Source organism: Teleopsis dalmanni, chromosome X, assembly GCF_002237135.1.
Source record: "Teleopsis dalmanni isolate 2A chromosome X, ASM223713v2, whole genome shotgun sequence".
In the NCBI taxonomy this organism is placed as follows: Eukaryota; Metazoa; Arthropoda; class Insecta; order Diptera; family Diopsidae; genus Teleopsis; species Teleopsis dalmanni.
In genome coordinates this window covers 90,391,219-90,523,294 of record NC_051848.1, presented here as the reverse complement: position 1 = coordinate 90,523,294, position 132,076 = coordinate 90,391,219, and the positions used below count along the sequence as shown (strand labels likewise).

Sequence of the window (132,076 nt, the reverse complement as noted above, 5' to 3'; positions counted from 1 at the left end):
CATATATTATTTATTAATCTGTCTTTAATATATAAATATATTTATTAGTTTTAAAAATGTATTTAACTGTTAAGTAGTAATATTTTAATCAGCAAAAGTTTTACTCTATAGAAATTAATGATTTTCAGATTACTAATTATCTTTCAAGATGAAACACCTACAGCTACACACGACATATTAATATTCATCTTAAGATTTAATTTGAAATCATTTAACAAATCATGGTGAAGACAATTCCGTGGTGTATAATTAAAATTGCCGGATTTGCATAAGTAAAACTGCAGGGCAGTTAGTTGAGAGCTCGTAAGAAGCGCATTAATTTGATATAAATTTGTACTGCCGATCCTGTAGAATGACAAATCGAAAGCACAAGTGCACAGCAAAAGGAGCACAGCGACATTCCGCTAAAGCGCAAAGGCGCAAAAGCGCAAATTGAATGCTCAATACGAAAGCAGAGCGCCAAAATTCCACAACTCCGAAAGAATCTTTCTTGCTGTTATGAGTTTTGCGGCGCAAAACCCAAAACGCAAAACGCAAATGCAAAGTAAATCGTGTATATGAAATCAAGTACTTGTGCATCTGTACACTTGTGCGTATCTATGAATCAGTATCTGTCGGTGTCTATTTGTGCGCGGATATATTTTTTTAATGGTATTTGCAAGCATATTGACTTTTCCAGTCTGTTTGCTCTTTGCTGTTCTGCTGTGCTCATGCTTGCTTTTCATGCTTTAGGAGCGAGTGTTTGCTATTTGCTGGCTGGCTGGCCGGTTGCATTCTCGATTTGTTGTGCGCCTGTTACTGAAGCAGCGCTTTGCGTTCGTGTGTGACGTTTTACTTGACGTTTGCTGCGTGTCACTTTGCATGACATTCGCTAGTCTGAAGTTCTACGTCGGGTGCGTTTTGTCACTTACTCGAGTGTTTGTGTTAAAAAGCAAAAATGCCAACAAAACTTCCATGCAAAAATGCTTATTCCACCTATTCACCAGATATTAATCGACGTCAACTATACTCACCTACCCACCTACCCACTTACTCACCAACTCACCAACTTTGCTGCTAGTGTATTTATTTAACTGGACTTGATTAGATTTTCGAGGTTAGACATTTAGAATTATTCGATTAAGTATTTTATTGCTTTGCTTTTTGCAGTTCATTTTCTTTTGCTTTTTGTTCTTGTTGTTGTTGTTGTTGATTTTTTTTATTGATATGGCGTCGTACCGCACCGAGGGGAGAAGTTGAAAGTTGTTAGTGAGTAATAACCGAATCCTGTGCTACAATGTAGTGCTATGATTTCGATTTTGTGCCTGTTCATGGAAGGTTTTTGTAGTTGTTTTTGTAGTTGTTGCAGTTGTTGTTGTAGGCCGTGATAATGGCAGTAGATATTTTCTGGCAACAGCATTGACATTGGTGGTGTTGAAATGGAACGCAACGTCGGATTGACATGTCGATTGACAGTAAAATTGTTAACAGCAAAATGAGGGTAAATTTTTTTGCCACAATACTAAGTTTGCTTTTCAATTTATTATTAGAATTATGAGCAGTTGTGCAAAGGGTATGTGTTCGGGTGGGTAATTGCGTTTAAAGGATTCGATGTGAGTGGAAGTGCGTGTTAGTGCTGCATTGCTTATTACTGTTTTAAGTAAATATTAATTTATATCTAAAGGAATTTCGTATTGTTAATGTTTGATATTTATTATTAATTTTATTATTCTTTTGAGTAATGAAATAATTATTGTACTTATATATATATATAATAGGGTGGCCCTCAGTTGTTTGGAGAAAAAATTTGTTTTCTGATCAGATTAATTATATCATATTTTAGTACATATATATATATATCATTTCAAAGATCAACTATGGTCGCGTTACGCCGTTCCTTTGGGAGCTGCTACCCTGTTTATTTCTATCAATCGAGCACCTTAGTGGAAAGGGAACATTATGTGGAACTAGAATATTTCAACTTCAAAGTTTTATGCAGATGTTTGTGGTTTTACTTTATATGTTCAAGTATGTTAAAGCACGATCCTGTTATTCTGAGCACGCTTCTTGCCAATTTGAAAACAGATTTTAATAGAAACATATATTATATTGATAGTAAGTTAATAGTACCAAGTGCCCTCGCCACGCTTCTTGCCAATTTGAAAACAGATTTTAATAGAAACATATATTATATTGATAGTAAGTTAATAGTACCAACGGTTCGACCTCGCCAAACTCGACAACCCTACTGTTCAAAATAACTATCAATCTCTTTTATCGGCCCAAATCCCTAATCCCTTGCCACTAGAAGAAGAAATCTTTGAAGCCGAAACTTATTGGGAACAAGCAAAATGTGCCTTCACTGAAGCAGCACAACAAAGTGTCGGTATTCCTCAACGTCAAAATAATCCGTGGATCACCGAACATACATGGAATCTTATAAAAGCGCGCAAAGGAGAAAAAGAAAAGGTTAACAGGACAAGAACGCGCCAAACAAAGCAGCAGGCACAAGCCAACTACAGTATTGCCAACCGCAAAGTTAAACGCAGCGCTAGAGCCGATAAGCGCAGATGGCTCGACAATTTAGCAACAGAAGCCCAAAAAGCAAGCGAATCACATAGGCTCAAAGACCTACACAACATCACTAAAGCTATGGTGGGACGTAAACACAGGATTGCAAAGCCAATAAAAAATACCAGAGGCGAACTAGTACACTCTACCGAAGATCAGCTAAAAGTTTGGGAAGATCACTACAGAAATCTCCTAGCGGGAAACAACACCTATCCTCAGCAGGAACTATGTAGTAGACACCACGAACATGTTGCTCGCAACGATATAAACACAGATGTACCTAACATCAGTGAAATTGAGGCAGCAATAACTCAGCTTAAAGCAGGTAAGTCCGCTGGTCCGGACAATATTGCCCCCGAACTGCTCAAAGCAGACAAAATTTCAGCTGCTCAAATTATTCAACCAATTGTCAACAACTTCTGGTCCCAAGAGTCATTACCGCCTAATCTTAAAGACGGCATCATTATTAATATACCAAAGAAAGGTAACCTGATGGAATGCTCCAACTGGAGAGGCATAACTTTACTAAATGTAGCTTATAAAGTTATTGCTCAAATCTTACATAAACGTTTAACTTCGGCCGCTGAGCCTACACTACGAGCCGAGCAAGCAGGATTTAGGCATAATCGATCATGTGCCGACCACATAAACAGCCTTCGAATAATAGTCGAACAGTCTAGCGAATGGCGATCTCCCCTATACTTGCTGTTTATCGACTTTAAACGTGCATTCGATACACTTCTCCATACCACCATCTGGTATGCATTAGAGTGTAAAGGTATACCGAGTAAATTAATAAATTTAGTAAAAGGCTTGTACTCTGACGCGCACTGCTCAGTACTTCACGAAGGGCGTCTCAGCGGGCAAATCCAAATTAAGTCTGGCGTCCGACAAGGTTACATTCTTTCACCTATACTATTTAATATAGTCTTAGATGTGGTTATGTCGGAAGCTATGAGCACAAATCATGGCATATCATTCGGCCTTCATAACAAACTTACTGACCTCGATTACGCTGATGACATCTGTTTACTAACGCATAACTTTTCCCAGATGCAAATATCGTTAAACAACATCGCAAAGCGTGCATTGGCAGCTGGTCTGTCAATCAATATCAACAAAACCAAGTCTATGCGTCTCAATTCAAACTGCTTAACGAAGTTTCAACTAGATGGCTCCTACATCGAAGATGTACAAAGTTTCTGCTATCTGGGAAGCTACATTTCGAACAACGGCGGCAGTCGGCAAGACATACAGTACAGGCTATCGAAAGCGAAGCAAGCGTTTGGAACCCTTAACAAAATCTGGCGTTCATCCAACATCACACAACGCACTAAGATACACCTGTACAATGCAAACGTAAAATCAACTTTACTATATGGTAGTGAGAGTTGGAACCTAACGGCAAGAGACGCACAACAGCTACAAGCCTTTGCCAATCGTTGTCTACGACGCATCCTTCATGTATTTTGGCCAGCAACCATAACCAATAATGAGCTCTGGTTTAGAACGAATCAGCCTCTTATAACTGATGAAATAATGATGCGCAAATACAAATGGCTTGGCCACACGTTAAGAAAACCCGCTGATGATATCGCAAGAAATGTCTTAGATTTCAACCCTCAAGGCAGTAGAAGACCAGGGCGTCCGCGCAACACTTGGAAACGACAAACTGAAGCCGAATTAAGAAATGCTGGAAAGAGCTGGAGTGAAACAAAACGTCTTGCATTAGATAGAGTTCAATGGAAACTATTTGTTACGGCCCTCTGTTCCACCTAGGAATAAAAGGATTAAATAATTAAATATGAGTTTGTCTAAGTTCTTCATACGGACTGTATTTGCGTTTACAGTAAAAGCTCTGTTAAATGGATGCATATGAGGTGTTCTGAACAGGACAAAACTATTTGTGTCCACTTGAAAAACTTTTACTGTGATTGAAACTATTTACTTTAGTAAGTGGCCATTGCAAACTTATGTCAGTCTTAGTCACATCCAACATTCTGTGCTTGAAGCATTCACATTTCCCGCGCTGACACCAGACAAAATCACCAAGTTACGATGGATTCCACAGTATTTGATGTTTATATCTTGAAAGTGGTCCCTCTTCTGGTATTTCCCTCCGATTAATCATATTTCAATTTTACAACATGTTCTAACCAACGCAGCCGGTTAATGTTTGTTTGTTTGAGTTTATCGATGACGAGGTATAGCTCATACAGTGCGTTATTCCATATGCAATGATTTTCACCATTAACTTCGATAACATTAAAGATGTCGCATAGCATTTTTCTCATTGCTAAATTTGCCAAAAAACTCATTATTAGCGTTCAACATTGATTTTAATCGTTCATGCTCGACTCGACTCGACGTGGGATCCAAGACGCTGGGATGGCGTGTTTGATGCAAAAATTTATTTTGTTTTACTATGGTTTACCGTAAGACCCTTTAGCTAAACTGCTATCAAAACATTGGCAGTGATTCCTTTTAATTCTTACTGACCTGGAGATAGTTTAAGTATCAATTCGCATAGTCATATAAGTTTTAGTAAAATATCAAAATGAGACATACTGGAATATATATGATTGATTATAATGCTATCAAAGGTGGCTATAATGGTAAAATATCAAGCTACTTGAATATGTTAGCTGATTGATAGTTGATTAACCAGATACAAAGACATGCTAATATGTTTAGATCAAGTGAGTTGCTACTTTTAGTGTTTCACATAGTGCGACTACGGAACATTATGGAGTTTGTTGATAAAAGAGATTCATTAGTAATTAGAGCATATCATTGGGTTTCTTTTTTTATGTACTGTAACAATCAAGAATAAACGAAATAGTCCATGGTAATGGACGGAACAACGAACCGTTTTTTAGATTTCACTCATTTGTTTAATATAAAATTATAGTAAATATTTGGTATGATGCAAATGTTACTAATAAAATATTAGCCCGCTAAAAACAAAGTACTATAAATTAATTGAAATTTCAATTAAATTTCAAATTAATTAAAGTGTAGTAAGTCGTAAATACCGGAACAGAGCGATTGAACATCAAAATTTAAAGGTTATCTTATTTCATTGTACCATCAAAGTTAGTAATTGGAGATTGATTAAACTTTTGATATATGTACCAAATCTCTAATATAGTGGAGTTTAGCAGGAGCACTCTACTACTATACAAGGTGGATTGATCAATATAGTTCCCTTTTTGCTCAACACATCAAATCCAACGATCTTTCAACATTTCAAATTTATGTTAATTAAATTCACCTTTTAAATTACACGATTTATCAAGTCCTCCAAAATATACCTCAGTTTCTCATTCCACTCCATCATTTGATGCCACATAATTCATTTAATTCATTTTAATTTGCTATGATTTTCCTTGACGTGTGCGTGAAATTTTTCTTCGACAAATATGGTAGTTTTTCCTGATTTCCTCATTTGATGAATCCAATAATATTCAATGGTAGTCTCATGTTATTGTTTTTCCTTTTTCCAAATAGTCTATGAAAGCCATTCCACTTGAATTCCAATATATGGAAGCTAAAATTCAGTTGTCCAATATATTATTGTTGTTGATGATGGTGCAAGATTGTCGAAAACAGAATGCATTTCCAGTTTGATTGCATCATTGGTAATTCCTTTGAACGGAGGAATTTTATTACTGAACGATATTCAATTTTTTCCAGTTCGAAAAAGCTGACCGAACATCTGATGACTTTGAAACTTTTATAGTTGTCGTTTAAAAGTTGTCAGATATACAAAACATAAGTGGTTTTGTTCTGGCGTTGCCATCTGTTGTGTACTCAGGTAATCATCAATCCACCTAGTATTAAGATGAAACTGTAGAGTCTTAATCCAATCACAAAAGACAAAAATATTTAGCACACCCACGCTCTGGCCTTTTTAGTGCTACTCTTGGTTTCTCAAATAACCTGAGTCGACCAATCGATCAAGTTTGAATATGGAAACTACGAGGACTATTGTGCAGTCGAAATGAATTGGTGATTGTAGTTTCTTAGCCATTGTTGGAAGACACATGTTTCGTGTGACTATCTCCACAAAAATGCAATCTACGATGGAAAAATTCGTTCGAAGGTGGATGAAAAAAGCTGAATCGTTCACGTGCGTTAAGCCTTAATTACGTGCTTTGGATTAAAACACAAAACATTTATTCTTATTAAGGTGTTTAAGGTCTCTAATTGCTAACATACTTATAGCTTTTCGATTAAATGTAGTGTTATTACATTAAAAATTATTACAGCTAAAGCTTTTTCCAAAAAAAATGAAATACGAATACTTTTGGACACTTGTAATATTTAAACTTGAATGGTTTTAGCTCTAATATGAATTTAGTGCAGACACTATGTCTAAAATTCTAGTTTCTATATTCCACATTCTAGTTTAATTTAGTTATTTTATATACGAGTATCGTATTTAAAGCTTACGTCAAAACGTATCATATACCATCTGATCAAAAAATAACGAGAGGCCTATTTTTGAATTCCCGCGCTTATCCAATCGGTAAATTCTTTTTATTTTCACGCTGGCAACACTATTACACACATTCTGTCAAAGTTTAACGTATATCGTACGATTATTTTTTGTTTGGCGTCTATACAAAGAAGTCGAAAAATTTTTGGTATGGCGATTTCTATAATGGATCAAAAATTAGAACAACGTGCGTGCATTAAATTTTGTGTTGCAAATGGATTCAAGTGTGTCGAAACTGCTAAAAAATGCTAAAAAAGGCCTTTGGTGATTTGTCTGTGTCACAACCACGAGTATACGAATGGTTTATAAGGTTCAAAGACGGTCGTACAAGCTTGGACCATGATGAGATTCCTGCCCGCCCAACAATTTCTGTTACTGAAGAAAATATTGAATCGGCGAAGTAGATCGTGTTGTGAACCGATTAGAGAGATTGCAGTGTTGTTGGGCATCTCATATTGATCGACCGAACATATTTTAACTGATGTTTTGGGTTTGAAACGCGTCGGTTCTCGGCTGGTGGCAAAACACTAAATTTCATTCAAAAAAAGCCTCCAATATCATCAACCAAGCAATGTACTCTCCAGATATGGCCCCGTGTGTATTATTCCTCCTCCCCCGACTCAAATTGCCATTGCGGGGAATGCATTTTGAGACCATAGAGGCCATAAGGTAAAAATCGCCCCACTAAAATTTTTCGACTTCTTTGTATAGACGCCAAACAAAAACTGTGTTGCAAATCGTATGATATGCGTTGAACTTTGACAGAATATGTATAATAGTGTTACCAGCGTGAAAATAAAAAAGTTTACCGATTGGATTAGCGCGGGAATTCAAAAATTAAAAATTAAAGTTCTTTTTTGATCACAAGGTATGTACTGTAATCAAGAGGTTGTATAAAATGTTATTATAAAAGTGGAAAAGTGAAATGAATTATACTGATTTATTTGATATATTTCTTTGATATATATACATTTTGTCATGGTATTTAAGTGCGACGTATATAGCTAATTAAACACTAATTTGCAATAAGATGATTACCATAATGAAATATAGGTTGCGGCGTATTTGCCTAAATAAACGCTAATTTACAATGAGATTATGACCATATTGATATATTTGGTGAAATAAATTGCAAAAGATAATTAAGTACGATCCAAATTGAACATTTTAATTATTCTAAAATAAGATAGTTGGTACAAATACGGACTTGAACTACCACAGTATTGCCTCGCAGTTAGTTATCTACAAAACGATTTGCTTTCAAAAATAAGCTAAACAGACAATTCGATTATTATACATTATAAGCAATACATACCGCTTCTATGGCTTACAGATTTATCTTAATGTATTTTAAACACTTTGTTTATTTTTAATTATAATTCTCATAGCATTTGCTTTTATTTTATTATATATATGAATTATGATATAATTCATATATATACGGCGAGCCTTAGTAAAGGTTCGGTATAATTTAATATGTTAGCGGCATTCGTCTCGAATTTCATTATCTCATAATACATCATATATATATTTTGGATGGTATAATAGCGAGTATTGAAGTGACAGTTGAGTGCACTTGAATTTTTTCTTTTGATAGCATCGGTAATTAAATAACTTTAAAGTTATTAGTTCCTAAACAATTATTATAAACAGTGTTCCATTGAAATAAAAAAACTGGTTATTTAGATGATTTTATAGAAAAAAGCCAAGTGCATCTCTCTGACGGAATATACATACATTTGATTTGTTTAATGAGAGTGCAATCTTGAATTTGTTTAAGGGATCACAAAATCAAATAATGTATGTGCATATAAATATATAAATATATAAATATATATATTATACATCTTAACTATGACATATATAGTGTACTATAGTCCACAGAATATATTGATATTATTTTTTCAGACTGGCTTAGCACGGTGAACGACATGACAAGCCTTATGAAAAGACAAAGTGAACAGACTTAGTTATACCCAATTGTCTGCCCAGTCGTCTATTTATGTCAGATAGTGAGCTATTTGTTCTCTAAGTTTATAATTTAATCAAACACAATTGTGAGAATAAACATACTTCCTGTAACTTAAGATAATTAGTGCTGACGAACGGATGAAATTGGTTGACTACTCATGCAAGTAAATAATGAGTCATAAATGAATAATACTTTTGTTAGGATTGTTAGATTTGTAAGGAAAGTATTTGTGCGACGTCTATTGAAGAATCGGCAAGACAAAAACATTTTTCTGATAACTGTAATATTTAGTACTGCATTACAGTGCGTAAATGAACCTATTAGCGTTTAAATAACTCCAAAACTCAAACAATGAAGCGTGTATATTTGCAACTGGAACCTGCTGGAGTCTCGAACTGATTAGGGCAACTTAATAATTTAGCTCAAGCGTTTTGCTTCAAAGCTGTGCTTCTTCCCACTGTTATGTGCTGTGTTTTATTTCGGCGAACAACTTCAATTAGCGCTATTAATTATCACTTCGTAAAAACGACCATGGCTGCAAATGTGAGGGCTACGGCAGTACTTTATAGCCAGTAGAGCAGTACGGCAGTATGGCAGTATGGCTGTACTGGCAGCGCACTAACTAACACAAGTTGAACAAAATGCTGGCTATATTTTTGCTATAAAAGCTACCGAAGTGGTCGGGCAGGGGTAGGAGGCAAGTTGGTGTTGTGACCAAAGACCAAAGCATAATTCTATTTCCACCACTGTGTTAATTTGGTTGCTGTGCGTTGACTGTTGTCTGCTAGCGACTATCAAAAAATTATGCGGAGTAGGAGGATGTGAAGTACCTCTACTACGTGAGTGCAGGAGAAGTGCAATTGTAAAAAAATACGTTTCTAGGATGGTAAGATATGATACAATGAAGAAATAATAATTAAAGTTGTAACTTTGTTGCAACTTCACACATATGCACATAAACCTATAGAAACACAACTCAATTTACGTACTTGCAGCATGAAGTGAACTGATGTTAATGTTACACCAGCACAAATTGTTAGTATACATTAGTTCATTTTTACAGAAAGTTCATTTATTTTTTTTCACGTGATTTTTCTTGGCATTGTTTTGACTTTTCGCATTGCTGCCATAATTATTTTCATTAGAGGAAAAACACAGTAAAATTCTGTTACCGCAGCTCATTCCGTTGTGGTTCAGTCTTCAAGTTTGTAGCTCCAACTTTTTTTTAAGACTTTTTATTTATATCTAAATTTGAAAGTGTTTATTTCGTACTTGGAATTTTGCTCTAGAGTTCTGAGTTTAATGGGATTTTTTCAGTCCAAGTTTGGAATTAGTGTCGTCGGTTTTGTCGTTCAAAACACAAAGCAAAAGTTGCATCTTAACAAATTCAACAGTGAAAATTCTCTAATTTTATAAGAATTGACTTAATTTTTACTTTATCCAAGGGGTCAGGTCAGAGCAGATGAAGTTTTTGTGCTACAAGCAACAAAGTGTTTTCTGTTTCTGCTTTTTTTGTAAAGTGCGATTTATTTTTGGATTGCAATCGCAGCTCTGCGTTGTGTTCAAGGCAACGCCTGCCAGACACTTTCAAAGGATACGACAGTTTGTAATCTCTTCAATATACTGGTAAGTAAAGATTGTTATTAGTAATTTAGTAAGTTCGGCTTTATCTTATCAATTTGAAGTTGATAATTTAAGTATTAAATTTTTAAAGATGCCGCACATCTTGAGTTTGACTCTTTGTTTGACATCTCATTGAACTCTGATGTGTAGTGCAAGTATAGGGTTAAAACTGCATTTATAATATTTAAATTTAAGAAGTTTTTAACAGTTTGTAATACAGAGAGTGCTTCACCTTAAACTGTTTAAAATTCGGAAGGTAATTCATTGGTCGAAGAAACAAAATAATTTTGCGATTGAAGGATTCGTTTTAGTATTTTCCGAGATACAGACTCTAATCGAAGGAAAATACAGTCATATGAATCGCTGTAACTTAAAAGTAGATGACCAAAACAAGTTATGCACTAGTAGTTTGTCATTTAAGCATTTCTAACATTGGTCACCAGCTGAAATATGATGTATTATAAAATTAGATGAGTAGAATTTGGAAGTCTTAAATTTGTGGGTGTATCAGACGTCACACAGACATACCACCTCCGTGAACTAAATGTGATAATGGTGCATGAAAATTACTTGCAATGCATATTTGACTAATTGTAATAACTTAGGAAGTTCAAGGTCCTTGGAGCAACTGATTATATGGAGAAAAGCATGCTTCAATGTGTGGTTCCAAAACACAAAAAACTTTTAACAAATAACGATAATCAAAGAGATATGCATGTTACAAAATTATATAAAATGGTGTGTCTCAATAAACAATGCGCGTTTATAATATCTCACCATGCTTTCTCTAGAGCAAGCGACTGGAAGAAAGAGATTCCGATAGTTAAAGTGACAGTAGCAGCATATACCATATTAATAATTTTAAGACTTGCATACTTCACATATTCAGTGGGTTAAGATATATAGCATGTAGCTAACAGAGAATTGTATATATTACGAAATATCGACAATACCGGAAAAGGTAATCCACAAAAAACAAATCGTTTGATTAGTTTTTTATTCATATAAATTTAAATTTAAGGTCCAAACAAATTTTCTCACAAGAAAGACAAACAGGATATGTTATGTAGTCTGAAACACCAGTCCATTGAAACGGGAAAAGGATTAGATTATTCACGAGGTAAGACATGTAATTCACAGGGGACAATTTAAATTCAGTAGGCAACATTCCATACTGTTTGGAGTATAAATGGGCTAATGAGTTTCACGTACGGTATCCGATCCTGGGTGTTAATTTTTTATCATAGTGCCTAAGACCAATAACTATGCCATGTTATAAGAACATCGTGGTGTATGTGGTTACAAGTCAAAGTTAAGCTAGTAAACTGACTGTATTAGTATTCGTTTATTCGATGTGGAGTTGCATTAATCAACTAAGTGCTGTGCCGTAAAGAGATATTAGATACGTCTTGCTTTCTCCCAAATAAGAAATTATATGCAAACATATAGCTTCAATTGGTAACTGCGAAGTTCCAATGTAGATGACATTATTTTTCAATTATTAGTTATGGATTTTAAATAATATTTGTCTATAAATCTATCAAACAAGAAGTAAGCATTTCCATTTTTTAATTTACCATTTCTGTAGCAAGTTTCCAGCATTTAAAAAAGTTCAGCGGTTAGTAAATGATACACTTAAACTTGATACAAAACGTAAATTTTGTCGAATGACATATGTCACTTAAATAGTGACGTCAAATCGAGGCAACAAAATAGTTAATACTTCGCACATGTAATTTATTTAACATCTTTGACATTTATTGGAGAGACGGGTCATGAAAAGTTATTTTCATTGATCTCTGTCAATTGCCAAACACTCATTCTCATTTCAGATCATTTCATTAAGTCACAGCACTCCTCTAGCTTGTCTTTTATGTGTGTTACATGGACCCCTATGGCTTCTGCTGCTCTGGTGGTTATGATTAAGAATGTTGCTATAAATCCAAAGAAACAAATGTGTTCAAAAAAGAGAAAACTTTTTGTCCAAAGAAAGTGGTTTGTTCATTATTATTTGTGTTTATCCAGTAACTAAATTAAATTTAATTAAATTAATTAAACTTCACAATGGAAACTTTGAATTGTTGGAGTAACATTAGTATCGCATTACAAAGTTCTTCAGCAGTGACAAGAAATTTAATGGAATAGTTTCAGAGGATGGTGGTTCCAACAATTTAAGCGTTTTGAGAGCATTGTAGGTAATAATTAAAAATTTCTGCATAACTAAATATTTGCTTCGTTGAAGAGTCCTGAGGATTTCCAGCAAACTGGCAGCATTATTAAATTCTTTAATTCCAACGCATTGCAAAACGTACAATGTTTTTTGCTTTGTTCAGTTGGTTCAGTTCGTTCAGTTGGTCCTGTTGTCTTCCGTGCTCCAGTTGTTACCTATTCTATTGTGCTATTCATTATTTTACACCGTGCATGCCCCGCAGCTGTTCTGTGCTAATATTTACAAAATTTATTCTTTAATTTATTTTTGCATTTTCTTCTACAGTTTTTTCTGCTTCGAAATGGTTTCTTTCCGTGTTCTTTTTTTGTATTCTTGTATGAAATGCCAATGGTCAAATGAAGACAATTTTAAGGATATCCGAGAGATGCCAATATTTTGGACCAATTTCAACGCTAACGTGGCAGTTAATTTTGCCTTAAATATAGCATACTTCTAGGCACAAGTTTGCATGCCCAGCAACAACAGTCAACATTTCGTAAAATATTTTTAAATTTAGTTACATATTTTCGCTTAATCTGATATTTTGTGTGCTTTTTGTCTTTTTTGTTTTGACGTTAAAGAAAATTCGCTATGAAAATGGTCACATCAACTATTTATGCTCATATTAACTTTAAGAAGCTTAAGTGTACGTACGCTATGCTCACTCAGAGTTACTGCTTCATTTTCCTATAACGCTTGCCTGCTTAAAATAATCCGAAAAGATATACGATGTACTTGAAGCTACTTAATGTGTTGAAAAAGAAACAAATCGTATTTCCATTTTCACATCCGCTCTGTGGTGGCTTCCGTTTTGACTATAAAGTTGGACAAATGTTTAGGCAAAGGACGGACAGACTGACACACTGGCAGACCGCCAGAGCGGTAGAATGACATACAAAGTAATTGCACATCTAATTTTAGTCATACTTCAGTTACTGACACAGCAAATGAAATCAACAGCATGAAGACTACACAACAACAATTACTACAACAATAACAACAGCAACAACAGTGTGCAAAGCAACAGTTTTGAGCTATAATGCTTGCCTCCTATTTTCGCACAGTCAAAACTGACAAGCAACAATTTCTTATAGAATTTCTTTATTGCATATTTTAAGGATCACAACAATTGTGGAAAACTGACGAAGTTTCCATTGAATTTGGTTTGCATTAAAACAATTCAAAATGATGTTTGAATGGTTAAATTCTCTGTAGGTATATATAAACAGACGTGTAAAGTTGCTTGGGAACTTCAGCAGTCGTTGAATAGTTTTTTGCAATATAGAAAGTGTGACGATGCAACTGTTATCCTCGGTAAGTGGCGATGTTGTGGTGCTAGGATTTAATTAATTTTGAATTGAGAATAAAAAATTCATTCTTCTCGTCAAGAAATGCTTAAGTTCAAGTTATTATCGCACTTATAAATGATGTGGTGTGATAAGTGCATTCATGCATTTTTGAGTAATATTTTCTATCTTACTTTAAGTGTAGATCATTTGTTTGTTATACTTTGTGTTCAAGTTATATCATCTATAGAAATTGGTAACACTGTAGTGTGTAATCATGCGGAATTTGAGTTTGATCCATTGTGCAGTCTGTTTACATCAGCAGTTTTGGCAATTATACGTTTTAGTGTTCTGCTGTTCCACAAAGCTGATTCAGGTTCTGCAAGAATAACGAATTTTTTTGACTAAATTTAACAAGTGTGAATGATCCAGCACTATAACAATAAACGGGGTACTAGCTTCCAATGGAGCAGAGGACTGCGACCATTATTAATCTTTGGTGCAAAATACTGACTTTATCTCATTCCCAAAGCCAAAGTTGCCACCTCCGAAAAAATGTTTCAGATTAATGAAGAAGTTCAACGAAATGGTTTAGGTGATAGCAGAGTTATATTGCATATCCGATGATGTCTATTTTAAAGACGGTTAAATAGTTTTGATCATTTTGATTACTATTTTGGATACCTTTTATATACATTTTAAAGTCAATATAATGTACGTGTTTTATAATTAACTAGAATGCCCTGACTCTAAAACTATTTATAAATAGTATTAATTTTCTTCTTTTAATCAATATAAATGGCATACAATACCAAAAACTTAGTGATGGTTATTGCACGAATTTTCAATAGATGAAATCTTCAAAAAAATCTCTCTCTTTCTATTTTTATTGGACTTCATAATTAGAAATCATAATTTTTTATCACAGAATCTTTCAGATTTACGGTTTTTGTTTGCAAAGAGTAATAAACAGATAGACAAAAAAAACAAACTTCAAGTCCATAAAAAACGATGACCCTTTCTTTTTTCAGTTGAATGTGATCCACAGTTTCTGTCGTAGTGTCTATTAATGGCATACATTGTATAGTATGCCATGAACATATATTTTTATACATTGTTTTACATATTTATACTTATATATTTCTGCTTCAATGCCTTTGGGTTGCTTTTGTCAGTCGTTATGTATATTTTTAACGCTAATGCTTTTTATTTAATAAAACACAGAGTGCGTCTATTTGTTTGCAACTGAAGCATTTGCAGAGTTGATTCTTTTTCGGACAGTTAATATACCTTGTGATCAAAAAACAACTTTAATTTTTAATTTTTGATTTCCCGCGCTTATCCAATCGGTAAATTTTTTTTATTTTCACGCGGGCAACACTATTATACACATTCTGCAAAGTTTAACGCATATCGTAGGATTAGTTTTTATTTGGCGTACAAAGAAGTCGAAAAATTTTCGTGTAGCGATTTTTACCTTATGCCTCTATGGTCTCAAAACGCGATCTCAAAAAAAATCCTCGCAAGGGCAATTTGAGTCGGGGGAAGAGGAAAAAGTCGCACGGAGCCATATCTGGAGAGTACGGTGCAATTTCTCTAATCAGTTCACAACGATTTTCCAACACGATCTGCTTCGCCGATTCAATATTTTCTTCAGTAACAGAAGTTGTTGGGCGGCTAGGGATCTCATCATGGTCCAAGCTTGTACGACCGTCTTTGAACCTTTTAAACCATTCGTATACTCGTGGTTGTGACACACACAAATCACCAACGGCCTTTTTTAACATTTTTTAACAGTTTCGACACACTTGAATCCATTTGCAACACAAAATTTGATGGACGCACGTTGTTCTAATTTTTGATCCATTATAAAAATCGCCATACCAAAAATTTTTCGCCTTCTTTGTATAGACGCCAAACAAAAAATAATCGTACGATATACGTTAAACTTTGACAGAATGTGTGTAATAGTGTTCCCAGCGTGAAAATAAAAAGAATTTACCGATTGGATAAGCGCGGGAATTCAAAAATAGGCCTCTCGTTCTTTTTTGATCGGAAGGTATACCATATTTGGAAAATCTCTATTAGGTATAGGCTATCTGGATATCTGTGGGAACTGAAAAGATGATTAGCTTTTTCTATTTTGTTGTGTCTTATAGAACTGATACAACGAAAAGACACTTCCTGTTATTGTTTCTTCAGTATATCCAAAAAATAAACTTATTATTCTGCAGTTGGTTTCAGAGCATGCTTGATTAAGCTGAAGTCATTTTTTCTGTCGCGTATCTCGTCTGACTGCGTGTTTCGTATGATACTTCAAATAGAGTTCTTGATGGTCCTAAGGGAAGTGCTACTATTTCCAAAACATAGACTGTAAGAAACTCTATTAATTTCTCATTGAATTGTTGGAGTTTTTGGTGTTGGGTTGGGAGGTGTGGTCATGCAGTCGAGCAGGGACTATAGGAGAAAATCAAACTAAAAGCATATCTTATATATAGTAAGTGGCAGCGTGGACTTGCAACACTTCGCCACATTTTCTAATGCGTTTTAGTGCATTTGGCAACAGTAATTTAAGTAAGACTTAAAAAGCTATTCGCCTTTGAGTCCTGCTGGTTTGTTTTGTTTTCCTGAGTTTTTCTTTTGTTTTCCTTTCGAAATTTCAATGGATATGAAAACTATTTTCAACTTCGCAGCAGCGGCTTGATTGGCCATCTCCACACATGAAACGTCAACAACAAAATCAAGAATGCAATTTTTTTATTTTTTTTTTATTTTATTTAATTTACTTGTATTTTTGCTTTGAAAAAATTCAAGTTCTGGCAAATCACATTTTCTGAAGAATAACTAGTATAGACTTTAGTTGTTCCTTCGGTTGTATGGATTGTTGTGAGTGATGTCAATATTTGTGACACATATTTTATATTAGCTGAGGTATAATTTGTAGGTTATTATAAAAAAAGTCCATCTAGTTTCCATTTGGTTTCCAGAGAACATTTTTTTCAAGGCTCAAAGGCAATAGCATCGATGCTTATTTCTAGACATGAAATATTTCTGAGCAGGATTGTCATAGAAGCAATTATTCTATTGAAAACAGAGAATCATGTAAATCTTAAAACTTTAATCTGAAAATATAAAAAGAAATGCCTAATAAAATGTAAATATGAAGAACAGAAAAAATAAAAACTCTAAAATATGCTTCAGCAAAATCTATATTAGCGCATAAGTATTCTAAATAGTACATGGCATAACACATATCCAGATTGTGATCTCAATATGGCAGCAATGTTTTCGCAACATATATTATATAGAAATGTCATTAAAGACATCATATGTTTAGTTTATCATCTTACAACATGTGTCGTATAACAGCCACTGAGCATGAAAAACTGATGAAAACTTATTATAGAAATAGATGAATCTATAGTAACGTTATTTTGCTTCAATTATAGATTTTAAAATATATATAATTTCCTCACTAATATGAAGCATGAAGCACTATTTATCTAGAGGATTATTTCTTTTAGTGTGAAATTTAAGTTATGGATGTGGACGAAACGTGGTTTTAAAAGTAGAGTGGCACAAGCCACAATACGAGGGTGACTATTTCTATTTTGAGCCTTCGCAACACTGATTGTTGTCAAACGTCATCTGATATTTCCATACGAAACTTTGACATTATTAAATATAATCAACCTTAAACTTTTTGTCAAAACAGCGTTATTTGTGTATTTACAGTGATTATTTACAGTGTGAAATGGAATTAACCCGAGAAAATTTTCGTGCGATGATTTATAGCGATTTTCGACGTGGATTACGAGTATCAAGTTAAGTTTGCATCGATCAATTTACTTTCACATCGCCACAGTAAGCTACAATGATTTTAATCGTGGTCGCAGTTAGCTTACTGACGAAATTCGGGTCGTGAAGATTATCCAAAATCAATTGTTCAGTTGTTGTACCAGAAAACACTGACGATGTGCAGAAACTGGTAGTTGTAATACAAGACTGTCATGCGACATAATGTGTGATTGAGGTTAAGGTGGAACCCTAGGCATTAGTTCCACCAGCATATAAAATATATTGCACCATCATTTAGCAATGGGAAAGGTTTTTTCTCGTTGAAGCCCCCATCATTTGACATGATGAAATCTCAAAAAGATATTCGTGACGATTGGTGTACACCAGTGCACAATAAGTACAGTGCCTTAAAAGACATATATGAGTATAAGATTATAACAGGTGTCGAATCATGGATATATGCGGATAAGCTGGAACGCATATATGAGACAGCAATTAGCTCTATAGGTATTTCAAGATGAACCAAATTCAAAAAAAGTTGTTCGCGCTTCAAGCACTTCGAAACAAATGGTTGCTTGTTTTTTCGAAAAACTGGTCATGTGGCAACTATACGAGTACTATTACAGGAATGTAAAACGGTCAATTCTAAATGGTGTACAACCATTTGTGACAACCAATTGGAAATCTTCAGTGAAATACGGAAAACAAACAGGCGTCTCCATCTCCATTAAGAGATAATGAGTGCTCAGACTTCGCGGCAAACAAACTACTAAGAACCGATTTTGAATTTTCAAATAGTCATGAACCGAATTGATGGGTCTTCAGCTCTACAGTTCTGAGTTGGCACTTAAGTTTTTCGTGTTCTCGAATGTGAAGAATATTCGTAAATTACGTGGATAACGAGTTTTTGTCGACGGAAGAAGCCGTTGTTGCATTAAAACCTCACGTTTTGGAGGTGTCTAAAGAAGATTAGAAAAAATGCTTTGACAAATGGTTCAAACGCATGCAAAAAGTGTATTAAGTATAAATGAGATTTTTCAATATTAGGCTCAAAATTGAAATATTCTATCAAGAATATTTGAGTGATGAGTTTAATGGTGATGTTCAAACAATATACTGATATAAAAGTATGATCAAAATTTCAATCACAGATGTGAGTAATTTGTGTTTGCTCTTGGAATCATGAAATAAAAACACCAGTATATTTGTACAACATAATCTATGTGTCTCTTTAAAGTTCGATCAATTCTTAATGAAATGCGATCATATTAGCATAATACCTTATTATATCTGAATTTTTAAAATAACTTTACATATAACAAATAATTTATTGCAATGTCAAATGAATAATTTTGCTATATCAGTAAAATAGTGCTTGTTAATAACACTATGAAGCTATTAAATAGCAGTATAATAACTCTAAACTTTATTATTCTTAAAAAGAGTTTTAATAGGTGTGATTGAGTATTGGATTGAGAATCCCTAATATGTTTTATATATAATTATTAACCATTATTGGTTTCTGCTTTAGTTCTCGCATATCTGAAAGGGAATATAAAAATCAATTAAATAATAATAAATATAATTGAAAATAAAATGACACAGAAGTTAGTTTTGAAATTTGTTTGTTCATCTGTATGTTCTGGGAATTTACCACCAAGTTTATATGATTTGTTTTTTTTTTCTTGAACTCTACTTCGTGTAGTGAGGAGAAGTAAAAGCATCGCATTTTTATGAATAATCCTTACGCTTTTGATGAACTTGTGGTCAAGATATTAATAACTATGTTCCCATAAGTCGTCAGAAATGACCTTGAAAAGATCCATTAAACAACGATGTTGTGTTTAAGTTTCACAACAACATAATTTTAACTTCCAAACAATATTTTGTCCATACACACTGAACAATTGAAATCTCAATCATAGGCGTATTGTTCTTGGAACCCTGAAATTGATGGCCTTGTAAAAAGCCTCATTCTTTTTGAAATTTTATTTTTTTGTGCAATGATTAATTTAAATTTCTCCCACAAATTAGTGATATACTTTATGAAATTGTTTCTGTTGCATAATTAAAAAGTTTTCTTCTCCCTCTCATTCTCCGGAGTAGAATGATAGCTTTAAAATGAATTCAACTTATTTAATAATATAAATAAGATTGACTCGGGAAGTTTCGGGAAGACACTTAAGATTTTATAGCTTTGTATACTTGCATAATAATTATAAAATGTTTTGTTATTTGTTTATAATTCTTCTGAAGTGTAAGTGTAAATCTGAATCAAATTTTAAGTAATTTGTGTAAGTGTTTACTGCGAATAACTTAGGCTTTTGTTATTAGGTATACCCGTTTTAAAAAATCGTTCTTTCATAATTCGAAGGAAACTCCCCTTCATTCAAGCAATTTATTCGCCGTTAAATTTAATTAAACTATGTGAGTTTGAAGTGTTTTCAGGATTCTAAAACAAAAAATTCTGTAGCACTTGTGGCCCAGTACTATGATAATGCTCTCTAACTGCACAAAAACTGAGAGGTTGATAGTTGCTCACTCATTTTTTGGTAATGATTGTAGTTTGAAAAACATGATTTTTCTGTCTTTCTATTTACAGATATTTTATTTACAGTGTTCGGTAAGTGTAAAAATGGATGAACTCCAAACAGAGTGAAGCACTGTCTATATATACACTTCTTGCATTAATCTTCAATTGCTGAGATGATTTTCAGATTATCAATTATATTCCTTCAAAAGTTTTTTATTTCAAATTTTAGATGAAGTTATGATTAACTAGATTAATTTTTTGCTTTCGTTATTTTTTTCATTGTTGTGATTAGAATTAGAATTGAGATTAGAAGTATATGGGCATTTAAATGTATAAATAAAAATAAATAGATTTTTTTGTATTTGCACCGTTTTTGTCCCTTTTAAAATAAATTTATTTTAATTATTTTTTGCAGGAAATATAAACAGATTTCAAAATCTTGCTGAAGTCTGGACTCGGAGAGCTGAACTTAAAATGCCTGGCGTCGTCTTCTTGATTGTAGTGCCAACAGCAAATTTCGAACGTGAACTCATTTTCGGTAAGATAAGCCCGCACATCTAGCCACACACACAAGCACATTATTCATGAAAATAAGCAAAAATGTGAAAACTAACGCACTCTCAAGCGAACTCATGACTGTAATTAAAAGCGCTGTAAATGAGACGGCACACATTATTTTGCATAGCACAGTATACTTCTAGGGATTAGCTTAATTAAATAACTGCAAGTGCTAATTTGTAATTTTAGCATTTGTTGTGCGCAATCCTTGTGATGATGTTTGTGTACTCTGTGGTTTGCGTAACACTTCATTGTTGTGTTATTATATGCGAAAAAAATTAATTGTTTTACGACATAATAAAAATGTCGCCTAAGGCTATGCTATGAAAGCTTTAGGGCGCACATACGCGTTGTCTGGTTGGAATTGTTGGAACTGTTGAAATTAGATGAGCTTGACTTTAATACTACAATAAAAGTATTAAGGGCTGTTCTGTGAGAGTGAAACTGCTTCAATGGCTTCAATGTTGTCATATAAAATTTTAAGTACCGCTCTACGCCTGTGAGCGTGCAATATACCGGAACACGTGTAAGATTTGTAACAGATCTGAATGCATTAAAAGGGTGAGTTAAGTTGTTTGCAAATCAGTTTGCTTATATGGTTGACATGCAGAGATTCATTGACCGTGTTTTATGGAGCAGCGAAGATGTAATCTGCTAGTATTAAACTTTAACACTAAATTTTTATGACCTAACATACCCAGACACAGTAATGGAGCTGTGCGTAAACTAGGCTAATAAAGTAAATTAATGCGACAAATTAAATACTAAAATAAAACTCGTATTACCTTCGACATTTAGGTGGCTGACGTAAGTTTTTTTTTAGTTTAATTTCAATTCAGAGGCTTAAACTTCATGTGGGCACTGATCGCTTAATTTTGTTTTCATTTTTGCTGCACTTCATCACAGTTTAACATCAGAAGAGCTCTTGCATTCACGGAACGACAACTTAATCTACCCAACTTGTTGCCACGGATTGATACACATAGACATGCTTCTGCTTGATATTGCTAAATTTCTAAATTTTCGGAAAATTAGAAAATGTTTTGGTTTTTAAATGCAATATTCCTTTATCACATGTCACAATTTCAATAACAGACCCCGTTTCTGACAATCATGGTAAATACAGTTAAACAAAATACACTGAAGAAGATAAGAATGAAAACTGAACTATGTAAGGGTTACGTAGCGAATACAACCTAGCACTGGGGATTTAGAGTCCTTGTTATTTTATTAAGGTCATACTCTGCGCAGTGTGCATTTTTCTTCAATTCTTCATTTGAAAAGCACAGACTTCTTTTGAAAACTATTAGTGTAATAGTAATTACACTGAAACAACAAGACAATCAAGAGGCTAAAGAAGCTGAAATAATATTAAGTATTTTTAAGCATGTCTAAATCTTTAGACCAAGGTTCAAGCCACCAAAGATATTAGATTACTTGGTACTACCAACTCGTGTCAGAAACCCTTCGAACGAGCTGGCTGCCGAAAGCTTCTGTTACTTTAAAACACCTAACACTCATTTGTTTTTTAACATCGAATAGTATATAATAGGATACGTAAGCATTAATTTTCTTAATTTGTGAAAGATATATAAGAGGCAGGGACTTAAATATTCATTTAGAATGCGATTCTTCTATTATCTAAACTTTAATAAACTGTGTAATTTCAATCAAGGAACTTAGTAATTTGTAAAGCTAGGAAAACGTGTGTAGTACTAGAAGGATTTTTTGAGGTCCAGGGTGTTGCGATTTGAAGCTCTTGTGAGAAATTGAAACTTTAATGTCCGATATCTTTAGCACTATTGCGACACAGAAAAGTGGAAAACGTGATACGCAAGGAGCCAGGAAAGCGTGAATCTTTAAGTTCTATGGTTTTAAACCAAGGATTTATTTCCGTAAGTAATTGTCAACTAAAAAAGTTTAAGGGAGATATAAATTATTATATTAAACAACGCTTAAGTTCGATTCCTGGTTCTTGAAGTCTCAAAAAAATTATTTACGCATAATTAAAAACAAGAATTATTTCCAAGACCATTGATAATTGGTATTTGGCAATATTCGAAACAGCTGTGTGGTCAGCTAAAAATTCAATTACTTAAAATAATATAAAATGAATGTTTGTTGTTGTAGTTCACTACTACTCGAAAAAACCTCCTTAATATTATTGAGTTATTGTGCTTATAAGGCGTAAGTCTCACCTTATAAGTCTAAAAAATATCTGACACTACCATATATGCAAACTTACCAAAACTAAACTATAATTAAACTATACGTAAGACTTACGTGATTTACCAGTACACAACAAAAGCAGTACTAAAAGAACCAGTTTTCACATATACTTGGAACGACAAGCTTATTTAAAACGACCAAAAGACACAATTAACCCAATATTCTAATCGTTGAAAGAAAGAATTGTGTGGCATACCTGATTAACATTGTTCTCTCGCATAATGGTAACATTGCGGAGGAGATAACAGCTATATGCCATTAGCTCTAGAAACTATAAATGGTCTGCAGAAGAAGCAATAAAAATAATATGCGAAGAAGACGGATTTGTTTTCATTTGACAAACCTTAATTTGGGATAGACTTGGATGCGCTGTACCAAGTATAAGTAATAACGTAATCAATAAATAATATATTGGCATGGACTCAATTGATCATTTTCCTGGGGTGTGGTTTGTGTTATTCTGCGGTATTTAAATTGCAAAATTTTTAATCTTTCTTTTAAGAGTTAAGTACATGGTTGGTTGGTTTTATTGTTGGCTGGTAAAAAAGTTCCGATTTAGAGGCAAATATGCAAGTGCCTTGATAAGAACGACGGCGTTAAGACTTAAGGTATTATTTGCAGGCGTTCTATTTTGGAATCGTGGGAAAACTGAATTTGAGGATTCATGTTTATTTGTGTAAGTGGAATAGACATTAAAATATTTAAACTATTTCTTTAATTGCATGATCCTAATAAACCATGAGACACACGAGTGATTGTTCTTAGAATTTTTGACTGACCTCTTTGGATAATTTCAATATTTGAAGCATTAGCATTGCCAAAAAGCTGGATACCATAAGTTCATATTGTTTCTATGATGCTGTTATACAAGAGTTCTTTATACTCCAGACACAGGGAGAATCTGTTATTAATGAGGCAATGCAACTTAGAGGCTTGGAGCTTCATCTGAATTTTTTTGGCTTCAATATGCTTGCGCCAAGTTAGTCGTCTGTCTAGGTGAATACCTAAGTACGTTATATTATCTGCTTGTGGTATGGGAATCTTATTTAGTAAAATTGTTGAATATGTACTCCGATTGAAGGTAAAAATGACGTGTGTACATTTCAGTTCATTAATTTTAATTCACCATTTTGACAACTATTACGCCACTCGAAATAAGTTAGATTGAAATTGCCGCATCATTGGCAAACGTTGTGGTGACAATTGAATTACTTATTGGGATATCAGATGTGTAAAGTAAATACAAGATAAGGCCAAGAACACTTCACTGTGTAATTTTGAATAGATTTGAAGTCATTTTGTTGCAATGATGGAAAAAAATAAGCGTACTTTCTCTTTCATTCCCACATTAGTCCGTCAAATGCAGTACTTATTAACACATAGGCACTGGTACATATTAATCTTAAACGTATTCCACTGTAAATTATTGTATATTTACTTGATAAGGTAACATTCTTAATATGGTATTCAAGAATTTTTTTTTGAAACTAAGAGAAATTTTGAAAAACGGCTGTACCAATTGCTTTAAAAGTTCTTTGTTATGTGTCTATATTGTTTTGATTTCTTCGTTCTGTTTGAGGACCTGTATAAGATGTTAACAAACTCGAGATAATGGAAAACAAGTAACAGGTTATTTGGTTGTCCGCACTGAGTATATGGGAGGAGAGAAATTGACATAAATCAAATGAAATAAAATTTGAACAGAGCAAATGGAAAACTGATCAATCAATCATAAAATTAATCACGATAAAGTCAAATTAAATAAATCGTTTTCCCAGCAAACACCAGAATTTGACTGAAGTTCTGACATCATCATTTTAATAAACACTTAACAACTTGTAGGCAGCTTGAATACAGCAACTGACGGAAGGTGATGGCTCGATGGCTCGATGGCTTGACATGCACATAAAAATAACAACAATGATGGCAGTAATAACAGCAGTGGGTACATCAGAAAGGACAGCTGCTCAGATAAGTTAAATGACAAGTCGGAACGTAAGTGCTGGAGCACACGAACACCAACACCAACACCAACACCAACAGGGACAGAAACAGAAACAGAAACAGAGACAGGAGGGAGACCATCTTCGACAATGTTATACATCAATGTCTCCTTGTAGTTTGCAAATCGTTAATATTTCGAAGCATCTCAGGATATAACAACAAATGAAACGAATTAGAAGAAAATGAAAAGAAAAAATTGAATAAAATTTTAAATTTTTTACTCTTATCCTGGCACATGTGTGTCAGGCGATAACCTCACTCAAACTTGCTTCGGATACTCGTCTGTCTCTGTCGCTGATTACACATACCGATAGGAGCACTTGAATTGAATGTCTTATAGTTAGAAAATATTAGACACACTCCACATATTCGATGTACCCGGCGCTATCAATAACAAGTCAACGTCGAGCAAATCTGAAACTGACAGTGTAAGATATCGTTGCCAGCAAATAAATACGCAGCACAGACCTTCGGGGCGTGACAAGTAGGCGTATTGAGTGCTGCCATGAGCTTCATGGTAATATTGTCCCGACCGTGTGCGTGGTGTGAGTTGTTACACGTTTCGGCTTTGGAATTGTTTTGCTTATTGAGCCACTCAATGAAAGGAAAATCTGAGAATCACATGCGTAGACATATTCACTGGCACGCAGTTGACTTTGTAACGTATGGAAGTGTTTCTGAATTGTTTTTCGAATTGTGCGAATTGCCTTTAATTCAACTCTTTCCATTATATATTTTCTTTAATATTTGATTTTTTTGGGATCGGATTAATTCGATCAGCGATTTCTTAAAGAAGCACTGAACTTAGCACGTTTGTAGGACAACAATTTTTCACCATCCATTTGCAGTTTATGATTTGGTCTTGCAGTCCTTTTTCTTACTTATTACATTATTTTACTGCACTTTAAATTGTGACTCACATTTGCTTAGTAGCAATAACTTGAGCAATTCATGGCAAGACTTTGCTGAGCGTGAAGAGTATTTAGCAATTCTTCTAATATCGGTATGGCCAATCAAAAATGTTAATTCAATAATATATAAAAAATTTGTTATAATTCTTAACTGTTTAAAAAGAACTATAGGACTGGCTTAGATAAGCCCAGTCCACCAGGTAACACATCAGTTAATAAGACGGGTGACTACCTAAGAAAAACAAATTTTTTCTGCCAAAAATCGATTTTACTCATCAATATAATCTTTTTATTGCCCTAACTTCTCGATTTCGTGCTTGTAGAAGGACTTGTATTTTATCTCAAAATAGGCTTTAGTTTCAGCAATTACTTTTTCATTTGAGATGAATTTCTTACCGACGAGGATTTTTTTGAAATCAGCGAATCGCCAGTAGTCGCTGGGGGCCAGATCTGGACTATACGGTGGATATAGTCCTGAGCTTGTACACAGTATTTGTTTTCATCAAGAAGCAATGATAAATTAACACACGAAATTGTTTCGAATTCATTGTTTTGAAAATAACAAAAGTAGCTTCACTTAAACGGCAGTCACTTTTTCCTGACTAATCGAAATGTCATGAAATTTTACACATAGTCTTTAGAAGGTTGGTACTTCATAAACGTCATATAGACTTGACAATGACAGCGCCATCTGTGTGTCAGTCGTACGTTTTATTGACTGATGTATTTTTAAATCTCGTGCTCTTATCTCTTCTCACCTAATTACTTCAATGAAGTCTCCACAACTGTGTGGAAATCTTCTCCGCTCGTTTATTTATTCATAAGTATTATAGGTACAGAAGCTACACGCGACCACTTGTAATTCAAATAAAGCCGTCTAAAATTGGTTTGTAAGTTTTCAATTGCTATAGAATATTCCGGCATATCAATAAATAAATGATAATCACTACTTAAAGTGTTAACAACTTAAAATCAATATTGTATTGTCCAGTAAGAATTGTAGATTCCCTTCAAATAAGTCTAATATCATAACATATACATATTTTGAGTTTAATTAAGTATCCAAAATTCGAACTTCCATTCCTCTACTTCTAAATGCAAAACAATATATCGCGGTGATATATTTTTACCATCTAATTTACTCATTCGTATATAAATTATAATCATTCGTATATTTGAATTAAAAGTAATTTTTGTTATTGCTTCCAATTCAGTTTCACAATTGAAGTTTAATTTTTAATCACTCACAACTCATTTTTAAGCAATCTTTTTCCAACGTTCGTGAATTTCCAAGTGACGAAATCATAACCCTCATAAAACTGTGCTATCGCGAGTCACATTTCTAATTGTTTAAACTGTGTACATAATCGTAATATTTCATAGCCCAATAGCCCAATTTAGCGTCACAGTTAAATTACATGAAAAACACGTGATTTAGGTTCAGTGCACACCCTTCGCTCTTTTTTCTACAAGACCAACGCCTTTTTTCCTTTTTTTATATCTTTTAATTTACTTCACAGGTACCAATAGTGAAACACCGCCACCCGTGTATACGCAACACGTGCCAGTGGTAGGGACCAACGTCGACAACAGCACCACCAATCTTAACATCAGTGTTCCGGAACATGGCAAAAGCAGTGGCAATGGCAATAACACGAACGCCATCTTGCGACTTGAAGTCGAATTACGTGACAAGAATGCTCCTAAATACAGACGAGGCGTAGCTGGACGTGGTGGCATGGGTATTGCAGCGACGCGCGGTGGTGTGAAACGTCCGGCTGCAACGACCACACAAGCTGACAATCCCGGGATTTTGGTGCCACTGGAAAAGGTAAGTACATAACTATTATGGAGCAGTAAAGCTTCCATGCAATTTCAATGCACACCAAAGAGTTTATGTGCCTCACCGGTGATGTGCAGCTCTAATTGCTATGCTTAGATTGTTGTGGCTGACATCTGAAGCAACAATCCAAGCTCCTACCGCAGCAATGTTGTTGACAATATTATAGGTGCTGCACGGAAGTGCAAAAAGATTGGAAATTGGGTAGACAAGTTGATGAATTGCGGTTTAGTGCGCTTCGATTGCGATTAAAAGTGCGCCATGCAAACGCAGAACGAAGCGCACAAGCGGACTTACGAGTGTGTCTCCGGGTGTACAAGTGTTCGCAATGTGTTAATGTTGTTAATGATGATTAAGTAGAGACTTGAACTGCTGATTGCGATGATGAGTCTTTAAAAGACTCGAGTAGAAGTGGAAGTTGTTAGAAGTGAACCCGTACGTTGATTGATGGCGAACTGTTGAATAGGAATTTTTCAATAAGTGCAATTTCCTTTTTGTATTTATTTGCTTAGTTTGGGTTTACACTTGGGAATTTGGAGAACTGAAAAGCAGCAACAACAACAATGAGAGGTTATCAGACAAAATAAATGGTTTTAAAGTGAAGAATATTTTTTTTCACTCATTAGGAAGGGTGTTCTGTAGTAGTACCAAAATAATAACAAATATCCTTCGATATATTGTCCTTTTTGATTTAATGCGTGCAAATATAATTAGAAATTTCGTATCCAGTATTCAATTATATTACTTTGACTTTATATTTAAGTTCACAATCTCTTAAACTTGCAGAATAACGATACAGGTTATAAACCTCTAGTATAAAACCGTGGAATATAAAAAGCATTTTCAATTGTCAGTTTTTAACCGAATTCTAACAAAAAAATAATAAAAATATCATATCTTTTCTAGACGTAATGTAAAAAAATCTAAAAAAAAATCATCAGATGGTTGATAAATGAGGTTGATGAGTATAGATCTAACAAATTGGAAATAATTGTCATTAACTGTCGGTCGAATGGGAAATTAAGCAACAGGAGTCACATCTATTGTAAACAAAGAGATTGATGAAAATAATTATATATATGGTATTGTAACAAATATGAAGACTGCCTTTAAAATCTTGTGCCTAGCCAACACTAATTATTGTCAGATGAATTTTAACATGTGTTGTTTATATCGATTCTAAGTTGTGTCTCTGTGGTAAAATCGAATTAAATAATGAACATTTTCATTCGATATTTCGGACGACGAATTTCGTGAAGTCGTTCAAGAACGACGGTTGTTCCAGAAAACAGCGATGCGGTGCGCGAAATGATTGAGATGGATCAGCATGTAGTATAGCGGGAGGCGTACTCAGATATAAGTGGGATCAACACACATTCAATTTTATGTATACATTTAGCTATCATAAAGGCTTGTTCCCGTTGGATTCTGAATAATTTAACAATCGCTTGAAAAAAGGAACGTGTTGATTGGTGCAAGAAAATGTTGTAAAAACACGGTCAAGGTAGTTCAAAATACCTCCATAACATCATGACAGGTAACGAATCATGGATCTACGGAGCAAATCCAAGCAAATTGTCGTATGTCTTTTCAGAAAAACTGGTCAAGTCACAACTACACCACTTGAACAATCATTTGTTTGCCGGAAATCTTCGGTGAATTAATGAATACCAACAGTTTAAGTAAGATCCTCCCCCACATCGATAATGTGAGCTCCCACACATCAACAACAAAAGAGTTTTCAAGCAGTCAAAACGTAGAACTGGTAGATTATCCGCCTTACAGTCCCGACTTGGTACTCAATGATTTGTTTTGGCTTCCAAACATTAACAAAAAAATTCATGGTAAGCATTTTTAAATACCGAAACTGGGCATTGAGACATTGAAAACCTAGGGTTTGGAGATACCAACATCACAGTGACAAAGCTGTTTATAAAATTGGTTCAATCGAATTCAGAAATGTATTGATCATCATGGAGCATCATGGAAAAACCATTTTCACTGATTAACAATTGTATTTTCATTGTTAAGAATAAGAATTAAAAAGCAGCCCGCGTATGTCAAAAAGTGTTCTCTTTAAAATCAATATACTATGTCGAAAACTCTTCTTTCGCTTACCGTTGAGAGAATTTTCTTATATTTCTCTTGATTTCATCATAAATTGCACAAAGAAACAGGTGAACTCAGTACAACAGAACTTTTTAAGCTACGTTTCCGCAAAATAGGTCCTACTGGATAAAATATTGTCTATGTTGTTTTTCTGGAGCAAGAATAGTCTTTCAGTCACATTTTTTGATATTATCTAGTTTTAAATTGGTTGAAGAAAGTAACACTTGGTTAGGAGCATTTGTCCTTATCAGATATTAAGAAATTCTTAATGAGGAACGCTATTGATATATAACTCCTCTAGTCATATTCGCTGTGACTGTCCGGCTTTGTTTTGAGGTAAGAGAAGATGCTTGAGCTAGGAAGTTTCATTTTTATCTTGTAGTAGCAGAGCTTCAAATAATCAATTTTCTGTGTTTTATTTGAATGGCTGCATGACTTCTGTTCCGCTAGGGTCAGTTGTTAACACAAAACAACTACTACGGATGTGTTGCTTTTCTTCTCTGGAACTCCAATACTTGTCCAATACCTTATAATAAAATTGGAAAATGTTCAAACTTTGGCTTCTGAATAAATCTTTTATATCACACTTTCTTACGATATCATTTGTAACCTTTTACACTTAAGCCTTTGTTGGTCTGGATTTAGTTCGAAACAACTATTCGTATCATTTCTAAACTTGCTTTACTTGAATCTGTGACATGACGCTGTTTATAGGAATCACAACATTTTTTTCTTATTTTCGAGTAGTCTACTATATTAAAGTTTTTTGAGCGGTGTATCTATCACCTTTCTTTCAGCTATGAAACCTTAAATGAACCTAAAATACCACCACAAATTTGGTTGAGATTGGTAGGTACCTAATAGAGTAGATGAAAACTTATGGTAGAATTTTAAATAATACTTGAGATATTTGCAAAAGAATAGCTGCTGATAGAATCTAGTAGTTCGTTAGGAATATTTTGAGTTAAGAAAATAAAAAGAAGTTGACTAAGTGCGAAAAGAGATAAGGTCCATTTTTTGCCGACTATTGTTTTCTTTTCGTACATTTCTATATAATATAATATGCGTTCTAAAATAAACATGACAATGAAAGTGTGTGTAGAGAATTTAATTGTATTTAAAACTATTTTAAAACGTTGCCATGTATTCCATATATGGCTAATTTTGGAATATGCTTAAGCAGCAACTTCTACGTCCAGAAAACGCTTTCTTTTATCGGCAAACGTTTTCTTTCTTAGAAGGTAAGAGTGAGCGGTGTTAAACTAAACGACTATGAGGAGTGATTGGCTTCCTCAATGGATGTAATTGCTAACAGATGACCTCATCACAAATAGGTTGCTTCAAAAAACTTTGTTTATATTCGAAATTACCTTGTATTTGTGTGACGTATGCTATAATAAAGTTTTAATTTTTCAAAAATAACGTTTTTTTATATATTATTTTTCTTGCTTTTAGATTTTTCTGTAGCTTCAGCGTATATATTTTTACTCATTATTAATCCAAATACTGTGCGCGTTTATTTATCGTTTTCTCTTCTCTATGAAATATTGTCTAGGTGCTCGAGGAGTTGCTTGTAAAACTGGAAATTGAGCACGTAACATGGACGACGGGCAAGCGAGGCTACTTTCATCACGTTATCTTTCCACTGCAAGCGGGTGAACCCTGCGAAACAACATTGCATTGTTTAACTGAGCTGGGTATTGGCACAAAACTAAACTCCAGTGTCAGGTAAGTGGAAACTAAAACAGAACAAAAGCAACGTTGCGGTGTTGGTAAGGATCTCAGTGTTGTGTGGACAAGCAGACGTGCAATCTTACTTCTTAATGAGTTTAATGGCTGCGAACAGCGTATCCCGTTCAAGTGCAGTATTTTAAATTCCCTTCATAGGTAGACTGTTGTTGGAGCCCAGCAGCCTATCAAGATAACAGACAGTCTTAGGTAAGCGCAGCCGAAGAAAAATGGCAGCGCGATAAGAGGTGTGGAAATACTTCCTAGATTTTTAAGTGGAAACAATAGCCAAAGTACATGAGAAGTGTAAAATGCAATTAAAATTTATGTATGCAAGTGTAGGTGTGTGGGGTGAAGGTGTGAAAACGTTTAATGTCATTACAGGCGATTAGAATCGCGTGTTTGGAGAAGACGTTTATATTTGAGTGGCTGTTTGGAGGTTCTTTTCAGAGTACATTGATTATTTCGTAGGTGAATTTACACATTTTTACAAAGCAATCCAAATTAAGATTTTTTATCGTAAAGTTTTGCGAAAAAAGGAAGAAGACTCAAACGCCAGAATAAATTCAACTACTGTGAATTTACAATGGAATCGCTTGAATATTTTGGATTTTTACTATTTGCGAAAATAATCGGTTGTACGTCAGAGTCAAAAAAGTCGTCAGCTGTCCGTGTTTGATTCTGAATTTGTGTGCATTTATGCATAGAAGCAGTCAAGCGTGCGGGAATGCATATACATGAGCGGTTATGTATATTTCGTAGTTTTTGAAACTGAAGAGTTCCATCCGGAAAGGGAAAAAACTAAAAACCTGCGGCATATGCATACAGCTGCTATCACACGATAACTACGCTACTCCAGTAAATTTTAATAACGCCGGGTCTCAACATTTCAACGTCCACTTTTGTTTTTATATGCCAACAATAAACCAATTTAAATGCATTTATGAAGTTTATATTTTTATTTTATTTACATATGGTAATTTTTTGGTTTATTTAAGGACGATACTAATATTTTTTGAATCTGTATTGTTCGGTTTTTACAGTGTCTTGCCATGTAGCGTCAGTTACGATGCACTCAGCGAGGCAGCCAATAGGCTGGAGTACAGGTGAGTACAGTTTCATTGTAAAAATGTTGACATGTATGTGTTTATATGTTATGGGTACGCTTACTTTTTGAGGGACGGGCATACATAAACTACAAAACTGACGGACTCACCCGACACCATCGCTTAGTTTCAATTTATGTTCCGAAGTGCTCATTACTACAAGCACTTCTGCGTCCAAAGTTCAAAACAATTTAAAATATTTCTATGCTGAAGAGCAGACACGCCAACACATATTCCTGCATACTCACATAGCAGCATTTCTATTCCCTCATACTAGAACCGATGTATCACAAATTCTTTTAATTGTTGAGATTCTGTTGCAAACTGAAACTTTATTGAGTGCAGTCGGGTTGCGAGAGAATCTACTCCTTTCTGCGAAACTTTTTGAAGGTTTTGTTAGTCCTTCAATTGATGCATGGACGAAACTTGATATTTTAAGCTTCTCTGCTTGTTTGTAACAAGCAGAAAAGAAAATAAAATATTTTTCAATGTTTCAATAACTTGTAACTTTTTTTATGCTTGTTGAAGTTTACTTTTCATTAACGATATTCCCGGGTGGGTTCTCTGCTCCTGTTGCATTGAGTTAAAGCGTATGCAACCGAAAATTCTGTCTTGACCCAAGGGAATCAGTGCACATACCTACAACACCATATCCCGCACATTGCACATTGCACATTGCATATCGCACATCGCACATTGTACACCGTACCCCACGACGGTTTGTATGCATATTAGTGCAGCTATTTGCAACTAATCTGCATGCGCACTGTACGTGTGTGATTTGCCTGAATGCGGCTGTGCATATATGAGCATTGGCCGCCTCATAATACACCGCCGACCATTTCATCTGAGTATTAGCCGCAGCTACAACAACATTTTCTATGCAAAGTAGTTCTTTCCGATGAGTTGTGTTGAATTGAGTTGGGTTGGTAATTTTTTTTCGCCTGCAATATTCGTTTCGTACTTCGAAGTCTTTCATTTTGGGTCAAGGATAGAACTTAAACGATTTGTTAAGCTATTTTAATTTAATTATAGTTGAACAGAGTGTAGTAATGCATAAAGAAACAAACAAAAGGAAGTTGGCGGCTTGTGAAAAAGTTTCTATTAAAAATAAAAGTTTTTTTTCACTTCTTAATTCTTTGTAGTGGAGTTCACTACAAATTTTGCTAAATTTTCTCATTTTCCTTGGTTATTAGTACTTAAGAAACACATCAGCTAAGCTGCAAGATTTGTAAAATTGTCTTAGTGACTTTCAGATTTCCTATTAGTTTTGTAGCATTAATAAACCGAACCCAAATAAAGGTCCCCGGAGATCTTCTGCTCAAATAAGGCTTATGCTAAATAATGGAAAAGTACTTTAAATAAAAAAGTTACCTACATAGCAACCTATATCGGGAAGGTCTCCTTGAGCAGTGAAGGCAGTACGATCTTAAATATATCTACTTTGCTTAGAACTAGAATTTAATAGAGGGATTTGGATGTATTTGGAAGTTGAAAATAATAATTAAATATGGCGGCACAAATTTTATTTTTACTTAAACGAAATTTTTTTGCTTGGTTGCACGACTGTTTGGTATATATCCAAATTTCCCTCAACAGTAATGCTTGGAATTTTTTTTTAGTTCGATGGTTGGATCAAATTTTTTTTTTTTTTTTTTATTGCTACAACTATTTACATTATAAATAACGAGTAGCTTGAATCTGATAAATACTATACATACATAAATAAGCAATTTTCTACACAAATTACTTTACATTCTAATTTAATGCCATATCAGGGACATTTCGCCGTTTTAATCGTCTCTGTTGGTTGGATCAAATGACATTATAATAGTGAAGAAGATGTGAGATCCTAATCTACTTGATCTAATTCTTTAAATTATACACATTCTGTCATGATATTTTATTGCGATGTAAGTGTCCAGGTAAATATTAATTTATATTAAAATGATAATGATAATGAATATGAAAATAAATACTTATTAAATATTCGTTGAGATATATGCGGCTAAATAAGTAGTGTGAGCTAGTTAAGTTTGTTCCTGTTTAAAAGTTTTAATTGTTCTAAGATAAGATAATAAAAACATAACTTGAACAAAAGATAAGTGCCAAAAGTTGCATCCTTTAAAGAAAACTGAGAAAGAGTCCTAAAAATCATAATTACGCATGATAATTATGATTTAAGAATCCAATATGTTAAACATTATATATAGAATAAAGCCCTCAAACGAATTTCATCAGATATAGAAGATAATATTTGAAAATGCTATCCGAAAGAGTAAAACTTTCACAAATTTAATCATCCACAAAATACAGTATAAATATCAGAAATATTTTTATGAAACTCAACCCTCTATATGTTACTCTTTTTCGCTGACCTATAGTCCATACGAGTATGGTTTAAGAATATTATAATGGCCGATATTCCGATATATTTTCTTTTACATTTTTTTGAGTCACACCACCATTGGTATGAAGTTGTTATTCAAAAGTACTAAATTCGATTAATAAGTAGTAATAATTGATTATTTTTAACATAGGAATATGGATATTGTCTGGCGGAAGAAGAATGATATCATAGGCGATCAAATGCACCTTGCTTTTGGAGAGATTAACCGTCCTAGAAGTGAACACCACTTCCAAGTCTCTCAAAGTTATTAGAAAAAAAGTTTATATTCGTTTCTAATAAATATGGATATACGTATATTAGGTAATACTTAATCTTTGAATTTATATATTTTAATATAAAACGTTAGCAGTAGCGTAGCCAGAATTGTGTAAAGATTTTTTTACAGTTCACTAAATTAACTAAAATAAAGGTAAGCAACAGCTTCCTTAATACATACATCCATATGTATATACACATACATATATAAGTAGTATTACATTAGTTCTCGTAGATACTAAATTAGTATTATTATTGGTATCAAGAGTTCTATTCAGGCACACTCCTAGCCTCAACGCTACTGAAAATAACTCTTCTCTCATTTCGTTTTTGGTGATTATTTTTTAAATATGATAAGAGCCTTCGATACTATTTTTGACGTTTCATTAACACAATTTTTAGTTAATTTTAGTGTTAAAGTATAATAGGAAAAATATATTAGAATAATGTATCCCCTTGAGCCCCCGGTCAATATATGCAACAAAGCCTTTATGTCGATTATTGTACATTAACTTAAATCTGTGATAAAGAGATTAAAATTTAAATTTTCATATAAAGTATTTTACATTCAATGTTTTTACTCTTCATGTAATTTAATTAAAATTTATTTTTTTTTTATTGCATTTTATTTTATTTTAATTCGTTTTTACCTTCATTTTTGTTACTTTGATTCGTGCCTTCCAAATCAAATGCCCTGTCCTTTTGTGAATCAGGAGATCGTACTATGCTTTTAACTTGCAAATCTAATTAGAACTGCTTTTGAAGCGGACCTTCGAGAAATTATATTTCTTAATGCGATTAAGTAGTACTTTGAATGTTTAATGGAACTATAATTGAAGTGAATTAGAAAGTACAAAAAGGACATTTTTCAGAAAGACACTGCTTCACTTGACACAAGTTTGATAGAAATATTGGTGAACGGCTTGGTCGCTCTTTTGTTTAGCTGCACCTTTTTCTGTGATTTATTCTGTATTGTGATTCTTATGACTAACGGTGGTCCAGAAGAGCTCGGTGATTCAGAAGAGCTCAGAGCAGATATTTATGAAAAATATCTGTTTCTAATTTTCAGGAAATAATTAATTTTTTTATACTTATATTTATTTAATTTATTGAAATTTGGCTGACCACATAATGCTGTTTCGAGTATTGTCAAGTACTCCTCATCAGTGGTCTTAGGAAATAATTGAAATTTCCGTATATAATAGTCCGTATATAAATTGTTTAGACGTATATAAATTGTTTGGATTTGGAACTCGTGTCTGTCAAATTAGAAGCGTTGACTAATCGTGTTTATCCATAAGTAGCCAAGGCTGCACAAACTTTGTCCTTTCTTTTGTTAAACACAATTAAAATATAAAATATGACAGAAATATTAAGTGCAATATGGTACGACCGTATGCTCTGGTAGGGCATTCTAGAAGCTGACGCGGTAAGTTCAATTTTGCAGATAAAGTTTCCTCTTCCATCTGCAAAATTCAGAAACTTCCTCAAAACTTAGAAGAATACTATTGAAACTAATATGCGCTAGTCTGGCGTAAATGAGAGACAATATAGGTACATGTGACTTAGACATACTACACATGAAGAGGTGACCCCATAACGTTAAGACGTAGAAGAATAAAGTTGACAGAGTTGTAGGCAATTATATGTAAAAAAGCTAAGATCAAATTTTTCCAAATATTCAAAATAATAATATTAGTTTTCATTCAGTGGCATTGAAAATGTTGCATAATCCGAAATTCACTGAAATAGATAACTGATAGGTCGGTGATAATGGTAATCCCACAATTCAATTAGGCAAATTGGCCAATTATATTATCCAATCACAGCTGGAATTGCTTGAACCTATCTGATATCTCTATTAAAATATGAAATGTATGTAAACCTTAAATCTTAATTATTTTCTGGACTTATCTGTAGAAACTTATTATATTGTCATTTAGTTAATAGTAGTAATACGAGTAGTAACTTAAAAAGTGAAAATATAGTTTCCGAAATAATCAGAGACAAACAATTAAGATTTTATATGCATGTTATTATCATTAATATATTAATACCGATTTATAAACAGTTTCAATTATTTAAAACATTTCCAAAATGTACAATTAATTATCTTTATAATGCAAAAAAAAGATAGCAGAGATACGGCTATATCCTCATAAGTCCTTATCTCGCAAATAAATATTTAGACATTGAACCGAAAGAAAGCAAAAGAAACATCAATTTTTAAATTTTATTATTGAGAATAAAATTTCAGCCATATTGGTGGTAATCAAATCATTTTTTGTCAAAAACCATCCCACTCCGATGCCTGACGACGTATGGCACTTAAATACTGGGTTAAACCTAAACTGTGCTCATAAGTATAAAAAAAATATAACGAAAATAATTAATTGACGAATATCCTTTATGCAGCCGAACGTAGTTTTAAGGTTTGTTCATTGGTGCATTGATTACTTTGTGAGTAGTTCATAGAAACTAACTTTCAAAGTCCAATCCGTCCTTGTAAAAATAATACTACAGATAAGTTTTAGATAATCCTTCTACTCTCCCATTTCATGCATTTTTAAAGCTAAGCAACGACCGACTTATGTGAAAAACAGAAAACGGAGAAATATTTGAAGGACATTAAAAACATGAAAAACAAATTGGGAAAAGCGTATTGTGAGAATAATTAAGATACTTCAAGCTAAAGCATATACTGTTCCATTTCTTTTATAAAATCCTCGAGAATTAAAAATATATGCATTTCGTACTTCAAAGCAAATGAGTTCATCAAAAAACATTGCATCTGCACACTAATTGACTTGGAAATATGTTAACATTCGATCTATTTTATTTTGTACTTAAAATCTGGTTATTTTTTAATGAGCTCCCCACTTTGCTTATATTTTCAGTGCTGACACCAACGAGGCGGAGGAGCTCTCCAAGTGGAACAACTTTGTGGAATCAATTAAATCGAAGCTAACAGTCAAACAAGTGGTTGACGGCGTACGTGCTGGAGGGGCATTGTCCTTTGATTATCTACTGCTTATTGTTACAGCTGAGTATGTACATTTTCAGTAAGAATAATCTCTCTATTGCACTGAGGGAGGTAAAGGGATATACGACCTAAGTGGCTATCAACTTAAATCAACAAATAAAACCAAAGCTAAATAAACTCTTGCATGTGCTTTTGTTGAAGTTGAGATTTACCTTGGTCAGTTACGCTAAGGTCAGCAATGTTGGCACATTAGATGCTTACGCATGCAGGAAGCATTTTTAGCTAACGGGTTATGATTGCCTGTGCAATGAGCTATCCAGGCATTTGGTAGTAGAATATTTACATTTTGTTGAAGATAATAATAATGAAGAATCTCTCCTTTTTAAATTATATTAAATCCATCTAATAGGATGGGGTATATTTGATAATTATAAATATTTGTATATTAAAGACTTTCTCTCTTTTTGATGTCTTATACAGCATGTGTTTTTATACCGTGTGCACTGTATACCCAGTCAAATAGTCATATTATCATGATTATATGATGAATGGTCACGGCAATTTGAAGTTTTATTTGGTCATATCGCAATTTTAAATTCCCAACTTTTACTATTATTCTAGTATATCTTTTTGTGTTCAAATTTAAAATTCAAATAATGAATACTCATAATGTGTGGAAACTTCGATATTTCTAAGTGAACACCACCGTTTTGACAAATATAATAAAGCACAGAAAGTCTTGTCACGGTGACCAAATTTAAATCAAATCTCGCTTTTATTTTATTTATATATTATTATTATTTATATATAATTAATAAGTTTTGATAAGACTTTGTATTATATTTTGGAGTAACTTCGTAGACATTTACCATGCTACAAGGTTTAGAAGTTTCAAGAAAGCTCATACTCACATCCTTGGGAGGTAGCTACATTCTTACATATTATGTTAGGTTAAGGTAGGTTATATCAGCGTTCTTAAGAGTCCACTTAGACAAATTGGTCTATTGCGTTATCGCATTAGAAACCAAAAGATTTAGAAACAAGCATAAACCTTTGACAGAGCTTGAAATATTTTTTAGAGTGATGCTTTAGAGGTGACCAAGTTTTAATGTTGCAATATTTATTATTAGAATAATAATAATTGAATGTGTTCTCACATTTAATTAGGGTTCAGGCCGAAAAGCTTTTCTTGAGTAAGAGTTTTTAAAATCGGGCTATCCGATGCAATCCGCTTCGTATGAGTGGAAAGTGTAATGATGCACAAAACGATACGATAGCTACGCCAACATTGATCTCAATGTCACCATATTTACTACGCCCACTCAATCTTTCAGGGTGATACCTTCTGAGTACATATAGTTATATTTTATTGGAAACATCTATTTAGACAAGCTTTTAGACCTTTTAAATATTTTTGTATCCCTGAAGTCGGTAAAAGAATCCACCCTTAGAAAAATAAAGCTTGGATATCTTAACTGTTCATAAAAATATCGACGACGGCTTCTTTTGTTGGATACGAGTATAAAATAGAATAACTGATTTAGAATATTCGTATATCTACAAGCATTAGTATATCGGTATATGTTTTGGGTTCCTAATTTTTTAATTACTACAATTTTTTACTACAATATTTTTAGATATTTTCTAATTGATGCAAGTTTTTACTTCTTGTTTATTATTACATATTTTTGTTCCTTTTTTATTATTTTTATTACTGTGTTTCTCACGTTTTTGAAATAATTTTTCGTTTTTTACAGCTCTTTGGCCGCATTAGGTTTAGTCGAAAATAATGCTCCGAATATTGTTGCGGCGATGCTGGTCTCACCACTTATGGGTCCCGTAATGTCGATTACATTTGCTGCAATTATTTCAGATAGAGAATTAATGGTAAGCAGTCTGTTTGTATACTTGTCGTTGATATTTGTGTGTAGTTTGAGCAGCAGCAGTAGCAGCAGCAGCAGCAGGAACACCAGAACAATATCAGGATTAGAATGGGCAGAGTGCACAAATAATTCGGACTTTGTTGTTGTTGCTGTAAATGTGGTAAAGTTGAAAATTTGTGACTTTATTGCGGCCGGGCTGAGGTTTTGGTATGGCAGCGAAAGCAGTTTAATTGCGTGCCTGGGACCAAATGAATTATGGTGCAAACGTTGCCATTTTCCATGTCCTGCTCATTGTTTTGAAATATTTGAATATAACTAAGAAGACAAATGCTCAAATGCTCTGCCCAAAAAACACACAAATGCAACCTAATGCGTTACTAATTATAAAATAAAACCTTAACGAATTTCAGTTGCGAACTAAAGCTCCAAATATTTAATATGCAAAGTTACAGAAAATGATTGCTTTTCTGTGATAAAATATTTTCTTCCTTTGAGGTTTTACTCATTAAATTAATTATAGATTCTCTTTGTATAATTCTTGGTTGTTTTTGCAATCAAATTTTTCGATTATGGAGCGAAGAGATTGACCAATCACTCCACTCATGTGGCGTTTTCAGATCACTGTTTACTATTTGGAAGATAATTATAATATTTTTATTTTTGATAATGTTCCTTTAATTTATATTATTTAATTTCGACAATATATTCACCAAAAAAAAACAAATTTCTGGTGCTTGGTAGATGAAAAACTTTCTAGAACAATAAGTTATTGGATTATTGGAAATTGCAAAAAATTACAAAAAATTGGCGCTTTATAGTTGAAAAATTTATTTGCAAAAATATTTATGAGATAAATTACTGATACAAAAAATATAAAAAATATATCACAAAAAAAATTAGAATCAGATCTTCTACATAAGTGATTGGAAATCTTTGAAAATATGAAGTTAAAACCACAATTAGTGTGCAGTCCAGTGTTGAATTTAGGAATACTGGGGGGAGGAGCTTAATGTTATAACATCACTTATGCTCCTTTCCTTGACGATATAATACAAACATTAATTGAGCTGCAACAAAAACACAAAAAATAATTTTTCCTAGTATATTTAATGTGTTAAGAACGTTCCTGGATACCCCATAGGTCTAATCGTATATTAATTCATACATTCTTATTCTGCTTAATATTTTAGATATTATTAACTAATCTGCTAACAGAATTAGATATAAACTTATAACAGAGGTTGAAAGCTTCAAGTGACATAGTCTTACCCCTAAGTAATATACCTTAAATATATAATGCGATACATACACCACACTTTCACACTTCTTATTTAACGGAAATATAATCTCAATTCGAATCAACGCTTCTATTTTAATATAAACATAATCTCAATTGGAAGCAACGCTTCTATTTTATTGTAAATATAATCTCAATAGAACAAAGGCTGGAAATGACGCCTGCAACTTGCGAGCCCAGCATTAATGTATCTTTTGTGAAACATTGCCTTTTATGCTAATGTTTAGAAACGAAGCTGAAAGTGATGCTTAGATCTTAAGGTTTAGACATAAGTTCTTATTATCATCATAACAATTCAATGAAAAAGAATCACACGAATCGGTTGTGTTTCAGTTTCTATTAAAACGAAAATACTATTTGTAACTCATATATGAAACATCACACTTAAGGAAATATACAATGGATAAAAATTGGTACATAGCTTAAGTTGTTTCAATAAACTGCTTTTGAGATGATAACATCCTTAAGACAGACTTATTTGTTTCTTGGATCAAGAAAGCATCTCCAAAATGTACAGCAACATCCTGTGGGGGTAAAGAATAAAAGGAAGGAATGAAGGAAGGAAGGAATAAAATAAAAAAAATAATAAATAAGAAGGAAGAAGGAATAAAAAACTAATATGTATAATTTATTAGTTGTGGGTCTCTTTATACTCAATGCATTCATATGGCGGAACATTATCGCAAAACTTGAAAAAATATTATTTAGATATTCTGCAGTTGTGTTACTCATTTGCAAGATAAATCTGCTTGGGTTTAATCCATAAAATCTATGAAATCTATGAAATTAAAATAAAATTTCCATTGTTTACTTCCACTTGTAAACAATTGAGTTGTTTTATGAATTGTAATATGTTTTTGAAATATTAACTGCGTTTATTCAAATTACAAATGCTTTTAAAAAAATTTGATAAGACTTTTTGCTGAATTCACATTAAAAATGCTGAACACATATGAATTCATGAAATTTTAAACTCGATTCTGACTTGATTAAATAAAACATCGCTTATTCCTTTTGCATTCGTTTGGCTCTCTGGATTTTTTTGGCACATATTTTCCAAAGTGAAGTGCAGCCAACTAGAAATTTTCAAATAATAAAAAGCCAATTGAGCCCGTTAATAAAACTGTTGTGGAGTTCAGAATGCATTTGCAGCAACTAAATAAAAATTAAATTTTGCCAGTGTCATCAGTGGCATGTCACTCTCAAATGCACACATGTACACAGGCACACAGACACATATGCATGCCAGCAATCATGCCTACACACAGTCACAGTCACAGTCGCAAGCACTCGCTTTCGCATTCACATTCACATACGAACACTTCAACGTATTTTATGATTATTTTTCCGCATTCATAAATGACAAAACAAATGCGAACAAATGAAAATGCGGTAAATGAAAATGTTGGCACTTGCTTCCTTGCTGAGTGATTTATTAGGCAATGTCACTCATACGCTTCATAGAACCACAAACGTACTGAAGACATCGCAGCTCATACACACATGAGAACTGTCGAAATAAAAGCACACATACAATGACATATGCCAACACATTTGCTATGTTTTTTCCCTTCCATTTTCATTTTCGTCTCGTCTCGTCTCGTCTCATCTCGTTTCGTTTTGTTTCGTTGCGTTTTTTTTTTATTTGTATTTTTATTTTTATTTCTGCATTTATTTTTATTTTCGTTTTTATTTTTATTTTATTCATTGTCGCATTTTTTTATGGGATTGCCGCTATTTGAGTGCTGGCAAGTATTTTCGTTATTTATTTTTGGGATTTTAATCCTTTTTGCAATTGTTAAATTCAAACACAAATGCAAAATGTTTACTCATTCATAAAATGAAATTGCATTTTCCTACTCAACTTATAACTTGTTTGTTGAATTGTTTATTTCATTTGAGCAAAAAAACTAAAATGATGACTAAAATGGAAAAAAGTGAATAAAAAGCCCTAAATGGAGTGAGAGCTAAAACAACGAAATTAATTTCACTACAAAATTCATGTCCTCCAATCCGAAAGGACTGTCACTCTACCAAAGCCGTGCTCTGTTATTGACTACTTTCCGACTTACTGTCGCTGATTCCAATTCTGTGATGTAGAACGATTTCTTAATATGACCTAGATATCTCTTGTGCGATCGTCAACAAAATTAACAAAATTCTACAAATTTTTAGAAAAAAACATTTTTAAGACATCTGAAATGCACAGTGTAAACGTTCAAGACCAAGTTGAAAGGCAGATCTAGATGCGGCAAAGGTTAACCACAGCAAAATAATTTTTCTTATTCGAAGAGAATTCACGTTATACATAGAATACTGCTGATAACAAATTATTAGAGGAGACCTGCTTCTGCTTCTTTATATACTCCTATAAAATGTAAAACATGGACTGCTTAGTCCATGAGAAATCCGTCCAATATAATTTATAAAGCACTTGGGTGGAATTAAATAGAATAATATTAGCAATCATATTTTCATGGACAACAATTAACGGTTTTTAGCCGTCTTACTTTCTTACATTTTTCACAAGAAACTTTAAGATATAAAAAAACAAAAATTAAATCCAACCCGAAGAAATTAAATAATACAATAGTTCTTTTGTCTTTACCGATGAAACGAATGTCAAACCATTAAAAAAGTACTTCTCTAAAACCCTATTTGTCTGAAGGCCTGAGCTGGGAACTGGCTACCAGCGAATACTGCCTTTTGCTTATTTATTTATATATTTATGACAGGACTAGATTTTTGAATGATTGCATGGGTGAGGCAAACACCTTCATTCGTATATGGTTCTTCATTTGTACTCAGTTTAGCGAAATTCACACACAGTTCATCGGCCTTTCATCATCATCAAACGTCAAGTCATGACATCCTTAATACGTGACTGCTCTCTTAAGTGAAACTGAAGACTTTTATTTCCTGTAGACATATGACACAAATGTATTGAAAATATTGGAACATTTAACAAAATCATTTATTTCTCAAAAGTTGGTTATGAAAACTCTTTTTATCAAAGATTTTTATTTTCAAAATATTAATTAGCCAAATGAATAATAAGAAAAAGTGATCAAATTTGTGCTTTAAAACAACTTATGTTTAGTATACATAAAATTTTTCTCTTCGAGATTGTGAAAGTGTGATATAAAGCGGAAAAAAGGTATGGGAGACAGATTGTTACAGAGAAAGAGAAAGAAAAAGAGTCTGAAAAATAGTGCCGAAACAGAGTGTGAAAGCAAAAGTGTTTAAAAGAGATTGTGAGAAAAAATAGAGATAATATGTGAGACAGAGTGTAGAAAAGGAAGAGTGAAGGGAAATGGAACTAAAAGTGGGACAGGGAGAGAGAGAGAGAGTGTGTGAGAACACATAAAAATAATGTGCCAGGGATAATGTAGAACAGAGAGTGTAAGTGAAAATAAAACTGAGAGTGGGGAGGGGAGAAAGTGGTAATTAGAGAGAGTAAAGGAAGTGAGAGATATTGTTGAAAAGTAAATAATAAAGAGAGTGGAAAAACGGAAATAGAGAGAGTGTATAAATAGACAATGTGTGAGAGGGAGTGTGTAGAGGAAAGAGTAAAAGAGACGGAGATAGAAAGAGAGTAAGAGACTTAAAGACAGAGAGAGAATGCAACAGAGAAAGCGAAAAGAGCAACAAAGAGGGGTAGAGTGAGGAAGAAAGAGTGAATAAGAGACAGATAGACTAATCATTCTTCTTGTCTTCAATTTGAGAATTTCAGTACATAGATGTCAGTAACAGTACTAATAACAGTAAATTAAGGCCAAAGAAAGAAGTATAGTTTTTTTGACAGTACTTTGAGAGTGTTGATATAATTAATATAAATTCAATTGTAAATAATAACTGAAGATTGCATCGCCATATCTTCAATATTTTAGAACAACACTTATATACTTACATAAAGTGTTAACTTTTAGTTCAATAAATGTAAATAAACCTACTCCGGAAGTATAGTCTATATCATTGCAATGCACCAGCATGCAGTGACAGTACTCAAATATTATTCTAAAGGAAATTTAATCAGCTAATAGCTGATTAATTCAAAATATAAAAGACACATTTATTAATGAAATAATATTATATTTTTTGGATGCATCTCGGCTCACACATGACAAGAGTATAGGTACATACATTTTGAAATGTTTCGTAAGTGCAGTACTTCACTACATTAGTTACACATATCATAGCGCATACAGAATCCTAATAAATTAGTGTAAGTCCATCTATGACTATTGTAGACATAATATATTTCTAGTATATACGGAAAAAGCTTTTGAATCTATAAAATCTGCTGTACATTTATTTGGCGTAGCGTGCAAAGCCCCAAAAAACTTGCTGACAGCTCGACCTCATCCATTTAGCGGTGAAAAAATATACTCAAGTGCATTTAGTGCTGCGTTTCGCTATATTCAGGCATCATTTTTTGTATTTTCCGGAAAACAATTTAAAATTCTATCGCAAAATTGAAAGTGCAAAAAGAGAATGTAAAAGGAAAAAGCTTTCATTTTTATTGCATGACAAAGTGGGAAAATCGTTATAATTTTCAATACGTCTTTCATAAAATTTTTGTTATGTGACACACAAAATACTCACACCCACACTCCCATTCACACATAAGCCCACATAACTGAACGCCCACATAACCACACAGCTACAGAACCACACCTATGTGTTAATGTGCGGCTGTGTCTTAACATTTGTGACTGGTGGAACATTCAAGGGGTGTCTATGTCTATGTGGGAGCTAGTATTAGTGTCCCTGAGCAGTTGTGAATGGAAAAAATGTGGTCTGAATGAAATTACTTTTCTAAAGTTTTTCCACTTTGGGTACAGGTTCGCCCGATCCCTGCTCCACACTCCTTACTCTCTGCTCCTTGCTCGTTTCTTAGAAATCAGAAAAAGTTGAAGAAGGCAGTGTAAATGAACTATGTATGTGAATGTGTCGTGTTTCTGTTTAGGAAATATAAATTAAAAGTCTGCTTATTCAAGCTGCGTATTTTATTGAAATAGAAGATATCATTACAGAGAATACTCTTTAGAGAATTTTCATCTTAAAGTTATGAGTGCTGTTGATATGTTGTAGCGCAACAATTATAAATATTAAATCAAAGTTTCAACTAAGACTGTTCTTCAACTAATCCGGGAGGAGTTTGGTGCTAAAATTATCACTAGAAATTAATGGATTAAAAACACATAGTGGACATGTCATTATCAATTCGACAAAATAAATTGAAATAACTTGTCAATATTTTGTACATATATATATATACATATATATAAATTAAGTCTTGGATTTTCTAACTGGAAACTAGTACATTAACTTCCGTAACAAACTCAGGTAGTCTTTCGAAATGAATCCTTGATTTGTCGAATCTGTTACAAATCGTCCGCTTAGATTTATGGTATATATGAACTATTTCCATTTGGTTAGAATCTGACAACAGTTTGCAGAATACAACGCCAAGTGATTGAAAATTATTGAGAAGGTTATTAAGTTATTAAGTAAAAACTGCTTTATTATGTTGCACTTATTTACCAGTTGGCCATCAGTTGCTTTCTATCACCACTTAGTAGCTGCAAGTGCTTTCATATCATTGGTCACCTAGTCTTTCCACCGATTATGCGGACGGTAATACTAAATCAATGACCTTTCTATTCGGAGCATTTACTTCCATTCGTACGACATACCCAAGCCATTGAAGCTAGCTTAGCCATAACCGCTTAATCATGGTTATGTCGCTGTATCGCTCATAAAGGTCGTCGTTCGATCTAATTAGATACTCGTTGCCAATTTTTTGAAGGCTCCTAATGCCTTCTTATCTTGAAGGCTCCTAATGCCTTCTTAACACTTTTGGTTATGAAACAAGCTATTGCACCATATTATTACAAAGTACTATTTTGATTGTTTAACATTTGGGAATTTTCATAATTAGTTGCGTTGCAAAGTCTTTGTCACTCAATTGAGATAAAAGAGCCATGTACAGACCATGATAGTGCACACAAACCGAGCATTAAATAGTTTCAGTGGATAATTTTGGTATGACCTTTTTTAGCTGTATCAAGCTGTTATCGTCTTTATGTGGACTACAGAACTACGACTTTGACTACACTTTCTATGAGTGCCTACTTTAACTTATTATGGATATTGACATGATTTACAGTTACCTTTTCTGAAAAAGATTTTATGATATGAACTTATATTATTGTTAATTTTCGATACTCAAAAAAGCATCATATATATCAACTCTTCCACTTCACTGAAGCTTCACAGCGAAAACCTCCTCAATATAGTACGTGCACGTATATTTCGAAGTTCTAATATTTGCTCCTTATTATTTTTAGTTAAGATTTCAACGATTCGCATTAAGAATATTTCAGTTTAGGTTTAGAATGCAGACTTTATTAGTAATTCTTGTACGATAGATAACTTCTCTATGCATTATACAAAATATTCCAGAGACAGCCATAAAAATAGTAAATTTATTATTATAATGTTCTTTATTGACTGAGTACTTAACGACTAAATTTACATTTGATCACTTACTACTAAGAGAGGTGAGTATTAACAATAATAAGGTTACCTTATAACATATTTTTAGATTAAGGTGACCATATTACAATTATTATGGCTGATGATTTTATATTACGCTGTTTAGGATATATTGAGTCTACTTCATGTCTTCAGTTTGTCTTTTAATCCGATTTGCTAAATAATTTGCAGGATCGTGCCTTAGAGTCTTATTTCCGTGGATGGTATTAGATGGTCACCAAAACGTGTTTATTGTTTGTGATTGTAAAAGGTCTATAAATCCATTCAAAAAAGCTTCCAGTTTTGTTAGATAAATATTTAGTCTACGATGATATGTTTGAGTCCCTGTAAATCTTTTTTTTTCACTACTTTGGAATTCTTAAAGTGACTTTGCTTCCATGCACAACAATTCTGATTGTGACAGTCTCTAGAAATTTGATCCAGTGTACTTCGTGTCCCTTGTGCATCCCTAATTAATAATAAGAAATCGTCGTTGCCAAACTATAATTTTGTTTCTTTGCTAGTAATTTGTCTACCTATATATTTCGCCGATTGAGTCAACCTTTAAAAAGAGTTTGTTCTTCCTTCTTCGCCGTAAGTACAAAGTATTTATTTTCAGACTTTTCGAAATTTTCTAATTTGAAAGTTCAAAAATTTAATGTAAAATTTTGTTTCTAACTTTAAAGTGAAATTTTAGTAGAAGTCCTTGGCAGGCACTATTGAATTTCGGTCACTTTTGTCCCTTTTCGTAATCAAGAGCAGGGACGAAGCACGAAACACTTAAAGTCGATAAAGTTACTGCTCCATTTTATATGGAGTTGAAAATACTATTGAAGACATAGTGAAGTGACCTGCTTAAAGAAAATTTATGTTTCTGGTGAGTCCTTTCAAGTGCGTCTGGAGCGCCACATATGTCGATAGTCTTTGTGCATTGTAACAAATTAGATAAAAATGTTCAGTAAAGCACACTTGAGCAATTCACAAAAAAGGCAAAACGGAAACGAAAAGAACATCTGAGAGTAGAATAAAATTATTAACGTAAAAATATGAAACATAATTCTTGTTAAGAAAACTTCGTGCATGAGAATAAAATGTGCAAGGGTTTTCCCACTTAGATGTACACTATTGTACATAACCTCATTTAATTACGTACATAAAAGGTTATCTAGGGAGAGCTCAAAAGCAACAGACTTTCAGTGCAGTAGCAGAAAGGAACTTCAAAATATGCTACAAATATAACAAAATTTAAAGAAAGCCTGCCATTCAAAATTTTTGTGGAATAGTGAAATTCTTTTATATTCACAGTAGTAGGACGAGTCTTGATTTAGGAAATCTTGTGGTTTAATTGAAATATTTTGGAATACTTAACATTGTAAGAGTAGAAATGTACCTCAATATCAGCCAAATAGCTGGCAAATAGGTTCGCTTAGCGACTACGTGGCGTTTGGCGCTCAATAACGCAAAATAAAAACACTCGGAGATGCTTTACGAATAAACTTTGATATGTAAACATATACAGATAGGTGCATACCATACAGGGTGTTTTTCGTTAATGGCAGAAGTTCGCCCACAAAGCAAACAAAGACGTGAACTGAAAAGCGAGTTGAAGCTGAGGGCTGCGTCAAAAAATGTTTCAATTAAAATTTAATTAAAAGCGCTGCAAAAGAGTGGGTGCACTAGACAGGCGTGCAAGGCTCATATTCAGTTGAAATATGTGGGAATATTAGGCGTTGGTTACAAACACCCAAATACCGGTGCAGGAAGAAGGAGACGGAGGAGGAGGACGAAAACGAGGAATGAACTTATGAGGTTCAAAGACTAAAATTATGTGCATCCAACAGTGCCTTTCAAGTGCTTGGCTCAGTTCTGCTTCCTCAACTAATTTCTTCACTGCTTCCGTTTCCTTCATGGTGGGTGTCGATAGGTCGCTGTTTGAGTTTAACAAGTAAACAAGAAAGCTCATAAACTGCACTCATGTAGTACATCGTAGTACATCGCCGTTTGATGATTCTGCATAAATTAAAAAAATTTCTTAACTTAATAAAAAATTTATAAGTTGCAAAATGTAAGAAGTTTTAGGTAAGATGACGGCAGTAAGTCAGGGGACTAGGAGTAATGCAGAGTGTTGCAATGACTTGATTTAAAAAGAAAACAAGATAAAAATTATTAAAAATTACAAAATAAAAAAAATTAATATATTATGTTAGAAGCTGCAAAGAAAAATTCGTGCTATTTTTTAATTAAAAACCGTATGAATTCACTGCAGGTTTTTGGTGTCAATTAGAGACGCGTTGAAGTAGCTCAAGAGGTAATTGAATGTAACATACACTTCATTCTGGAAACACTCGTATGTAGGTATGTCTATATAAAAGTTAGGAGAAGAAAATAGGCGCGCAGAGTTTTAAAATAAATACTTCGACATTCTAGGATAGCAATTTAATGCAAAGCTGTTTCGGGAATGTTAGTAGGAGGTAGACTTCATTTATAGTCTTAGAAATAGGATATAAAAGCTAAGTACTTTAATTCATGGAATGTTGATTAAGGATATTTTACAAACATTTTCATAAAACCCAATGAAGAATACTTTATGTGCAAACGTGTTACGGTATGAAAATTCATAAAATGTGAAACTTTTGATTAACTAACTCCTTTCTGGTAATACATTATTATTTTTTAGAAACTTTATCTTTTTACTTATGAAATAGACCGCATACAATGAAGTTTAGAATTCCAAATAATTAAGGAAAAGCTTTTTACGCCTCTTAAGGGACTCTCCGTAAGAATGAGCAGCATTAAATTCATAAATGTTATTTTATGTCCATGAGAATATAATTTTTTATTTTATTATTTTAAATACACATAATAAATATGTAAATGCGCTTTCTATTATAGAATGCTTAAAAAGACAATTCAGAGAGTCTCGCACACTAAATAGAACGATCAAAAAGCGAAAATTTGTTGCACAAAATATATTTTTATTAGTCATTTAAAATTTCGCCTTCATGAGTTGAAGCTAAACGTTACGAAATAGTTTTCTCCTCTGCTGTTCTTTCGTTAACTTTGGGTCATAGTTGCGTCCATTACGATACTCACAATAAAGGGCTCAATCTTTATTGGTACCAAACTCACATCTTCGGTCGCGTGTCGCAAGTGAAACTCACTCACTACCATTTATACATACTACAAACAGTATCATTACGATCACCACGACACTCTCTTTGATGTCCATGGCAAGAGATTTTGAAAACACCTCTGGTGGGGAAAATGGATAAGCTGTAGCAAGGGAAAATGATTTCTATACGATGGAGCTTCAGCAATATTTTTTATTCACTCAGTTGAAATCCATCTATGGACATAGAACTGTCTGTAAATATCACTATGAAGTAGCTCTAATAAATGAATTGCTGTCCTTTATGTTTTCCTATATGGGATCTACTTAATGCAATATTTTCTCTATTTAATGTCTGACTTTTTCCGCTATTGATAGTTTTCTGTTGAAGTACTCACTTTCAGCTTTGATTTTCTTTGAATTACATATTGTAATAGTATTTCAAATTAATGTATGAAAATTGGTTACTAATCTGAAGGTTGAACGTACTTGTCAAGTTCTTTAATAGAAGTACGTATGAAGATACGAGCACTTATAATTTTGCAATTGATTTATTTTATTTCATATAATGTTTGAAATGATAACCCTGTAGTCCTCAAGTAAGTGCTATCCCTACAATTGTCCAATCAGTCTTAGGCTGGGCTAGTCTCGCGACCAAGACAACTGTGTCTTCAATTATTCTATTGGCATTATACTGATATATCATACTGTATATAAGAATGTATGTGGGTCGTTATTTTGCAAAGGAAACATTTCTTGACCTAATCATCTCCAATTTGACTGAAATTTATATATATGTATACGTATGAATATCTACTGTTAAGTTTAAACGGAAATGTGAGGTATGCAACAAATTCGAGCATAAAGTAGTGATGCTAGAAAAATGTTAATTATTTTTATATATTTTCACACTTCAGCACCCGCACTTACATGCACGCATGCACAGTTACGCTCACTTAGACATTTGTGCGCTGCACTTTTTGTGTCAGAAAGTCGTGCTGCTGACAGGACAAATTCGCCTTCATAGTGCTCTGCAGATGCTCCTTCATCTTGCCGGTATCTCGCCTTTCATTCATTTTTATCTAATATTTTCTTTATTCGTTTTCTTGCTCTGTCATTTGCACTTTCCTCACAATGCAAACGACAGACGTTCAATTTCAAATGCAGTCCTTAAAAATGGGTTAACATGTCACGCTCGCTTTTTATAAGTAACTTCGCCGACACTCACACTCGCGAGGATGAAGAGTATGCACTGCATATGAAGATAACTGTGAACTACGTAAACATAAATATATACATATGTGTCATTGCATGTTTGTATACACATTCAAGTACTACGTGTTGTGTTGTACGTGCATGAACATGTGTATGCATGCACATTCTTGCACTGCGACGCGAAAGCACAATTCGCGCTTTATTGTTTTGAAAATTTGTTCATAGAAGAATTCTTCCTCATTGTGCCTGAAAATTAATTCTGATTTTTTCCTACCCTGTTTCCTAACCTACCCCGCCCTGCGTTTCTGCATAGTCAAGTAAGTGTTGCCTTCGGAAAGGGACTAAGTAAGATTCTTTTGCGCATAGAGTTGAGTTTCCTCATCTGTTCTGTTGCATTTCACTAGTATTTTTCTGTCTGAAGAAAAAAGTTCTGTTTCAACTTTGAAAAGGGGAAACAATTAAAAAATTAAAACTTTTCTTTAAGTCGACCAGTTACAGTGTGTTTAGATAAAATGGTTCCGAAGAAAATTTAATTAATCCATCACAAAATACTACTTCACTAATTGTGAGAAGTTATTTATTCCCTCTGTAAAGGATGATTACTAATTTCTATTAAAAGTTTCGTAAGCGCTTATTAATTCATTTCCTCTCCTCTCAATGTATTACCAAGATTTATGTAAAAAGAGAATTGCAAAAACAAAATTGCGGCCGTCATCGTTCATAGAAATTTGACCTCTGCATGTGGGAGAAAAAGATTTTACCAACCATCCTAAGCATCCTAATCACAAGATTCAATAAGTATAAGGATTGTAGTCGAAAGAATATTTTTGTGTAATGCCTTAAGGCCTACTTAAGTAGGAACTTCAAGGTTAAATAAAGTTGTTCCACTTTTTTTAACCTTGACTTTTGTGGGTAAGTTCCAGTGATAATTCATCAGCTACCGACATATTCTGACAAATGCACCAATTGGTTTGGTCTACGAAATGTTGACATTGTTGGGCCATATTCTTTCAAGTCTAAGAAAGAATATGGTTATCATCGTCATGTTTTCTAAAGATAAGTTTTTGTTTCCAAAGCTATGACACATACAGAGAAAAAATATGTAGGACTACATATAATGAAACTCCTCACTGCTCTTTGCTATTTCTATGGAATTTAAAAATCAACACAACACCCATTTTTAGTAATCTATCTATCTGATTATGATTATTCATATTTTTCTTTAACAATATACTTAGAAAGGAAAAGTTGTTTAAGGGGGCTATATTAACCGATTTCTATTATATGTCACTACTCATGTTATATTTTTGTAAAGCTAATGTGAAGAAAAAATATTGTTTTGTAATGAGGAGAGGTGCAAATATATATTTCAAAGGTAATCAACTTTCCTTTATAGTTGCTCAATATGTTTAACACGAAAGGTGATAAAAGAAAGTGGTTTATAGAAGACTGTTATTTTCTAATGGCTTTTATAAGTAATTAACTGAAATGAAAAAGGTTTTGAGCACAATTAAGAACAAATTAACTATTATTTATACATATTCCTGTCGCCCAGCTTCTCAAGTTCTTCGTAATCATATCTTTCTGTTTCTTTCCTTTTTCGTCTGAAAAAACGTTTCACTTCTCTTCGCTTTTACCGATATCGTTCTTTTGCATCGTCCTAAAGAACGCTGGTGGCGTTGATATGCTGCGTCTTTCTCTGCGGTAGCGTTTTGAGACTCTGGTCGTACTAGCCGTTTCTTTGCCTACGGTGATAGTCAATCACCTCTTCTGCAGCGGTTCACATAGAGGTGAAAATGTAGTTCCATTGCGCGCATATATCGGTCAAGTGAATTGAGCAATATTTGTTATTAAATATGAAATATGTTTTGATTTTTTAAGAACAAAATAAATTTGAATTTATATTGAATTTCTTCTGTTTAATTAATGTATCTTACGACCTAACAATTTTTTATTGCAATTTTGTTTTTAATTTTTAAATTGTTACGTCGAAACTATTTTAAAGTCGGTTTTGTTTTTTGGAATCCTCAAGACATTAGACGACCCAACAGATCTCGAACAATCCGTGAAGAACCTAATAAATTACTTAACGAATTAAAATATTTAGTATTAAACAGAAATACCTGGCGATTCTATGTAAATAGTATATGTTCCTGATGGAATACGGCTTTATAATAATAATTTTGTTTTTTAGGAATTTTATCTTTTATCTGGTGTGTCATATTTAGTATATTTCTATAACGCCCGAAAACCGACTTTAAAATTTGTTATTGATTTTACAGCGTGTTGGTTTCATATCCTTGTCACTTGGGATGTTTATCTCCTGTTTATTTGGATTCATATTTGGTTTAATTTTGGGTACCACTGAAATGCCTTGGGGAAGCGGAGATTGGCCGACTGAAGAAATGAGAGGAAGGTAAGTGGAACTCTAACTGCTTGTGTACTTGTATGCTTATATATTTATGTATACTTATTTAATTATGTATTCTTATAGTTGCCTTTTGGTAGCTGGTTTGAGACTAGTGAAAGCCAAATATAAGACAAATTGAAGAAAAAATATTTTTAGTTTTCAGATCTTATGAAAAGAACAAGAAAAAACTCTTTTCTTATCAAGTAAAATTTAATTTGATCAACTTAATTTTAAAAATTAAGTTAATTTAATTTAATGGTTATCCAAATGGTCATCTCGGTGATCGCTTTTTCCTTGACTTGGAATATATAACGAAAGCAAATTTATCGGATCTCCTCAACTTCGTCTGGAAAACCAAATGGTTTAAAAAGGATTACAAAGGTTAGTAATTCGCCTCTCCCGGCAAAATTTTTGAAGACATCACAATACGCAATATATGTCTCCAAGTGGAAGATAACGGTCAGCACGCGCCTTCCGAACTTAACCTAATAATGGAAAGTCGTCATCCCTAAATAGAGTTAGTTGAGATCATAGATACAGAAAAAATCAAAAATTCATGACAGTTCATAAGCGATGTTACCAGTAAACTTACTTCGAAGCAATATTTGCAAAGCTTCCGCGTGGACATGTAAATACAGATTAGATAACGATGCACTACTCGTCAGTAAAAGCGAAGCCAAAAGAGTTAATTTTCCCGAAGAACATTCTCTAAAACGACGAAGACAGCTTCATCACCGATAAAGTTATGGCTTTTTTTTACTTTAAAGACAAATTTGACTTAATTATTAGTGACTAATGCGAAAAATTCGTTGATGGACTGTTTAGTGTCTCTCTAAATTAGTGACAATATATGCACACTTTCAAAAGAAATAAAATTTTTTCAAAAACTACAATCTTTTGACACTAAAACCTAATTTTAAATTCATTTATATGTTCAGACAGTTATATAATGTAGACAAATCTCTTGCTAATGTGCACAACGATGGGGTGGACTGGGAGTCCACTTCAATATTTTATATATTAACAAAACACATACTGTTCAACACTTTATCAAATGTGAAATTTCTTCTTAAATAGCTGGAAATTGACTGTTTAAAATGTTGCAACCTAAAAGCATTAATGTGCTGTAAAATAGTACTTATTTATTTGTATTCCATGAAAACTTCAACTATGTGATGACTGTGCTTTTGCTATGAATAAAAGCGGATGAAACTTATTTTGGGTATTTATTCTAAAAGATGTAAGGGAAAATTTAGAGAGAAGAAAAAATATATATATAATAGTATAAATGAGAAATTATTTGAAATAAACAGTTTCTGTAAGATCATACGAAGTAACACTTGAGAAGATATAATAACTTCCAAAATACAAAAAAATGAACCCACCACTCTTTCGATTTACTTCTTGTTATTACTCATGACTACAAATAAATGTTTGCTACGTAAAAAGATTTAGAAAAAGATATAAAATTGTCAAAGAATGTACAGCAAAAATTTTTATATAGTATTTTTGATCTGGATTAGTGATAAAATTCTATATAAAACAATTTAAAACGATATTATCCTTAGAAGTACTTTTAATAAATTGATTTATCCCTCACATCACACATACACACGATTTTTCCCAAAAAAAAAGTGGAATAATAACTTTTACTTAAAAAATAAATATTTCCAGTGTGGCATAATAAAAAAAAATTAATTTATCAAGTGTCCTACACATCACTCATACGCACCATAACACCACTAAATCAATTTTCCAAGAAAAACGACGCAAAAATTTTCAGTTTTTATTTCTTAATTAAATGTGTATTAATTCCTAAATAAAATTTGAACATTTTAATTTGTTTCGCATCATCTCGTTTCTTAAATTACGAATTTTAACACAATTAATCCTTTTTATGAACTCTTTTCTTATATTGATAAATCAAGAAATTTATTAGTTCCAGACTAGCTGAACTATTTAATTTTTTTCATATTTAACTGTTAATATTAGTACTTATACATAAACAACTTTAATTGTTTAAACAATTTCTTGAAAGTTCAATTAATTATCTTTAAAACGCAACAAATTTCAAGTTGCTATCATATATATATTGCCTGAGATATTGCCATTTGAAAAAGTGTCCACAATGTCAATTCTCAAAACCCCATTGTTCCATATCTTCTATGAAAAAAATCACAAAATTTTTTCCCGAGATATAATTCCTCTTATTTTATGAAAGGAGCTCATAAAAAAATTTCAGCCATGTTGGAGATGATGTGGTCAAAAATAGTCTCAGATTTGTAAAGACTGACCCATAAGCACTTATATCTGCACTTAAATGTATATGAATATTTATATGCACATATATATGTATGTATTATTTACATATTCAATATATACTTCAATCTATATATATGCATATGTTCTTCAACACCTAAAGAAAAATGTCGGTGAAATATTTCTGTAAAAACATTTTTAGTTTTATGTGTGTTGGGTTAATATGGAGATCGTGCATATTCACTAAGATTTGTTTCTCTGTTGTGTTTTTGCATCTATTATACTTAATGCAATAATAAAATGAAAATATAGTTTCACAGGAATATGTTTTTAAATAGAGATTGTAAATTTTCCAATAAAAACCATTTAAAGTTTCATTTTGATCGATTGTTCTGAGCTTTTGCTTAAGGAACGTGTATGGTGGAACGTAGATATTTGGTTTGTAATTATTTCAGAAGTTCACCTCCTCCATTTTCGCGTATTGTGCACTAATTAAATTCATTAATGTTCCAGCCTTAAACCATTAATTACGCTAATTACCCGCACGTCTAAATGGCTTACAGCAACACCATTTTTCGTCCTCACAGCACTCCGACACTCCGACACCGAGGAAAGAATAAGGCAATGCAGAAGTATACCGAGAGTGCGAGGACTCTTGTTGTATAGAAAACGCATTACGAACATAAAAACCGAGAGATTAAAAAATTCATTGTGTGTTTAAATCAATTTAAGTTCATTTTATTGACGTCATTCAAGCCCAAAGAAACAAAACTTGCTGAATTTATTGCGATTATACCTTCAAACAATTGTACGAACTAAAAAGAGTATGTGGGGGGCAATTACTGTCTCAGTGTGTCATACTCGTATTAAAAAATCACAAATTACTTGCAAGTAATTCCATTAATCTCCCGTCTTATTGATATGATTTTTTCAATTCCTTTGCAGTCGCACAATTCGAAATACTTCAGACTTAAATACTCAGACTACGTGGATTAGTTATTGCTTTTGCCGCAAAGCAATTCCTATTTTTGGTTCTATCACATAACGCCACGTTTTTCGCAGTACCAGCGACTAGGACTGCAAAAGATAATAGCACAAATAAACGGATTTTTTCCCAAATCATTTATTATTGTTTAGACACAAATACAACAATAATAAAGCAATTTACAAGCCTAAAGGATATGCACGGTTATAGCAGCAATACTGTCAGGGAGACTTCATCCGTAGCTGAAAAATTTGTACTGGCAACACTGGAAGGAATACTAGAATACTAGGCAAATACGTTAAGAGTTTTGTATGAGTTTGGTTACGTTTTGAATTCCTTTGTGGCATCGGAACAATCAAGAACTCGGCGTTCTCGATATGCAGCGACATTGTTAGGTGGTGTGTTCACAAAATGCGTAAATCTTCGCTCGCTAAATTGGTTTTAGTCTATTTGGTCGTAATGCTGCTATTATTTAGGTAATAATAAATTAAGTCCTGGAAAGATGTGTATGAGTGTATTCACAGAATGGCGCCCAAATGTTAAGTAATTAGAACTCATTTCACTTTAGTTTCGTTGCAAGGAAAATTCTCAAACATTACGTCCCCTTCCATTCCTTTGCTTCAAATCTTCCCTGCGAACACACTACAGAAGATGGAAAAACCTATTTGTTGACTTCAAATTCACGAAATTGAAGATGTAATGAAATAGAATTTAATGTTGCGGTAGGAGCGAAATGGCACCGGAGAAGAAATAAAGAGGTATGACTAATGTAATTAGACATAATTAAGTCTATTGTTTATTAATTGCAAAAGCAAACTTTACTAATAACTTATCATTGTTTATATAATGAGCAGGCCAGGCGAAAATAATAATAAAAGCAAACACAAAGCTGTAGTAAGGACGAAATATAATTGAAAAATGAAATCATTTCGCATTTAATTTGCTAATCTCTTCAAATAATTTAAGCTGCGTCAAGTGTTCTAAAGGACCTCTTTGACATTAGTTCCAAACTTTTCAATTTATTTACATTTTGTGAGCGGTGAGCGAAATACTTAAATCAATGTCCCTTACTCTTACGTGTAGCATAGTTGAAGAGGTGAAGTTGGCGTCAAAATATATTAGTCAATATCTAGCTCCATTAATATATAACATATAAAAAAACTACTTCTAATTTACTTGTGACATAAAACATATTTGTTAAATTTTTATACATAAATTTTATTTTTTAAAATCAACTTTAATCCAGCAAATATTGGTCATTAATATAGATGACCTCATTCCATTTTTCGATTATCTTCATAATTTCAATAGTATAGAGCTTTTGTGGTATGTCGGTGAAAGACATAGTAAAGTGTTTTGCGAGAGTTTTCAGTTGGCAAGGTCGGCGCATCTACTGTAGAGATGCATCAAAACTTTCCGATCAAGATCTGTCAATTTGTTTCTTGCATTCGAATAAATGCATGGTCTGCAATATTACGTTGGAAACCAACTCCTTCTCCGTTATCCAATTTCGATCGCTTATCCTCGATTGTTTCATTCAAGTGTACTCATAGTAAGCACAAGAGCACCACATTCGTTGATGCCTTCATATGTTTTGGACAAATAATTAGGATTGAATACTTCAAATAAGTCGTTGTTAAACCATTTAGATGGTCTTAATTCGAAAAAATACGGACAAATGTATACTGACGTATACATATATATATTTACACATTTATAAATATATGTACAAATATATGCAAATGAGTGATTTTAAATATATGAATGGTTTATAGCAAGAATGGTGTAAGTGAGCGCTAGCCCCAAATTTCTAGTATTCGCCTTGCTTTTGTTACTAAAGAATTTGATAAAATTTTGAAACTGATGGAGCAAGACATGACAGCCTGCAATCACTTCAAAAGAGCAGGCTACGCAAAGAGTATGCAATGTTTAGGTATCACGAGAATTAATGCAAAGAAGTTTTCCTAACCAAAGTACCATCAATGAAACCCTGTTAAGTCAAAGCATAATTGAATTTTTTTCAAGCTAATCATTACGGACGATGAAAAATGGATTAAATACGATAATAACCAACTATAGGGATCGTTATTAAAAACCGGTGCCCCTCCACAAAAGACTTCAAAGTCTGGATTGACAAGGTTAGTAGGTGGATTATTATAAATGATTTAATTATATTTTCTATATCTGGCCACTTTCAAGCGACGATGTTTGGTTAGCTTTTTGCAGACAATTAAAATAGTGCACCTTGATGATAGATCATAAAATGGAAAAAATTGTATATCGCTCAGAAATGAGTAATAAAATTCCTCCATTTGAAAGGAGCACAAAATTACTGTCAATTTCCATTTTAGAAAGATTCAATAAATAATCAGTTTTAAAAAAAAAAAAAATTTGATAGGAGTGATGCAATGATGCAATCAAATTGGAAATGGATTCTGTTTACGGCAACCTTGCACCATCGTCAACAACAATAATATATTAGAAAACTGAATTTAAATGTGGTCGTACGAGTGTTTTTGATGAAGAGCGTCCGGGTCGTTCCAAAGAGGTCACAATTGCAAAAAAAAGCATTAAAAAATCCACGATATTGTATTTAATGATTCAAAGATTAAAATGCGTGAGTTAATAGATAGCAGTGATGAGAAGCATATCATATGAACGTGTATTAAATATTTTACATGAACAAATAAGTATGAAAAAGCTTTCGACAAGATGGGTCCCGCCTTTACTCACAACTGACCAAGAATGACAACGACTTCGTTATTCAAATCGTTGACTTCCGTATTTTGGGATTCATGTGAAATAATTTTCACAGACTACTTGGAAAAAGGAGAAACAATAACATCAGATTACTATTAAATAAGCAAACCAATTAAAAACGACCACATTTATCGAAGAAAGAAATTCCTATCGTGTTCTCCATATGTGGCTCTCTGTGACTATTACCTGTTTCCAAATTTGGAAAGATTACTCCAGGGAAAGAGATTTGCATCAAATGATGAAATGGAATGGTAAACTAAGGTATAAGGGTTTCATAAATTTTCGAAAATCGGAGAATTTTCCACGGCACTACCAGATCGGTTCATTTTACTAAAAAAAAAAATTTTAGTTTAATTTGATAAGTGAAAATAGTGCCCCAAGAGCCCCAAAGATTGGAAGATAACCTATTAAATTCATATTTAATTGATTATATCTCCGACATATTTAATTTTAAATAAAAATTGTCTTTCCAAGAGTTATAGATCCATTAAAAATGAACAATTCATTCATACAAATTTTCTGAGCTAGATGCAGTTTGTTTGCATTGGGATGGAAAATTACTGCCACCTTTAGAAGGAAAACAAAATGTGGACCGCCTACCTATTACAATCTCAAGTGGGTCTGTTGAGCTTATTACTTGAAGTACCTGCATTGAAAAATGAAAATGGTACCGGAAGAGCACAGGCATCTGTTATTTGTAAATCAATTTTTGGATGGGGTTTGCAGGATCACGTGCAAGCTTTACTTGTTGATACGATAGCTGTAAAGACTTGTCCTTTTAACGGAACTTGCTAAGTTATTGAAAAACATTTAGAAAAAGATCTTTCATATTTAGCTTCCAGACATTACATTTATGAAATTATTCTTAAAAGTAATTTCCATGCTAAGATTTCCAAGTCTGAAAGCCCAAATGTCGAACCTTTTCAACAACGTTGATAAGTTTACAGTGGGCTTAGAAAATGAAAAAGTAAGAAAATTGTTGAACGCAGATGATGTGCTACGAATTACAAGTTTCCTTAATAAGATTCGTAAGGATAACTAACCAAGAGATGACTATAGGGAACTTCTGGAACTTCTATTCACAATTTTTGGAGAAAAGTCAAACTGCAGCATAAGCATTCGATCTCCTGAAGCTGTTCATCACGCAAGATGGATCGCAAAAGCCATCTATGCATTAAAAATAATTTTATTTATTGATGGAGATATTGCAGAAATTATGTAATCATCATTGGTATTTAAGAGATTAGAGCTTGTTGGGATTGGGCATATGGGCATTTTTCGATTCCAATATATCACCAGAGATAGAGGCAAAGATGGTTTCAAATTTGAATATAGAAAGTGATGACATGGAAGTAAACAGATAATCAATAGACTCTGCAAAAATAACTGAAATCATCGAAAAGAGAATGGAATTGTTTGTAAACAATACTAAACAAACAAACATACTAAAAACATTTTTAATCGTTTCAAGTTGTGCGATGACTTCTTGGAAACATGCCCCATGAAATGGCATGAAGACCTTAGTTTTATTTAAGCTAAAAAAACGTTTTTAAGATAAAAGGTAGTAAACAATACGGCAGACTGAGGAATGAAATTAATGCTGGGATATAATTCAATTTCAACAAAAAATGAGAATCAAAAACAATACACATTAAAAATTGTTAAGCATTGCCGCTGTCATTTTCCAAATTCTAATAGAGATACTTTGTTCCAGCAACTTTAAATAAAATAATAAAAATTACGTTGGAGAAAACCAGAAACCTTTTTACGGGTATTAAAAAAAATGAAACTATAGCAATTTTTGTAAAGCTGAAGCGGACAATCACTGTCATAACACTTACAAACCCAGCAATCGGGTGTTTTCAGCTCATTCTTTCTTCTATTCAATAATTATTAGAAATACAAAAAAATTTCGTATGAATGAATTGTTCACTTTTAATAGATCTATAACTCTTGGCAAGACAGTTTTTATGTGAAATTAAATATGTCGGAGATATAAACAATCAAATATGAATTTTATGGAAAAAATGGTTATTTTCCAATCTTTAGGACCCGTGGGGCGCCATTTCCACTTATCCAATTGAACTAAAATTTACACAGATTATTTTTTTTTTAATTAAATGAACAAATCTGGGGGTGCCGTCAACCGACTTTTCGGAAAAAAAATTTCTCATATACCTTAATGATACCCTACTGAGGTATATTTTGGAAGATATGATAAATCGTATTATTTAAAAAGTATCCACATGTTAAAAGGTAGTATGACTCGGTGTGTCGTAGTAAAAGAAGACTATATTCAAGCATAATATATAATTTTCCAAAAAAATGCATTTTTTACTTATATCAGGTACTCATCAATCCACCTAGTAGATTTGAAACTTTGTTTAAGCAAAATATTAAAAAAACTGATAAAATTTTTATTACGTTTGGAATACTTATTACTGAATGGCTTATATCAATTTGCGCAGATATGCAGGATCATTTAATATATGATACACATACATGTTAGCATTATGTACAACTATTGTGTTTTATTTATACCTATGTATACAATATCATGTTAGGATTCAAAAAGTCCCTTTACTTTCATATTTAAAATAGTTTATTGAGCATTAACATGTACACACAATATGCCACGGAAGTTTATATACAGATCCGACAACACTGACATTCTAGAGGTGTTTAAAGAGCCGGTGATAAAACAAAGGTTAAATCATATCCATGTTTTCAATCCCAATAGAAAGTTTTTAGGTCCTCACTTATTGTCTCTGAATCAACAGTTGTTGTAGGTGAAGAGAAAAACGAAGGAAGACAGATATTTTACGTATTTAACTTCATATAAAGCACTTTCAATACTAAAATATCCTCTTTCCATTTTATTAGTTATTAAAATTGGATTTGAAATTTTTAATAAAATTAGAGAAAAATTGCAAGTATTTCCTGCAACCCAATTCGGTTTCAATTTAGTTTAAAGAATTTCATTTAAATGAAAGAATGATATGAGACTGATATGAAAATTAATTATTAAATTCCAGAAATTCAGCATTTGAAGTTGAATGCAGTGTCACAGACTCGTTTTACGACTGACGGAATGACTTAACTTACACTTTAAGATAACTAATATGAACCAATTATATCCTCTGTGAAAAGCAAGACTTAAGTATTTTATGTTGTCCTTCCATGTCATCTCCACACTATGGATCTTTATTTTTTCTTGAAATTTGATTTCTTCGCCTTTCTTCGAGTTTTCAGTATTTAGTGTAATCATTTACCTTCGAAAGTAATCCATCATCTCATCAGCAAGCAGTTGTAAGTTGTTCACAATAGCATTAGCATTTTTGTCAGAGTGAGTGTTTTAGCTTAAAGCCACACTAATGCAAATAAATTCTTCAATGTTTATTGGGAAAGAGCTGCAGATTTGACACCAATGTTTTCTCAAATAGTCGGGATCGCCAATCGAATGTTTTTATTCCAGACAGGTATTGGATTTAGATGCGAACATTTTAAAGTCTATAAAAAATTGTAACCGAATTTTCTTAATATTGCTCTGAGTTAGATTTTGGGAAAATAGTGGCCCTGATGTAGCAAAGAGTTGTGGCGTCTGACAATAGTCTAATGTGAACTCAGTCGTACTCTACCCCAAGTATGACTGGGATACCTACATACCACGTAAACCACAGAGCATGAGTGAATATTTCGTGTTTGTTATTGTTTATTCCATTATCATATAAAGATTGAGCTCCTTATATTTGTTAAAATGAAATAAGATGAAGATAAAAAATCTTCGAGCTTTACATTCATACATATGCAACTACCATTTTAGTCCTTTGAATTGTGATTAGCAAATTAACCAACACTATTGTGTTTTTTAAATCCTTTCCACTTTACTAACTTTGTTCTAAAAACATAACAAAAATAAGCTTGAAATATGAAACTCCTTAGACTAAGTGGCATGTTATGCAGATAGTCATGGTCACGTCAAATGTGAAATTGTTGTTGCTCTCACTTAAGTAAAACTATTGAGAATGAGAGAAATTTCGAATAAAACAGTGCAGCTGAGTAACAAATGTCTGTACTTGCGCCTTCATAAGATAGCCGTCGTAAGATTGTGAAATTACCAGGACCAATTAAGGTCCGTCGTAGTATTTCAAACAACGTAAAAACAAAAAGACATGAAAATAGATAAAAAAAAAATATGTTAGAGTAGTTATAAGAATGAAGTAAACACTTCAATTTTTCGTCGTAGGGTGTATAAGCACTACACGTATTCATATAATTGGGTATTGCTACTCTAAGTTATCACTGGTATCTTCGGAGATCGTAGTGCATCGGTTGATGACCATATTGTTTAGATCAGGGCTGTTCAAAGTACGGCCCGCGGGCTGCATACTAAGGTTTGTGCGGCTCGTGACATGTTTTTAATCAACCACAATTACGCAAATTAACTTTTGGTGTGCTGGTAAAACCACATTATTTTATTTTTATGCTATACCAAATAAATGAATTTAAATTGAAAAATTTATAAATCTAAATTCAACATTATAATCGTATTTTATTTTTGTCAAAAACAATTACCAACATATGTATTCGTTTCTGCGACCCTCCAATTGGTATAGTGATTTTTATTGACCTGCTATTGCATCTGCTCTGGACAGCCCTGGATGAGATGATGATACGCAATGAATAAAGAAACAATGTTTGTCACCGAAATATTTCCGATTTATATATCAGTTCAAATATTTTTCAATCTTTTGTATTTTGCAGCATTTGAAATATTAAAAAAAAATTTTAAATATTAACATAGTATTTTCTGACAAAGCTTTGAAAAATGTTGTCAGGAAGGAATATTTTTTATAAAAATAGTTTCAAAAATTGAGTTGGTATTATATAATATAATATAAAACGTGCAATTTGATTAATCTGTTGCGATTAAAAGTTGCAAGGAAGTATTGTATTTTTCATTGCACAATCACAGTTCTACGATTTTCTACAAGGGATCAAAAAATCGTAAGACATATTGTAAACAACTATTGAATTTCATTAATTTTCATCTTTTCAAACCAGTGAGAAAATTTCTTTAAAGACTTTAACCTAAAAATCGTATGTATGCAATTAATTTGTGGTGAATTCCTACCTACGGACATATAAGCTATTGAAATATGCTGCCCAGAATATGGCCTAATAATTTGGAATTGGAACATATTGGACAAAAATTGAAGGTGCACGTGAAAGATGGCTCAACCTACGAAGGCACTCTTAATGAAGTGGAGTTTGATAAACTTATTTTGATTCATGCCACTCGAAACTCTATGCCGTGCAGTGGAATGGTCTCATTATTGTAAAATGAATTCTAGTCACAATTATTTTCATTTAATTATTACTTAATTTTACTTTATCAATAGGTTCGAAAACATTGACTATATTCCGGAAGTGAATGTTAAGAAAGAAGTTAACGGTGGCCAAAATAGTGAAACAAGTGAAAATCTAAGAAAAGGTTGGGTGCAACATACGAGTAAACCAAATTTGCCCAGCTCAGTTGTGCCAAAACCCGATAACTTACCATCTTCTGCACCTACAAAGCCTTCTAAGTTAAAGCAGAACAAGCCAACCGAAATAGAAGCAGCTGCTGATAAAGTTGTCCAAAAAACTGGAAAGGAGTTTATTCATCCTCCGTGGCTCTCGAACGAGTTTGAAAATAGCCATAATAGTATATTAGATATAGGAAAATCTGAAAAATCTTCTTATCACAAACCCGAACGTAGGTTCAATTCATTTAATGTACTTAGATGTGACAGAGTAAAGAATTGGGTATCTGACGCACCGAAAAGAAACAATGGCAATTATAGTGCTCCGGAAAATGGTAATATCGATGCTAAAGAAAGTTATGGAAAAAACTACAATGGAAACGGGCCGCCTAAGGATATGTCAACCTCTAATAAGATTGCAGCAGCAATGCGCCGAACTGAATTGCCAGATGCTGCGTCATTGTCCGGGTATGACTCTGATGTAATGGAATCGTGCGGGATAGCGACTGAGGGTTTAGTTACACAAGGTGCATTCGGGGGTTACGACTCTGATGAAACCGCTACACCTAATGAACAAGCATGTTGGCAAGACTGTAACGTGTTAAATGAAAATACTCAACAGCAATCTCCTGAAGATAATAAGGAAACAATGTATCAGTATTCTAACAGAAATACTTCTAATCTTTCCCAACCCCAACAAGTAAATAATTACAATCAACAAGTCAACTCAAGGAACTTTCCTATAAATAAAAACAGTCGTAATATTGCGTTTAAGCCAGCTCAACCGCAAAATAAAAGCAGTTTGCTAACAAAGCCCATTGTTTCAAAGCTTGCAAATTCAAACAACAAATCTTTGCCAAAATTGCCAGGTATACAAAGAGTATATTCTGAGAACAAACCCATGCAGAGTAGCACTGGCGCGATTAGCAAGACCATAACATTTCACCTCGGCAACCGTCAAATGAGTCGTCAAACGCCACCTCTGGAGAATGGAGTTTCGAGTTTGACGAGCAAGTCTAACAGGCAATATGCCCAGAATAGTTTTATTAGAGGTGGACCTCATATCTCCAAATATAAGCACCAAAGCACCTTGAATCGTGCACAAAATGTCGCGGGCAATAACACAGATGATGATGCAATCAATACCGAACATTCTCATATAATATTTAAAACTTTTAACGGATGTGTCATACCATCCGTTTCAGTGGATCTACGTGAAAAAATTCGTCTAACTGCCGCTAGAACCGGTTTAGTCGCTAAAGAAACGAACGCGTTTTTGGCGCGTGGAATTTGTGACCTAGCAATTTCATTGCTGAAGCATGTCTGTCATGTATCAGATGAAGAAAATTTCGACACCAATGTGGATGTTGTTATTATATGTGAAGGTGCCATAGAAGTGGGCCTAATGACTGGTCTATTGCTTAATGGACATTCTTTTACAGTTTGTCTATACAAACATGATGAATTAAGTTCGGGCTTTGATGTAAATTCATCTATTAAACGCCAAAGTAGCATAGAGTATTTTAAAAGAACCGGGAATAGAGTAGTTGATTCCGTTAATAAGTTACTTACACCAAATCTAATCATTTTGTGCACTAGTGTAGTAAGTGATGTTATCCTACCGGACGAAGTAATTAATTGGATATACAATACCCAACGTGACGTTTTAGTTGTAGATCCACCACCGTGTTTCCAGTTAGATCGTCTTAATGCGCAAAAATTCGCGGCATTGCCAATTTTGCCGGTTGTAGGAATTGAGGAAAGTTATTCGCAGCTGTATCTCATTAACTTATTCATACCATACGATTTTTTTGCAGAAGAAGGTGTTGAGTTTGAAAATCCGTTTGGAATGAAAAACATTCTCCGTCTATACCCGAAAACAATTTGAAATGCAAGTACTTATGTACGCAAAATTGTAAGTTGGTCTATAATTTTGATAGTGAATAACAAAATTGGTTGTGATATAGTCTTTTTTATGGAAGACCAGATCTTGTTGCGTTTAAACTAGATCTCAGTGTATTTTGTGAAATATATATTTATAAAACCAAAACTTCAATTGCTTTTTTAATACTTTGTCATACAGTTATACATATATCTTGGAATACAATACAAGGAATTTAAGTATATTATATATGTTAAGCAGTTTATGTTGAAGCTATTTAAGTCAGTGCACTTAAACACTTTTACTCTTTCTTAACTCGAGGTATTTTCAAAACTCCTCTTTACACCTTGACTAGATTATTGTGTATCACTTCATCAGACTAAGCAATAATTGACCTCAGAGAAGTCCCTGAGACTGCCATTCGTGCTAATGTACCATGGTACTTTGAAAAGTCTTCTCAGAGTCTGGCTTTGTGCAATTTATAGCTTGCAAATAGTAGTGTTTAGTAGTATTATACAATTTCCACTGCAGCAAAAAGCTAGTTATGTTAATGAAACTAAGATTTGGTTGTTTCCATTGGCATAAGCTGAATTAAGCATATGTAGTAGCTTGTTTGTTTACATTTTAGATATAAAACATATGCCAAATATTTCAAATTTTGAGTTAATTTTCTATGTGGGAACTTTAAAATGTTGCATTCGACACTTTTCGCCGCAAACTGGTTGATTTATTTATAATGAACTCATTTATATGAAAGTTCTTCGTATAATAAATTATCATCATTCGCAAAACTCTGTTAATAAGAAAAATGGAAACATGGTATTAAACACAAATATTTTCGAAATTAACCAAATAATCTATTGCAGTTTTTCTATTCCAAGTTGAAAATTTTTAGATAAAAAAGTACTTCTGCATATAGTGCAAAAATCACAAATTGAAATCAAGTGATGGTTCTAATTGATATGTAGGCATGTATAAAATCTCTCACACTCTCTTAGTGTGTATACTTAAATATAATAAATTCAGTTTGTTTCGAATCGTGGAACGAGACCGGTGTTTTATATTAGCCGGAAATATAGGTATTACTAATAAATTTCAATATATGAAAGAGAAAATATATGCAAAGAATCATACCATGTCAAAGCTAAAACATTGAAAACCTAAACTCGCCGGTCTCGCTGCTAGCTCGTTGTAGACCGATATATCGTATCAGCGAAACTGTGCTTTGAATTGGAGAATATTTACTAAATACTATTTTATATAGAAAGCAAATGTTATGGTAGTAAGGGCAGTTAATTTTAGTCTCTACTTAAACAATGAGAAGAAAATATATATACGCATAAGTGACATTTTTCCTTATATACAACGATTATATTGGAAACGACTTTTAACAAAAATGACTCTTGATAAAATGACTCTTGATAGGCATTTTTTTTAATAGACAAAGTCATAGGTTTCGTACTTGCAGTGAGGTCACATACGCTGGTATGGTCAATGTTTATCGTACCGTGCAATACATTTGCCAATAAAAGAAAAGCAAAATTATTTTGAAATGGACAGTGGTTTTCTACGACTTATTATTTTTGTGTCTTACGGTGTTTTATGCTATCTCCATATACAGTCTCCTAAATCAACCTAAACAATTTACGGCTATTGACAAATCTAAAAAATTTAGTAATTCACATAACCAAATCACGTTATCTTATTCATAAGAGGTTTTTCTAAAAACAGAAATTGACCACTTCTTAAACAGTAAACTGACCTAAAAGTAATTTCTAGTTTAAAGTCCTAAATCTCATATTCTTTAATGAAGGCCATAAACTTATTTCCTGTCAATCTCAGGGCACAACAAGATGAATTGACTAGAAGCTTCAGACTTCATTTTACAGAATCTGAAATTAGCTTTTCTTGATTTCAGTTTCAAAAGATGAGAATAAAAAAGATAATCTGAACTCAAGTGGGAACCTTGGCTGAGAACCTTGTTAACAAATTTGTTGTTAACACGAATAAGCTATTTCAGTTATCTTAATCTCTTTAAGGATTCCTTATACAGTTTGTATTTGATGTGACTAAGTGTTGATATAGTCCAAGTAGATACTTTGGTCTGAGTTCTATTACGAGAGTTAGAGAACTCTGCAGAAATAACCAGAATGGTTTATAACAACATCCGAGAATATTCACAGGATGACAATCTAAAGCATTTATTTCAAATTCTTTTATATCATGGTTCCGATTTGTAGGAAAAACTTTGCTGCGTGTATGTTTACTTTGGAACACAGATTATGTAGTATAGAGATAACTATTTGAAAATGATTTGGAAGTTAATGATTTCATTAAAAATTATAATAAATTTAAATATAAGTCACTTTGAATTTTATTAACATTATTGCAATTTTTAAACATTTGTAATTGCTTAGCACAGTTGTGAAAATTTAAGTTCAATGGTGGCTTAAAGTTTTAGACATATTTTCAATGGGAGTCACTATAGGTTAAATGCTCTAAAACACATTTGACTGCATATTTATCAATTTAGGTACAGTGGAAGGATAATCACAATAGTAATTAGCCATTTAGGAACCATGGATTGATATTTAAAGATCTCTAATCAGCGTATACTGCTCAATAAAACAGTGTAAATAATTATTAACTCTGGTTACTTAGTCTTTGGTCTCAACAACGTGCATGGATGTTTAGTTGCTTCGTTTAACTACTTTATTTAAAATACATATACATCCCGTGAACTGGATGACGTTTTTCTTTTATTCTCTTAGAGTTGCCATGATATCAGTTTTGCGAAAATGACAACCAGCTATTTGGAAGGGTTGCTATGTTGTTAGTATTGTTACCACAGATGTAAAAGGGGCAATTAAACTAATATTAGTAGTTTAATATATATATTTTTACAGAAGAGAGCTTAAAACTTATTTTCAAACCTTTGTCTTGACTTCATTACATATGACGACATATGAAGAACAATAATTATTACATATTAGTATGAATATATTAGGCAGTTTTAAGATATTTTTTAACTTTTGTCTTAGCTTGATTACATGGAAAAACATAAGATGAAAACTAATTCTTAAATGAGTAAATCAGTATGCTTATGTATAGAAGAGTGTCACTGTGCATATGTAGAAAGATATTAGTATCTCATTAGTAATTTAGAAGTTTCATTCTGTGGTTTTTGTCAAACACATTATGATTTTCAGTGCTTTAAAATCTCATAAAATACTCAGAAAATATTATAAATCCACTTATTTTAGAATTATTAAAAGGCAATTTTCTTGAGGAAATTGATTGTTTTATCATTTCTCAAAAATCACATCAACTTTTTGACTTTTGGTTACCGACAACATTAAATGCTTGACTTTTCTAAACGGAAAGACACAATGAGAATTTGTATGTGATGAAATGTCTTATAAGGACGTTTTGAAGCTTTGTCAACTATACTTGGAAAAGATGTAAGTGTCCGTATTAAGTGAAATAAATACAAAGAAACCCTTAACCTTAAACCCTTAAAACAAAAACATGAAAGTTGGAAATTTTTAAATAATGAAGCAGTGTTCACACTGACAACCGCTTTTGCGGTGGAAGTGATAATAAAGCCTGACACTTGACAAAGATTTAAGCGCGCGCCCAAAAGAATGCAATGAAAAATGAGCAGGAAATGTAAAAACACGGCTACCACAAAGCGTCGCTCACACGCAGGTGTTAAAAAAATGATAAGCGTGACAGGGAACACAAAAACAACAAACCGGAAGTTGCCAAAAAAAGATGGGGCATGAGGCAGAAAACTCTAGACTGCTTATTATGTCAACAATGGAAACCGCTGCCATTTATCTTAACGTGGCATGATTCTGAGCTAGAGCGGAAGTGCTTGCCACGGGTTAACAGTGTTGTTACATGTAATAATGAGATAGAACTAGGGACGAGTAGTGAACAAATTTAAGGAAACTCGCCCGTTCTCTCCCTTCGTTTTGGCGAAGCAAATATGGCAACATTTGTCATTTGCGTACGTAAAAACCAAATTCCTCAACTGTTACTCTGTCGGCTATACATTGCAAGTAGGGCGGTGTGTGTGGGTCGGTCGAAAGCCTAGCGTTTTTTTATAATAATGTATTGAAAATGGTACAAATCAAATCTAGTGAAAATGAGAGAGGAAGAAAAAGAAGAAAAATTTGCAGCTGTTGTGGCATTTGAAAAATTTTTTAATTTTTCTTTTTAATTATAATAAAGCGTTTTAAGTAAAATTTTTTTCAACTTGTTTCATTGTATCGTTTCAGAGGCAATATACGGGCGCTTTGGATGGGCGTACTTTGGGCACTTACATCGGGCACAGGTGTTGCCGTGGCATTGCTGCAAGGTTATGCAGGACCACTGATTGGTGTAGCCATTTCAGCCTCACTGCTGCCGCCAGTAGTAAATTGTGTAAGTAGAAACGACCGAAGGCAACGCAACAAATCGTGTAGAGCAGAAAGTACTTTTTCGAAATTTTTTATTTTTGGCATTTTATTCAAAATTTGTACGTGTTACTGCGTTCATTTCGGAATGATAAAAACAGCAACTCTGAGGTGCTTTGGACGGTGGGCGCGTGCTGAACATTTGTCGGAAATATTACTAATTAGAAATGCAGAACGAGAATAACGAATGGCACACAAAAGGGCTATTTTTAATGAGTTTTCATGTTAAACGATTTTTAGGAAGTAGAAAAATATTTGTTTAAAATGGGTTTACACATAGCTGAATTATAAAAGATTTCGTGTGAAGTGTATGAGCCCAAAAGCAATCATTTCACTTCCCGTTTTTTGTTGTTTTTTATAAGTGAAAATAAATACAAACATGTATTTGCGATGATATCGAAGTAAAGTAATCAGTATAAGTGAAAAAAATTGAAATTTCAGTTTAAAAGAATTCACTAAAATTGAATGAAATCAACCAAGTGTTCCAAATAAACATGAACGAAGTATATCAAAGTCGAATGGTAGGAAAATTTGTTACTTTAGCCTAGAAAGGCATCAAATCCGCTATATCTAAGATGTCTTCAAGTCATTTATCTCTTAGTGCGGGCACATTATCCACTTAGACAGCAAATTTAGTATACTCTGTCATTATTAAATGATTTGTGATGATATTGCGAATTGTTACTTTGTAGCTTTGTCAGTTATTGTTTTTAAAACGACACAAAATACATAAATATCCTGAAAATAAGTACTGCTAAAAATAAAAGATAATATATGAATATAAATTGGCACATATTGGCCCCAGCTGAATCCTTATATCAGTTATTATTCTATTAATACTGAAAATAAAATATTTTAATGCTTTGAGTTTCACCGACTTCTTCAATGACAAGGTGATGATGATATAGAGAAGAAACACATGTCTCTGTATAAAATAGTATGTGAAACTAAATGAGATCAGATTACTGTGGAGTACAGTTCACAGGAATATTACACAGAACTATTATCTACCCATTATATACTATATTAATGAACGACTTGATTGTGTCGGGAGAAATGAGAAATATTGTGGTCAATGGTTCACCACATGTTAGCTCAATGCATGTTAGTTCTCAATCATCAAAATATATGTCACAAGAAGCAGTGTTGCCAACTGAAAATTCAAGCATTGAAAATCACCCAATGTAAGAAACGGTCTTACTAATTCTTTTTGGCACACACCTACTTCACATCATGAATTATTGATGACCCGTAAAAAAGAACATTATACATATTATAACTTTACATGATAATGGTTGAAGTGGTAACTTCATCCCGATCTATTGGTTCAATGTGTTACTATATAAGCAACTCAAAGGTAGTTCAAAACCCATTTTGAACCTTTTTCAAAGCTTATAATGCTGTTTAACGCGAAATGCTGGAGTTGACGAAGTTTCTCAAAAAAGGATGTCTCTGCAATAGTTAATTGGCACCACACCTGCGCTGGACAGAAAGAAAATAGGTGCTAGGCACTTTCATTGTCGTCTCTGCAACTGCGACAGGAATGATTAGATGGGAGACACAATTTTTCAGTATGTACCCCCAATGGGCAATGACCCGTGAGGAAACCTACCACAAGACTGACATGTTAATGGGTCACCTTAATTATAGAGCTGAATTTTGTTTTGAAAAGAACACGACCAACTTGCATAGAGATGTCTGAATAACGTTGAGTTTTTCCATGGTAGTTTTCCTAATGTCTTCCATTCCAGCCATTCGCTCCTTAATAGACCAGAAGCGTGTAATGATACTCAGAAGGAAATATTGTGCTGGAATATTTACTCAGCAAAATGTTCAGTGAGGAAAAGAGTTCATCCTAGTTTACTTTTTCGGATTTTGAAAAGCCTAAGTAACGTTTACGTAAGTGTGATTTTTGACCAATGTGAAGGTATGATCTGTAATTGCTGCTTCTCTGTTAGTTAAGCGAAAAATAATTACGAAGATATAACCAATTTCAGATAAAAAAAATTCATAATATTATAAACACAAAGAACACTAATTTGTGTATTTAACATGTTTTTAATTAGCTGAGTAAATTTGCTAATATGCATTTGTTAATGAATCAAATTTGCAGCTGCGGAGCGGACCCGGCAAGTGCAACTGCAACGCTAAAGCTACAAACTACGAGATCAAAGCACGTACGACCCAAATGGGTAAACGCCATTTTTGGCGTTTGGCATTGGCCAACGCCTGGGCAGGACAGGAAATGAGTTTGTGTCTTCCGTTTTTGTATTTACCATTTTGTAGTCGTTTGTGGCCATTTTTGTGGCATTTAAATAAACAAAGCGCAAAGAGTATTGTCCTTTGTAATTTTAGTTGTAATATTTTTGCAATTATTTTTTGTTCGGTTTTATGTTTCGGGGGCTTTGCATTTCTGGTAGCAAAAGCAATTTGGCGATTTATTGCAGTCAAAGCAGCAGTAATAGCAGCAATGAAACCACGACTAGACCGAGTGCCAAGCTATTAATTGTCTCTGTGCTTTGTTCTAACGCTAATGTATTTTTATACATGTGTGAAATGCATAAGCGAGTGTGCTTGTGCGAGATTTAGTACTTGAGTACTTGAGTAGATTTATTTAAAACCATATCCGCAGATCCTGGAACAAAGGAAAAAATGTGCAAACACTTCCGTCCGAGCTACTACTATGCGCACTTATACCAGGACCAGGACGAAGTGAAATATACACGTGCACACACGTGCACTGGCATTGCAGTTGCTCACTTATGTCACAGCTGCCATGATTAAGTGATTTTAGCGCCCTGGCATGAAGCCTTCCCAGCGTTTTATACATTCGAATGCGAACTCATAACGTTGCGTTGTTAAATGTAATTTGTAATTTGTTTGTGGGTCACATTTTGTCAGTCCAATGTGGTCTTATTATCGCATACTGGGTGCTTTGTGGTTGACGCACACTTCAACTACCACAAAGACGAAATTGTGCTCTTTCAGTTAATACCAAGATTTTACCATTTCATTTAACTTTTTAATCCTTTTGTCGCCTGCCCTGCACCTCGCACCGCGCACCACGCTCTGAGTACAGCTCGTAATCCGTTGAGGCGTTTGCATACAATATGCATACATACGAATGTTGAAAAAGGATTCCTTTTCTTGCATGATAAATGCTTTTTACTGAGCAGATAATTTTCACATTTAATGTCGGAATGCATTTTTAAACAGTGCGCCTTTAGCTCTCCACTTTACTTCTGGAAAATGGGTCAAAATTAACGTTGAGTCGATTTTAAAATTTTTGTTTGCTCAGCATTTGATTTTTTTGCGTGTGTCTAGAGAAGTAACAGATTTATGGCAAAAACTTGTACATTCACTTCAGATTAATCAGCAGATTGCATTCAACTTTTAGAGTTCGAGCAAAGTTTATGAGTATAATTTCGTTACGGCATATTAACGTACGAAATAATGGCCGCGTAGGCACTACTTGCAGTGCTCGGAATGCAAGTGCGCAATCCTTCCGAATGACTCAGTTAGTACATGAAGAAGTTCTTACAAAATTTAATGGCTTTAAGGAAAGCCAATTTATGGTATTTAAAAGAACGCAGAATATAAAGTTTAACTCACTGAATGTTTCTGGCACATTTAGACATTTATAGTTTCTGCAATTAAAAATTAAGTTTCTGCAATGGTAATATTTCTTTTAATTGGTATGGCATTCATTGCTCCAGCCAATGAATCCTAATATTACTGATTGATCTTCTTTGCAGATTGTAGAATGGAACAGATTGAGAAAACGGGTATTAACATTGCAACACAAAATTTGTGTTTATAAAATTTTACGCCACAACATAAAATAATAATAAAACAATAACAAAAGTAATAAAACAATTATCAAAAACCACTACTAAATTTAATACAATAAATAACAACAGAACAACAACAAAGTTTTCAATGTTCCAGCTACAAAAACAAAAGACCAGAATACATTACAGTTCTCCGGTATAAAAGGCGAGAAAAAAATGCTAGCAAATCAATTCCTAAGAGGTGGTTTTAGAGGGTTCATGTCTCATATTGTGGCTTTATACTTTCCACCTACTGCAAAAAAAAAAGAAGCAAATCAATTAACAAGGTAACGAGGTAGAAGACAGGTCGCTGAAACATCAGGAATAGAGACTGCCATTGCTGTTCCCATTTTATTAATTAAGTATTAGAAATATACATTTCTATTGCTTATTAATTACTAACGAAATCAACATTTCGTTAGTGACCATTTCCAAGGCGGAAACAATTCCTGTTTGCGATTATCACTAAATCGTTCCTGGACAAACGAAATACACATTTCGTTAGAAAACATACCAGGCGCAGGAGAAATTTGCATTTCTACTACGAATGATTTCACAGCAAAGAAACCTACATTTCTGTAGCAAGACCTAACGTCCATCTGCGTCGTATGTTAGGTCTTCTAGATACCATCGCAAACTTTCCACTGTTTCTAACAAATAAATTTATTGTAGGACTGAACCTGGAATCCGGCGAGCGAAACCGGCGAAAAAAGTGCGGCACAACAGAAATATTTAAACTTTTACTTGAAGATATATACAGTCCTTAACATTAGCATTCCTTTTATTGCAAATCTATGTAAAATTGCTGCTACATTATGCTGCGTTCAAAAGACATTGAGAAAGATCTATAAGCTCACATTAGTTATATCATTAATGTCAGTGAAAAAGCGTTCTAAACAATCCAGGGTAAAGAAATAGAACTCGGTGAATGGATTTCATTCCTTTTCTTATTATACCAGCTCTTTTATTATACCAGTTTACAAAATACACTAGCCCGGTACCATCAGCGTAATAGTACTGATTAAAGCTATTGAAATGGCTTATCAAAATACCTTGGCATCACTTTTCGACAAACTTTAATCATTTGAAACAATGTTTTAGTGCAAAACACCATTTACTTTACATATGTGACGCAGATGTGGTTATTATGCTATCAATCAACATAATAGAATTAAATTGAACTTAGTCAATAAACAGATCTCAACTGTTATTTATTAATATAAATTTTAAAACAAGTTTTTCTGATGACTTTGATAAAAATGCAAATGGTTTTGAAATTTTCTTGGTGATAATATTGCATTTAGTCAGAAATTTATTCGGATGGCTTTCAGATAAAGTTATGCCATAATGCATGAATAATGATCAGACATATGAAAACAGATTCTGTTTCGATTCATTTTACACTTCCCCTCTTTGCTATATTACGTCACTACATTAAACAGAATAACTGACAAAATTCAACTAACTAAAATTCAACTAAAAAACAAGCTCCAATAATTAATATGATATAATTTACCATAAATATACTCCAATAATAAAAATAATAAATATATCAAACGTAGAAGACAAGCGCCAATTATAAATATACACGACCGTACTCTTCAACTGCCGACTGCTGACTTCACAACTACTGCCATTGCTGCTTCACTATAAAACTGCTTGACCGACCTTTACTTGACTGCTCAACTTAACCACTGCTACTGCTGGACTCTCATATATAACTTACACGTATATACCCTTTAAATAGAATTTTGAATCAACATTGAGGCCTCATTTATGTGCTGATATATACACATATATTTCACTCTTTATTAGCTACTTAAAGTGATTTAGCCAACACTAAAGTCATATAATTTATCAACCATTAACTAGACAAAATAACTCCTCATATGAAAAACTTATGATGTTTTAAGTAAACACTGCCACCCGATATTCCGTCGGTATAAAAAGAAGAAAAACTTACACAAGCATACAATCTTAAAATTGGATAAGTGGAAACTTTCTCGGCAGCGGAAGAGTCTAAAATCGTGTGAGATGACCCTTATGAAGCATTTGCGGAAATCAATATCGAATATATAAATATTAAAGATCTGAGTAGGTATGGTACAATCAGTAATCCAGTTTTATCGAATTTTGAATTACTTAGAATACAGACATAATAGAATTAGAATACAGAATATTGAGATACCTTCTGATCAATAAAGAACGAGAGACCTATTTTTGAATTCCCGCGCTTATCCAATCGGTAAATTTTTGTTATTTTCACGCTGGTAATACTATTATACACATTCTGTCAAAGTTTAACGCATATTGTACGATTTTTTTTGTTTGGCGTCCATACAAAGAAGTCGAAAAATTTTGGTGTGGCGATTTGTATAATGGGTCAAAAATTTGAACAACGTGCGTGCATCAAATTTTGTGTTACAAATGGATTCAAGTGTGTCAAAACTGTTAAAAAATGCTAAAAAAGGCCTTTGGTGATTTGTCTGTGTCGCAATCACGAGTATACGAATGGTTTAAAAGGTTCAAAGACGGTCAGGTAAGCTTGGACCATGATGAGATCCCTGGCCGCCCAACAACTTCTGTTACTGAAGAAAAAATTGAATCGGCGAAGCAGATCGTGTTGGAAAATCGTTGTGAACTGATTAGAGAGATGGCAGTATAGACGCCAATTGTGTTGCAAATCGTACGATATGCGCTAAACTTTGACAGAATGTGTATAATAGTGTTGCCAGCGTGATAATAAAAAAGTTTGCCGATTGGATAAGCGCGGGAATCACAGTTCTCGTGAATAAGTTCTTTTTTGATCACAAGGTATAATAGATTTTTGTAACCCAGTGTAGGTTTTTGAGAATTTCAAAATATTGTGAACACGGAGATGAAACTTGATTTACTTAATTTAAAAATTCAAAGATATCCACACACATAGATACTGACATTGGATATGCACTGCTTAATGTAGTTTTGGGCCCTCTTGCCAGTGAACTCCAAACATATTTACTTTATCGTTCAAAAAATTTAAAATTTTTTTTTCAATAAAAAATCACGCGTTTATGAATAAAAATTCAATGAATATATATATATATATCAAACTTTTACATTTTACATACATATTTAATCAAACATATTTCGACACAGATTTAGGATACATGATTAAGCACTAAAATCACACTAAACCGATATTCACAGTTTTCATGGCACTTATATATCACATAGTTGATATTACCACTTTTCATAATATATTGGTGTGTCCTTATATATTTATCGTTTTAGATGTTTAATAACTAGTAATTTTAAAGTTAAACATATTTAATTACCAATGCCATAAAAAAGAAAAAATTAAAGTACATCTAACTGTCACTCCAATGCTCGCTATTATACCATCCAAAATATGTATATGATGTATTATGAGATAATGAAATCAAAGACGAATGCCTCTTATATATTAATTTATATCTAATCTCTACTAATGTTTACCTAATACATATAATAAAATTAGAGCAAATGCTATGAGAATTATAAATTAAAAATACATAAAGCGATTAAAATACATGAAGACACATCTGTAAGATAATCGAGATAATCGAATTGTCTGTTCAGCTTATATTTGTAAAATAGTCGTTTAATAGATAACTACCTGCGAAGCAATACTGTAGTAGTTCAAGTCCATATATGTACCAACTGTCTTAGTTTGGAATAATTAAAATGTTCAATTTGGAACGTACTTAATTATCGTGTGCTATTTATTAAGGCTAATACACCGCAATGAATATTTCGTCATGGTTATCATCTTACTGAAAATTAGTGCTTACATATTGTTTCTTTTTGTGGTATTATTATACCCACTAATTTGAGAGTAGATATTATTGAAAGCGACTACATTGAGTCAGTATACATGCCAGCAAGGTGAAATAAATTGTGATTCTTATAGGAAACTATACATAGGAAACTATACTACATTGTGACCGAAAAGTTTCCGGTCATAAATAAATAAAACGCAAAATTCTTAATCTTCATCAATATTTATTTTATCTCCTTCAAAATATGCTCCATTAGAAGCGATAACACAAATGCCAACGTTTCTTCCAATCATCAAAACATTTTTTATAGGCGCTTTCCGGTATGGCTTTGAGTTCCCTCTGCGAATTCTGTTTTACGTCTTCTATGGATTCAAAACGCGTTCCTCTGAGTGGTAATTTGAGGTTGGGAAACAGGAAAAAGTCACACGGTGCAAGATCAGGTGAATACGGTGGCTGTTCGATGGTATTTATTGAATGTTTGGCCTTAAAATCGTTGATAATGTTGAACAAATTGAGGTGAATCGGAACAAGCCGGGCGTTGACACGTCGCATACACAAATTGTCCACCAAAATCAAACGAGCCATCTCACGACCGATGCCTAGCTCTCGTGCTATCTCTCTAACACTCACATGAGGATTTTTGAACACGATTTCCTTTGCCTTTTCAATGTTTTCGTCGGTGGTAGAGGTCGAAGGTCGTCCAGAACGCGGCATGTCTTCGACGGTCGTACGACAGTCCTGAAAGGCTTTGTACCACTCATAAACTTGAGTTTTCGATAAAACTGATTCCCCATAAGCCTTTTGTAGCATTCGCAACGATTCTGCACACGAAATTTCGTTCGAAAAACAAAATTTGATGCAAACTCTTTGTTCAATATTTTTTTCCATTGTTTTTTTCGCAACGCACTACTGAGGTGAACTGGTTTCAACAGCTGCCGTAAACGAACTGTCCGACAGATCGCGCTCATTTTTTGGCATAGTAATTAAGGACAGTGCTGCCAAACTACATAAACTTAAAATATCGAAAAATATACAGCGCGCGAATTTTAAATGAGAACCTCCGAAAACCTTTCGGTCACAATGTATATATAGTATAGGAAACTACAGGAAACTACAGGAAACTATTCTATATATATATATATAGAATATAGAAAACTATATATAGTTTCTATATAGGAAACTAAAAATAGCCACTTATGCGATGCAATTCCCAGTTGCCTTAATCGATGCTTACTCTTTTAATGACCACCTTGGATGAATTTGTTCTGGTCCACACATAATATTTACTAAACAATTTATTACTATTTTGACCAAACTTCTGTGTTTAGTTCTGGACACTTAGAGGCAATATAATTTTAAGTATTCAACACATTTATTAAAAATGACATATAATAGTCTTTGAGATATTAATTTTGTTGATATGATACTTCAATCTCACTAAAACTTTAATGCCCACTCTATGAAGTGCAACGAGTTTATTTAAAGCTACTATAGATGGGTTGCAATTTCATGTCTTTAGACTTTACAGTACATTTAGTGATTCTTTAATTAAACTACCTCAATTCAGAACTTTGAGATTTTCTCTAATGTGTCTCACATCAAGATAACAGAATTTCACTGCTTCAATTAATTGGTGTTTGCCTATCCAACCAGACAACCATTAGGTGTCTAAGCGAATATAAGTTCACATTCTAATTTTTTTATTGGTTTCAGGTAAAAGCATCAACACACAAAAACGTCGTATATCTAATGTTTTTATATCTATAGACATTTCTTGATGTGGAAGAATACCGAGTTTAATGAAGACAAATACATCATTCGTTCAATTTTATTGAACCTAAGAAACAAAAAATCAATTTCAATCATTCATTTCATTAATTCATTTTTCAATAAAAGTAATGAATTTATAAAAATTAAACTAATTAATTAATTCAATATTTTTATTGAACTATCTTCTTTGATTGATGAATCAGAAATATGTCCGAGCGAAGTTGCAGTGCATGCAGAGCTTGTCAGTTTCCAAAATTATTCGTAAATTTAACCGGCAAATGGATCTTTCTGTTACTAAACAATACAAGAAGATGCTCCATTTGATAATCTGGAAAACTATGTGACAAATATCCTGTTATCTATTTGGGCATCGAACTTGATTTTTTGTTTTTCAACAGTATTTGCTTCGAACTTGATCTGTTTACAGCTGGCGGAATGAATTGGCTATCATGAAGCGGACTTAACCCTATATTAAGATAATACGCTGGCTTAACCCGATTAATATATCAGCTTTCCGAATTTCCACTTCGACTTGTTAATGAGCTCTTTATACCGATTAGTCGCTTTGTGAAAACTATTAGGAAATGTAATAAGAGCAAGATGCTTAGATAAATATTAGTGTATATATATTTTGTAATTTGGTTCATTTCAGTGTGGTTTCTTGAAAAATTTTCAAGGCATCCTGAACGTTTAACTATCTTCCAGTTTAACAGTTATGTTTTTGTAGTAATGTCGTTCTTGAAGGCTTTACGCCAATGGTGAACTTTCCATTCAACATTGTTCAGACCTTGATTTCTGATTACTTATGTTAGTTTCACCAAAAGAGTTAAAGACTTTTTCAATTGTGTTTAAGGATACAATTGTTTTTAAAGTGCTTTTATTTCAAAGTTTCGTATATAAGAAAATAAATGAGCCAAATATTGTTTACAGTTTTTTTTTAATTATATTCCGAATTGTCAAGTGGCAATTTTATTTATAGAGCAAACATTGCATTTCATGCAATATACATAAATTTTGTTAAATATCCAAACAAAGAGTATGACTTTACATAAAACGAAATTCATATCGGTTTAATTTAAATTAATTTGCAATTCCACAAAACGCACGTATTTTATCAGATCATCTCCTGTGTATTTAAGTTACAATTCTCATTATGAATTTCGTTCGTACGAAATAATGAGTTTTACACATGCTTACGCCTGGCGCTGTTACGGAAAACAAACTCACAGTTGTTACATATACGTTGAGTCATTTTCATTTGCTTTCCATTCAGACAAAAATAATTTCCACCAATTCAAGGACACTTTCACGGCAAACATATTGTACACATGCATGCACAAACATGCACATACATGTCTGTACAAGCGATATTTTCACACACCAGGAAAATAAGTGTTGCTAGCACTTATGCTGCTTCTTTATTTACGATTCCTTGTCCACGCTGCATCCTCCCACAATTGTTTCCCATTTCAATATCGTTTTCACTTGAAGTTGTAAAGAAGCTTTGAACCACATACTCCTTTGTTACTCCTTGCTAAGCAACGACCTCATAACCCATATATGAGGTCCTGTATGCGTGCCACTCTATATAAAGCGCACATAAATATAAGATGAAAATGAAATGAAAAAGTGTCTTATAACAAAATACATACAAACATATTACACATATACATACATACATGAAGCCGAAAATCGTTCGCTGTAGCCGTTAAGCCTAGTGCACAAAAAAGTATATAGAAATCAATATGTCGCCGAAATTTTCAATTTCCTTTTTGCGCCGACATTCACCGCAACTTACTGTTCTCATTCTATTATTTATTCTCTTTTAACATTGCTTTTTGTTGTTGTTCGTGATGTAGGGGCTCTTCTGGGCTTTGGCCTGCATTTGGCTCATATATCCCGATAAACGTATTCCGCATCTGAAGGGTGAACCTCTAAATGGCAACACATCGTATCCATTTCTGTACACGGACTATTTGCCAACGGAATTTCTGATCAATGGAATTGTGTCATCCCTGCTGACTGTGGTGAATGTGATTTGCATTTTTATCACCGCCATAATAGTTTTGAAAATTAAGGAAGTCTCGGCGCCATACACAGCGAGTCCGGACTTAAAGCGGTAAGTGGAAAACGAATTAAAAGAAAATAAAAGCGAATAAAATTGATAAAAACATTCTCGCTGTTTATTCTCAAAGTTCCTGAATATTTTTAGAATGTTTTTAATGAAAGCACTTAAGAGATGCTGCCATATGTATGAAGAAATACTACGATACTAGCATAATTTGCATAAGTTAGCAGGGAATTGATATGTTTTTATTAATGTTCTCGAAATTAGCGAGAAAATGGTTCAAAAGTTAAATTGTAGTAATTTTTATTCTTCTTTTATTTTATTTATTTTTTGTTTTTATTGGCACAGATAAACATGTAGTATGGTTTGAGATTTAATCTATCATATTAAAACTTAACTGGGAATTGAATAGGAATGTATGAAAGATACATGTGAAAGTTTATTTACCAACTTCTTTGTGAATTTTTCCAACGCTTGAAAAATGTCGATTCGCATTCTGTGATGTGATTGGTATTTCTTACCTACGAAAAATGAAGCTGTGAAAGTTCTGAAAATTGAGCGACCCAAAATTTCTCATTTTAGGCACCTGCGATTTGTGCGTATACCACTATACTTCTTCATAAGTTCAGTATAGTGTACTAACTCAAATTGATCGACATTGACAAAATTCGAGAAATGAACATCCAACGGCTTCGCTTTTTTAGTCATGTCATGAGAATGGATGATGATGCGTCAGCAAAAAAAGTATTTGAAACGGTAGTTGAAGGAAGAAGACGTATAGGTAGATCTTGTCTCCGGTAGAGTGATCAAGGAGAGACAACAATAACCACACTTAAGTACGAGACTGGAGAAGGCACGCTTGAAGCAGATTGACCTGAAGACAAATGCTGCGTCAGGCCGAAACCCAGTAGCGGGTAACGGGTAATATGACCATTTAAGTAAATTAGTTAACTAACTTATCATCCGTTAAGTTAAGATGCTTTTCAAAGTAGTGAATGTTAGAGAATTGTCCACCCAAACATAAACTTTTGTGTTACCCTATAGAAAAGTCTTCTATTCTTGATTACCGAAACATATCAACAAATTAATAAATCATAAAATTGAAAGTCCGGAAAATTTTGCGTGCAGAAAAACTAATACAAGGCCTGTTGTATGATCTGTGGTTTTTAGCTTCGTGTTTTAAACCAATTACCTGCCATATTCATATCTTCAATTTGAAGAAAATTCAAAGTGAAAAATTATCACCATTTTTTAAACAAGCCTTCAGTCCATTCAGCGGTTGTAAAACAATTCACATAACGCAATGGCTAGCCTTAGAATAAACATATGATGTCTTCATTGACAGATTTGTTTAACAGATATAATGCCTTCAAATCAGGATCACGCAATTAATAACCGTACATAACAAATAGATGCAGTTTCTCGTGTAAACAATATCGAAAATGCTTACTTGCAGCACTTAAGTTTGAAAGATAAGATGAACAAATATATTTTAATAAACCCAGCACAAAAAATTAGAAAACGAATTACCACTTCTGAGTGTCGAAAGCGACGAGAAGCAAAATAGCTCCTAAAATGTAGAAGAGCTAAAAGCGTTAAAACCAATGAAAGTAATGAAAACAATTCAACAACAAAAATGGCAACAAAACGGAACTCATGTGCCAGTTAACAGCACCGAAAAGGGACGAAATCAATAGCAAGTATATGCATTAGAGCAACAGCAAAAAAACGATATCCAAATCGATCAAACGTTATAACTAATAACACTTATTATGGAAAAGAAATTTTCTACAGGGTTATTGATATTTATAGGGTGCTATTAAGAAAACATTTTCAATAGAAAAAGTGATTACTATCTGCTTAGGGCCGTTATTACAGAGTATTGTTTTTTAGTTATGTGTGCACTATAAAGTGGGTGTCTTCATTAGCGTCTTTTGTAGAAGTTGTCAAAATCATGGTATGAAAGAAACGATCGAACCATTGCTATACCACAGTCTACTTTTCTCCATACTAACAGTAATTTAATTGAAAGATTTTTTCTTGGAGGAATTAGTTAGTCCGGGCAAGTGTGAAATAGAAAAGCTGTTTAGGTTTATGTATAGCACCAAGATTACCAAAGGCATGCTACAAGTGACTTATTGGACAATTTCTGAGGCACGCATGCTATCCTCATTAATAAAGAACATCTGGTCATAATGCAGATGTCTTTTCTTATTAATTTTTTTCTTTTTCGACCTATTTGTTTATATCAGATCATAGCGATGGTAAGTCTGGTTAGAAAAGAGGGGACCTTTTATTGAACAAATTTTTTTAAATATCAAAATCTACATATGTCAACGATTAAACAACTAACAAAATCTATTATTTGTCTCACTGTTTTACAAAGTTAGAACATCTTTAATCTGAGATTAAAGCGTTTTAACAGATTAAACAAACATCTGAGATGCCTGAAAAAGTGAAAAAGTTTCAACTAATATTACAAAGACGGCAGGCTTACACGAGTTCCCAAAAAATTTTTTTAGAGACTGTCAGATAAAGAAAACTTGCAATACCATGAATCCTAATTTAGGATACAGGATTACTATTGCATGAGCTGATAAACTTAAATATGTGTTAAAAAAGTAAAGAAAATGTAAAATTGTTATGATTTTAAGATCAATTTACATTAATAACTTTAAGTGAATTTTTCTTTATTCTTTTAGGGTAACATTTGCTCTAAGCTTAATGACTAAATATTTTTGTTTTGCTTAAAACACAATGTCGAAGTCGAAGCCGAAGAACTGTGAGACTACGAATTAATTTAATTTCTCTACCAACATTTTTATAAGCATTAAAATGAAATATTATTCGTGTAATTTCAGTTGAAAAAATGCTTAACAATATCCATATAATAACAGTATTAACTCAGCATGTATTAACGGCATGAATAAAGAACAGATAAAATATATAATAATTTCCGTTATTTCATACATTATTCTGTCTCTTTGAAATTAATTTATTGGCTTTATTAAGTTTAGTCTAGACGGTTAGCACTTTCACCTTGAGTGTTTTTTGCTCAGAGAGAAACATTTTACTTTCATATGATTTAATTTGACAATCATAGGACTATTCTGATTTATAGAATCAATTTATGTTCAAGCCAAACGTCAGTTTAAACTGCAAAAATATAAAAGTATCGTCAAGCAAATACATTAGAATGAGGCTTTCTTATGCTGAAACCAAACTATAGCACTTGCAGTAGAAAGACAATAGTTTTGCAGATGTTATCCTCCTTGGCCAAGACAAAAAATGTTTGTATTGTTAATATTATTAAAAACTTCCATTGTTATGTCTCTTTTGGCCAGAATGTTTTTGTTCAATTTCACATTCTTAAGCTTATTATTCTTAACACACGTTCATGCAGCAGGGATATCTATTCCATTCTGTCTGTATTCACTACGGAGCTAATTTCAGAAGCATACTTCTGGGAGCGGCATGAGAACAAAATATCGTAGAAGCTATTAAACAAGCAAGGGAAATGGAATTTTCTCCGAGAAATGAAAATAAAAATGACAGCGAAAGTGAAAGTAAGCTTTAAGTGAGTTTGTTTGAGAAATGCGTAATATATCACAATGCAGTATATTTTTATTTTATGTGACATATTTCAACATTTTTAACCTGTGACTTAAGCTGGCATATTTTGTGGTTACTTGGAACAGACAATTTCATTTTGTTTTTATGATTCAGTTTTGGTTAATATGATTTGAATTTATAAGGAGAAGCATTGCTTTGATAAATAATAATATAAGAGTCAATTGCTTACGCTTTTAATGAAAAAACAAAGTATGAATTACATTAATAGCCACAGTTACATATATAATACTTTTAAATTGAAGTCCTGAATGCGGTAGTTGATTTATTCAAGCAAATGCTTTAAAAAAACTATTAAACGTAATTAATCTCAATTACTTTGAGTTACTTCTGCGTATATTTTTGTACGACGAAATAGTATACTGCGACCTTTGAGATATATTACGCCCTCCCTGCAGATTCCTCTAAATTAACTGCATAGAATGAAGGCTATTGACAAACTAATAGATAACCATTAGTTCAAGATTCTTGACTTAGTTGAGGTAATAAAAACTATATTAAAGTATTGAACTGATTATCTTGTAATTACTGAAGAAACTTTCACTCTGATTATTATTAATACCCCATTATATTAAATAATTTTAAAAACAAGTTACATATATTGAAACATCAAAATATGTCACTTAACATTTCAAACTTTGTTTTGATAATATTTTATAAGTTGCAGCAACTAATAATCCTCAACCTATTAGCCCACTTGTAAATCTCTTCATTGTAATTTAAGAATTAATGATTACTTAAGTGAAAGATTGACTTGACTTCAGCTAAGGGATCAAGGTGCTATATAAAATTTTATCACGCATTATCTACAAAAATTTTTGAATGCTCATACAAGTAACAGATAATTGAAGGTGCCAAAAAAGTTTCTGGAAAAGCCATAACGTTAAAGATGCCGTAGTAAACATAAATCAGTTGTGGAAGGAAATACGAATAAAATCTCATAAAAAATTTTACAAGTGTTTATGGTCAAAATGAGTCGTCAAAATATTAAAGATGATGTTGTTAAAACGGCGATAGAGTTTGGTTTTGCTGATTATATTATAGATGATATCAGCGAAGTTTTAAGAAACGACAGAGAAGAGCTTACACATCGGAAACTGCTGAAACTAGATAATTCAGAAGACTTCGATCAGGAAAAGGCAAACATATCAGATAATAGTAGTAAATAAACATCCCAAATTCTGAAGAAGTGTTTTGATAGAATTGATTAAGTACTCAGTGACTTTAAAATTGCAGCTATGTAACCATATCAAAATAGATCGCAGTGCACTATCCCTTTTTTTTTCAATAATGTAACGATATGCGAAAAAGTTCTAAAAAGGCGACAAAAAAAGTCAAACAGCTAACATTTAAATATAAATGTCAGTAAATAAATATATATCAGATTTAGTTATAAAATATAAATTTATTTCTTTTTTTTTGAAGTCGTTATATACAGGTTTTTTTTTGTTATGGAACCAGCTTAATTATTTTCTGTACATATATATGGGATTACTTGTTTCATTTAACGGCATTTCGTTTTACGGTCAACTTTTTGTATATTTATTTTAAATATGCAAAACCTTATTCCTATAATGTACAGAGCTTAAGATATGGTGATTTTACTATTAGTCTGAAATGTATAGAGAGTACACCCAATAAATACTTATATTCTAAGAAATAAATTTATGAGCTGTATCCCGAGATATAGCTCTTTGAGATTTAAGAGAAAAACAAAAATTTCAGTTCAATTGAAGATAAACAAGTTAGAACGAATTCCATTTGTAAAAGAATGATCTATGGTCATACGTAGTCATACGTCGGCTTAATAAGGTAGTCATACGTAATTAAAGATGAAAGGATAAAAGGATAAACTGAATCCTTTATGAAATAGATCTGTGATGCATGAAGTGCAAAATTTATAACAAAGTCTGTTATAAATTGTTCGAAATTAACTAAGAATAATTCTTTTAAAAATAAATAAATAAATTCTTCTCTAGTAATTATAAAAGTATCAAATATCAAAAAGATTTAAGAAAAAATTCCATAGTAAATTGTATGAATTGATAGCTAGTCCTGTCATTTATTTATTGTGCATACTAAAAGTGTTGATTCTAGATAAAAGAATTCCTTAAGTACTATACTAGATTGACTGTTATTTTATATTTTCTTGATAATATATATTATTTAAAGTCATTATCATTAAAATTTAAATGAATCAAAGAACTTGAGACCAGAGAAAATCAAAAGTTTTTAATTTAGTACAGTTATATTCATCCTTTGAACTTTGGTTTTAAGATTCACTTTAATCAGATTTATGTGTAAAAATTCATTACTTAATACCATTTGAAATAACAGCTTTTAAAACAACATTAACGACACTTTTCTGCTGACAGACGAGACACCAAACTATGCCCATTTGCCATTTCTTTAATTACAACAACATAAGACAGGCGTCATGTGGAAATGCGTGAGCTGAAATCACATGACCGAGTCCTGCTCAAAATACAAAATACTGTATAAACAAACCATAATGAGAATCAAATAGAAACGTTCATGTAAGAAGGAAGTGACTTGTATGATACATTTGGAATTTTGTAAAAAACAGACTAAAAAAATTATTTCTTGAAATAATTTAATACTGTGTTCACTCTGCAAGATTAAGTTCATATCTTTAGTCTCCATCGATTTGATTTTTTATTATTAAAATTTTAGTCCAGACCACAAAATGGAATGGTTGTCATATAGGGCTTCGAGGTCCGTGTATTGTTTGTCTATACACTTGAGAAAAATGGCGACGATGTTGTTTATTTTGGAATCAAGGATTCCTCACATTCATTTATTACCCAACTACAATTAAGTTGACTCTCACATATTATAATAATTAAAGACAATATTAGATCAATTTCATTATTTCTCAAAATAGATGTTTAAGCTAGCTATTCTAGACATGTTATAAATAAATGCGTTTTCTATAATTCTTTACTGCCTAATATTATACATAAACCAATTCACCCTAAACACAAATGAACTTATTCCATACTCAAATCTGTTAGGCCAATTTTAATTATAATTATATAGGCCCCCACGGATTGATAATGCGTAACATAATATAATATAATATAATGCGCTGCTATTAGTTAACGACTCCAGCTTCTCCTATCTCTTCCTATCTAAATTTTTACTCTAATCTTCTGGAGGTACTCGTATGAATTTTTACAATCTTATAAAAGATTATAAGATATAAAAGAGTATATTGACTTGTATTTGTGCAAATCAATCGACATTGAACCAAATATTTAAGAAGAAACGGTGTACGAGGGTGACAGATGAACTGAGGGTGGCATTTTCAACTGAAATGAGTTGAACTTCCTTGTTTTATTCCTCATTGCACATATAATCGGCCGAATCATATTATGACCGATGACCTCCATACTTTGTCTTAACCGAGAAAAGTGATTACAAAAAGCGGTAATAATAATAATATAATTATAATAATCATATGAATACATCCTTACAAAATATGACAACTTTTTGGGATACTTAAAAATATAATCTCAATTTGAACGAGATTTAGTTGACATAGTAAATCTGCAATTTAACAACTAAATCAAAGCTTAAGTTTTGGCAGCTGCTTTGACGTATCTTAAGGTGAGATTTAAAGTGACTTTTATTTTATATTAATTAATAACAAATCTTTCTACTTGTTTTTCGCCAAAAAATTATTGCACATTTTGTGCATTAGTGTTATAAAATGACTTTAATTTTGTTGCCAATAAAACACAAATTGCAGTAGGTATTTCTTCTTTAAATCAAAAAGAGCCAATACGAATGTGTAATATTTAGTTTAGATTATTAGAGAAATGTCTATACTAATAATAAACTTAAGTCTATCAAAAAAATGTGTAGAAAAATGCATAAGACAATTGCTGATTGAACATTCTAATTTCTCTAAGATAAGGGAGTAAGTACGAGCTCATACTTGAACACTAGGCGTTTGTGAAAAGACCGGCAGTAAGAGCAGAACTGTTGGTTTTTTACCTGCTTTTCTGTCTATATTTGATAATGCAGTCCATTTATTATAAATAAGGTAGTAAATAGATAAGGTAGTACTTTGTAGTGGTGGAAAAGCTAAAAGTAGGAATAAATGTTTTCCAGTGAGCCTATTGAGCAAAATTAGAATTAATTTTAAAACCAAAATGGATGAAGATAAACTTGGTAATGGAGGCAAAGCCATTGGTAAAATTAAATTATATTGAACTATAAACTATATGGTACTTGGAATATAAACTGTATTGAACTGCAAGCAGTTGCACTGCGTTCCTAAAAAGAAAACTAATACATTAAGAAGGTTTGTCTTACATTTTCACAAAATATTTCAATTAAAGTAATGTTGGATTATATATTCAAATAATTTTTATGTATTTTGAAAGTATGAACGCACAAACGTCCTTATAAACGTTTAATATATATTTTATGGAATACTTATCATTTTCTTTTAATTTAATATCTTTCTAAGAAACTGAAGAGTAAATTCTTTGAAAGTTTGCAACTCTTTCGTGAACGTTTTTCGGTAATTGTATGCTACTTAATATATGGAGAAAGTTTTCACATTATCATACGATAGATTGAATTATTGCGAAATGTTGCTCTCAAAGTTCCTCCCGTGCCCACCTTGTTTATGTATAATTTCTAAGTGGTTTCTTATCGCACAATAGGAATAAATTTCAAATTTATTTGGCAAATTTTCATGCAAATTGTTGATTTTTCCCTCTTGCAGATTCTGGGAAACTGATCTACGTACAGTACGCAAGACAAATCGTTCCACGTTGCGAGGGAGCCGAGACACCCACAGACAGAAACTATCAACGTAAGTATAGTTTAATATGTGCCAACTTAGGCAGCAGCAATAGCTCCAACCCTGACCTCAAATGCGAACTCCATTTGGCCTCCCACAACTGTCACATCACTTATGAGAAATCAGCTTTGCTCCTTGCTTTGTGGCAAACCGTGCCACAGACCGTGAAATTTTCTGCAAATAACAAACCCAACGGCGGAAGCGACATGTGCTGTGTCTGCTTCCCCACCTCATGCCTGCTACCTGCTTTACTATTTCGTATCATGTATGCGTCGTGCAATTTATGCGTCGCAGCTGCTACCCACAAGCGGCGTATACGCTGCTTGCGGCATTTTATAGATGCCGCCAATATTTTGCCGCCCAATTTCATTCTTGCTTTCTTGTCTACATTTTCATTTTCAATTTCATTTTCATTTCATTTCTTTTCTTTACATTTATATTGTTAGTATTGTTTTATTTTAATTTTTTATTGCATTGCTTTTGTTTATTATTTGTGCACAATTGTTTTCTTGTTTTGTCTTTCCCCTAGGTTGTTTCGTTTTTAGTTGTACTTTCATTTTCTTTTCTGATTGTTTATTGTTGCTGCTTGCTACTGTAATTGAGTAGTGTGTGTGCGAAAGCCCCAGCAGCAGCTCATAACTTACACATACACTTTCACGTACAATTGCGCATATTAACATATTCAATTCCCTTTAGCCGAAAGCATTTTTTGCTGGGTGCAACTCATAAAAAACACAATTTACAAATGTAAATATTTGTGCTGCGACTCCTGTACACCCAATGCATGCACACACATACACACATACACTGCTGAAGGGTTCCTGTGTGCTAGTGTAATTACGCTGATGTCCCTTAAAGAAAAGAGTACGCTGATTTCGCATGCAGAAAAAATTTAAGTACTTGCAGCAAAGATATTGCTGCCTGAAATTTATTCTGATAATGTCCTGAAAGGAACTGATCGATGCTGTACTCAACTCGAAGTTTCCGAACTTCATTAAAACTTTTTTGTACAAATTATTGCTGTACGTTCCAGTACGGATGCAAATGGTGGTCGACAATATAATTGCCGTGAAAAACGGAATTAATGCGCGTTGCATGCAATATATAATACGACATATTATTGCGACATATTATCCGCATTAAAATGTTATTTTAAGAGTTGTTCCGTGATAGAAAACGAGTAAGAACCTTTAACTTATCCCACTGCCTTCATATAAATTTTTGATCGCGTTGCTTTTGCAAAAAAGTAAATGCATCCTTGAAAGTAATGTAAAGTTAGATTAGATTATACCGCGATCCATTTAGGACTATTGGTACATTGTGTTGCCGTACAAAAAGTTCTGAGGTATAACAACCATATTAAACCTCTGGCAATGCTAAAAAGCTTTTTAAAAGGAAGTACTGGACTTGACCAAGATATTAAAAAAAGGAAGCTCTTCCTCTCTGTGCGATGGGCAGTAACAAAGCAGATGTGAGTCACTTTCATCGTCTTTTATTGAGACTCAATCCTCTGGTATGTTTTACTAACCGGCTGTGATCCGTGAGTATTTGATGATATGAGGACGTCAATGAGAGGTATGAAGAATGAAAATTAACATTTGGAATAATATATTTAACTTTATAGTGTTATATTTAAAAGTTGTTTAATAACAAAAATGCAACAATGTTAATAAAGATAAAATGTTGGTCTAAGTTGTCACGTATTGACATCAAGTAATTCTATTTTTAGTGCAGGAATAAATATTGGTCAGTGATTTCAAAAGCAAAGCAATCTGATGACGCTTACTCTTTGGATCAATATGTCAAAAAATACGTAATTTAGTTTAAGTGCTTAGACCATCTAAAAATTCCGAATTAAACGATAAAATCATCAGATAAACTTTCGCATCAAACTTCGTAAGTCAGTTGTTCTGACGGCGTACAACTAGCAAGGACGAAATTACAAATTTCCGTACACGCCGTACGCAGTATTTCGGGGGTCCGCCACATAAATGAAGGCTGTTCACAGGCGAAAAACACATCGCCGAACTAGCACGCATATTTTTTGTTGTTTTTTAGTGGGCAGTAGAAAATTTTTATGGTTTCAATGGCAAGTTATTTTTCTTATTTCCTGACCACTTAACTATAAAGGTTCAATAATGTTGTTTCTTTAGTTTTTTAGTTGTGTGGTTTTTTATTTAATGTGGTTTACTGGGATTGTGTGCCTAAGCACTTAAGTGGGCTTCACTTGATGAGTTAGCCTTGACTCAAGAAACACTTTATTAGGATTTAATGTAAGTCTGATGCAGCTTTTTATGCCCTCAGAAATGTTTGCTTTGATTTTATTGTGGCAATTTACTTTCTGTCACGCAGCATTAATTTAACCGCAAAAGTTAAAGATACAAGATAAATTTTACATAAAATATTTGTGATATTGGAAACAAGGGGAAAATCAAATAAAATAGTAAATAAGAATATAGAACTGATGCAAATAGGTAAAAAAAAAAGAATTGTTTTGCATTACACCTACGTCAGTTGATTCAGAAAAGTAAAAAGCATATAAAGAATATTTTACAATATATATAGTTTGTTACTTATAAGTGAATTGAATAATAATGTCTAATAAGAACTATGAGATATGGAATAGTAATTACAACTTCTTTTCATATTAAGTATTCAATATAATAACTATTTGGCTGAGAACTCTTATTCAAAAGTAAAATATTGTGTGCGTTTATTTGCTTTACTTAATTACTTGTCCTTTATAGACTTGAAGGATCATTAACTGCATCCAGTAGTTCCCGTTAGCGAATCCAGTAAGTTACTTTCTGTTGCCAGGTGTTAGCATTTTCAAAATTTTATTTATTTTGAGACAAAATCAATTCATAGCTTGCAGTATTAATCAGTTTTTATCTCAATATACTACATATTGTAAATTGAACCATGTAGCTTCCGGAAAAAATCAATGTATTATTCATAAGCAATATTTAATTGATTCATATGACAGCAACATATATCTCTTTCACTCGATTACAAGTGTTAGCATCTATGATGATCTGCTAGCTACTACAGCTCTATAATAAATCTATTTTGATTTTTAATAAAAATGTTTTCTCAACAAAAGTAAGACTGGAATTACACCTATAAGTCTTTTGAGATGCACGAAGAAGCAACCAACATTTTCAAGACGTTTTGATCATCTCAAAGTTAAATACCGAATTTTCCGCAAAGTATTGCTTAAGCTTAGTTTCGATAAGAGTTCCGCTTAATATATGTACTTACGTACGTCCTTATTATGCTTGGTCCTTAAAGTTGGAACAGCACTTAAGCGCTTTCGGTTCTAAAAGTCGAAGAAGTTTTCCTAACTTTTGTGGAGTGCATTCTACTTAATTAATTTAAAAATGTTGAATTTGTGATTTATTCTTAAGGAAACAAACAAAACAAAAAACAATCACATTATTTAACTAAAAGCTGACGTAGATTGAGGAGAAGCTGGAGCGGAAGTGAAAAAGGCAGCAATGATTTTAGTGGCTAATTAATGCGAAATGAAATCTGCAGTTTCTTTTAGTTTATTTTGAACTGTCTCCATCTTTTGCTCTGTCTGCATCCATAAAGGACTTAAAGAGGAAAGTAATTAATGGTAATCTACAGCCCAAACGAGATGAGAGATGCAAATAGGAAGTCCATTTAAATTATTAAAAGCAAAAGGGAATTAAAGCAAGTATAATATTTTAAGTATACACAAAAATTTATATTCAAATCTCAGAGAAGACATTGCAAAGTACTTGTAAAAAAATAAAATAACTCATAACAGTTGTGCTTCAATTGCCATTTTAATTTTTCGCTTAACTGCTTTTCCATTTTTATGTGACATTCTGCGTGTATGTTTCCAAAAATGAAAACAAAAATAAACACACTCGCTTTTCCTTCGAAAATATTCAAAATTTTCATTTAATTTCGATTTATTTTATTTTCCATAATATCACCACAACAAAAACGGAATAATAATCCGAATTCGACACAATCAAAAAACTCCGAAAGCAGTGCCTACAAAGGATTGGAAGAGCCGCGAAACAATGAATTGAATACAGTTTTAGAGCAAGCACTTAAGGAAGCTGAGGACGACGTTACATTCAAAAAGGTCAAGCGGATGAGTTATTCCAGTAACGCTGCTGGTGAAGTAAGTACAGAAGTTAATATTAGGGTACTTGACATGGGCGGAACATATTCATTTCGTTGTGAATTACCAGCTTTTAGTTTCTTTCAACATATATTTGTTTTTTTTATTCTAGTACTTTAATACTTTTATTGTTAGTTACAGAAGGTGCAGGAGGTCATGCTCCTGCATAACATAGGACGAAAAAAGGTTAAGTTGAGTGGCATTGGGATATTGTAATAAGATACTAAAGCGAACATCTGACAACAAAACAGATTCAAATTGAAAGAATTCGAGTGATTCGTATTCCTCTTCTTCAGCTAAGTCCTTGAACAAAGTAAGAGAAAGAGTTAATTTAAACTTCGGCGAGACTAAAAAACCGTTGCCATAGTTATTGTATACCAGTCAAAAGCATTATTATCAGTTATATATAATATGACTCTTAATTTTAATGGGAAGTTAACTACATGAACAAAGATAAAGCTCACCACATAAGAAATTGTAAACTAGACAAATTTATGAAATCCACGCGACATATATTTAATAATTTTAGACTATTTGACAATTAATATTGACGTTGAAAATGTTACGTCTCACCAGTTTAGTTATAAATTGCGATCCTATGGAGTTGCTACTAATAAGCACCCTTAATTCTACATATGGATGCACTCATTTAATCAACACTGGGAGAGGCTGTCATTCTGTAAAACCCATTTTTCTTTTGTCGATTGATGTTTTCAAAGCAGAGCTAAAAAGTTTTTGTTTTTGAGTAGTTTAGGTGCTTTGTCCTTTGTGTACTTGGAAATTGTTTTAATATGTCAATTTCGTTTATTCGGTAAAAAAATAAATTTATAACTATAATAAACTAGAGAAAATTTTAGAAAAAATGCAAAATAAAATACCTAATTTTTTTTTTAACGATTCTTATAATATAGACAGAAATCGTGTTAATATTCCACCTAGTACAAATAACAAATAAGACGTACTAATCAGCAATTTTATTGGAATATGTTATTTATTGTAAAAACGAAGCTAATTTGCTTAGGTCTGCCACTGTTTTTCTTTCTAGCCATGTAGATAGTGCAACCGCCTAGAAAAGACTGGATTCTGTAACGTTGCAAGTGTTTTCAAACGCTGTTTGTGACGACATGGCATACCTTTTAGCCACGGCGTCGACTGTTAACATCCCAAAGTCACGGTGGAGATCACTTAGTACTTTATTTTGAAAGCCTTAGATAGTTGCAATATGTTTTTTGCCAGTACAACCCCAGAATTGCATGCCATAAGTTCAAGCCGGCTTAAGAATTTGTATATACTATTGTTTTAGTTTGTTATAGATTGCTATTTTAGAGTGCCTGCCGATGAGGTGGTGAAATTTGTTGAGTTTTATGTCAAGCTCCATTCGTTTTTTCCTAACATGCGGTTTTAAGTGCAGATATTCAGTTTCGTTGTCATGTGGAATTTTAGTGTCACACGCGCCATCTACTTCGATACTTATACACAACGCGTACTCATAGAGAGCGCTTCTAGTCATAGTGTCAAAAGCAGCTTTCAAATTGACAAATAAGTTATGTGTATCGATTTGTTTTTTTTTGAGTCTTCTCCAGAATTTGATGCACTGTGAATATCTGGTCCAGGGTGGAATGCTAGATCTCAAGCCTTACTAATAAGGTCCAATCAGTTTGTTGACGATCAGCTTCAATCTTTCGCATAGTATGTTTGTACGATACGATAGTTATTGCAGTTTGCAGGATTACCTTTTTGTGGATTAGGCAAAGCACGCTTAAAGTCCAATCGTTGGGCATGCATTCATCAGACTATATCTTACGAATCAGCTGCAGCATGGATTTTAACAGCCTTTCGCCACCAGCTCTAAACAGCTTAGCCGGTAAACCATTGCACTTGCAGCTTTGTTGTTTTTGAGCCGCGTTATAGTTGTTTTAACTTAATTATGGTTTATTTTTTCGTCAATGATTGCAAATTTTTATTACTACTACCTTCCATTACGTGGGTTCGAGAAGTGATCCCTCCAAATGTGAAGCATGCTTGGGACATCTATCACCAGATTACCATTTTCATCTTTGTAGAAATTAACTCCGGATTTATAACCATTTTTCAGCCATTAATTTATTGATAGATTTTTCAAGCCATGCTTCGTACTCACATCTTTCTGCTTTTTCCTTTTTTTGGCTGAAAAGAATTTTATCTTCTTTTCTGCTGATATCGTTCTTTAGCAGCGCGCGCCGCAAGTGGTGGCACTCTTGGTCATACCAGCTGTATCTTTGTGAACGATGATAGCCGGTACGCATGGAGTCGGAAATGTGGTTCTACTGCGCGCGTTTATCGGTTCCTTCAAATACACTTTTTAGATGTTAGGAGAGTCAAGTTGCGGAATCGTTAGCTGTACCTTTTTCATCGCACGTAAACGTGTCTGTGTTTTGGATGCAAAAAGATAATGATCCGATTAGAGGAGTTAGCTCCTTGAATATTACACATATCCAAGGCACTGGAAACATGACTTCTGTCAATCACAACACGATCAATTTGAGATCTTGTGTTTTAATCAGGTGACAGCTATGTTACTGGTACTACTAATTACCATGTTTCTAGCTGCGGCAAAATCAATCAGCCTTGTTCCCTTATCAGAAGTTTTCTATGAAGGCTGAAATTTCTGACAGTAGCACCAATGATACCTTCTCTACACATCTTTGCGTTGAAGTCTTTTACAACGATTTTGATATCATGATGGGGACAGTATTCATACTCGTATGCGTGTTCAAGCTCTTCATAGAAGGTTCCTCGGTGTCGTCATTCTTATCTTCCGTCGGGGCATGTGCACAAATTAGAGTAATATAGAGTAATGGAAAGCCTGTCGTTTATTGATGAAAATGTTCAGATCAACATTGGTGAAAAATTCATTCACTTCTAATCATGTTTCATATATTAACAAACATTCTACAACCTATCATGCGAAAATATTTTCGGAATTACAGAAAAACTTAGTATTATGAAATGCAAGAACTTAAAGCACTATCGTGCTGTAATATAGCACTTATTTATTCGTATTGTGTGTGAGATTTTTCTCACAAATGCGATTTCCTCAATGATTGGGTAGAATATATTTTGCGTTTGTGAAAGTACTGTTATGATTTCAAGAACAATTTTGAGGAAAAGAGAGGAAAACAAAATCACATATTAGATGATTCGAAATTATCCAATACAAAAGAAAATGATTTTGCTTAGATCTTACGAATGAACTACATTTTTTTTGAAATAATAGCTTTTTGAAACCTATTTACTGCTTAAGTTCGTCATGTAAAAAGTTAGTTATTGGAAGGTGCATCTACTGATATATCTTCATTCGTATGAAGCTGACGATTTGATGTATTCTATTTTCAATATTCTATATTAAAATACCTGAGGTTTGTACCCTAAAAAAGCATTCAACGAAGAAGATATTTTTTGTTTTTTTTGTTTTTAATATAAATATTTATTTGTCTTCCAAAAGAATAAGACAAACTTTTCCTAAAAGAATGATTTTTCTTTTTGAAAAATTTTTTCTGTTATCGGTCTCCGAAGTGAGCTATTTGCAGCTTTTAAAGTTTGCAAGTGAATTTTTGCACATTGTCAATAGATACCAGAGTGCACATTGTCAGTGACTCCGTTACTACAATGGGTGATATTATTCCATGCAGTAACTAATACATTCCTAATTTCAATAAACCTACTAAATTAGATAAATTAGATAGCCTATGTTTTTATTCTTAAAAATGTCACACGATTTTGATGGTACGTAGTTGAAGTGAACAAGGAGAGTGATACATGGAGTTGTTATAATATGCATTTACGGCAAATATTTTTTCTAAGAAGTTATGTTTACCATACATGCATTGATTACTTTTAATGAATGTAATATATTTGTATTTTTCCTTGTAGAATTAATACATTAAATATCTGGAAATATGTTTATTTTTCTGCGAAAGTAGATTTGTATTTTGAGCATCATTGGTCAGACAATATAGCTATGTCATGTTCCATTCATAAATAAAACGTATAAAAGGATGGATCATCGACTGACGCCATCATTGACTTTGATAGCGAAAATGGCTGTCAGCATTTAGCACATATACATATGTGTATTGCTACTCATACATACATACCTATGTGTGTATGTTGTGCTTGTAATTATAGGTACTTCATAATATAAATTTAAGGTTGATGGTAATGATAAACTTCAACTCATTTCAATGATTGTCAATAGTATACGACGATTAATCCGGAACTTCACAATTCACTGACTCAGTTTTTTATTACGAGTAACTAAATTGTACATTTTCATCTCATTACTTCTCGTTTTTTTTTTAGATTTTGAGCCAATTTCCGGTGACATATTCTTTTTTCCTGATGATGCGAGGCAAAGCCTATAGTCGACTTTTACAATCGGATATTCACAATTTAACTTCAATGACTTCCGAAGTTCATTTTTTGTTGACCCAGCGCCGGTTTGCTCTTTCTATTTTTTCTTATTTTCTGAAAGTTTTTTGGCTCAGGTTGCAATTTGTGTCCGGTGGCTCTGATTTCACGAGAGTGTTTCTTCGTGCAGCCGCAATACTTATAAATCTCAATGAATTGTCCATTTTAACCCAGTAATTCACTACTCCCATGCTTTGTTTATTTTTCACATTTTCTTCAAATTTTTTGTGAACTTCTCATTTCGGCGTCTTAGTATGACCTTTGAAAAAGTGTTTGGCAAATTGATTTATATCTGCTTCAGTGCTTCACTGTTTCACTGCTTGACTGCATCAGTGTTCGACTAGTCAGCGGGAGGAAGTTTCACTGGATTAAGTACTTGTGGCACAGTATGGAAGACAAGTGGGGTAAATAAAAAGAAAATATACGGAAAAAAAACAAAGACGCATGCACAAGATGAGAGCAAACGCGAATTAAAGTAAAACGTAGAATTGGAGAATAATGATTGAGGTTAGTTTTCCACATCTTCCGGGATTTGTTTAATTGCGGGTAATTAACTTTAAACGTCCGACGTTGTATGCTTGACAGCAGTCGCAACAGTAGCAACGATGGCAGCAGCAAGACGCTACTCATTGCATTCCACTTAGTAGAAAAATTATTAATTGAGTTTTTGTTTTTGTTTGCATTAAATCCTCCTGTGAAAGAAGAGGACGAGAAGAGAAGGAGAAAGAAAGGTCCAAACAAAAATTTCTAAGTGCAGACTTTGTAGTAGATGAAGCATTAAGCTAAGTAGTGCAAATTAATATATTAAGCAAGTAGGGAAAAATCCAAAACTATTTATGTACAAGAAACAAATTGAAGTAAGAAATAAATAAGCTATAATCTAAGAACTTGGTAATTAGGTAAGTTTTAACACAGTTAATGAGATACTGACTTTATTTTATAAAAAGATTTTCTTTGATTGTAGTATTTAATAGATTCCGAGCTACGTTAAAATTGTGATTTTTTTAATATAAATAAATCAAAGTATTAAAATAATAAAATTTTTGCGAACATTAAAAAACAAACTGAAACATGCGAGCTTCATAGGACTGTCAATGAAAATATACGTACATATAGTGAGAGTTGGAGGCATCGCGATTAATTGGGAGGACAGCATTAAATGCTTGGGAATCACGTTTGATAAGCGGTTCACTTGGCACAAGCACATACAAGTCAAAAGAAATAGTTGCGCAAAAACACTGCACTGCTTACAATCAGTTTTAAAAAAAAACAACCTTAGCGGCAAAAACAGAAAGCTTCTCTATAATCAGATAATTAGACCAGCACTACTTTATATGTGTGTCGCGTATAGCAAAGCAGCCTACTCTACTATCCAAAAGCTACAAGTTGTTCAAAGTTAGGCTATCCAAAGGCTCTTCAAAGTGCCACAGTACATCCGCACGAATGACATGCTAAGAGACCTTAGAATAGATCCGGTCAGACAGATCGATACATAAGGAACAGAGCTCTGAAGTTATTTGCGAAAACCGACAGGATGCCCTACTTAGTACTATCTAATCTCAGAGTAATCACTAACCGCACGGGGCGGTACACAGATCAATCATTGAATAATCACGGCGATATGATGAATACTCAAATTAATCAGTGAGATGGGTGGGATTCTGCAGAAACCCCCCAGCCATCATCAAACCCCGGAAAAGATTCAACATAACATAACATAACTTAACTTTAAATCATGCAATGTGGTTTATTTATTGTCAGTTTTCATTTTTCGTCTGTAACTGTATCCTTTTCAACAGCCAGGGCCAGTTCACTTAATCTTAACCAAGAAAAATTGCTGTTGCAATCAGTGTGTTTTTTAGATAACTTTTACACGGAACAACATAGTATACATGTTGCTCGCTGCTTAAACAACTTCAGATTAGTGCTGCCAGATTAGATATAGACTAGTAAATTATAATATGCTGATATGATTAAATCTTAGGTACAATAATATTGCAACTTGTATTAGTAAGCGAGGAATCGCTTACTGATACAGACAAATCAACAGCTTGACGATATTATGATGAAATGATGAAATAATGATGAAATCAGTTTTTCAGAATAACAACACTATTCATAATTACCCGAAAGGCGTTGTATATTTACATCGAGAGCTTTATTAAATAGTTGTCTTCATATGAAGATAAATCCCATAGTTTTCAGCATTCATGAATAGTCGAATTGACAGGAATTGAGTTACTGGTCTATGAAAAACGATTTCTGATTTTACCACAGAATTTAAGGAAAATAATCACTTTTTTAACCTATTTTAATACAAGTTTTCAGAACTCTTTGGAATTGAAAAGATCTAGATGAAAATATCGATCAATCATTTTATTCTATAGTATGGAGCAATTATGTGATGATAGTTCGCCCACAACCCAGTGGACCAGAAACCAAAAAAAATTCTTATTGGCAGAACTATATGGGTGACTGAAAAGTAAAAAAAAAGCAAAGAAGCTGATGCTGTTGTTAGGTATGTTAGATAACGTTACCGTTTTGAAAAAGTGGGTATCTCTAAAAAGGTAAAATTTAGTTCTGCAGGTGTCATATACCTGTGGTGACACTTTTTCAAATTATTTAACTTTGGTTTGAACCACAAAAACAACATTACAACATGTAGTTCCCAATTGATATTAGGAATTCGCAAACAGGCGAAATTTAGGTCTTTAGTCAAACATCTAATTGTCTTTGATGTCGGTTGTAGCATTAACGACTTACCTTGATCGCAGGATTTCGCTTTGTTAAAAGTCAGTTGCCTGTTAATTCGCATTTCTATTTCTACTTCAGTAGTGAAATCAGAAATAAACAAGTGGTGCTTTTAACCATATTAGAGATTTTTATTATCTTTAATTGTGAAACGGGTAAACTTACAGGTAAAATTATTAATAGTGGGCTACTATCACTACATCATGGTATTATTAACACACATATCAGTATAGTGTAAAGATAAAAGCCACATCGAACGAAAGTATTGATTGCAGTCATTGTACCCGCGTATCTTTAAATTTTAATGACAACTCATCTCTACCTTAACTAGTCAGGCAGCCGAAGCTGTGGATCCTGACACCCGTGGCACCAGATTCACACCTCTAGCCAACTGCCTCTAGTAAAAGATACTACCATTTATACTTCAAATAGTCCCGGGTGAGGCCTATTTCATTTTAGTCGCCTCTTATAACAGGTATGCCTGACTTCGAAAAGACTCTAACCTCTTTCCCGCACGGTTACTAGATAAGTTAAATTTTTTTATTGTGATATTTATACTTGATAGTTGCGTTCTTTTATTAATTATTTTAATTTACATCTAATATGTATCATATTCATAACTGGTTATGATTGAGTCTCAGTGAAATTTCAAAAACTTTTTTGATTGGTGAAATCTAAGGATCTCAGTTTCATATAAATATATATGCAAGTGGAAGCCAATTATACGGAAATACAGAAGATGTAAGTAACTATGTTGCGTAAATTTCATTTTATACCAACAGACCTGCACTATGTACCAATTTTTATTTGAGTTCATCATATTCCATCAGCACTCAGGAAACTCAACTTCAAAACTCTTAAAAGCTTGTAACTTATATTTAATTAAATGTTGTTTTCTCACCAAATGAGGTTCACAGTTAAAAAAACTACCAAAACAAAATTATGTTTCTGTTTCTTCAATTTGTTAAATATTTGTGTATGTTTTCCAAAAATAATACCAAAAGCGGTACAAAAAAGTTGTTGCTTGAGTCGAGCTACTAAAACTCAATTAACCCCATTTTGGGTGTAGCCGTTTCAGTTGAACCAAAACCAAGTAAAAAATGAAAACTTCGAGCGTAAGCCAAAGAAAAAGTTTCGACGAGCGGACATGGGGGCAGGAGTACACAACCGTAATTTTTCACTTTAACCGCATTGATACTCAATTACGTTAAGCAACACCACTAGCACGCCTCAGTTGGCTCCTGTCGATTCCTGTCATTTGCTGGTGTCAATGCAACTTTCGCCTTCTTTTACTTTTTTCCTGCCACTTCTTTGATGGTTTGTGACGGGTCGCCTAGGAGTATAGGTAATGGAGAGATGCCGTACTGGTGTAATAGCGTAATGGAGTATGGTTTGTATATGTTGTTATACATGAAAATGAAAAAGTTCTTGCTGAGCTCCGGATGGAGAAAATAGGGAAACGGAAGCACTTTGCAACGGAAATGAAACATCAATTAAAATTATCGGCGTAGTGGGCGGTAGAGGTGCTCGAATCTGGGAGCAAACCACAGCGCAGACACTACGTTGCATTAATGAAATTAACCAAATTTAATTGAATGAGATTGAATTGAGTTGCATTGCATTTAATTGTGAAATAATTAAGAAATAATTGATACAAGAAGTTCTGTAATAACAAACGAAACTCAAGTGGAAGTTAATGAAAAACAATTGCAAGTAGGAGTGTCCAATCGTTGTAAACGAGCGGACTGACAGATTGACCAACGCGACGGAGTGTTGTGCAGATAATAAATTTCTTGAAGTTTATTATTTAAATAATTTTATGTTTTGAAGCATTTAATTAATTTTGTTGTTTGCATTGACTTTTGCTTTTGTTATTATTTTCATTACAGCTGACACAACGTTTAGCGAAAATTGCAGGACTTAGTAAACGTGACGCACCGGATACGGCAACTACGGCATTTGGAAGTTACCCTGGTAGTCGCATAAATTCAATAAGAAACTCCAGAATGAATGTTGACTTGAAGGCATTGGACAAACTGATTAGTAACTTGTTGGAGAAGCACACTGCAACTAGTAGTGCCGGCGCAAATCGAAAATCATCAATGAAGCTAAATCGTTGGCATCCCACATCGCGTTCAGCGCACACATTTAACATAACCGAAGGCAATGCAAGCACTTACACTTTAATGCCAGAGAAAGTTAATAGCGGAAACGTTGGGGGTGGGGCTGGCAGTAGTGCCACCGGTAGCAGTGGCACAACTCCTGTTACTCAACATGCATCGGTTATGCCTACCATAATGGAATCCAACACAAGTGCTAATGTTAACACGGATGCAGCTGAAACACCTCAAAGGCAACAAACACCAGTGGTGCGCAACGTTCTACAATCCGTTGCTAATGTGCCGCAGCGTTTTAGTCAAAGCCTTGGCATTACTACGCCCGGCGTTGAGGACGAAGAAAATCTGAATCTAATACAAAATTACATTGCATAATTGAGCTTATTCAGTTATCGCACTTGAGATCAGACATTTTTTTTTTGTTCTATTGTTGTTGTTGTTAAACTCTATAATTAATATTAAATTGCACTTTTTACTTAATTGTTGTGAAAATCTTTACATGTTATATTTATTAATTATATTTGCTGAAGATACTAATTATCTAGTTAATAAATGTTGGTGTAAAACATACGATTCATTCAATGCAACGAGTACTTCACAATATATATAGATTCTATAGTTACTGTAAACAGTTATCTGTAGATAAGCTGGAACATCACCATGTGACAGCAATTAGAAGAATTATGCTTCTTACGTGTCAGCATAACATGAGACGTGGGGTCTGAGAAAAAAGGAAAGAAAAAACTACTCAAATATGTATATAACTTGTCATGAGTTATTTATCATAGACCGTACCGTAGCCAAGGAGATTATGTCGACAATGAAGCATAGGAATTCAAAGGACAGTTATGAAATATAAGGATGAGTGGGTGCAGCTAAAAATTTAATGAGAGTTTTAAAACTAAATGTAATAATAATAATCCGCAATATCCCATACGGAAAGAAGCTGACTGCCATATGTCACTAGAAATTTACATGAAAATCATAACTAAGAAGGAAATATTTCTTAGAGATATTGTATCTTTAGTTTAGGTCGGTGAGAAAAATTAATGTTACACAGTGACATATTGGCATATTTCTGTAATATTTGCGTGATAAAGACACACGTGCACTATGCATAAACTGTTTTTAAGATAAAATGTTTTCTTGGAATTTCTTTAGTTACCATATCTCAATCTGAGTTTTCATTTATCATTTTCTAGACTTCGTTAGTTGGATTTGAATATATTTGCTAGATATAATTGCCTGTGTCAATGAGAATCATTATACAGTAAAAGCTGTCTTAAGTGAACACCGACCATACAAGTATTTGTGTCCGGTTATTAACTATGCTTTAACGTAGAAATATATAACTGGGACTAGCAACATTTCACGGTAAAGATAAATATTTTTTTTTATAAGGACATCCGTTTAACAGAGCTTTTGTGGTATGTATTTCGATACAGTCTTTGTGAAATTTACAGAGACTTTCACTGTTTATTTTTTATTAAGATGACTTTTAAGTGCTTAGATCAAAATCACGTTTCACCATCGATAAAGTTAAATATTGTGAGAGCGCTGGTAAATGGACGCTTCATAAATATATACATCTCCAATTTGGCTAGTCTACTAGTTCCATCTATAAAACAAAATAAGTAATTCCAAATAAGCACTGACAGCTCTGTTGATCTGACAGTAATGCTGCTCCATCGATGTTGTTCCATCGATATATGCTTAAGTCCGCTTATAATGAGTCATAATCTTTTGGTAAAACATAAACAATATTTCATTGAAACTTGTCATAAAATTGATTTGCTGTCATGTAATTGCCTGGCAAGTAAGTGAAGCTTAGAAACATAAAATTTTTTTAGGAAAATTTCTTTCACATTCTTATCGCAGTTTCGATATGCATAGTTAAAGGTTATTTCATTATTTTTTTCCTCAATGGTTTGATATCTACTTTAGAATAACGAACAAAGCTGCTAACGTGCTTTTTATTCATAACTCCACCACGTGCTGACTTTAAGGAGAAGTAAACCCATCACATTAAATAAATTATTATTTCGTATGCGCCATTGCCGGTGCAAATTGAGTCGATTATCGCAAAAATAAAATATGGAAGTCGTTTGCGGAGAAGCATCTTGCTTGAACATCTCTGCAAGCTGAGTATCCTTAAGAGTTCCCCCAATGCCAACATTATTCTCACCATAACATAAATTATAATTCCTCAATTAGCAGTCAAAATTTCAGCAATTCACTCGACCACAAAATTTAAATTAAAATAAATCACCAAAAAATCTTTTTGAACATAAAATGAAGTAATCGCTGAGCTAAAAGTTAAGGAAGCGGTGAGAATTCGAAAAAAATCGCAGCATACCGAATGGCGTTGAAGGAGAAGTGAGATGATGTGAAATTTAACGCCAACTTGGAGTCAAGACAACAAAAAGTATGTTCACGGTCTCGGGCCACCAAATCGAACATGAAAGCAGAAGCCACAGCGAAAGCATAAGAAAAGGGCGCTTATAATTGCGGCTATCTGCCACCACATCAAGGTAAGGTTAGCGTATTTTTCAAGTCCTTTTTATTGTTGAGGTTTTTATTTTTATTGGTGTCGGTCTTCCTCTTCTTCTTGCTGCTGTTGTTGCTGTTGTTGCTGTTGTGGTTATTAAATACCTTCAGTGATGAATGGTCATTGACGGCAAATACATAATTTTTTCGCTTAGATTCCTTTCCAGGACGCTCACCACAGTCGTGTAAATTAAGGATGTAATCAGCAACGGTATTAATATCGCTCCCCATGGGCAAATAAAACAGAAGCTTTCACTCAAGGTTGCTTTCAATTAAATGTTAAAATCATTAAAAGGAAATTATTTTAAAAAGAGAAAGAAAATTATTAAAACTGAAATTTTAATGGCAGAAAGGATATCGTTACATAAGGCAATTGAATAATGTGTCGATTTATGATAGCTTGTCCTGCAGCGTTTTAATTAGCCTTCGAGCAGACAATGCGGATAGCATAAAGCAGACGTTGAGCTAATGTTGAACAAATTAAAGTTTTAATATAAAATACCTTTGAGTAATTTTCTCAAGTACGTTTGTTAATGTACCTTAGTGCGGAAAGGAAGGATGACAACTCCATCCCATTTATTAAATTCTCAAAAATGAAAATATTCGATCTTAATGTTACTTACATGACGTTCTAATAAACTTGGTAGGTGATCGTTTGGGCGTCGCTCAGGATCGTTGTTGCGATAATAGGCGGTAAGGTTGGCTCCTAAGCGTATAGTAACTTCGTACCGAGTTTTGCCACTGCGTGTTGCTGAAATAACAATTTTTAATAAGTAAATACTACTCTGATATTTCGGAAAAGTTGAGAATAAAATCTTTGTTATCAAGAAATTTATTATATGATGGATCCTTCGGACTGTATTTAATAAATCGCATGTCAGATCTTTTGAGATGTTTATTATGCAATGAAGAAAATGACGATTATCAAATAAACTAGAAATATTTTTTTATTACCATGATGAGTCATGTGGCTGTATGTCTACTTGCCAAACTATCTATTGACCTATCCCATCAAGAGGTATGTATGTTGGCAATTGGTACGTTAAGCAATACATAGTAAGACCCATCATGCTACTATTATGCGTTTAATCTTTATTATATTGCATTTGGTGATAATAATGATTTCTTTTCAAAGTGCCCTTAACTTGAATTAGCAGATGGCCACCATAATAAGACATCATTTTGAAAAGTTCAAAAGGCAAACGCATGCTTACTAGCCACTTCTAATGTTATGCAAACAACTGAAATAAAATTTCATATATATGTATATCGAAAACATATCTATCTACTTTATAATGACGCAGTCATGTAAGATCCTTGCACACAAAAATTAAAAGATCTTCTCTTCATTCCTTCTGATCTACTTTTATAGAAGGACAAATTATCTTGTCTTGTCTTATCTTGTGATGCTATTTATTCCACAAAAAGTCTGTTTTTTTCACTACACGTGTGGCAAGATACTTGACTAGTTAATTAATTAAGTATAATGATTTGTCCGTTTTTCCATTTCTAAACAAATTGTCATACATGCTTTATTAATACGCTTCAAGGATGATTATGATTACTGAGTAGAGTTAATTCAGTGGTTCTTTGTTTACAAACTTTTTGTTATTAGTTTAGTTAGTTATTAGTTAAATATTCGATTAAATAAATCCAATGATGTGTCTTAAACACAATTTGTGCAATTGTCTTTCAATCTGCCCATCAATCTCTTAGTTTGTCCCTTAGTATGTCATAAGAGCAAATTCAATATTATATAAAATAATAACCTTTAGTGCATAAAGACATAGAGCACATTAAAAGTGATTGATTGATATAAGCATACATACATTTAATTGCAGTGGATTAAGGATGACATTTGAATGGAACAGCAAGTCAATAGTAAATTCATAATTCGTAATGTAACTGTCTACAGATAAAATACACTCATACAGTTATATACCAACAAAAAAATTGTGACTGCCAAACCACACATTTCGAGTAAAGGGAGTTAGAACTGCAGAACTTTCATGACGAGCGGCCTGAGATGAACTATTTTCCTATATCCTTCTTAATTTACAATATGCCCAATGTAGAAAAGTCAGTCAAAGTTATTATTTTAGTTAGTACGATATAATTACAACTTATATTTTAAACAAATAATATGCTTGAAAACTCACCTGAAGACCGTCTTGTTTTAATTAAAGAAGTACTGCTAATCCCTTTATCAAAATCACATTCTCGATGACAATCACTAGCAGATGAGTTATCAGTACAACCTGCAAATATTGAAAAGTTAAGTTAAGTTTTTATTAATAGACTTTGATTTCCGTCGGCAAGAACTCAATAATCTTTAATTTACTTTCTAAGGATATATTTCCGCCGTGTTATTTTAAGCACTTTCGACTTTAGACACTTTATTATAAAAGAGCGATATATGTGCTATTTGTAATCATCAATTGAACTATATAGTTGCAACGTCTATGATTAAGATACTGCCATTAAAATGTTGAATATTTTAAGGGAGAGAAAATTTTTAAGACTCAATCCAATAATGTGCCGAATAATACGGATAGCACCTTTAAAAGACTTATTAAAGAAGTGTCGTATTTACTAATTGTTAAGAATTTCGTCGGTGACGTTATAAAAAAGTAATCTTACAAAGAAACAAAAAAGTAAGTTCGTAAAAGAATTTACTTAAAAAACTCACAATAAGTGCATCTAAGGCTATTATCTTAGAAATCTGACATCGTTCATAAAATATAGAAGTGAAATTTTTTCTATGTTTTAAAAGTCGCATTTAGAACGCATTACTACAGTATTAGTAATAGATTTTATTTACTACGATACACTAATTAAAATATGATTTCTTGGTTACTCACCGAGAAACATTGAATGTTTTTTATTAGAAAAAAAAATTGATTGAGACAGAGACGACTTTGTCCAAAATGCAAGATGAAGAAATTAATCGCAGATTATAAAATAAAATGTGAACGAGCCAACGTAAACTAATTTTTTTTTACAAAAATACTTCTGAAATTAATATGGTCCTAAAAAGTTTCATTTTTATGGAAAATTTAACTATAGATTTTATTCAGAAATGCAAAGTAATAATTTTTATGCCGTTTTGTGTAAAAAAATTATTTCAGGGGTGTTACGGTGCGTATGAGTGACATGTAAGAAAAGCAAGAAATTAATTTTTTTAAATAGTTCTAAAAACAATAAGACACTGGAAATATTTATTTTTTAAGTAGGACTTATTGATTCATTCGAATCAAAAATAAAAAAGAGAAATTTTCAGCTTTTTTTTGCTGAAAAATCGTGTATATGTGTTCGGTGTTAGGTGAAGGTGAAATAAATTTTTAAAAAGTACTTGTGAGGTCAATATCGTTCTGAATTTATTAAGTTTTTTATAGAACTTTATTACAAATCTGAATTAAAAATAGTATATAGGAATATATAGGAAGCACATTCTTTAAAAATTCATTCATCGTAAATATAGTAAGCACGTGTTAGATGAGTTTTACGAAAGAAAAAAAAATCAAAAAATTTCAAAAATAATACCATCCCGAAAATTTTTATTTCTCAATAAAATTTAAAACCGAATCTAAATAAAATATAAAAAATAAAAATTCTCGGAATGCATTTGAACAAAATTTGAAAATTTGAAATTGAAATTTGAATTTAAAAGTTAATATTAGTACTTAAATAAAAACAATCTTAGTTGTTTAAACAATTTTTAGAAGCTCAACTAGTAATCCTTAAAACACGCCACAATTAAAGTTTCTACAGTTTTTGGAGCTTGAGATATGACAGTTTAAAAAAATGTCTACAATATCAATTCTCAAAACTCCATGAGTTCATATCTTCTAGGAAGAAAGTTTCAAAATTTCGCGAGGTACAGCTCTTTTTATTTTATGAAACGAGATCATTAAAAAAAAATTAAACTAAATCACAGATGTTGAGCTCATTTTTGCCTAAATCCATCCGATTTGTAAAAGAATGACCCAAACGCCATAATAAATAATTAAAGAAATTATTAAGAAAATGTATAAATTTGAAGAAAATAAAGTGAAGTTGTAAACAACAAAAAAGTTAAAGCTCGGAAATATAAACTAAGCGTTCTTAGTAAAAGTATTAAAGCGTTCAAAGAATTGTCGTTTGTTTCCACTCGGAAACGTCTTAAATAAAATTATGGAAAAATTTTGAATTCCCGAAGAAAAAGTATAAAAAACTTACTTTAATTTTGCACGACAGCGAATAAATGCTAAAACTTATTAAAAGTCTGGTTAATGAGGAAGAATAAGAACGCAACCACAGACAAATAGAGAATAAGTAAATATCGCCTCACCAGATGAGGGCAGTTGCTATGGCAAAGGGTGATGTAGCAACAACAAATGCCCAGCAATCTTCTGCTAGTGCTGTTAAGATTGCATGAACATCATGCGGAAGTTGTTGAAACGTTAGAACTTAGATTTTATCAGGAACTATTATACAACTTATAAAAAAACAAGTAGGAACTGAACTATCTTGAGCTAAAATTGATTTTTAGTAAGTCAGATCGGTGGCTAGAAATTAATCATTTTTATACTTTAAACGGCATTAGGTGCCGACAAGCTAATAATGTCGCACAAATTGGTCTCGGATTTAAAGGATATACCATTAAAGCTATTAGCTCACCAATTTTTAATTTTTCATTCGAAATGATAAAGTAAGCAGAAAGTAAATCCTTTAAGTACAGTTAAGATATCATTATGTGATTATTTTCAAATAAAGCACTTTGGATATATTCCATCATTAATTTCATTTAAATGTATTAACAAATTCAATATCGCGACTGCTTTTGATATTAAAGAATTGAAGAACTATTAATACATTTAATTTAAGAATAGCCGAAAAATGTATAGAAAATGTGGGCTTAAACACAACTTTTTTAAGTTGATTGCATTGTATGGTCTTGCAAAGAGAGTACCTTAATATATGTGATCAATCAAGAACCATTTTCACCTATTACGGTGCATTGGACTCTTTTTCTATTCCAAAAGTTAAACTTTAGGAGTTGAAGTAGTAAGAGTTGAAGTGCATATCTAAATCAGTCAACAATAAAGTTTCTGTCATAGTTATTTTGTACGCTACGGGTTTCACTTCAAAGGTGACTATATAAATTTAATACATATGTTTTCATTAGGAAACTAATTTAGAAAGTCAAAACTAAATCATTATATTCAGGAAAATATAACTGTATATTTTCTTGGAAATTTAAAAAATGTCCAAGATTCACTGGACAACCCTTTTTTGCTGTGTTGTAGTCATAAAATGTTGCAACATTTTCGTTTTATATTTTCTGGGAGCCTTTTACCTACTACAATGCTACTATGTGACCCGTGACCCTCGAAAGTCTTAAGTGTAAATATCTTTTTTTGTTAAATAAAATGTAGCACGGCATGGATGCAAGTCCACATATGTGTAACATTAAAGTGGAGTGATAAACACGTACGTCAGTGCTCCTGTCCATTGAAGAAGTCACATCTGCCGGCACTTGACTGCGGTAGATTGTTATCTTTAAAGCCATCCAAGTGAGGAATGAAGAATGCTTCACTTGTTGTTAGTGATTAGTAACCACATGACTCCTCTTAGGTTGTTCTTTTAAGTGTGTTTTAATATTTCACTTTCACATGCTTACATCATTTCAGTTTTCTCAACCTTTTCTGCAAGAATACGAAAAGCACAAGAACACATTGAGATTTTATTCAGAACTCAACGAAATGCCAATTGAAGTGACATTTTACATGCTGTGGTGTTTACTTGTGGTGTGTGCCCTCTTTCATGTGCACTCACCATATCGTTGTCAGGAACAACATTCTATCACAGCTATCTACTCTTTCAGAGTGTATTAAAGCGATTGAGTTTTTGACTGCAGAAGTTCATTAAATACAAAAAAGGGTCAAGAAGCTGCACTACATTTCGCCCAACATGAAACTAACTTACTAACTTTTCTTGTAGATTTCTTAACGCCTTGTGGACTGCGTTACTTGGCCACCGTACGGTGCTGTCATTAAAGATATTACTTAAATCATTAAAAGCAGCTAGGAATTAAAATTTAAGCAAATTTACTTAAAGACTTTGGGTTCATGACTTTATCTGCTCGAAAGTGGAGTTCATTTCTGTTTAATTTCCGACCCTCGCATTAACTTCTGACACGTTTAAAATTTTATGCAATAATTTTTAAACACCTGCAAACATATTTTTGCTTCAAATTTTAGCCCCGGATTAAGTTTGCCTAAAGTCAACACTTTGCCACTCCATAAGTGTGAGTACATAAATATGGAAGGTTTTGCAGTTTTATCCTTTAAAACGCAAAATGCTTAATTTAAGAGTACGCATTTGGCATTTACTCCTGGCCTCGTTAATCCCTTATTTGTTGTACCAAACTTTGTCGTAGTACTTAAGAGCACTTATTGGACAAGTACGGGAAGAGCCGAGGTAGTGTTTGAGTGCTGGGAAGAGTGCAATGGTTGTGATGGCTGTGAGGTTTTCGCATGTAAGCACCACGCTATAAAAAGGGTTTGTTTATAGCGTCCTCTGTGAATGTACTGCGGTGCGTGCAGAAACAGAGGCAGGCTCTACTTTATGTGTTATTTAAATGCTTAATTATATCCTTAATTAAATATGCACACAAGTTCCCTCCGCAATCTGCTCGGAACGAAAGTGCGTGCCTACTTTTTTGGCACTTTCTTGTTTCATTTATCTCAGTGGACTTACCCATTGTTGCTTCGTTTATTTCCGGTATTTCGCATTTGGTGCCTTTGTAGCCAAGCGGACAGTGGCAAGTAATTGCAGCATCACCGATGTGTCTGCAAAGAAAGTGAGAAAGCAATAAAATACACCCACATAATATTAAATTGTTTAGTAAAAAATTATATTATATCTTTATGTTCGTATATAAGTTTTATAATATTATACTTTTCAATAAACTAAGTCTATTAGATTTCTATATTATATTTCTGGTTTTAAAGCTTTATAGCATACGAAATGTGAACAAAAAGTAACGAGAATTTTGAAATTCCACTGTGTCTTATTAATTAAAAAAATAAATTTTTGTGTATTGGTTGTGCTGTTAGTCATGTTAATTGCCAGGTGATGTCGATGCTTAGTTTGTGTTTACTGAACAAATTACCGAGGAATACATTCGTCGGTTTGACAATCGTTTGTGTGGGAAATTATCCAATCGAGGACTTTAAGTGTTACTATTTGTGTTGCAAACATAGTCAATCATGTTAAATGGTACAAACGTAAACAGGAAGAAAAGAAAACATTGATGTCTGGTCATCAAAAGTGGATGTATATTTAAGACATCAAAACAAAAATTTAGTTGATTTCAGTTAAGTCTTTCAGTAGTTTAAAAAAAATTGGAGGTATGCATTCCGATATAAAAAGAAAATTTTTTATTTTTCCATATAAGGGGCATTACTCAGTCTTACTAATAAAATACAGGAGTCTGTAGATTGCAAAGAATTTGCGGTGGGATGCTTTCTTGATATTGAGGGGGCGTCTGACAATACTGATCACTCACATATCGAAAGATGCCTCCATGACATGGATAAGCAATGTACTAAGAAATAGAATGGTTAAATCCACTCTCGGCAATACCGAAATAAAAGCACATACTGTAAGAGGATGCCGACAAGGGGGTGTATTATCCCCACTCCTGTGGTCAATTGCAGTAGACGAGCTCTTGTATCGACTCAGTGCCAAAAATTTCGAGGCACAAGGCTATGCTGACGATATAGTCATACTTGTCAGGGGTAAATATGAAGACATGATCTCATATCGACTCCAGCAAGCCCTGAACATCGTTAGTAGATGGTGCAGTGAAGTAGGATTAAATGTAAATCCTAAGAAAACAAGTCTGGTAGTCTTCACAAAGAAAAAGAAAAGAGTACTTTCCAATTACCCATTCCTGAATGGAGAAGAGCTATCATCCGTTACCCAAGTAAAATACCTGGGAATGATTCTGGATGAGAAGTTGACGTGGAATTCTCATGTAGACAATGTTATACGAAGAGCCAGAGAGGCATTATGGACCAGCAGAAACCTCATTGGTAAGCACTGGGTTGCATTGGGGCTCCCCCCACTTCACCTACTAGTCAAAAAGGAAGCAATGACTTTTATGGCCAAGTTCCTAATACTAATACCAGACAGAAATGAATGGGAACGGAACATACCTCCATTCGCTGGAGACTACCATCTGTGGTACACGGATGGCTCCAAAACGATGGAAAGAGTGGGGGCGGGAGTATATGGAGTAAGACCTAAAGAGGAAATATTTGCGAGTATGAGTAAAGAAAACTCAGTTTTTCTGGCTGAAATACACGCAATTGAATTATGTCTCAGGGTATATAAAGGTAAACCCGTCACAGGAAAAAACATATATATCTTTTCTGACAGTAAATCGGCACTCCTGGCACTACGCTCACCTCGAGTAACCTCAAAAATAGTGTGGGAATGCCTTCTACTTCTCAAAGACCTTGCTGAAAGGAACAGAGTCCACTTAATATGGATTCCAGGGCACAGCGGTTTTGAGGGAAACGAAAAAGCAGATGAACTAGCGAGAAAAAACCATTCTGCGGTCCTTCGTGGAGCTTTTTCAAACTTAAAACTAATGAATGGCTGGAAAGAGCAGCTCAGAATGATTGGGATAATACAATTACCTGCAGACAAACAAAAGAATCCATGCCGTTTCGATCAAAATCCAGTACTAGGGAGCTACTTATGCTGAACAGAAGTGGCATCCGACTTGTCACAGGTTTTCTAACTGGACACTGCGGAGTTAAAAAACATTTATTGAATCTAGGTATTACTGGAGACGATAGCTGTAGACTTTGTTACGAAGAAGAGGAAACAGCAGAACACATATTGTGTCACTGTGATAGTCTTGCAAGACTCAGACTTCGCTACTTATCCATTGCCTATCCGCTTATAACGGAAGTAGGCAACATCTCTCCAAAGGACATACTGGCATTCTTAACTGCTACTCGTCTATGGAACTGAAGTGGGTATGTCACAATAATCCTCGAGGATGCAGTGACGCGGAGACTACTTCCCAACCCTTCTTTAGAAAAAAAAAAAAAAATATAAGGGGCACCCTAATATACATATAATATATATTATATTATATATGTATATATATATATAAATATACACTCTAATCATATTTACTAACAATTTGTACATAATTAAAGCGCGTCGATTGGTAACGTATGGAATAGAATTATGTCCCGAGATTATGGCTAGTAAGAAACCAAAAACGAAAGTGTGGAAAAACTACAGATGTTGTTGCTTTAAGAAAGGAGTACTTCTAATAATCGTAGTAATTGCTAAACTCATTGATAAAAGTGGTCTGGTTTTTCAAGGTTCAGGCGACAAACTGAACATAATAATGATTAATTCTATATTACAAAATGAAGATAATATTATATTCATTTATTATAATTGATCATTATTACAAAATAAAACAATACTATTTAAGCAATTCGAGTAGAATATCCTGGTATCAAATCAAGTATAAGTTTTTAAATATATTTGTGAGCAAATATGTACATTGGGTATGGAAAACGATATCTCAATTAATATTAGAAAGCTGCAAGTATTGTAATTAAAAAAATATAGTTCAAACTGAGTAGAAAATAATCAGCAAAAAATTAAACTTTGGCTTTGCTCAATTACTTTAGTCTTACTATTGCTTACAATCGACGTTTATTTGTTTAGCTCTTTAAGTGATAATGTGATACTCCTAGAAGGAAACCACTTTTCAAGTAACCTGATTGGGAATATTTTCGACTAAAATTAGTGAAATATAAATTAGAGAAATGGTAAACTTTAACGCTCATGTGTACTGCACTGTAAGTTAATGATCTACAAGCAAATACTTATGGTAAAATATAGTGCATAGCTTTAGGGTTGTACCAGTAAAAGTAATACAGATAAAATCTAACGTTCTCAAAACAAAGCTTTTCGTAATATAGTAAACGACTCCTGGTACACTCGAAACAGTGCCTTTCACAGTGATCTCAATTTATAAACATATATAATTATAATTAAATTGAAAATAATTAAAATAATTGAAGTCATTAAGGAAATGATAATGATAATTCGCTTAATATTTATGAGAAGTTTATGTAAGATTTGCTTGGTTTATTGGCGGAAATATCAAATTTGGTTGATTCTCATCATGCAAGACTCCAGCTGCATACAAAGGAAGAAGCAAATAAGCTTCTCGATACAAGTAACTAACGAAGACGACTGCTACGTGCTAAACCATTTGAACTCGAGGTGACAGCATAATATCTATTTTGTGAATTTTGATATCCAAGCCTTGTTAAAATTGCTCAACTAAACTAAACCAACTTTTAAATAGTTTTCACTAATTATTATTATATTCGATACTTCGACTTTATTATCTTCAGGAAGATCTTATACAAATATAGGTTCAACACCACATGACTTTCTGTAAACAACACGCACACTTTAATGCAAACAAAAAAATTTGATGCCTTGTATGCCATGTGCAAATATGGAGTCTAGTGCGTGTTTCTTGATATATGACTTCCCGATGTTATACACTTTTTATTAATATTTACTTCCCCCGCATTATTATTTTTTTTTTCTTGGCATGGCTATAACTCAAGATATTTGTCCTTTTTACACAAAACAAAAGATAAACAGAAATTTCCTGGCTCGACCACCAGCTAGTTTCGTGACTCGCAACCATGATCGTTTCGATTCATTTAGCACCGTTCTTTCTCACGTAATTTGGGCCAAAGTCTTTTTATAGACCTTCGGATGATATTGCTGTGCCATTTTTGTGATGTTATAATTTTCTTTTCTGTGCATTTGCCCAATGATCTTTACTGTTCTCAGCAACTTCATTTTCAATGGTGTCAAACATTTTATATTGAAACTATTCGTTTCAGATCACCCTTTCTGTTTCTTCTGACACTTCTATTTAATAAGGTTTCATTTTCAATCGCATGCTTCGTTTGACCCTTGCCTGTATGTCCTTCTGTTTTGTAGTCCTGAGGCTAACACTCTGGATTCTTTGCATATAAATTTTTCGCTTTGTCGCTAATCCATGATTTGTGATTATGTTTTATTTCCGATAGTGACTGTGGGAATTTATTACATCTACTTCATTCACTTTGAATGCCAAATATCTTCTCTACACGCCCAACGAGTTGTATTGCTGTGAATCTCAAATATTTTGCTCTTGTTTACAGTTGATGCTCTGACACTCAGTGTTTTGAATAATATTGAAAATAGAATACATAATACATATTCTACCCTCATGTTGTTCAAGAATAAGGTATATGTAAGCTTCAAATTGTCTTGACTTTATATTTTTTTAATTTGCAGATTATTATTTTCTTTTCAATTCTTTATTTGTATAAAATAATTTCTATATCTCTGCCACTATACTTTTTCTTCTATTCTTAAAATTATTCCTTAAGGCCTTAAGAACTGCATTCATTACTCCTCTATTTAACATTATTACTATTTTATAGCACAATAACGCTCTTAAGTTTTAACATTTTAAAATGCAAATTTTTTCTGTATTTAAGAAAATATGTTCTTATGATTAGTTGTATAATTATTTCTTGTTTATGTATAAAGTATGATTGGAACAGATTTAAATTTTTGGTATCTGTATTGGGTTTCCTATAAGAGTTGTAGTGAGACCACCTATTGACATTTGTATACTTAGAAGCTGGGCTTCTATTGCTAAAGTAGATACTTCATTAATGCACAGTTAACATTTATAATACTTTAACATACTGAAGAAAAGTAATTGCAAGTATTTTGGATGGTTCCTTTCCGTCCGCTTTTCGTTTATTGGTTAATTGTTTATTCGAAATTGCCGAAGTTATTTCTAGCAATTTACACAATACATATTTAATACATTATGTCATTATAACAGGAATAAAATGTAGTTTTCTTTATGACATGATGATGGGCCTATGTGCTTTCAATGATGTTGTAATCGGAGCCTCACAATCAATGGAGAGTTTAATAGGTTCATGACTAATGACAGTCTTGATTCAACAGAACCGTGAAAATATCACACAGTGAGCATTCAGATTGTTGCAGAAAACATTTAATGAGGTAATAATTTACATAAGGGCTCTGTGAATTAGAATAGCGATCATGTGATTCTCTGAATTCTTTTTTTAATGAAGGTATGTGTGATTTCTGTTTTAGTCAGACCAACCAGGTAAAGTACTTCGAAGCCAACATTCGCAATGCTGTTAATGACATATATGAGCTAACCGCGCCATACGTATAATCTACAAATATATAGAGGTATGCATAATTAATGGGGTTATATCTTCAATTAAATTATTTTTGCGGATATTACCATGATTTCAAAGTATTTCATTTTACTTCAGAAATGAAATCTATGACAACAACGTTCTTTAATATTAACCAGTGTCCTACTATTTGCTACTCAGTGACATGTAACCGCATTTTCTCTAAAGTTGATTTGGAAGATTTGTTTTATATAGAGAAAAGCAAATGCACCTAAGTTAAGGAGTATAAATGGATTATTATTAACTTCTTAGTTATCTGACGGTCCCCTTTCACATTGCCTAGTTGTTTAGTTAATAAGCAACAATTTATCATCGAAGCTCACCTAAGCGAAGTAATTTATTTAATAAAAATGCTTTTGCGAACACTAACAAAAAGTGCTAAAAAGTAGCACTTTTTCGTAAAATTTAAGTTCAATTCAGAAATAAAAAGTAAACATTTAATGGTATCGTGGTGCGTATGAGTGATGTGTAGAATACCTGATAAATTAATTTTTTTAATTACTTCTAAAAGGGATGCCACACTGAAAATATTTATTTTCCAAGTAGAATTTATTAGTTAATCAGAATTAAAACTAAAATCTAAACTTTCTTTGACATATGCTTCCTTTTCTTTACTGAAAAATCGTGTGTTGTGTTTGGTCTGATATGAAGGATAAATAAATTTTTAAAAGTACTTCTAATGACAATATAGTCCAGACATTTTTGGGTTATATGTAGAATTTTATTACTTATCGAAATCAAAATTATTGTATAAGAATATGCGTAGTACTTTAGTACTTTAAAATAAACAATTTCAATTGTTTAAATAATTTATTGAGGGACAATCAATTATCTTTAAAACAAAGCATTTCAAAGCATTTCAAGTTCTTACCATTTATAAAACTTGAGATATAGTTATTTGAAAATGTGCCTACAATACCAATTCTCAAAACCCCATGGGTCCATATCTCCAGGAAAAAAATGACAACATTTTTTCCTGAGATACGAGTCTTCTTATTTTATGAAAGGAGCTCATAAAAAAAGAGATGTCCGAATTGTAAAAGAATTACCCATATAAGTATTTCATTGCATTAGTATATGTCAAATTAATTATTTTAGTACAATAAAATATTAATTAATTAACTGTTTCAATGCTGGCAAGTAACAAATCCCTTGATCCAATGGAAATCGGATTACTAAGATAAATTAGTCTCTCAACATATTTGATTAATTAGACCTTTTTTGCAATTGCTTTTCAATCAAGATACATACTTGATTTATAGTTGCTTATGTATATAATTTTATGGAAAGTTACTTTGGATTTCCTTTGAATTGGTATCAGTTGTTGTTGTATTTTCTTATCAATTTTAATTTTAATTCAATAATGGGCATTTGCTCAACAACTGCAGGGCTTGTATGTATATGTATATGTTAAGTATGTATAAAATAATACAAATCTTATCTATAAAATAAATTTTAAAATTTCAGTTTTCATCAAAAAGGCTTTTTGAAATATTCGATTTCAACAATCAAATTTTAATAAAACTTGGTTTGGTTTTTCTAGTCTGTAGAAATGGAATAGTTGCAACCTGTGAATGACAGAAAGTGTTTAACTGTTTCAACCTGTGAATTTCTTTCCATTCAGGTAGGATAACTTTGAGGGAGCCCTTTTCACGTTTTTTGATTATTCAAGCATTCTGCATATCAAGGAATGTTTTTGCATTTTTCGATAAAAATAATTTTCATTTTATTGCTTCATTGTATCAAATTTTTGTGAATGAATTGCAAAAATGCGGAATGAAAGACCTTTCAACATTTTCTCAAATCGATGAATACATTTGGTGAGTGCATTGTTCGAGATTGTTTCCTTTTTATTAATAATTTATTGCGTTTTACTTGACATTTGACATTTGACATATGCAATATTATTTAATGCTTTTTTGCCGAAACTAAGACAAAGCAAACAAAAATGTTGATCATAAATAAAGTTAACATTTTTATTGAAGGATTTCAAATGTAAGCAAATTTTTATCGAATTCCTCATAAGTCAATCAATAAGTTTTCCTTCGTAAAATATCCTTGACTGCATACCTTCTGCTGTGTTTTCTTTGCATTTGACAGTGCGTATGTGTTTTTCTTTGAAATGAAATATTTACTGTAAAACTTATGTTTGCATATTTTAATAGGGAATCAGTACTCGCACAACGGAACTTATCAAAAATAGCACGAAGGGAGTTGTTGTAGGGATTTCACTTTGAGAAAAATCGACACACCGACATCGGAGGATGTGAAACACTCCTTTAATGCATTAATGCTTATGCTAAAATATACTTTTAAGGCAACAGCTCTTTTATTCATGCTATTGTCGGATGCGATTCAATACTGCATGAATAATAAAATGCCATCAAAATCATGAAATTGAGTTTAAGGACTCAAGTGACTGATATGTACACACGTGAATGGCATATGTGCGGATTTGGTAAGCAAATTTCAAGGACTGCTTTAAAGGGACTGCCTCTCCCAGCCAAGTTATGTGTGTTGCACTTGGCATTTGTAATAAATTGTGAAGCAAAGTGCGAAGGCAATTATTGATTGAAAATCTTGAGCCCTTTACATATTGTTTAAAATCAAAAAATAAACATAAAGACAATACCAATTTCAAACAATTTTAGTGTGTCTTATAAAAATACAATTAATATAAAAACCTCTTAAAGTTGTTTATTAAACTTCAAAATAAAACTTTGTTTTAAGTAAGAAAATTAACACAGAAAATTAAAATCGATGAGCTTCAGTAGACCGTATAAAATATCATCTCATCGGTTGCTGACAGACTAAAATGGAGTCTGTTCTTGACTCAAAGTCTATGTCTTTGTTTACTTTATGTTAATTTTTCTTTTTTTTCTTTGAACTTAACTTAGCTTCACGCAAATCAAGTTCACCGGCTCAGTAATCCAGCGTTCTAGCAAACTTATACATTTTTTAGGAAGCTACTGATAATGGATATTTGCCTATGGTATATCAGAAGTATGGTCACCATTTAAATTTCATTGCGTAAAACAACAAAATTGAGGCATATGAAAAGCCAGAATCTTATAAATCTCAGCTCAATTTTCCCAAATGAAATAGTTATCGTACATAAAATCAATTTAGCTGCAGAAAAAAAAGTATTTAAAGAAAATTAATTGATTTTAATGCCAAACGGATGTATAGGCATAAGACATATCTTCATTTTATTTTAAAACTATAGAACCACATTTATTTTTTGTAAATGTAATGAAATTATAGGAAGCAAAAGTAACATTTGTTGTAGCAAATTACGTTGGTAATACCTTAGACAGCAACTAAGTCTAAGTTTGTATTTTACTTAAAGTGAATGGTGCAGTATCCGAACCCTCATGGCGTATGAGCTATAAAATTAAAAAAGATTTATGAGACTTAAAGCACATGTAACACACACATTTAAACGTTGAAAGTTGGAATTTCGGTTGTGCCAAATCTATCAAACGTCAATAATACACTAATATTCTCCAGTGGAATACCTGTGAGTGACGCATTGCTATCGCTTCAATATTTTGTTGGTGATGTACCGAAATGCGGACGAACAGCACGAGTTAGTTGTGTTTACAATATAAGTTCCCATTGGTTACGCATTACCCATATCATTGCCATTTACAGAAAGTGTTCCAGCTCACATATATTATGGTGCTCTTTTTCCTAAAGGAGCTTAAATAAGTTGTCGATTATACTGCCGACTTCTTAAGTGGCCGCTGTGTACTATCCACATCAACTACTTCAGTGAAGTCGGACGAACACGATGTTGCTTGAATAATTTCCTCTATTCAGTGGTAATAGTTGCCAGATTGAGCAGCTTCATAGAGGGAATACACAATGAAACATAATTTATTCCATTGAGCAATATGTACGCATGTATGTGTCTATTGACTTGATTCCCTGTTGTGTACATGTCATTTTAAGTAATTTGACACTTTGGAGTGGTAGAAGTTGTGCTCAGTGCGTTGGAGCCAATTTATGCTATTATGCGTGCAAATGAAATTAAATACAAAATAGGCCACGAGAACTTCAAGTGATTTCTGAAATTGTTCCTAATAACATTGTATTTTGACGTGGCAGTTCTTCGGAGTACCATGCATTGAAACGTGCATAAGAGAGTCGTGATTTCACCACTTCAAGTTCAACTGAAAAGCAAAACATTTCTAAAAATTTCTTAACAGCCTCGAAAGCTGATAGAATTGATAATGTCAAAAATACTGAAGTGGTTTAAGCTTAATTAATAAGTTTGTAGGCGTGTGTAGTCAAAATTAAACCATAATTCAGTGGCACCCGTAACTTACCAACGGCGGACAGTGAGATGAACCATTTCGGTTGTTCTTCATCCGCAATGATAATCTCATAATAGCGTGGATGATACTTCATTTGAGTTGTTCAAATTAAAATAAAAGCATGACATACTTGTGCTGTATTTTATTATTATCTGGAGCACACTCTGATGGTTTATTGTAACAATTCTAAATATTTCAACCGATCCATTAGGATTTAATGGTAGCAACGATTTTTGCCCTAAGATAGATATATCTGCTGCTGCTCAGTTTCAGATGCTTACACATATTTCGCCATATACGCCAATTCGGGTGTGATAATCGTAGTATATGATTATGACATTTAAAATACATTCTTTTCTTACTCTTAGATGTTCACTCGAGACTGCCTTAGAAAGTTTTAGAAGTTTTTGTGCTTGTTAGTGGCACTTTCGATCATCTACTGGCTTTTAAATTGAGAGTACTGTGATAACTTAAGTCTTTTTACAGCATGTCTCCTTTGTCTTGTGACGAAAGAGAAGACGTCAGCGGTTAAATATCACAATATATTAGAAGAGTGCTCTTTAGTTGAGTTTATGATATTTCTTAACTAAATTTAACATGTGCGTTTAGCATAAGATATAGTACCTTGCAACCCACCAAGGTACTAGGCAGTTTGTTTATCATAATCTATTGGAAGCTATAGTCAGTTGTTTGATAAAACCTAACAAATTCTGACAGAGTCTATGGCTTATGTTGATTGTCACTTAATTTGTGCCCATGTATTCTTAAATGCAAAAAAATTCGAAGTACATCTGTCCTAATGTTAGTACCCACAAGATTGTATCCAGGTGTATACCAGACTCGTTAATCATCTTTTTTATTTGGTTCAAGGTACAATCTACGCAGAGTATGAAAATCCAACAAAGGAAAGATAGAAGTGACAGAACTCGCTGCTGATAGGCTAATTAGTATAATTAAGGAAATTGGATACCGCTTTCAACCAGATTTTTATGACATCTTTATGTAAAGAAAAAGGAAACCTTCCCGCCACTTAAAACAGCCAACCAAAAAAACATACCATATTGTAGTTACGTCAACATTTCCTTTTTTTACAGATATATATAAAATAACGAAGTTCCATTTTCTGCATGTGTTGACACTATAATTTCTTGTAGCCAGATCACGACTCCAGAACTCCATTACAAATAGATTAGGCAAGAAGAAAATAACGAGGAAGCTAACTTTTTCAAAACTGCACTTCATAATATAATTAAGTTATCTACACTTGCATCCCAATATTCCTCATACATGCATTTCAGACTTGCAATGGATGGAACTTTATGTTTATTTATGCACTTTTGTTTTTTGAATGAATCCATATCGAAAGTCATAATAAGTCACCAAGTCAGTACAAACTTTAGTACTAAAACCCATTTTCATGCTAACATCTCACTATAGAAAATAAATGAAATCGCGCTAAAATGACTTGATATTCTGATTAAAGTTCTAGTAAAAATGTCATACTTTCTGTACTAACGTCAGCAATGTTTACGTTTGTCAGTACTCGCAATACAAATAGTGACCCTCCCTCGTTTGAGTACTAAAGTTAGGAATTAATACTGCTCCTGGATGTCAAAGAGAATATATTAAACTGATTAAGTGTTTGTGCATTATAGACTTTTGGTTATAGGCTTATATGAAGTGCTTGTCTATATTAAGCCAACAATGAGCTGAGGTGAGACTCGCAAAGAATCTGTTGCTCATTGATATTTTAAATTTGTCTGCATGGCACAACTAAAAGCTTCATATTGAGTGGTAAAATCTTAACCGAAATCCCAACTGTGCATTAAGTTTGATGGGATTGCTGCTGGCTTTCGGCTTTGGTGTGGAAATTCCACCTTTAAAAGGTATTTCATTTCGTGTTTCACTGAGGCTTTTTATCAAAAGTGAAGAAGAAGGCAAGTGGCGCGCAAATGAAATGTAATAAATCAAAATGTACGTGATGTCTGTGCTGGCCTTTATAAATTTATTATATTTATTACTGGCAACAGAGAAACAAACTATAAATTAAATCCAGCATAGAACGTGTTGCCCAACTTTGTGCAAACTATGATGGGCACTCATAGGTAATGAGGACTACAAAGTACCAAGTCCAAATAAATTCTTACTACAACGAATTGCTCGGGTGTGTTTATGTGCAGCTAATAATTTTGTTATGATTACCTCAACTTCTGTGCTATTAAGGGTTTGAGTGCTGACTTGGGAAGAATAGGAACGAAACTCACATCCTGAGAAAGCGAAAATTTTAAAGATTTATTTTTAATACATCAACATGTGTTTCAAGTTTGTTAATGGAAAACTTTAAATGTGTTGAATAGTCCGTTTTAAGCATTTAAATTCGTATTACTTAAATTCAATAAATTTTGTATATAAGATTTGTACATTTTTTTTTGGAACTCTATATTTTATTTGAGGACACGACTATTGAAAAGGAAATTATTGCCAGTAACTTCTTCATACATTTGTGAGTAAAGACACTCCAACAACTGTCATTTTTTTTAATATTTTTCACATTTTTCAACTCTTATCAAACCCTAAAAGAAAAATTATCTGACTCTTGGATTACGGTATTGAGATAATTAGCCATTTTATAAGGACTTGGAACTCTCGATATGAGTAAGATTGGGAAGGCTATTACTCATAGGGTAGAACTAAGCTGCTTTCAACTACCTTGGTAGCCTTGGTAAATTATACCTTGGTATAATGTAGAGAGTTCTTGCTCTCTGAAACCATAATTACCTATTTGCCAAGATCATAATAATATTGGCGATATTATTATTTTTCTAGGAATTTTGTGTCTATTTGAATTGGGTTACTATTTGCGGATGATGTGTGCTCACGACTACTAATAATATGCAGTCAAAATATATATCATATTCTTTTTAAATACCGATTTGTAAGGTTATGTAATTACAAACTCTAACCGTACATAACCACTTTATTCATACCGTCGTGAAATATTCGTCTTTTTAAACTTTAGGGCATATTGCGTGCGCGTCAAACCTCCTTCAATTTAAAGAAATCATACTGTATTCTGTTAAACACAATCCTTCGCCATGCTGTTCAAGAAAAAATTGCTAGATTTAGTCTACTATATCTAATTCACTACCCGCCAACTATAAGTAGTAAATATTTTATAACAAAATGTCTTCAACTTTGTTTTCATAATTTAGATTTTTTTTTTTCAAATTAAATTTTTAATTGCTAATTGTTAGACCAAAAAGAGAGTTTGTTTTTGTATTGAATGACCTTTGATAAGTGGAATTCATTGCTTCTCTCTTTCTCAAAACTATTCCGATCCTTTGAAAAATATTTTCGCACATCTAAATTGTATTTCATCCAATTTTTTCAGTTCAACTTGATTTTTAAAATATGAAGTTTTTAGTACTTTAGTGTTGAAGAAAAAAAGTTCTTATTATTGAGTTGTAGAATTACATATTCTCTTTTTACATATAAAATATGATTGGAAGTACATTGATATGAAGTACAGCAGCTGTTAATGTGAGACTACCTCAAGTGCATTTAGCAATTTTTACTATGGAAAATTCTTGTTGTACGCGATTTTTTGACCAAAAACGGCACCACTGTCATCGCTCAGGCACCATATTCGCCAGATCTGGTGCCATTCGACTTTTTCCTGTTCCCAAAACTCAAATGGACGTTTTGAGTCGATTAAATCGGTAAAAGAGAATTCGCTAAAGGAACTAAAAGCCATACCTTCACGGGTCTACGAAAAGTGTGTGGAAGATTGGGTTAAGCGTTGGCATATGTGTATCGCTTCAGAAGGAGCTAAAATAAATTTGGAATAAAATTTAAATTTGTGTGTTTTATTTACAAAAGCCGAGTACTTTTTAAGCAGAAGGTATACCTATTACAATTATTCGAATATTATGTACGGAGTTCAAATGTCATTAATATTAATTTTTATGTTCTATACGACTCTAATACGTATTTTTAGATATGCTGCTATTGAAATTTGATTCAATAACCATAAGGAGGACCTTATGGTTATCTCGCAATCACATCTTTCAGGATCAAATGCAATAATCTGAGTCAAAGATTTTACACTGTACAATGCAATGGAAAACTAATGAAATAGTAATAAATAATAGTAGGTTTAATAATAATATATTTCGAGCGCTAACACGAAAGGATACTTTGCAAGTACGATAAGCTCAGTTTTTTTTAAATTGCAGTTTTTAATGTATCTGTCACAAACTGTCAAATTTACATTTTCTTACCAGTTTGCAAAGGACTTTATTTTTTTGTAAGTGTGAGTGTTGTTCCTCTTTGCTCCTCTTTGTTCCGCATAGAAAAATTGACATATTTTACTGCATCCATATTTTCCCTGAAATTTATTTATACATATAATAAAGCCACTTACTTGCATGTGCCGCCATTTTGACAAATATTCGTATGCGGATCCTTGCACAAAGGACCACGACCACAATCGATGCCACTAAAGCCAGGAAAACAGGAACAATAGTATGAACTATAAAGAAACAAAAATTGTACGTAAAGCAAAAATTATTTTTATCTGCATGAAAAAATCTTCATAAAGAAAAAAGCACCGAAAAAAAGTTGTGAAAACATAACGAAGGGAAAAGTAACTAACAAAAATCAAACGGAAATGACCACAAAAAAAGGAATCCTAAAAATATATGGTTTTTCAACTTCGGTTTACTTTTTGATTTTGTTGGTTTTAACTTTTTTATTGATATCCCAAAAAAGGAAAAACGAAAAAGCACAAAATCAACTAAGCGCAAAATGTTTCCAAAAATGTTGATTTCCACATTTACAGAAAATCAAATAAAAATTTCTCATCCATGCTCCTTAAGCCTCATAACGGATATGGCAACTTTTTTTTGGACATATTTGTTATGGTTTTAGAAAATAAAAGGAATAATCAAAATGCCCTTTCGACGTACGCGTATGCATAAGTGAAACTGAGTCAGGTCCAGTAATGAAAGAAATGAGAAAACAAAATCAACACACAAGCATAATGCCTTGGCTTAAGGAACATGAAGAATTAAGCCAATAAGACAACAAACGTTTCAAAAACTTTGACATTGCACTTGTACGGACTCCCAGCTGCGGTCCACACACACGGCATATGAAATAATTTCATCTGATAAGGATTAAACCGCAGATACGCGTGTAGATTATAGTCGTCGTACCAAACACTTAACAAATTTTCGTTGCAGCTTTAGTTGAAGAAAATTAAATATTTTGCAATTACAAAATTATCTAATAGTTTTGTCAACTTCCACTTACCTTTCTGACCTTAACTGACAAGTTACAGTTAAGCGAACTTAGAATATATTACATCATGTAAATTGTTATTGAGTTCTTTCTGCATTAAAACTTTTAATAAAAGATGGGAAGACTCAACGATATGTAGACATCTGTATGCAATCTGGCCACTTTCCGATAAAAGGAAATCGAAAACTCTTATTGAGATGTCCCGCAAGGACATTGGTCTTCTGGTAGGGTTGACTACAGGACACTGTAAGCTAGGGAACCATGCTAGAAGACTAGGTCTTCCTTTCAACCAAATCTGTCGTAGCTGTGGGGAGGACGATGAGAGCGCATCTCATCTTTTGTGTTTCTGTCCAGCTCATGCACGTCGGCGATTTAGTACTCTAGTGCCCCCTTCCTTGAGGACCTGGACCAGTTACAGGATCGGGCTTTAAATAGCATTTTATGCTTCGCAAAAGGTTCTAGGTGGTTTTAAACCCTGAGGTTTTTATTATTTATATACGGCATCACAATGGGCCAATAGGCCTAAGTGGATCCACTAGGGATCACCGGTATAACCTAACCTAACCTAACCTAGAATATAAGTGAAGTGTACAACATTTAGGTTGTTATGCTGGCACAAGAAGAAGGCCAGGCGTAGACCATTAAGGCACATTGTGATACCAGATCGGAGTCTTAATTTTTAGCTATAGTGTATATTACTTAGGATACGTGTGTTATTAACGAATTTTTCTGGGATTTCAACACAAACCTCAGGTATGTGCTCCAGTCCTGTGAAACTGACAGCCCCCAAGTGTTTTTGTCGAGTTCTCGAGAGAGCCAGAGTTTCTTTCGCATCCGGCTCGTTGCATTTCCAACAAGTGTCAACCTATAAAAAACTTACAGTACCCATCTTATTTTATCTCGGAGAACTCACCCCCCTCCCACCTAATGGGCAAATTTTAAGCAGATGTTGAAAACTTTCAGTGCATGAATCTTAATTCACTTCTGTGGATGTAAATATAGAAATTATGATTGAGTAGAGGAGCTGTATGAAGTATGCTTGAATCAGGATTAAATATTCTAATGTCCTAAAATCTACATTCGATTACATAAAAGGATAGGAGAATTTTTACAAATATGCGATTCTGTAAGCTCTACTCTTCTCAAGCCTCACTTAAATGGTTGCCAATAAGACATTATTGTGAAAAAATATTGCAGTAAATTTTGGGAAATACGTTTAAACTA

General features: G+C 33.0%; 2 protein-coding genes across 2 annotated transcripts; both read left to right on the top strand.

The window, feature by feature from the left end:
- The first annotated feature begins 10,578 nt into the window (after nt 1–10,578).
- On the top strand, nt 10,579–106,752 carry LOC119689640. The gene is made up of 13 exons (XM_038104512.1): nt 10,579–10,649; nt 20,888–21,010; nt 27,695–28,005; nt 31,679–31,851; nt 32,895–32,957; nt 38,520–38,669; nt 40,363–40,492; nt 54,932–55,065; nt 72,754–72,898; nt 84,190–84,449; nt 92,788–92,877; nt 96,889–97,024; nt 106,114–106,752. Exons 2-13 carry the CDS (start codon nt 20,947–20,949, stop codon nt 106,714–106,716), a joined length of 2,259 nt encoding a protein of 752 aa, XP_037960440.1. The 5' UTR covers nt 10,579–10,649; nt 20,888–20,946; the 3' UTR covers nt 106,717–106,752.
- On the top strand, nt 65,920–68,631 carry LOC119689639. Its single transcript, XM_038104511.1, has 3 exons — nt 65,920–66,070; nt 66,128–66,401; nt 66,466–68,631. Exons 2-3 carry the CDS (start codon nt 66,223–66,225, stop codon nt 68,474–68,476), a joined length of 2,190 nt encoding a protein of 729 aa, XP_037960439.1. The 5' UTR covers nt 65,920–66,070; nt 66,128–66,222; the 3' UTR covers nt 68,477–68,631.
- Nucleotides 106,753–132,076: the final 25,324 nt, after the last annotated feature.

Excerpts from the sequence above, each read along its gene's own strand:
- LOC119689640 (XM_038104512.1), top strand. The coding sequence starts at position 20,947 with ATGCCTGGCGTCGTCTTCTTGATTGTAGTGCCAACAGCAAATTTCGAA. Across the intron at positions 55,066-72,753 it reads ACTGAAGAAATGAGAGGAAG|AGGCAATATACGGGCGCTTT; the intron begins GTAAGTGGAACT and ends GTATCGTTTCAG. Across the intron at positions 97,025-106,113 it reads CCAGTAACGCTGCTGGTGAA|CTGACACAACGTTTAGCGAA; the intron begins GTAAGTACAGAA and ends TTTTCATTACAG.
- LOC119689639 (XM_038104511.1), top strand. The coding sequence starts at position 66,223 with ATGCTGCCCAGAATATGGCCTAATAATTTGGAATTGGAACATATTGGA. Across the intron at positions 66,402-66,465 it reads AGTGGAATGGTCTCATTATT|GTTCGAAAACATTGACTATA; the intron begins GTAAAATGAATT and ends CTTTATCAATAG.